The 144,179-nt window shown below is 45.8% G+C and overlaps 1 protein-coding gene across 2 annotated transcripts; it reads right to left on the bottom strand.

The window, feature by feature from the left end:
• Positions 1-39,543: 39,543 nt before the first annotated feature.
• Positions 39,544-134,416, bottom strand: STOX2 (storkhead box 2). 2 transcript variants are annotated; one of them, XR_015714016.1, is made up of 5 exons: positions 133,563-134,416; positions 60,993-61,145; positions 51,361-53,626; positions 45,728-46,014; positions 39,544-42,649 (listed from the first exon to the last, which is right to left on the bottom strand). XR_015714016.1 is itself a non-coding variant. In XM_087814078.1 (4 exons), the coding sequence occupies exons 1-4, from the start codon at positions 133,726-133,728 to the stop codon at positions 45,819-45,821; spliced, it is 2,781 nt and encodes a 926-aa protein (XP_087670204.1). In that variant the 5' UTR covers positions 133,729-134,416; the 3' UTR covers positions 39,544-45,818. The 2 variants fall into 2 exon arrangements, 1 of the variants encoding a protein (XP_087670204.1); XM_087814078.1 differs by having other exon boundaries at positions 39,544-46,014.
• Positions 134,417-144,179: the final 9,763 nt, after the last annotated feature.

Below are 144,179 nucleotides of genomic sequence, written 5' to 3'. Positions count from 1 at the left end.
GCAGGAAGCTCACCCACTGTCCTGATGGCGCAGGGTCCACCGCCACCTTTGGGATCTTGCTCTGGGCCATTGGATGTCCGCCCTCCACTCTCTGCTCTTTGCCTGGCTAATTATCTTGCAGCAAAAGCAAAGATGGTCACATCACTCACCTAATTAAAACCACCCTTGTCTCTCATTCCTATAGAATTAAATTCCTACTTCTGCCTCCAACCCATGTTGGTGGTTTGACTTTCCCCTATATGTCCCAATGTGCCATAGCAAATTTCCCAGCCGAGGCCCCTAAATGTGCATCCTCTACTCTCTTCCACTGTCCCTGCGCCCAGGATGCCCCACCCCACTCTCTGTCTGGCAGACTTTCACTTATGCTTCGTGGCCTAGATTCCTGTGAAGCCCTTCATAGTCTTTCATTGTTTCCTTTATTACAACTAAGTCACAGCGTATTGTGTTTTTCAAATTTTTTTTCCTTTCTATTGAATTGATTGGGGTGACACTGGTTAACAAAATTATACAGGTTTCAGGAAGGTACAGAATTCTACAACACATCATCTGTACACTGTGCTGTATGTTCACCACCCCAAGTCAAGTCTCCAACACTATTTACCCCCCACACTGCCTCCACCGCCCCCTCCCCCCTCCCCCTGGCATTGCATTGTAATAATTTGTCTTCGAGTGTCACCATCTAGGCCATAAGCAAAGCGGAATGCTGGAATTGCGTCGTCTCATTGTTGGAGTCTCCAAACAAAGGCCGGAGCACCAACGACTCTTCCGCAAAATAACTGATAATTGCCTGGTGAATAAATGAATGAATTATTGAATGAATAAATGAATGAAGTGAAAAGATCAGGACACTCTGGTCAGAAGATCACCTGAGTTTGGACAGAGCTCCCCGTACTAGCGAAGGGTTTGGAAAAGCCTGAGGGAGGGAGCGTTTTCGTAGGAAGTAGCAGCATTTGACAAATGACTAGCCATGTGACACGGGATCCCGCGGGCAAGTGTTTCTTTTCCAGAGTTTCAGCGGCCCCCTCTTTAGCCATGAACAAGAGGAAGTGAAACAGATGGGAAGACGGGAAGGAAAGATAAATGAGCTCTGTCTTCACCATGTTTAACTTGACTTTCAACAGGGCTCCAACACAAGCGTGTGCGTCGTTTCCCTGCAGCTGGGAGGAGCTCAGAATCACAGCCTCTGGGCCCCATCTGCCTTGGACTCGGGGGTTGGTGGCAGGGGAAGGTGGAGAGGAGCTTTCTGAGGGAGGAGAGCGGTGTCTGAGAAACCCCTTCCTGGGAAAGCCTTGTTTACGCCTCTCCTCTCTCCTCTGCCTTCCTGCCGCTTCAGAAAGTCTGGTCTTGGGGCTGTCAGGGGGACACCAGGGAGCTGAACCTCCACCAACGCCAGAACCAGGTGGGGCTCAGAAGGGCCCCTCCACTCCCACAGTGGGTAGCGGGGGTCAGGGGGACAGGGCTGGGGGCAGGGGCAAGAAACAAGAGACGAGGGGGCCCTCTGCCTGCTTGTAGACGAAAAGAGCAGAAGGACCTCTGGAAGCTCATCATAGAACAGACCACAGTTCAGTTCAGGGCAGTGAGAGGGACTCGGGGCCAATGAGTCGTAACTTTATTTCCCTGGGCTGTGACAGCCCAGGATCCAGGCCGCTCTCTCTGCCTGAAGCCCTGAAATTAGCATCTGCCTGGTGCCGGATATAAGGAAATGCATTAGACACTAAGTGTCCTTGTTTGTCGCAGGCAACTGAGGAGCCGGGGAGCCGAGAGACTGAATGACTTGCCCAAGGCCACACAGCCAGGGAAGAGATTCTAGTTAGTGTGACTCTGGGTGTGAAGAGAAGCATCTCAGCCCCGGCTTAACGTGCCCAAACCCACCAACCTCCATCAGCACCCCTCAAGCCCCAGCACCCTCAAAGACATGCAAGCAAAGTCAGAGCAGGGTCTTGCTTTGTAAACGGCTTTGGACATTCTCTTAGCGCCCACCACCCCAACCTGTCACCCACACTATTCCTGGAGCTACCAGCGATGACCCCAAAGCCCCATCATATGACCTCTATCAGCTCCTAAAGAAGGAAATACGTTTACGTCTGTGTGGACTGCGCAGCAATCTCAACAAATTCAGTTCCGATTTGGGGCACCGGGTTTCAAACTTGGCCACCTGGAGCTGCGTGAGGAAATTATTTAAAAGTACTGATCCCAGGCCCCACCCTGGAGATGTTGACTCAGATGGTCTGGAGGAGGCCCAGGTGTTGGTTTTTGTTTTTTTTGTTTTTAAATCTTCCTAGGTGATTCTAATGTTCAACCAGGAATGAAAACACCCGGAAAGGAGAAGAAAATTAGTAAAAGAAGAAAAATATTAGTGGAGATTGGGCCCTTTTAAGAATGTTAAGGGAGCATGCACGGCCTGCATAATGTTATTTATTCATTTAAATGTTCAGATGTCAAGCTTCGATCTTCATTTTTTAATTAATGAATTAGTTTATTTTCCGTCACCATTCCTCCCCTCCCACCTCCACCCCCAACCCGCCACTGCAGTCACCACCCATGCCCATGAGCCCTCGCTCTCTTTTCTTCTGTTTTGCTCAGTCCCTCCCCTCCCCTCCCCTCCCCTCCCCTCCCCTCCCCTCCCCTCCCCTCCCCTCCCCTCCCCTCCCCTCCCCTCCCCCCCCTCTCCCCCCCCAACTCCCCCCCCGCCCCCCCCAGAGCTGCGGCCTGCTCTCCGCCTACGAGTCTGTCTCTGTTTTGCTCGGCAGTTCACTTCGTCCATAATTTCAGTGCTAGAACGCGTCCAGATTAGGAAACTCACCGTATTCTGCCTTGAGGGGGGGACTGCATCGGCCAGTACGCTGGATGCTCTCTGTCCTCTATGAGAGACGGCAAAGCAACCGAAACCGGCTAGAAAACGGCTTCTGTTCTGGAACAGGCCACACTGGAGACAACACTGACTCCGCGGGATCACAGGAACTTCGAGCGGGTCCGAGGACTGTTCCCGAGTCCTGTGGGAAACACCTACACACCACCCGAGAAACAACCCGTCTACATGGCCCAGAGAAGCTGCTTGCGAGACACAGTTGGGAAAGCAACAGGCCTTGCTCCGGGCCACGGAGAGGAAATCTCGAGAAGAATGAAATTTAATGGGTCTTTGTGGGAAATGGTCTCACCTGGTTTAAACGTCGGTTTGAACTAAGAAAATCAATCCAGCAATGAAATGAACGCGGATGGCATACATCCAGCAGGGCCAGACAACATCACACTGGGAGAGCTACTGAGAGTCAATAAAATGTTCTGTGCAAATACTCAGCAAAGGGCTTTTGTATCTCGAAAAATGAGACCCCCCTACTTTCTAGGGAAAGGCCATCCTGGGAGCAGCTCTCCCATGCAGGTTCAGTGCTGATCAGATCATGCAGAGGGGTCTGCCCTTGGGGGACCCCCAGGACATGGGAAGGGCCAGTGGAGCACAGAGGACAGATTTGTCAGTGTTGAGGGGACTCTTCCCCAATTCATTCATTTTTAGAGCTCACATCACCTGCCTGCCTGCCACGATACACGTAAGTGTCACTGTTTCTGTCCCTGTGAACATGGACTGCTTGTCCCAGCAGAAGGCTGCTACCCAAGCAAGTGCTGTAACGAAACTGAGTCATTAAGCCCTCGAACTCTGATGTGGGTGGTGCGAGGGGAGAGATGAACTTTTAAAGCTTAAGAACCAGGGCGGCTACTATAAAGGAAGCGTGCAACATTTAAACTTCTGTGGCAAAAACTAAGCAAATTCAAGCTGATTCCCAACCAACAAAAGAACACACTGAAAAGAATTACAATAAATATGATAAATGGTGAATACCCTCAATCTTTAAAAATCCCGTATGAATCAATAAGAAAATCATTTAGACCCCAATAAGTAATGGATAAAAGGCATAGATTACTGTATACTGGACAAATATCTAATAAACAGATGAAATAATCTTGTAACTTCACAACAGAAAGAGGGCTCTAAATAAATTAGAAAGACTACCTGAGCTACATCTTCTTCTAAAGTGTAGAAAAACTAATTTTAAAGAAAATGTGAAAAGTATTGAAGTCAAATCCTACATTAAGATACTATTTTAGAGTGAAAATAAGGAGCAGAAAAACAGTTGGACAGACAATGAAAACATGCCAGAAAAACATGGTCACGAAACTAATCAAAGCCATAACTACTATTTCAAGATGAGCCAAACTACATTGAAAAGCATACCAGATATGAAAATACAACGTAAATCAAATTATAAAAACTCAGAAAGTGTTAAATTCAAGAACAAATAAGAGATAAACAATTCCAGAAATGAGAGCTTCACTAGATGGAATGAAGAATTAATAATCACAACAGATAATACTTTAAGGGAAATAAAAAGTAAAGAAGGAAAGAAATTTTTAAAATAAAAAATAAATTAAGAGATAAAAAGATTCACAAGAAAGTCACAAATAGTGAAGAGAGGCAAAGACCATCTAACATAAAGTAACAGGAATCCAAGAAAAAGAAAACCAAAGCACAGGAATAGGACAAATATTACAACTATAAGGCAAAGAGACTTTCCTGAAATTGAAAGGAAAAACACTGACAGGATAGACTGAAAGAACCCTGCACATACCTGAGAACATAAACCAGAACCGCTAATATCAAAACCAAAATGCACTGGATTTTATAACAAAGAAAACATCCTTCTGGCATAAGCAAAGAGAAGTGATTTATAATGAAAAAAACTTTTCAAACCCAGGACTTTATGGCAGAAGAAAATGTACTAACATATTTGGTATACTCATGGAAAGAAAACGTGAGCCAAGGATTTAATATCCAGCAAAACTGATTTTCAAGTACAAAACGTTCGAACTGTTATCAACATGAAAGAATGTAGGAAATAGTCGTCTTTTCTGATGAATCTATTAGAGAGCAAGCTTCAGACAACCAAAGGGACCCGAGAAACGTGGGCATAAAGCCTAGCGATGAACGTTAAATGAACAGCTACAACACAGCAAGGAGAGAGCGCAGGATGCAGGGCCTGTACCCACTCACAGCGGAGACGTGGCGTAACTGCTTTTAAATGGGGGGGAGGCAGATGGGGAAAGAATAGGCAAAAAAATGAACTGTTGTGAGCAATCTTACTGGTGCTGGGAATATTTGTCCTGCTAGTCTAAAACCATTACAAAGCCAGCCAGCGGGCTGAGCGGTTGAGCAATGACCTATGATCCGGGGGATCCCAGGTGGATCCCAGGTCAGGGCGTGCCGGCTCCACCCCCAGCAGGGGGCGTGCAGGAGGCAGCCGATCAATGGCTCTGGTCACTGATAACCTTTCTATCTCTCTACCGCTCCCTTCCCCTCTCTGAAATCAATAGATATATTTTTTAAAAATAAAACCATCACATAAGTAATGTAGAAGAAAGCATATAAGCCAATGTGACATATTTTAATTCTGGAATTCCTGTATTATTGAGAATCAGGATTTTCAGTGTGGAAGAAAGGCCGTAAACCAGAAGGGGTTCAATTAAACCTCTATGTCCTCAATTAGAATTACAAGCATCAGTAAAAACTCCTAGAGATTTTATCTTTAAATATATATGTTTTAGCTCTGTCCACTCAAAAGACTTGGAAACAATCACACTTCCAGTGGCATTTCTAGTGTCTGGGTTGTGGTTTTTTAAACACTGTGCCAGTTCCCACCGAATGAAACCAGTGCTTCTTAAAGAAAAAGTTGATTTCATGTCATCTCGAGTATGTACCAAAATCCCCCCAAAAAAACTAAAGAAAATAAAACACCAAAATATTAGTGGTTGTGTCTGGGAAATGTAGGTGATTTTAATTTTCTTCATGATTTCAGTGTTTTATAAATTTTCTCTAATAAACTTATAAGTGAAAAAATGGAGCTTTAAGATAAAAAGACAGGGAACAAAATTATGTTATGAAAACACTTGTACAAAAATTAATATATTAAAGTATATGTTTTGAAAGAGAATCATCAGCCAACCAGAAGATAGGAATTCAACATGGTTTTTAAAGGAGCCCTTCTCTGAGGTCGTTACGCACACATTTGTCTCTCTTGACAGAAAGATTCAAGTCTATAGGCAGGAGGGGCCTTGGGAGCACGTTGCAGAATGTGTGAGTCTCAGAGCTCTCCCAGAGCACCGCACTCCTGAATTAATAATGTCCTATTAGCTCTACTGGGGAGCAAGAGAGTATAGACGAGGCAGGACATCTGCTTTCATTTCAAACGCTTCTCAGTTGGCTCCTGGGAATCGGGATCCCTAGAGAACTTTCCAGAAGACATGGCATTCCAAATAAATATGAAATGGAAGAACATACCTCCCACCCGAAGTCTCCCAACATAGGTACAAATATCCCAACCTCTTCAACGGAGCAGAGGCGGGGCGTGGGCACACACAGCATCTTGGGGAAAATGTTCTTCCAGAAGGATTTCCAGGGGGGTTCCAACCGCCGCAGCCGATTTCAGTGGTCAGAGGAGGGAGGGAGGCGCAAGGATGGTGGCCAAGTGGAGGCACAAGGACAGCGGCCAGAGGAGAAGGGATTTGGCCGTTGACTTGAGACCCTGCTGTCTTCACAAACCAATTACCAAACACCTCAATTTCCGCCCCGCGCCACGAGGGCAATCTCACATGTTGTGCGTTTCGCGGGGATGCGGGGAGATGAATGAGAGGCTATCTACAAACACCCGCAGGCCCCTGGGGACAGTGGTTGTACAACCACAAGGTGCCGCACACGCAGGGCGACCTCAGCATATACGAAAAGAGAGGAGCCAGTCTGAAAGGAGAGTTTGAGTCTTAAAAATACACGGCAGAGCCACGTCTCAGGACATAGGTCTCCGGGTGCAGGAGCGAGGCAGCTGGAAAACACAGGACAGAGACCGAGCAGCTGCATTCTGAGCAGGCCCCACCTGCCCTGGCTGCTCGTGGATTCAGGTCTAAAGGCATGAAGTCTGTGTCGCATGAAGCGGAACAAAGGCCCCAGTGAGGAAAAGCCACAGTTCCTGGAGGAAGCCTCGTGAGCTGTTTGAGGGTCGGTGGTGTGTTCTCAAGCTTCAGGGTGGATTGGAGTAGGCTCCTTCTGGATAACACCGGGGTGCCCAGAGCCCCTTCTTCATGTCCGTCTTAGCAGGAGTGACCAGATTGCAATGGCCCCTCAAGAGAGAAAAGAGGAGACAGGCCTGGCCCAGCTCATTTGTTAGTCCAAAAAGCCTGCCAGACACAAACACCCCCACAATGCAGAGAAAGAGTCAAAGGATATAAATAGATTAATAATTTAAAAGGCAATAAAAACCCCAACAATATCCAAAGCTAGTGACCACTCGTGTGCTACAGAGTAACTCTGTCTCCTGGTGGCCTGCTTCCTGTTCTCATGGGGAAGGGGAGACTGGGGAGGGGACCGGTGCCCCAGCTCTAGGGAGGGCAAGAGCAAACATGGGCCACATCACTTTCTCCTGGGGTAGACCTTATACCTGGTACAAGCCCAGCCAGTCCTACCCAAGTGACTTTCAAATATATTTTTGAAGCCATTACATTCTTGCCGAGGTTCTTTTATCAAGGGCCCAGACGCCAATAAAGATACGATTAAAGCACCAGCAAAATTATTTGCAAACGAGAGAACAAGAAGAGATAAATTTGTAAGTTATTTGGGAGCATGACAAATTTTACACCCAGAGAAAAGTGTAAGAAAAAGAGATTCTCGCCTTGTTAACTGAACTAGAACTGAAAAGAAAGATTCCGAGGTGTTCTGACTTTCTGGCTGCTCTGGGTGCTGCGGCACCCTAAAATTCTGGAAAGGTTCCCACACCCTCCGCCTTTCCCGAGAGCTGGTTGGGTGTCTCTGACTTGTGCCTTCTGCCCTGGGGCTTGGCAGACGCCCGCCGTGGCCTGACACGCTCTCCGCCTGCACCCCAAGCTGGTGCGGTTGTTCATCCCTGAGTGCTGAGCCAGTGGCCTTAGCGACTCACTGAGTCACCCAAATTGTAGCTTCTATATTTAGAGGCAAGAGCTGCAATTCATGAGGGGAGACACAACAAAACACAAAATTTCAAAATGCAGAGTTCACAGCATCTTGTCAGGCCTTGGATCCAGGTGGGATCCCATTTGTCCAGCAGAAGGAGCTGAACCAGACTAGAAATTATATGAAATCACAGAGAGGGACACTGTGCTCTTCCTGCCTCAGAGCAGCCACCTGGGGGACAGAGCCCAGGGGGCCGGCGGCATCTCAGCCCGCTTGCCCGAGCCGTCCTGAGCTGAAGGTGGCCGTCTGGTTCAAGCAGCAGCGGACAGGGGAGTCACAGACGCGCTCCCCGGCCGTGTCCTCCACGCGGCGCTGGGCTATTCTGTAGCCCTACAGGTCAGAGGCCAAAGGCTCTCCCAATTCCACCATTTTTGTTTGACTTATTGTGGATTTTCTGACAGGAAATGGGAATTTGGTTGATAATTACCAGGCGTACAGATACGGTTTCCTCATTAAAGTCTCATAAAACCATGAAAATAAATCATTGCAAGTGGAAAGAGAAAGAAAATCTTCTGTTTAGACTTTTCCATGACCATTTAGGCCAATTATTTCTGCTCTTCCAGCCCGGTGACTTGATTTTCGGTGAGCACAGGGCCTGATAATCAGAGGAAAGAATTTCAAGACCTCACAGAACTTTCCTGACTCTAAGTTAATGGCTTGGTATGTCAAGGACAGGCCAAGCCTGGCAGAATAAATTATGAAAGTGCAGCTGAGGAAACACAGTAGAGGAAACCCACGTAATATATGTCTGCAGATATGATAGAAACATAAATAAATACTACAATTTCAAGAAAATCGAAGGGTTCATTTGGCCTGTCTGGGAGATGAAAGCTGTCAGGAGTCACAGCAGCAGGGACAGTCCCAAATGAGACTCCACCAAGAAATGAGAACAGATATCCCCTCCCACCCTCTCTCCAAGGGTGTTCGTTCTTTCTCTGAGCTTCAACACTAGGCATGAGGGACCCCAATGTAGTTAAATTCCTCTTCAGGGATTTTCCAACTCAGCCACAAACCCAAGAGCTTTCTAATTTTCCTGCCATAATTTCTCTTGTCTCAAGTCCCAGCTTTTCCAGCATTTTGCTTTCTCCAGAGTTAGTCTGGCCAGCCAATCAGAATGATGGTGACACTGCATCAATATATGTCAGCATGGCCTTCAAGGTTTCACCCAGGGCTCCTGAAAAAATCTGACCCTTACCTGGGTGGAGCTGGTATCTGTTGCCCTCTTTCTCATTAGAATGCCCTGTAAGAGGGGGTAAAGAAACGCACTCTAAAGTCAGTTAATAATTTTGGACTGAAATTAATCTAGATTATTTATAAACTAAGTTATTAAAATGAAGACATTCAGGGCAGATTTCTGGGTGGCAGGGTGACCGACCATCCAGGTTTACCAGGGACTGAGGTGGACTTCCAGGGCTAAAACCAGACAAAGCTGGATGCATTGGTCACCCTACTGGGTGGACCAGCAACAGTAACTAAAACCAACACAGTGCTCGTTTCGCTCTTTCCTAAGAGGCTGAAACATTTGTTTGGCAGTGACTACAAAGTGCCCAAATATAGGTTTGATTTAAGTCTATAAGCCTATTTCCTCGCCTTCAGTGACAGGTACAACACAGTCATGAAGCTCCAGCTGGAAGGCTCCATCTGCCTCCAAATGTCTCAGTGTCTAAGAGTTATAGTCTCAGTCTGCTCAGCTGCCATAAGAAATTACTAGGCTGGGTGACTTAAACAAGACATTTATTTTCTCACAGTTCTGGAGACCAAAAGTCTAAGACCCAGGTTCCAGCTAGTTCTGTTTCTGGTGAGATCTCTCTTCCTGGCTTGCAGACAGCCACTTTCTCACTGTGTTCTCACATGGCCTTTCCTTGATGTGCAGGGACCAAAATAGAGAAAAGGGAGCTCTCTTGTGTCTCTCAGTATAAGGACACTAATCCTATTGGATCAGGGCCCCACCCTTATGACCTTGTTTGACGTTAATTACTTCCTTAGAGGTCACATCTCCAAATACAGCCACACTGGGGTTAGGGCTTCAACGTAGGAATTTTGTGGAGACATAAACATTCAGTCCATACAGTTATGTCACTCAATCAGAACTGACCAATTTCAAGTCCCCATTTGTAAAGATCCATTGAGATAGTGGATATGACAGCCCTTGGTGGACCAGAATGCCCTGTATACGTTGATCATATTGCTATGACCAGGGTGGTATGGTCAGCCATCTGGACGGTGTTTTCTGTCTTCTACTGAAAACACCCATTTCTTCCTGTCCCCCTTTCTAAGTGTATTAACTATTCAATGGCTTTTATCTGTTGCTTGTCAACTGTCATTGGGGCCTTCCTATGAGCCCTACAGCGGCCTCCCCCAGACCCAAACTACCCGGCCCACTGCCACAGACACCCTCTCCCCCCACACATGCTGCTCTCCCTGCCCCCTCTGGTGCTATAACCAGAAGCGTGGGTCAGTGGAGAGAGAAAAGGCACCATTTGGAGTCCAAAGTCATGACCACGCTTCCCTTCTGCTACCCGGCAACACTTCCAGATGCTCTGTCCTGCGCATCCCAAGCTCCCAGCCCAGGAAGTTATTTTCCATATAATTGTATAAAGTCTCCAGCTAACTTGATCCAATTCTCTTCCAGTCTTATTTGATAAGGAGGTGAGCCTATGTTCCTCTCTTTTCAGAAATTTGTACTAATGACAGGTACTAGATTCAAGGAGTTATCACTGAAGACTCTGAAAGAATTACCGAGTATGGTGAAGGGGGCCTGGGCGCCATCTCTCTATCACCTGAATCTATCTTGTTACCCTTTATCTAAAATCAAAAACCTTCAGGCAAAACTTTATTCCTAAATCTAAGTGTCACAAGCCCAGAGTTAATCCCTCCTTTGCCTGAATTTTCATGGAGGTCGCAGTGAGACTATTTTCATAGGTTTTGCAGCTATACCTCTGGGCTACCATGACCTGACATGGATTCCATAAAATCCCTCGCTTTGTTGAGGGTTGTGAGCGACACGGCAGAGGAGCCGTCCCTGTTTGTCACAGGGACCCTTGTGGAACCTCGGGCCCAGTGTAGGGAATGTTTGTTGAACGACTACATGAAGATTGGATGCCGCTCCCTGTTCCTGCGTTCATGCTCGGGCTCACAGTGGCTGTGATTTCACAGCCGATACATCCGGCAAGTTTTAGATAAGAATCCAAGCAGAGGAGAGCTGGGGACTGTTCCCGGGAGCACGTCTGGAGTGCCAGCAGGACTTAGCTTCTCCTGCGGGGGGTGGGGGTGAGGGGGCCTGCCCCGAGCACACGGCTGCAGCTGTGGCCTTTCTGAGTACACACAGCCCCGAGCTCGGCAGCCTCTGCTGGGACTGCCGCACCTCGGGGCAGACAGCAAGGCCATTGAGACCTTCAAGGCTGGCTGTGCCTACACAAAGCCGCCATGGTTACGTAAGCAGTGCGGTTTAGTCATGGGAAAAAGAGTTTTTTGAAATTTAAAAAAAGCCAGGAAGGAGGAACAAAAGAGTAACCCGACAGTGGAGAAACCTGACAAACGCTGCTTAAGCGAGGTGACCAAGGTCAAGATCAGCAGTCGTAAATTATGTTGAAAGGTGTCCTTGATACGATGTGATGAAAATGGCACTTTACATCTGCGACCTTCCTTTCAAACACCCAGAACCTCGGTCTGATCCCGAGAAAAACATCAAACAGATTGCAACGGGGTATCCTACCAAAACCCGACCAGTACTCCTCAAAACGTCAAGGTCATTCAAAACAAGGATAGTCTGAAAAATGGTCACAGCCAAAGGGAGCCCAAAGAGACAAGACATCTAAATGTAATGTGGGACCCTGGCTGGGTTCCTGGGACAGAAAAGGGACTTGAGGGAAAACTGAGGAAATCTGCATAAACTACAGACTTTAGTTAATAATAATGTACCAATGTGGGTTCATGAATTGTGACCAAGGGACCTTACTGATCTAAGAGGCTAATAAGAGGGCCCGGGGGAAGTCTCTTCCTGTCTTCCCTCTGTCCTAACTCTCTGTACCACCTGCTTAATTTTCCTACAAATCTGAAACTCTTCTACAAATAAAGTCTATTAACAACAACGATATTAAAGCACACACAAGGCAATGGTACTAGCTTGCCAAGGTGGAGGGATGTGTCAAGAATAAATAAAATGCTTGTTTTTAAATTTATTAAACCACATTGGACCTTGAGGGCATGATGCTAAGAGAAATAAATCAGGTAGAGCAAGACAAATAGTATATGATCTCAGTTATATGTGGAATCTAAAACAAACAAACAAAACCCTACAAACTCAGATTCAGAGAAGAGTTTGGTGGTTGTCAGAGGCAGGGGGTAGGGGTGGGACAAATGGGCGACAGGGGGGGTCAAAAGGTACAAATTTCCAGTTACAAGATGCTGAACAAGTTCTGTTGTTTTGTTTTGAAAGAAGAAGAAATAAAATATCACCACACCCTTGAAAACACAAGTTGGCTGAGGAGAGGGCACTGAATAATCTAAGTTTGAAGTTTTCTACTTTATGTACTTCTTAATGTACAAAAGATGCTTTAAAATAATTCATGGAGAAGTCAGACACGAAGCTCACATGTTGCATGACTGAGTCATATGAAATATCCCAAATAGGTGAATCTAGAGAGACAGAAAGCAGATTAGCGGCTGCCAGGGCTGGAGGGCCCGGAGGAATGGTGAGTGACTGCCGGTGGGCACGGGTTTCCTTTGGGCGATGACTAAAAGGTTTTAGAACTAGACAGGGGTGGTGGTTGCCCAACAGTGCGAATGTACTAAATGCCACAGAAGTGTTCCCTGTAAAATGGTTCATTTATGCTAAGCAAAGTTTACCTCAATCAAAAATAATTAACGATCATAAAATAAATTAAAAATAAATAATTTTAAAATAAAATAATGTAATAATGATGATAAAATAGTAAGTAATGAAAGTAAGTAATAATATAAACATTGTGCTTTTTGTCTGTCTGCTGTTTTCTCTTTGTCAGACTCTGAATGTTACTTTAGCATTATTGTAAAACTGTAAATGACCCAATAAAATTAAATGACTCATTTTCATTTGGGGGAAAAAAAAGTCAGGAAGCAGTTATACATCAAAAGGGGATCTGACCACAGGACGCCATTTATGTGGGTGGACGGTGCGAGCAGAGCGGCGGGCGCTGCGCTGTGGGGAGCCAACCGGGCTGGAGTTTCCTGGTGTGGGGCCTTCGATGAACCCCACGGTTCTCACTGTCTTTGTTCGTAAATGGAGAGAGGGGGCCAGCGTGCACATGAAAAGATCCTGCCAGGGAGAAATATCCAAGGGTTTTCAAACAAAATGTTAGAGATCGGCCTGTGTGAGCCGTGGTGAGAGGTGGGAACGGGCCTCGCGCCAACAGCCGGATAATTGACGGCCTCGCTGATGGCCTTGACCAAACTGACCGGCCCGTTGTTTTGGCCTCGTGTAAACCCAGCGGGGGAGCTGTGCCGGGCAATGTGTGAGTTATTACCTACCACAGGGCCCTGTCCCATCAACTTCTAGGGGCACTCGGACCATGACAACGGGGCCCGGCAGACACTGAGTGTGCGGCCCGGGGCCGGGGCAGAGGCTAAGGGTGTGCCCGGGGCCGGGGCAGAGGCTGAGGGTGTGCCCGGGGCCGGGGCAGAGGCTGAGGGTGTGCCCGGGGCTGGGGCTGCTCAGGCCTGGTCTGCACCTCCCGCCTCCCGCACACTGAAGACCAGCGTGTGAGAGGCTTGGGGGCCAGGCCCCGGGTGCTCCAGAGGTGGCCGCTTCACCTCCCTCTGCAGCCTCACGCCCTTTTCTGAGAGGTGACTCTGAGTGATGGCGGATGCACCTCCCCTGGGAAGGGAACTAACCCTGAGGGTCTGACGGAGCCGCGGGAAGGAGCTGGGGGCTGGCAGGTCTTTGACCACACAGCTCGGTGCCTCCTCCACACACAGGACTGTTCATGGGCTGAGCTGAGTGCTGACACCTGCTCCCTCCAGGCTTCCTGTTCGTCTCTCATTAGGGTTTAGGGAGGGTTCGGGAGTGGGGAGGATGGGGGCCAATGGGGGAGAAAAAGGGGACATCAGATAAGTTAAAAAATAATAATAATAAAGCAAGGCAGAGCTTCTTCACCAATGGCTGCTGTTCCCTAACTCAGAGGTCCCTCTTCTGTCATCCCGCCTCAGTCCCAGATTTGGAACTGGGAAGAGAAAGCCAGCACTTTCAGGTTCAGGTCAAGAAGTTGGAACTAAAAATCTTTACTGCCTTCAACAACAACTAAACATAACAGAAACCATGCACGGATTTACAAAACTGAGCAAGAGGTAGTTGTAATTCACCTTCTGAAATGTGCCATCAGAAGGCTCCAAAAATAGGCCTAAATGAAAAACTGCTGGATGCTATTAAAATGGGAATAAGTTATATAGTCAGATATAATGGAAATAAGAAAATGTCATCCTTTTAAAGTCACCATAATAAAAAAAAATCTCAAACACTTAGCATACCTTTCTTCTAACACAAGAGAGTATTATAAGGGTGGCATCTTTTAGATGTGACTATTCAGACTCTCGTTTATTCAGTCATTCAACAAACACGTTCAAAGGTTTTGGATGTGCAGATTAGGGGGGCAGTGGGTCTTGTCACTGCCCAGGCTGATGGAGGCTCTGCCATATTATAGCTACGCCCGCATGAACTAGGGAGAAAAGACTGGAGAGCCACATACATCAAGGCTGTTATGACCAAACCTTATTTCTACCCACATCTCCTTAGTCAGAACTCAGCCACCTAGACCCAGTCTAACGGCAAGGGAGGCCGGGAAACACAGGAGAGCACATGGATTTTCAGTAAACACGGAATGTTTCCGCCATACCTGAACTGTGATGGGAAAGGTAAGTTGATGAGGTAAATAGGGGCAAGATAGCAAAGCATTTTGATGTCCAGGGGAAGGCGTCAGTACATGGCCCTAGGGGCATCAGACAGGCATAGCCCAGGGACGGATAATAGTGTGGGAAAGTCCAGGGGAGGCAGTGGGAGCAGGGTGGAGGGGGGCAACGGGGGAGGAAAAAGGAGACATCTGTAATACTTTCAACAATAAAGATAAAATTTTTAAAAAGTGTTGCTTTAGAAAATTTAAACTAATCGCAGTGTGAGGGCTGGATCAGGAGGCGGCGGCCCTGGAGCCAGGGAGACGAGCTAAGAAGAGGTCATAGTCTTGGCATTCGGTAAGAAGAGCTGCATGAGTATGACCAAAGACAGTGGAAAGTAGAGACGGACGCTACGTTTTCTGTACAAGATTGATTACAAGCAATGTCAGGGCTGGAAATCCGGATCTGGGGGTCAAGGGGAGATATTTGAAACCGGGAGAGCCTGCGGAGGGAGAGAGGAGGGAGGCCCACCAGCGCTCTGCTGCCCCTAAGCCAGTGAGGGCAAGTGGAGAAGACGAGATTGAGATTTGGGCATTCTGTATTTTTGGAAATTTCTTATGCCATTTTAGGATGAAAATTAAAGGAACTGAGAATGAACGTTAAAGATTTTTCTATCCGTATCAGTTGGGGACTTTCTGTTTTTCCCAGTTTATGTGAAAGGCAGATATGTTACCTGTCTAATAAGGTGAGAGTGTTCTTAGTTTTAAAAAGAAGTGAAATGTCAAATTAAAGGTAGGTTCCCTTCCCTACCAACTCTAACACCGATAATTCTTCCCTAAGAATCACAGGAATTTAAGTCCTGCGACTCCCATCCTGACACATTCCTGGGAAGCCGACACCCATGGGAGTGGGTGTGATGTTTCTATACGGGTGACACAGCACATACACCGGCATAAACACACACAGCACTGCTAGGGGAACAGTGGCTCTGACAGTCTGTTTTTAAAACTAGATTTACTGAGGCAACATTGGCCAATGACGTTATATAAATTTCAGGGGTGCAGCATTATCATTTGACGCCTGCATAGTTTTTTGCGCGCTCACCGCCAAAGGTCTAGCTCCCTTCTGCCACCGTCCTTGTCGGTGTTTATAAAATCATTCTGTGACTCATAAGTGGGTGAATAGAAAATATCACAGTCATGGCCTCTATGAGAAATGCCCCCTTTCTAGTCTTTCCAAACTCTCCCTTCAGGCCGCCCACCTCCCATCTTATTTAATAAAGCTACTCTTTAAATGCCGAGCGCTGCGAAATGTGGGCTGCGGGCACCAGACCGGTGGCGCCCGCTCAGAACAGATGAAGAGGCAAAGCCCTCCCACCGCCGCTCGACGGGCAGAGCTGAGACCTGTCCTCACATACGAAGGGTGGCACCCTCGTGGACACAGTGTCCCGCCCTTATGCTGGACAGTCTCACGCTCCGGGTGATGTCGGCGGTCTCCTACATCAACGCCCGGGTGAACACGAGTGGGAAAAAGGCCAGAGTAGCCCAGCACCGTGATCTGAAACACTGGCTTTGGATTTCATCAGACTGGGACGCAGAACTTGGCTCTGTCTCTGGGCCGGTCGCCGAGCTCTCTGTACCTCTGCTTCCTCGCCTGTGACATGCCAACAGTGACCTCCGCCACACAGGGCGGCCGCAACGCCGGGAAGACGCGCGCATGGGAGGACCCGTGCCCCGCACAAGGAGCCTCCACAGGCGAGGAGCCCCCTCGGAAAGGCCCTTATAGACGGGACAGTGAAGCCGGGCTCTGAATCCTTCGCTCGCCTGCCAACCTCACAGCCTATTACAGGCCTCAGGCGGAGTTCCAGCTGGGAAAGGGATGGGGTCATGACCATTATCCCGGGAAAGGGGTAGCTATTGGGGAAGCGCTGGAGAATGTGAACTGCGGAAAGGCCTCGGGCTCAGTACGCAGAAACCTCTCCCCCCACCCTGCTTCTGTCCATTCTCCGCGCAGGACGGCTCCCGGTTCCACGACCAGCTCCGAGCCGTGGGAGGCAATCTGTAGACGACCAGCAGCGAACAAAATCTGACTCCACGCCCCAAAGCCTTCCCCTTTGCGCATCGGATCCCCCATAACACCATCTCTCGTAATCCAATTTAAAGGCCCCGCTGCCATTCACGTCTCGAGAACTGTGTGAGATAAACATTTCGGCAGACACGACCGTGCACTTGCTCTGGCCTCCTGGCTTCTGGATGCAGTTGCTCCACTGCCTTCCGCCCTGCGGCTTCCTAGCCCGGGAATCCTTCGCGGGACCACGCGGGACAGATGAGAGTCCGTGGGTGGAGGGGCGACACTGAGGAAGTCACCGCTCCACCCTGCACGAGCGAGCGGGACCCACTGCCCTGCTGGTGGCAGGGACAGCCACTGCAGGGCCCTGCGCGGCGAGGATGTCAAACCGTCTTCTTTAATCGGACACCCGCGCTGGACATGCTCGGAATCCATGACACTTGCAATGAAATGCCCAAGGTTACTAAACGCGAGTTCAGACAGGGCTAATTCAGAAATTACTGTCAAGATTCCCCGAGGAACGGTCATCATTTGGGAGGAAAAAAGTTCCAAATAGCAAAAAGTCCCACAACGGGGCTGTATACACGGTTTTCCTGTTTAGAAACTAAACTGAGGGTCAAAGGCATTCACTTCATTTAGGCTAAAAGTTGAAAAGGTTAAAAGATGTGTGATTAAGAAGAATCTGCAGTCGCGCTTTCCAGAGAAGAGGTGCGATCTCTAGCAAGAAAAAGGGGGAAAATCCAAATACCAAACCTCCCTTCCTGCCTGCGTTTTCCGAAAACACAGAGTTCGCCTCTGACTCACATTTTGTGTTAAAGTCGACTTTTTGCTTGACGCTCATGTTGACATTTCTCCCCACACAGAATAAAATTGAGACAGGAGGTGGTGAACGGTAACAGCGTTAGCGAGGAAGCCAAGATCTATCCCACGACACACTCAGCCTCTCCAGGGGCCGCACGTGTATCTCAAGCCGTCCTTTAAAAAATAAGAAAAAAGAGAAAAAAAACCCACGGAGGACCACTTTTTGTCTCTTACAAATTATGGAAAACATTTTCCCTCAATACCTGACCTGGCCACGTGCAAAATCTGTGGCCCCGTTCACAGAGATCGCCTGAGTCTGTTGCAAATATTAGTGTTCAGGGTACAAATAGGTAAAGCATTTTTGAGGGGGCGTAACTAGGGGGTGAGAAGGGAGGTTAACACGAGAACATTTTGTGCCGCGTAGTGGAAAACTAAAACCCAGCTGAGACCAGACACATAGTCTTAGAAAAAGAGTGAAACAAACCCCGCGCATTAAACCGCAAAGCTGAGTTTTCGGTTCGGCAGCCTGTGTTTGGACGGTGGCAAGTTCAGGCCCCACGCGAAGGTGGACGTGGCACAGAAGGAGACGCCCGCGGAGGGGATTAAAACGTGAAACCACCTGCATCTGCCAGCTAACGACGGCTCCATAAAGACCTTGGGGAGCCAACAAACGGGGAGGGAGGCCGACGTGACAGGTGCGAGAGGTCAGGCTCGTTTCCCAGAGTTTCACACACAAAATCCCACCAGGAAAGAAAGGACTGGACCCACCTGTTCTCCAGAGAGGGCTTTCCCTGCACAGGAGAGGAGCCCTGACTCCAGACACAGGGACACACGGAGCGCGGGGTCCTGGGAGCCAGGCTGCCTACTTCCTCCCGAAAAACCATTAAAACGGAGCTGCTACTTGTGTTAGACATTCCTGTGACCACTTTAAAGACACTATCTCTCCGTTTCAATCCTCAGATTACCAGCTCAAGTATCATCAATGCAGGGTGTGCCTGGGGCAGAATTGTAAAGCAGGCAGCCGGGTTCTTGGGTGGCCCCGGCTGCCTCCATCTGAGCTGTTTTCATGATGTGTCTTTCCTGTCTGCTTCCAATGTGTTGGGGTCTGCATGTGACCCCCCACAGTGGTGGTGGGTAATCTGCTGGTGGCTGTGTGTCATACTCGCCTCCACGATGCTGCTGCTCTGGTCACGTGGTATTGATGTTACGCCTTGTGCTGGCCCAGGGCCCCTCCCTGCATGTAAGGGTGAAGGGCCTGGCCATCAGGGGAGGGAGCCCATCTCTCAGATTTGAGCCTGAAATATGTAAGGAGAGCCTCAGACAGGACAGAGAGGGACTCTGGTTCTCTAGGCCTCCTGTTGACAGATTAGCATGCTCCCTGGAGACAAGTCAAGAGCTGGGACGCAAGAACCCAGACAGGGGACTCAGCGGGGCCCATGTCTTTGGGGCTGGAAAGTGGAGAGCTCAGCCTTAGAGGCAGGGCTGTGGTGCTCACCTGGGCTCTGCTCTCTTTTCCATCTGCTTCACCTTTGGGAGCAGTGTCTGAAGGGCCCAGCTGCATTAAAGGGAACACAGAGAAGGCAAGCGTGACAAGGCATGGGCAAGAACTTCCAAGTATGTACCACCCCCTCGGGGACCAGGGACAGCAGCAGAGCTCCAGGAGGTAAGAGCACCAGCAGAAGGTGGAGCCCCTGCAGAGGGAGCCTCGGTGTCCCCATCTGCGTGGAGGTTCTCCTCCTAGGCCTAAGTGTGGATTCTGGACTTTGGATTCTGATTCTTGGTTCTGGATTTTATTTTATCTGGATGTTACATTCCAGGCTCTTAGCTCCCAAGGGGGGGAAAAAAAAAATCAGACCTATTTAATCAGCAAACATATTCAAAGCTTATTGTGCACCAAGCTCCAGGAATGTTCTGGAGGCTGCAACACAACCCGGGGCTGCACCACGACCCGCAGGAGGCCGAGCCTCCCACTCGTGAATGCTATCCTCCCCCAGCCCCCCCCCCAGCTAATTCCATTCTGAGCCGTGTCTCTGGCTGTGAATGGAAAGACCTTATCTTCCGTGACAGGAATATCCGATGTCACCCGAAGGTCAAGGCCAGTTTTCTGGCCCCTGAGATCTTTGTGAGGCCACTTTTGGGCATGGGTCCCAGCTGACTGCGTTCTCTTTCATTATTCATGGTAGTTAGCACATCACCGAGTGACTCGATCTCCTTGCCTGTGTGTAATTAACAGGCAGAAACTTGTGGTGTCCCAGCTGCCAGACTTGTAACTGCGCTAAGTCTTAACAGTATCTTGCCCACTAAGGAATGTGAATCGACAAAGAGTACCCCGACAAAGGAAAGCTATACTAAATGACGGTGACTTCTCTAGCCTTTGAGAAGATAAATATGCTAATGAAGGATTCTTCTGAAAGGTGTGAAGGTAAAAAGGAATTGTTCCCAGCACTCCACGGGAAAGGAAACACCCCGACAGGAAGAGAGTAAAGAGGCAGGACTTGAAAATAAAGAAACACAAAGGTATCATCAGTGCAGATACACATCAAAGAACAGGATGTCCCATCCTCCCAGGAGGAAAGTGTCAACTTCCAAGCCTTCTGTAAAAGGTGTCGCTCCCTTTCTCACACCTCCACTTCGGCCTCAGGCTCAGTGCCCGGGCGCTATGCATTTCTCAGTGCTTACAGGACACTGAAAAATTAACTGCCTTAAAAATGCAAAACTAATACTACATGATTGAATTCACTCAGGTCCAATCATATATCTATCATACTAGTTGCTAACACAGGTGTGGGGCTTAAACAATAGAAATGCATGTTCTCACAGTTCTGGAGGCTGGAAGTCCAAGATCAAGGTGTCAGCAGGGCTGGTTTCTTCTGAGACCTCTCTTCTTGGCTTGTTGATGGCCGTCTTCTCCCTGTGTCTTTCCTGTATGTGTGTCTGTGTCCTAATCTCTTCTTAGAAGGACAGCAGGGAGACTGAATTAATTAAGGCCCATCCATACACCCTCATTTTATCTTCATTACCTCTTTAAAGGTTCTATCTCCAAATAGTCACATTCTAAGGTACTGGAAGTTAGAACTTCAACATGTGAATTTGGGGGAGACACAAGTTAGCTCACACAATGTCCCTATGATTCTTAAATTTAGAACTCACAAATAATTACTTCAAACAGTTTGTAGTTGAAAAGTTCTCACTTTGTAAGAATTCCTGGCTGTTCCCAATGGTTATTTCAAAATTAAACCCAATCGTGAATTCAATGAATTACTTGTAGACAGGCATTCACAGAAGCAATTCCTATTTCTGGCCCGCACATCTCTGCCCTGGTAGGATCTAACTCCCCGTGTGACACTGGGCGCCTCTGTGACATCTCAGCCCCCGCAGGAAGGACCCCCCACCTGCTTCACCTGCAGTTCCCGCATCGTCCTGGCGGCGGCACCATCAGAGCTCAGGTCAAAAACCACGAGTCCAGTTCTGGATGCTGAGTTTTCTCTCAGCCTGAATCGGACAGGTAAAGAAATCCTGCTAGCTCCAACTTCAAAGGACACTCATATCTGCACACTTCTCACCACCTCCCCTGCTAGGGGGCAAGTCACCCTTATCTCTCCTGATTGCGGCTTTGGTCCCCTAACAGTCTCTCTGCTCCCACTCTTGTCCCTCCACAGTCTACTCTCAACACGGCAGCCAGAGTGGATCTTGTAACTGTAACTCAGGCCATGTCCAACCCTGTAATTTTCCATTTCACTCAGAGTGGAAGCCAAAGCCCCAAACTGACCTACAAAATCTATACCGTGTGCTCCCTGCTGCCTCTTAGAGCTCCCGCCCGCCCCTCTCCCTGCCCAGCTGCACGGGCCTCCTGCTCTTGCTTAGTAACTCCCACCGCGGGGAACAGCCTTCCTCCGGGTGGAGCAGGTCTAACTCCCCAGCCTGCTTCATCTTAGCTCAAATCTAACCTTCCCTAAGAGGCGTGTCCAACCTCGACACGGGAGACGGTCCCCACCCCTCTGTGGGTATCCAAATCGGCCTTCCCCTGCTCTGCCAGTCCTTCCCTCGCGGCCCCTCCCGCCGTCTAACAGGCCGTCGGGTGCTGTTGAGAGTTCTCGCCCCCCCCCGCCACTCCCTGCCCCAGGTGAGCCCCAGGTGAGCCCAGGTGAGCCCAGGTGAGCCCCAGGTGAGCCCCAGGTGTTCTTCGTGAATGTGGCCTTCCCCGATCTGAAGCCGCCACGCAGCGGCACCCGGCAGACGCTGTTAAAGGAATGGGTAGGTGAGTAAATGAAAGGACACAATTCTTTTCAGTACTTTCAACACTACATCGAAAAGTGGCAGTTAGCCTGGCCGGGTGGCTCAGTTGGTCGGAGCGTCATCCCATACAAGTGTCATCCCAGAGAAAAGGTTTCGGGTTCGATCCCAGGTCAGGGCTCCTATGGGACACAACCGAGCGATGTTTTTCTCTCTCTCCCTCCCTCCAAGCCTAGGAGAGATTCCTTCAAAAGAGAAGAAAAATTAAACTGAACTTAGATTTTTTTGGTTACGTTATATACCAGAAGAAATAAAATTATAATTATAGACATTTTGGGTAATATGATTGTGGCATGATATTTTCATTCTCAGTCCAAAAGTTCTTTTTCTTTTGCGAAGGCATCAGAAAAACTACCCTGTACATTCAAGGACTCAGAAAATCTACCATCTATGTGCCCTTCTTAAAATTTTTTCCAAAGGTACACTACAATACACTGAAAGATACTTGTAATTCCAGTCCCAGGGCCAGTAACTTGCTGGATAAAAGGACTGGCCACTTGTCATTAAAATCAATGAACAACGTTACATCTCAAATAATCATTGTAAATAAGTAAGTGCAAATGAAATTTAGATTTCTCATAGTTACAGGTGATACATAATGTAAAACAATGTAAGAAACAACAAGCTGGATTTTGTTTTCATTAGGAAAAAAAGTGTTTATTAAACACCTTGCTGGCTGGCTATTTCAAGCCAGAACTCACCCATGTGGCTGGCTACTTTTCTGTACTTGAATATTAAATTTAAGCATCTGAAAAAACTTAAATGTACTTTATTTTGTCATATCTTACTTATCTTTATATTACCATATGTCAAAATTAAATATATTGCCTCTAATATTTTTAAAATATTTTATTAATTTTTTATATACATATATTTTTAAAACAGTCTAGAGTGTTCTTTTAAAACTCTACATCGCTTTCAGGTCTTAAAATTACATAAATGAATGTAAGTTCAGACACGAGTTAACTTGTGACTACTCAGCAATGTTCAGACACAGAAACATGAGTATACTTGTGACCCAACAGCAAGAGCTATACACTGAACACTCCTATAAGTCTCTGTGGACACACAAAGCCCATTGTCATAGCACAAGGTGAGGACAATGGCAGAATAAAAGATGCTGGGATGGATGGAGCCTGGGAGGCTGGAAATGAGGTAATGATTACAATAATTAAAAACCATCACCCTAAGTTTACTCCTTAAAGCCACACTCAGGAGGAGGCCCTGGCCCTCAGGGAGGCAGGACACAGTGGGGAACAGCCTGACAGGAGGCAATGGGAGCAGGATGGTGGGGAGCTGGGAAGGGCCAGATGAGCACACACCTCGAGGCCCTGGAGAGACCTGAATCCCAGTGCGATACTCCAGACACTTGGGTGCCTAGGAGGCCACACCAGATCCAGGGAGGATTTTTATTAACAAAATCTGGAAAGCTGGTGATGAAGGAAATGGTAGAATGGGAAATTTCTCATTTTATATTGGGGAAACCAGAGGATAATGCTTAATCTGGACTTCGATAATTTGCGAAAAGTTGAAAAATAGAGAAAAACTTAAGGGTAAGTGAAATGAAAAGAGAACATACCTGGTGATATGGACAGTCGCTGGTCTTGAAGGAGACTTAGAGCGACAAAAAACTCTCCTGCTGACCAGGGTCCAGAGCAGCAGGGACCGTTGCTAGAAAAGAGCTCCTGACTTGAGAAACTCAGCAGCACTTGAAGGACCCGGGCACATCCCAAAGCTGTTTGGAGCCTATAGAAGCTTCAGGGGAGCATCAAAAGTGAAGGATCTTAAGATTTATGAGAGAAGCGAGGCCTCCAACAAATATTCTTCTCCTTTTGAGGGTAACAGCTCCTGGCTTGCCACTGGGTCCTGGGGGACAACTGAGCACGGGCCACCAGGTGACCAGACCCTTGACACCCACCATTCACAAACTGGGTGTTAACTGATCTACTTGGCCATAAAATTGGAAATCCCAAGAGGTGCTCAACCACTACGAAAAGACGATCTTTACAGGTCAATGCGTGACAGTTTCTGAAGGCACAAATAAGGCCCACAAGCATGTAGCGCACACGCCCAGCATGCTCACCATGGCCACACTGGGAGCCTCGCCCATACCCGTGGCCTCATGGCAAATTCCCAACAACCCACTGACTACAGAGGAAAACAATTCCGGCCGGGTTTAGATGGCTCTGTGCTGTATGTCAGCACCAGCCCAAAGTGGATTGTTGCAGTCATTACAGACCCACTTAGGGGTAGCCCTGAACACTGGGGAAAGAAATCCTCCCAGTGGACAGCACTTAGCCTGAAAGAGGAGATGGCCTGGGGTGAGGTCCTACAATGATCCATGGGGTGGCTAACAGCTGGCCATATGGTCAAAGACAATGTCATGGTTAAAAACCCCACAACTGTGTATGTATATTAGTCTGACTCTATTTTTAAAATATATATTTTTGTACACACATATATAGTTCTATATAGTTCTATACCTATATAGATATGTAATTATATATATAATTGTAAAATTAAAATTATGTATGCCATAATGGTAATATTATAAGTGGTTTTTATTTTCTTTCTTATATTTTCCTAGATTTTTTTCCACCGTGTATTGCTTTCACAAACAGGAAAAGAGTTAAATATTGTTCTAGAAAGGAAACTCCTTATGGCTCTGCACCATAGACAGGCATTGGGCATGCTCTGTGGAGTTTATTTTGCTCTGAAGTCTGTCTTCTGTAAGCAACACCGTGGTCAGTCTGTGGACACGTCCCATCGTGACCTTTTGTGAGTGTGGTTTGGCAGAGCCCATACCACAGACAGTGGAATCATGATCTTTATAACCTATTCAGTCATATAAATAGATGCAAAATAAGAGGCTTTCTGTCCGTCTAAAAGTATCCGAGGCAGCATGGCCTCACTGAGCGGCTGAGGCTTTGGGGTGAGATTGGCAGGCACTTGATTCCTGACTCTGCTGTTCACCAGACTTTGGACAACACTACTGACCTCCAAGTCCAGGCTTCCTCTTCTTGAAAAGTGGAGGATGCCAACCCCTTATCCTAGCCTTATGGTGTGATCCAAATAACTCAAAGTGCTGGGTTAGGGAAGATACCTATCGACTGGTGCCTAGCACATGGCAGGACCTCTGCATCCATTCGACACATACACACAGTAAGGCAGAGTGGATGGTGGAGATGGAACAAGGGGCCAGCTCAACCTTTCCAAGCCCTGAAATACTGCTGACTTTTACCAGCAGAAATGGAGTCAAAAGTCTCAGTTTAGCCCAGCTGGTGTTGCTCAGTGGTTGAGCATCAACCCAGGCACCAAGAGGTCGCCAGTTCAACTCCTGGTCAGGGCACGTGCCTGGGTTGTGGGCTTGATCCCTACTAGGGGGCGTGCAGGAGGCACCAATAGGTGTTTCTCTTTCACCAATGTTTCTCTCTCTCTCTCTCTCCCTCTAAAATCAATAAAAAATATATATATTTAGAAAGTCTCAATTTACCTTCTGCCCAACAGACTATGATTGACAGGGTCATGAGCATGGGTCGGCTGAAAGAGAGGGGCAGGAGAGCCTTGGTGAGCTCCCCCTCCCTCGGAGCCCTGATTCCTCAGTAGGTTGCCCCAGTCGTGGGTGTGACTGAACCTCCAGTCACCATTCACACTCCCACGGCCAGACGGGAGCCACAGGATGGACAGGAGCGTCTCCAGCTTCGTGAGGCCCAGCAGCAAGTCTACGCTGGCGACAGCCTCCGGGAGAAGCGCTCCCCGCGGCCCCTGCCTTCCAGTCTGTGCTCCATGTCAGTCTGGGAAATGCCTTCACTTGACAAAAATAAACTAGCACATTCCATTCAGGTGGGTGAAGCTGGAGAGCAAGAAAAGAAACAGCCTTGGAGTTTGAAAAGCATTTTCTGACCCCGTAGCCACAAGCAAGCCCTGCGGCCCATCTCCGTCCGGGTCCGTGTCCCTCCCCGACATCGCGAGGAGGCTGCGGGCCGGGTCACAGGGACACAGGCAGAGTGCGCCGAGCCCACAGCTCCAGCCCCCAGGGCGACGGTGCACCTCTCTGCCCAGCTCTTCCCAAGTCGGCCGCCTGGGAGAGGCCCTTCCTGTGGACAGGCTGGGGCTGGCAGCCGGCTCCCGGTCTACCAGCTTTGTACCCCAAGACCACGTGCTCGTGGCCCTCAGCCCTTCGTCTCGGGAATGAGGGTGATGAGGCCATCTTGAGGTCACGGCCGCCAGCCTGCTTCAGGTGCCTAGGAGCAGTGAAGGGGGAAAGGAGGCTCGGCTTCAGCGAGCGCAGTCCCACGGCAGCCGAAGTTTCTGGAGTTGCCAGGGAGGCCCTGGCAGCCTCGGGTGGCGCTCCGGCAGCAAGGCCAGAGCCCGCGGGGAGGAACCGGCCGCAGCTCCCATCCGCAAAGCGGAGCTGCGGGGCTCAGCGAGGAAGACCGGGAGCGGCCCCCTCCGCCTTCCCGTGTGACGTCCACGGTGGTCACATCTGAAATAGCTCCACCAAGCAACGGCTCTTAGCCTCGGCGCCCGCGGCCATGGCTGAGGCGCGGGCAAGTTATTCCATAACCTGAGGCTATCAGTCAGCCTTCAAAGCTTGTGAGTGAGGAAAAGAAAGACAAAGGGGTGTGTGTGAATGTGTGTGTGTGAATGTATGTGTGTATATGTATGTATGAATGTGCATGTGTTTGTGTGTTGTGTGTATGTGTGTACGTGTGATTGTGTGTGTGATTGTGTATGTGTGTATGAATGTGTTTGTGTGTTATGTACATGTATGTATGTGTGTGTGATTGTGTGTGTGTGATTGTGTGAATGTGTGTGACTGTGTGTGAATGTGTTTGTGTATGTGTGTATGAATGTGTGTTGTGTGTTGTGTACGCGTGTGTGATTGTGTGAATATGTGTGACTGTGTGTGAATGTGTTTGTGTATGTGTGTATGTGTATATGAATGTGTGTTGTGTGTTGTGTACGTGTGTGTGAGTGTGTGTGTGAGAGTGTGTGAAAGAGAGAGACAAGGAGAACGAGGAAAGAAGGGAGGGAGAGGAGGAGGGAGGGAAACGCACAGCTCCCGGCTGCGGGCTTTCCTGCGTCATCCAGGATGCGCGGGGCTGACAGTCTCGCAGAAACCCTGGGCCCGTCGCCTGCCCTCTGCTGCACCAGAGGAGGGGCGATTTCTGGATGTTAAGCTGACCCGGGCGCTCCGCAAGCCCAGCGAAGGGGCAGCAGGCCTTCCTCATTTATCGTGCCAGGTGAGAGCATTTAGAGGCCCGAGGGAAAGCTTTCGTTGCCCTGTCAAGGTGGGAGTCTGCGGGCGCCCCCCATTATAAGCCGCAGCCCGGGCTGTTCCAGGGGAGACTCGGGCTGAGAAACCAGCTCCCACTCCCTGATCCGCGCACCAGGCTCTGAGCCGCTGGGCAGCTCGAGGGGGCGCGAAGGCTCCTTACAACCGGGCTTCCTTCTGTAGACATTTAGGGTTCCCTTCCATCTCCACCGGTCGGGGACATCCTGAAATTATTTCCGCGACGCCTTGAGTTCCTTCTATACAGGAGGAAGCCTCGGGTTCAGGGCGCCTCCAGGACTATGGTCAATATAACGGATAAACAGGCGATTAATAACCAGAGGAGACGTCAGCATAATTCCCAGGGAGAATAGTATTTGTTCCCTGTGTGCGTAGAAAAGATGGTCTCAAGTCCAAAGGCGGCTGAAAGAGGCAGTCTTTTCTTTTTGATGACCTAAAAAAAAAAAAAAGAAGAAATATTTATAAGGTTTTTTAAAAGCAATCATTTGCTTATAGCCAAGAAATTTATTTGACTGTTATTTTAAATTGGGACAAAAAGGTCTCCAGCTTTTATGTGTTAAAAATTGTAACTGTTTATTGGGGGCACGGGACCAAAAACTCTCGTTTTATTGAAGCTTATGACACATGCTCGGCTATTAACCTTTCCCAGTGAAACGAGAACATTCCTTCTACGTTGTAGCATTCAGCGAGAATCTAAACATTTTCCCCAATATTCTTTTATTACAGACAATTTCTGGTTCAGTGAAAGTGTACTGCGTTACAAGACATTCAGAACGCTAGGGGGGAGGAGTTTTAAACTATTTATCACCCGATGGGGTTTGATCTTCTGCTGGCCGTTATAACTTGAGAACAGAGGGCCTCCTCTGGGCGGGGGGCGCTATTTGTGAATAGTCTGTGATTCGGACCAGCTGCTCTTTCCCGAAGATCGTTCTTTTTTTTATCAGCACATTTGCACGGAAAGTTACCACTAATAAGCGGATGCGGGCTAAACAAACTACGGCAGGGCTGTTACCTTGAAAGAGAGATGTCGGATAAACCTCCTCCAGCCTTAAGCATCCTTGAGTTTCTTCATAATAAATCGGAAAGCCTGTTGCATCTTGGGCGTCTCATGTCACCGACAGAGAGGGACACTGTTGAGTAGTTTCTATGCGGCTTTCATCATGGGCTAAAATGAAAAACATCTTAGACGAGCAAGGCTGCATCCTCAAGCGAATTAGAAATGCTTTTTATTCAACCCAGACAAACAGGATGGAAATAACTGGGTTGTTTTGTAAATGTTTCCCTGCCGAGCTGAAGCCAGATTGTCCTTGCGTTGTGCTTGGGGACTTGAGAACAAGAAAGTGGAAATAATATATTTTTTTATTGAATTTATTGGGATACAGGTTTTGAGTGCACAACTCAATAAAACATCATCTGCACAGAGTCTGAAGATGCTGCTCCTGGCCAGGCAGATGGAAAAGATGGAAAAGCAAAATAATTACTTTCTCTCAAAATATTTATGGTTAGAAATGACTAATTCAGTTTCCTATGGTATACTTCTAGAGGTGTGAGGGTCAAGGAATCTTTTACCATAAATCTGTTTTACTAAAACTTAAGAAATGTGTGGAATCTCACCTGCCGAAGAGTTTCACGGGTTATACACCAGAATCCAACCCTGGGGTGCAAAGAAGAGAGGACTGGACACAGTCGCAGAAGTACCAAAATGAAAGTGACCTTTAAATGTGCTAGGAAATAAATTTTATAATAACTGCTGACGGGAGTGTAAGTGGACACAACACGTTGTGAAGGGTAATTTGACCATATATTTTAAAAGCCTTGAACATGCAAATAGCTTTGACCTAGGAATTCTAATTCCAGGAACCCTTCAGAGTCTTTAAGGATGTTCGTTGCGACCTAAACTTCAACATCGGGAAAACATCTAAAGAAATGCCTGGCAATGAGGACCAGAAGGCAAACAATTTCAGGAAAGACACACTGTGCAGCCCCTTAGAGGAATGTGGCAGAAGAATATTTAAAGACGCGACAAATGTTCACGAGAAAAAGGCAGTTGCTAAAGAGTTGGGACTGTATGGTCCCAGTTTGTTGAAAAACACACAAAACACTGAAAGGAACTACAGTATGTCAAAATAACAACTGTCCTGTTAGCACATGTGAGCCCATACGTGTGTGCTGGACTCTTCTTGGGCCGTGACCAAGAGGTGGTACAGGGCTCAGCGATTCAAAGACGAGGCAGGGGATCATTCGGGGCAGATTTGTGGTATAAGCTTATTCTAACTTTACGCAAGTTATTTTCCAAATATACACATATGTTCTATCTCAAATACTTTTCAAATATCACTTGTTTGGTTTAAAAAATATTGATAATGATGCCTCCCTAGGAATGCTGATAAAAATACCCCATGATTATAGCAGTTCTGCAGTCTCAGATTTCACTTGGAAGCTTCTTGGAAGAGTGGACCTCTATCTCACAGGCTCTTCCTTTAGCTATTTAAACTTTATCACAAAACAGAGTCAGAGGAGTGACAGGTGACTGTGACTGACCTGTGACTTTGTCGAAGGTCACCCTCCCCCAGTGCCTACATTACTCTCATGTACACGTTTCTTCTTGCATTTGTTCATTCACTAAACACTGATGTCTGTGTCAGAGCAGAAAACACCAAGGTGACACAGCCCCTCCCTATAGCAAGCCTGTGACAGACCCCTGGGAAAGAGAGACGCCTGAACAGAGAGACCCTACAAAATTACCTGGAAGGTCACGTTCCCTGGCATCTCCCTATCATAGGTTCTTCTGCAATATAAACATCTTTAGAAAAGAAGACTTTTCTGGAAAGTGACTGGCTTTCCTCCTGCACACGATATAGGCTATAGGGGGAAAATGAAGGACAGAAAAGAGAAAGGTGGCTCTAAGACAAATTCACCTGCTTCCCAAGTTGACCAGGGGCAGGCAGCCTTGGGCAGGGCTTTCTCTTCCATAGAAGCATATTTAGAGGGTGCGGGTGACACCGAGTCCAGAAGCAAAGGCTCCAGAGGTCCGTGTTGGAGGAGAGAATATGCCAGGGCCAGAATGCTGCTCACATTAGCAGAACCTTCACATCTCCACGTAGTCATGACAAACCCAAGGCCAAGGATTTCAGTTTAATTAGGATTCTATAACTGTGGGAAGGGATTTTTTTTAAGGATGTCTTGTTCTCAGAAAATGTGAGTGGCCGTTTGGAGAAATCACCACCAAACTTCAAACTACTTCTTTGGTAGTGAAGGAAACAGACTCAGTCTTAGGGGCTTTTTTCCAAGTAGCTGAGCCTGGGCACCACCAGACTCACTGAATCAGAATCCTCAGTGAGTAGGGTCTTGTTGGGCCAAGCACATGTCCTTGAAGAAGTTTCTCCAGGAACTAATTCATGCCCCCCCCGCCCCCATGCACTGATGAGAACCACTGCTCTAGACATTCGAGATGGGGCGCTACACAGTCTGCAGGAAATCAGCGGTCCATCGGAGAGAAAAGCTTTCACTCAAAGACCAGGAGTAAAACACGGAGTCAAACGGAAAATCAAGACCTCGTGATGTGCAGCTCATGAACTTATTCAGCAGATGTTTACAGGGGTCCTACTATGGGCCAGGCGCTGTGCTAGTCTCTGCAGGTGCGATGAAGATGAGGGAGTCTCGGTCTTGGTCGTCACAGAGCTCACCATTCGGGGAGACTGGTCCCTCCTCATCACTAGCCTTTGAGATGATCTGGAGGCTGCGGGGAGCCTGAGCAGCGGTTCTGGTCTGCGCACCAACAGACCAATGATGGGCGATTAGGGCAGAGAGAGAAAGGTGGGGACCAGGCCAGGAGGGACCTCATAAGCCCTAGTAAAGAGGTGGGTCTGATTTACATAGTTTCGACCCTTGAAAGGAGTTAGGCAGGGGAGTAACATATGTAGAGTTGTATTTTGAGGTCAGAATCAAGTTTGGTATTTAACCATTTCAAGTCAAAGGTAAAACAGAGCAAGGTCATGGCATCTTCACTTTAAAGACTAAAGACTCAGCACAAAACCACGGGGGTCTCGGAAGTCCTAAAAACACACTGGCTGTTTGTCTACCCAAGTACGAGTGTATTGTGTTGTGACTGATGCTCCAAAACCCATGAATGGAGCCCCCGGTGGATCTGACTATCCTAATTTGGGGCCATGTTAACACCAGGCAGGGAGAAGAGCACCAGCCTGGAGCCGCTGCTCTGCCAGGCTCTGGGGGGTGACACGGGGAAGCTTTTCCAACTCCAAGGGCCCAGAACCCAACTGGGGCACACAGTATATATGTGGGAATAGGAAGCACAGCAAAGAACACCAGTGTTAAAACGACCAGAGGGGATGGACTACGACAGAGGACTGCCTGTCGAAAGCCAGGCTGACGACACTAAAGAGGAGGGGGCGGGGTGACGGCTCCATGAGCAGACACAGGCACGAAGCAGTGGCATGCGACAGTATTCCAGTGCGACACTTTCCAATGACCATTTTTAATATTCTGTAGCAAAATTGGGTTAGCACATGGAATACTATGCAGCTATGAAAAAGAAGGATCTCTTACCCTTTGAGACAGCACAGAGGGACCTGGAGAGTACTATGCTAAGGGAAGAAGCCAGTCAGAGAAAAGACAAATATCACATGATCTCACTTGTATGTGGAACCTAATGAACAAAATAAGCTGATGAACAAAACAGATCCAGAGACATGCAAGCATGGAACAGGCTAACAAATCTCAGAGTGGGGGCGGGGGGCAGGGAGAGAACAACTGAAGAACTTATATGCATATATGTATAACTCATAGACACAGACAATAGTGCTGTGAAGGCCTGGGGGGTGGGGAGCAGGGTGGAGCGGGTCAGTGTGCGGGGAAAAAGGAGACATCTGTAATACTTTCAACAATAAAGATAAATTTTAAAAAATTGTGTTGGAAAATTTATATGTGATGTTAGCTCCCCTTCTCCCCCACATGCACTTACAGAATTTGTGATGATAAACGTTGAGTCTAACAGATGAATTATGTACACTCTCTGTCTTCCAAATGCATCTTTGCTCCTGCTTTTAAACCTTTGTTATCAATGCCTGGAATACTCCTCAGGCCCCTCGGTCCTTACCTTCCTTAAGGGTCCACCTTAAACCCCAACTGACAGTAATGCCTCTGCCACCATGATAGAGCTCTGTCCCCTGACCCTTGCAATGGCACAAGGCTGGTTTGACCCCTTACCTAATGCGTGTCGTCTCCGTGGATCTCATGCAATCCTCACAGACGTCCTTGTGAAGGGGGGAGGGCAGAATCCATCCCATTCTTGTCACAGACCAGCACGCCGAGCCTCAGAGGTTAGACGAGCGAGGCTGGCTGCCAAATCCCACAGTTGGTGAGCAGGTGGGACGGCTCTGGAACCTGGAGCTGCCCCAGGCAGGTGCACTCTCCCAAGTGATGGTCAGCACTCTGCACCCTGGTTGCGTCACGCTTTTCCAGGCACGGGGGTGACGTTCTCTCCTGAAGGCCCTAGAAGACAATGATCCTGACTTTTACTCTGTGTCCCTGGAAGCTGCCAGGATGCCCAGCAGCCAGAAGAAAAGCACTGACCATTTGCTGCATAAAATACCCATTTATCGGATGAATAATCGAATGATATAACAATACATGCAGATGTATTTGTGCACCACCTTTCTACTCACTTTGGTTCCTTACTCAAATGGTAAAGTATTTATTTCTGAATTTAGAAAAGCAGCATTCAGGGTACCAGCAAATCTAAACTTCCTTTATTTATCCAGCTTTGCAAAACCCTGATCTTCAACAACAAGGCCCTGGATTTTAAAAACGCATCCCCTTTCATGGCCTGCCTTTTGGGGTGGTGTCTCAAGTCTATGATTTAGAGGCATGGATACCAACTGATGATGAGGGTCGTTCAGCCGCAACGTGAACCGACAGGCGTGGGTTTCAGGGCCCAGTAGGAAGTATCTGGAGATTCACCGTTAGGTTCTGAGGGAAAGGGTTAGCTGTGACGAATGGCGTGGGGAGAATGTGTAAGCGCTAAAGTAACAGCTGATGCTGGCTGTAAGTGACTCGCTGGCTTCCCTGCACGGTGGCTTTTGCTCTGTGTCTAAAGGAAGACACTGTCCTTACCTTTAATCCCATCTTTCCCCCTCTGAGCCCTACCTCATAGGACGAAATTCAGGAGCGCACGTCACCGACACCAGGAGGCCGTCTCTGCTCTGGAAAGCAGGGAGCACAGCATGTTGATCTGCAACTTTATAAAATTAATAAGGGTTTTTATACTTGAGAGAAATCGGCGCGCTTCGGGGTCCAGCCCCTATCAGAGGCGAAGCGGCCAGAAGGTGCTGTAGAGAAAGGAAGGACTGAGCTGACCAGAAAGGATTAAAGCAGAGGACACGCAGAGTCCCAGCTGGTGACTTTTCTTCTGGGTATGGCATTCATAAACATTTCTCATCAACTGTGTTCTGAGTTTAAGATAACATACGCTTGCTTATTGTAAAAAAGAACTGGCGCGTACAGAAAGCCAAACTTAAGAGGTGTCTTTTTGGCCGGGCTAGTGTGGCTCGCTGGTTAGAGCACCCGTCGGCCTCTGCACAGACGGGTCTCAGGTTTCCCGGCCAACAGCACGTACGTACCTCAGTTGCAGGTTCGATCCCCGGCCCCGGTTGGAGCCCATGCGGGAGGAAACCAATCAATGAGTCTCTCACATTGATGTTTCTCTCTCACCCCTCCCTCCCTTCCACTCGCTCTAAAAATCAATGGAAAAAAATATCCTCAGGAGAGGATTCACAAGAACAATAAAAAGAGGTGTTTTTTCACAGAGGCAACGCTCTCAATAAGTGTGAATTCAGAAGCCTCCGTTCAGCTAACCCACAAGGCCACGCAACCTTTGGGAACTGGGCCCTGTGGTCACTCAGTGCACCCTGACCCACAATCACACCGCGGGGCAGGACCCCAGTCACGGCCTGTGAACCCCGGTGCCTCAGAGAATAACTTCATTCTAGCGCTACTGCTGAACACCCCAATCCCAACACCGCAGGTAACCGGAGCTGGGGGGTGGGGGGGACTTGCCGTAAGGTATCAACCCAGAGCAAGGCTTTAACATTTTTTATTTTATTTTATGTTCTTATTTTTAGCTAACCTGAATAGTTTGTTGGAACTCCCCAGTTAAACTTTTAAAACAGTCACACTGCAGCTACAGAATGAGTTAGCCACCGCTGGGGACTGTTGCAGGAAGATGTAACAGAGATTATCAAGAAATCAAAACCAAGAACTTGTTTTAAAAGCTTGTGACGGGCAGAGGGAGAGAAATGGGAACATTAAAATGAAAAATTAGCTGTAGCCAAAATCTCACAGATGCAAAAAGGAGAAGGAGCGGGAGGTTGGGGGAAGAAATGACAAGAAACAGAAAGAAAAACATGTGGCTAAGGTGGGGGCGGGGGGAACCTGAAATCAAGAGGGAGAGAAGGAAAATTTCTTGTTATACTTTCATGGAAAGTTTGCATAAATAATAGTCCGCTGTCTTTAGATTTCAGATATGGTTAAAAGGAAACAGATTGTGATCACGGTCTTAAATACGCCCCCCCGCTTTGGGGAGAGCCCCCGCGAATGAACCCTGCGCCCCGCCCCTCATGCCCACAGCTGGTCCTGACCGAATTCATGGCTCTGACCACCCCTTTCACTCCTCTCCCACCTCCTGCTGCACACACACGCTGAGGATGCTGAGTAGAAACAGTTCCTCCGAGCCCCCAGCCCAAGGGCCAAACCAAGAAGAGGCTAAGGCTTCCCACCCAGCTTGCAATCTTTTTTTCTTTTTTGGTTAATCCTCACGGAAGGTATTTTTCCCATCGATTTTAGAGAGAGTGTGTGTGGGGGGGGACATCTATGCAAGAAAGAGACATCAACTGGTTGCCCCCTGCATGCACCCCGACCGGGGCCAGGGATCAAACCTGCAACCCAGGTATGTGCCCTCGGTTGGGAATCAATCAAACCCGAGACCCTTTGGTGCGCAGGCCGATGCTCTAACCACTGAGTTCACTGGCCAGGGCTCAGCTTTCAATCTTTGAACAACTTTTTGGCATTTCCAAAGCCATACCCTGGTTGCTGGTTTTCTCTTGTAATCGGGAAGACACACTTCCAGCAGCACAGCGAGCCCACTTCTAGGCTGCTTAGGTCAGAAGCAGGCTGGGCAAAGTGCTCCACCCTTTGCAACCCTGCTTGAGGCCAGCACACCGGGCCCCTTTCTTGCACAACGGAAGATTCCAGAGCTCACAAGGGCCGTCGAGAAACAGTGACGAGAGGAAGTGCCTCCCAGGAAACCCAGAAAATGGTGTAAAAGTGGCATAAATTGTTCAGCTGAGGTCATGGTCTTGGGCAGGAGTCTGAACTCCTGACCTCAAGACAAAAATGGGAGAACAGGGTCGGAAATGACAAATGTGAGGGAGGGAAAGAGACCCTCCTTAGGCAGGCAGGAAAGTGGAAAGTGGGGTTCAGACAAGCCCTGGGGAGAGGAAGGCATGTGATCGAGGCCCTGAAATATGGTTAACATTTAGATATGCCGAGGCCGGGAGTGGGAGAAGGAAACGGGCTTACCAGACAGATGGTGTTACTATGAAGTCAACACATCACTTTCCAAGTACTGACAGTGCGACATGGGGTAAGATACACATTAAATAATATTAACAGTGACCCCTTTCACTCTGAACCTTAAAATTCTTTAGAGCTATCCTAGTGGGACCCAATAACTCCATGAATAAGCGTATGGTCACCGTTCTGTCGAGCTAAGCAGCCACCTACTTGGGAGAAGTTGAGGAAATGTCCTATTTTTTCCCATTGGTCAAAAATATCATCCATATTTATCTACCCGGTTTTATAAAGTGCAGTGGATGGAGTACCATCCACATACACTGCAAGGGAACAGCTAAGTGAGCGAGCGGCAGGTGCTGGGAGCCAGGTCCTCACGGCTGGGGTAGGAGGCCGCAGGTAAGCGGGGGGAGCGGAATGGTCTGTACAGTGATGGATTAGCGCTGGGCGCATGAGCTCGCGGGGGCCTGCTAGGACACAGAGGCTACACATGGAGGTATTTATAGACACGTCTAGATACACAGGTTAGACCTCCTTGCTCTATTTCCTGAAGGGCCTAGAAATATTGGCTCTCCAGAGCAATGGGCTTACCTAGCACCTCGTCTTCGTTTCTAACACCATCCCCCAATAAAAGAAGCCTGGGCTCCTTGGAAAAGTGGCTGATTCTAAGGCTGGGGCAGAAAATACTCAAGTGATCCTAGAGTATTTTTAAGTACCAGAGCCCTGGCCAGTGTGGCTCAGTTGATTGGAGCATTGTCCTGTACACCAAAAGGTGGCAGGTTCGATTCCCTGTCAGGGCAGATGCCCAGGTTGGGGGTTTGATTCCCGGTCAGGGCACATGCAGGAGGCAGCCGATCGATGTTGCTCTCACATTGACGTTTCTCTCTCTCTGTGTCTCTCCCTTTCTCTCTCTAAAATAAATAAATAAATAAAAATAAAGTACCAGAAAGTTCAGAAGTGTAAAAACACAACAAACACATACCCTTATCATCGTGGTTGGTCGGAAGCCACACTGTATCTTCTTGCGTGACAAATCTCTTTGTTTCATTGCCACTTACAGACTATACCAACACACAGATCTTTGGTCTAATGCAATATCTATCTATCATCTATCATCTATCTATCATCTATCTATCATCTATCTATCATCTATCTATCTATCTATCTATCTATCTATCTATCTATCTATCTATCTATCTATCATCATCTATCTAACATCTATTTATCTATCACCTATCTATCATCCAACTATCTCTGAAAGTTGCCAGTGATTTCTCAGGCCTTTGATGAAACAGCTGGTCATACATTTCTATATAAATGTTGGAGAACAGCCCGGCCAGCGTGGCTCAGTGGTTGAGCATCGATCTAGGATCCAGGAGATGGAGGTTTGATTCCCGATCAGTGCACATGCCTGGGTTTCAGGCTCGATCCCCAGTTGGGGGTGTGCAGGAGGCAGCCGATCAATGACTCTCTTTCATCATTGGTGTTTCTATCTCTCTCCCTCTCCCTTCCTCTCTCTAAAATCAGTAAAGACTTATTTTTAAAAAAATAAATAAAAATTAAAAATAAAATAAATGTTGGAGAACAAAATGCCCATAGTGCAAAGGTGAGAGGAAATTAAACTGGAGGAAGATCGTGGCCTGTGGATACAAAGAGGGCAAGGCAATATAAATGTGAAATTTAAAACGCTAGTAATCAACGGCAGTTGTGTACATAACAATTATGTATATGAAGTATACATTATATATATTCCTATATTATTATGTTAATTTAGTAATAAATATTATATATCATTACGTATGTATAACAAAGACCAGGAATGAGTCTAAATAAAATATTAATAGACAAGATAGCGTAACAACAAACAAAAATGACTGGTTTTATGTAGAGAAAAATCGGTTTATTACCTAAAATAAACCCTAGGTAATAGAAAAGTAATGCATGAAACTGTACAACAAAGAGAAAAACGGGGGACACGAAGGAAGGTCACCTGGGAGGAATGTGTTGGATGGAATCTGGGGTCACCCACCGAAGTGGTCACCTGGACAAGCCCGGCTGCCCCAAGGTGCAGGATGTTCCCTGCCCCCGATCCGCAGGCCTTGGCCCGAAGCCCTCTCTCTGCCGAGAGGGGAGACCGTTCTCTCCTCTGGGCACCAGGCCCTCTTCGCCCTGCGCTTCCCAAACTAACTCCGCCGGCCCTTCTCGCCTCATCTGCGGCCTCGCCCCTTAGCATCGCCCCTTAGCATCGCTCCCGGCGCAGCGCCCCCACCCGCCCGCCTGGCCTGGCCTCTTCTGGAAACTCCTGCGGGGCGCTCAACGCGCGCTGTGCATTTTCATCACGCGTGGTGCCCTGTGCGTGGCATGATCGACGACTTACTTTACAGGAAAAGCCTGGGGCCACCGAGCCCGGGGAGGTGGAGTATCCCCGAGCCCCGTGTTCCCACAGCAGGCCTGAGCTGTCGCAGCTAATGAGTCACTCAAGGCCGGCGGGTGGCTTCTTTTCAGTCTCCGGTGGCTCCTGATTTCTCAGCTGGAACAGGGCTGGGGTGAATGGCGAGCTCTCTGCTTGGATTGTCTTTATGGAAGAAAAAAACCCCACTGCTCTGAACGCTTAGAAATGGGTTAAAACCAGACCGTCTCCTCTGGCTAGAAAAGATTTTTATGAACTGTGACTATGCTCTCACAGGCGTCGGGGGCCTGCCTCCACCTTCGCAGTTCCTCCCCGCACGTCCTCCACGCGTCCAGGCGACTGGGCCGCTCTGAAAGGCACACAGGCGACCCTTCCTTCCCTCAGCCCCGCGGCCTTGGTCTAGCGTAAAACGCACCACGTGCTCCCAGGAGTCCTGCTCCCTAACTTCATTCTTGAAAAATGAAGTGTCTGCACCAGGACGGTCTGAAATATAGACACAAACTCTTTCAGCTAAAGTAAGACTCGTCCTCCACGGCTGTCGCCTGGGTCGCCCACACGTATCCGAATGGCACGGCCGGGGTTCGGCGGTGAGCCTGCTGGGGGTTTTGCCTCTGCTGGGCAGCCAGGCTCGACTTCAGAGCGGCATATTGGTTTTGATTAAGAACGTTGTCTCCTAGCTTAATCGTTCGAACAGATCGCTTCTGGTTCCAGAAAAGGGAGTCCATTCTCCCACGACAAAGATTTGCCACCACGGAGGAGACTCAAAAGAATGTGTAATAGATTCTGAAGGCAGTTAAACGTGGAGGGTTCAAATCTGTGCAAGGGCCTCATCGGAAGATGGGGGTATCTCCAAGTGTTTACTGGAGAGGGGATCACATTTATTTGGGGATAGAAGTTGTGTGAAGTGCTAACAAAACAACAACCACATGCCTTTATAATTTCATACAAAAACTTAATTATATGCACCTCTAAAGCTCAGTCTTTTACATTTGAATAGCTACCTAAAAATGTGATTTCTTTCCAACATTCCTGGAAAAAGATTTTGATCGGAAATTTCCGTTTTTTAGTTGTTTTAATTCCAAAGCTCTAATCATGATTGTGCAATAAAATTCTGTTATAAAATCATATTAATGCAGGAGAGGAATAAATTGGCCTCACCTAAAGTATTTTCTGTTTACCAAAAAAAAATCCACTTAGACATATAACCAAATGTTATTTAATATCTTAAAAAGTAACACAATCCAAAATGGATATTTCACACAACACTACATAAACAACATGAACACAATATTACCATATGGAGGGACTTTCAAATATAGACTTACAAAAATCCCTGTGCTTTTTTTTCCTTTTAAGTTATTATACTAAGCATGACAAGTAACCATCCTGTACAATATGGCACACTGACACGATAGAAACCATGTTACAAATGTGCTGTTATAAATCAGTAACATTAGGGAAGACATTTCATGAACTGTAATTATTTCATATGAAATACTATACAATATAAACAGAACATCCATCTTGGATGACCTTTACAGCAACCAGAGACCAAGTAATTTAAAATTTTTTTTTTTTTCAGTGCAAACACATTTTATTCAAGGCAGTCTTGGCTGCAAAACTCCTTTCTAACATACAGTAAATCCCACTTGCACTTCTTAATTCATTTACCCTAATGCAATAGTCACATTCAGTCACTCAGAGAAAGATACCTGCAGAATTATGATCCCTTTTAAACTGAACGTTGAAATTTAATTCTCTGCTAGAAAGTTGTATCTATGTCAACTACTCTAAGGACCTTAATTTGTAGCTGTCGGTACTTACAGGAAGGCGACCCGAGGTTAGCTCTGGAGCTGCCCCGTCACGTGTGCGCAGTACCACACACTATCTCGCCCTTCCGACGTGGAAACCGCGGCGGTGCACGGGTGTCTGGGGGGGGGGGGAGGCAGGGAGGACCTGCGGCGAGGACAGGACTGGAAGGCGAGGAGCTGCTGAGCGTGTAGTTCACGACAAGTTTCCTGTAACTGCAGAGGACTGATATTGGAGATCTCAGATCTCAGATTTGGTACCTCTTTTTGGTGGGAGCAAGGGAAGGGGGTGCCAAGGTCAACCTTTGGCCAGGGAGGTAGGCAGCTGTGCGTGGACCAGCCAAGCTTCTAGCCTCACGTGGGCTTCCAGTCATCACTGCCTCGCTTGGGAACAGCCCCTTCCCTCGTTGGCAGGGGGTGTGCGTGTGGGTTTGCATTTGAAGCCAACAGGAGCGATTTAAAGCCCGGTAACTGATAGTATACAATCATAAGAAGGAGGCTGAGTCCCCCTTGAGCCTCGTAGAATTCTGAACCTTGCAAATCTGCAACTGTAAGTCAGAGAAAACACAACTGTGAAAACACAGGCTTACGTGTTAGGGGAGCCATCACCGGGGAGTCTCTGGGAGGCTGCTGCAAGAGATGCCGAGATTAACTCAGTCGGGGAGATGCCAATGTCTGTTTCAAACGCACCAGGAAATTTAATAATGAATTATATATATATATATAATTTATGAAATGTGTGCTAAATAAAAATCCACGGGAAAATAATGGATGTATCCTTAATACTGTAAACCCTTCTCGGAGAGTGACGGAGTGACAGCTGATTCTTTTATCTTACTTGGCAAAGATTGGACCGATGGTAATCCCTTTCCTGCCCATATTTTACTAACCCAAAGCAAAACAGTATTTTCCATGGCTTTTGCATTCATTTTTTTCTTGTGTTTTAGCTTCCCCAAGCCCTACACATGTGCAGAAGATTCACTTGGGAACAGAAGAGTATTGGCTGTCTTGACAATGGGTGGGACAGTCCTGGGGAGAGGAGAGGAAACAGTCACTTCTGCTGAGGTCCAATGTCGCCTGCCAGCACACAGCCGGCGGGTTCTGTGACTGACCTGTAGCAACAGAGAAGGTACCCGTCAAGGATCAACCTTCTCCTAATTTGAGAAAACACTTGGAACTAGATCGGCTCCCTTGGAAATCCAGATTATTCGGAGTAGAGCTCGATAATTGTACTGAATTTCTGTTGTGCTAAGCAGCACTGTGAAGAGTACATGATACAGTTTTTAACTGAAATTTCTGTGTCAGCACCTTCCACTGCCAGGAGCGGTCATGCTCCTGAAAGATGGCGTTTTAGCACAGGGATCAGAGAAGCCCGATATGAAACTGTAAACAAGGGTGTATGTCTAGATATACTTCTGACCACAATGGCATTTGAACGGACTGGTTGACTTCCCCACATCATAAATCAATACCAGTAAGGTGTACACTGAGGTGTACAATTCCAAACGCCCTGAACTTTTTGAATGAAAGTGGACAAAGGTGTCAAGTTGTATTTGTTTTCTTTGACTTTATTAGCACACATCAGAAAAAATAGCATTGTACTGAGTGATTTCTCAGGATGGTCTATCAAACAGATAGAAAAGAGATAATCAATAGCTGCCACTGTGTTCTGGGTAATCTTGTCACTCCTTCCGTCTGTTCATTTCAAGTATGGGGATTACACACAGGACCTGCTGGGTTAACTGTTTATGAATCGAATGCTTTGGAAGCACTTTGAGATGCCAAAATGAACTTGCAAAGTCATTATAGGTTGTTGTTGGTTTGTAATCAAGTCCCAAATACTGCCCATGTTATAAATGATGAGACTTTCCAAAATATGATCGCTATTGTTATTGTGAGCAAATGTCTATCATTTAAATTAAAAACTTTACTTTCAAGTACACTTTGTGGTGATAAGTGGTTCATCCTGGGTAGAATTTTGCAAAGCTAGCTGTGCCAACCAAAAAACAAGAGAAAGATGCTTTCGTTTTCATGGAAGGGGGTTTCTTTTTCCCCAAGGTGACTGCAACAGAATTGAAATTTACATTTTAGAAATGCTGGTTGGGCTGTGGAAAAGGGAGGCTTGGGAACAGCTGGTGTTTGGATCACTGTTACTCCAGATTAACTTTCAATTTCTGCTTCCTGAACTTGAGCTTCATGAAGTCAGGAAAGCAGTCATTTTCATGTTATCTTTATCCAGCTAGTCCCCTTTCAGCTCTCCCATTTATTTTCTCTATCCGATGGCAACCCCCCCCATTTTCATATGCTCATTTAGGTCCCCTGAGATGTACAAAATATATAAAATGGAACACAAACTATGTAACAGAAGCTGAATACACAGCACTGCTCTTTTCATCGCAGCGACGTTTGGGCTCGATAGGGTAGCATGGGAGTGAAGGCAGAGAGGACCAAAGTGCTTCGAAGTCCAAATTTCTCATGTGTCTCCTGTTCCTGAAAACCTAGAATTCAAATCAGATTTTTACAGGAGTAAATCGCTTGCTACGTTTTGTTTACCAACTGGCTCTTCACCAGGGGGATCTTTTTGAGGGAGCTTTTTGCAGGGACTGGGGGATTGAGGAGGAGATAAGAAATTTAAACTTCCTATATAATCCGTAACAAAATCAAGTGCGCCTCTGTGGGGAAGAGGGGAGAAACGGGCTTACATCTGAACGTGAAATGATGCCGTAAAAGAAAACCATGGCCATGAAGAAGTCATGAGTCCACGTGGGCAAATCGCCGCCACACACACACAGAACGCCACAGCCCAGTGACGCACAAGTTCTGAACTTGGCTTTTCCAAGCAACACACCTGAACGCGCTGCTGCTGCTTCATCGAATTTATGGAGGTAGTTATATGCAAAAATAAAAATTACCATAAAGTAATATGCTGCATCATAATAATACATAAGTGTGCAAAATGCCGGCAGATGGGTTGACCCTTGAAAGTTGAACGCTACACAGAGATTCAACCAGATTCAATTTTGTAAACCTTTCCGCTGATAAACTCTAAGTGGAGACTCTATAAGCAGCCACGGAACACAGAGCAGTCGTTTCACTGGAGGAGAGGGTGTCGGTGAAGCCTGGTCACTGAGAACCTCGCCATAGACCACCCGGGGTCACACCTGTATGTGCTTCCTGCCCCCCTCTTGCCCCCCTCAGAAATCCCGAAGAGATCAGACGGGGCTGTTACTAAATATCTTGTATCATCTCTAAAGTCCATCGTTCCTACGCTAACGGCTGCAGGTCTAAGGGAGTTTTTTGTTTTAATCATGTACCCCACAGCATCAGGCAAAAAGTGTACATGTTTTACTTGAATAATACCTTCTGTAAACCTATTTCTGGTGAAATAGTGATAAATTCATATTTTAAAGCTTCTAACGGTAATGTTTTCTTTTCCTGGTCACACAGCATTTGATTATTATAATGGCTACGTCCAGAGGATCAACCAGAGGCTGATGGACTGTTTCAATGGTTATATTATTTATGAACTGAGAGTATGATAAACACTGGAGAGCAGGATTTTGGAGGGGGGAAAAACAAATCTAGACAGAAGAATTTAGTAACCGTATGGTATACAGCTCCCCAAGGAAGCAGACTGTATAGAGTCTCTTAAATATATTATCATTCCTTCTGGACATATTTAAGCAGTGAGACAAATAGTGCATTTCTGAGGAATCGAGGCATGCCTTGCAGGAAATAAGGCATGACACCGAGAGCCAACTGACGTGAGCATTTTAGCGGTGTGGGCATTGACCAAGAAATGTAGTTAGGTTTCACTCTAAGCACAGAAAAGGAATCTAGACTGAACTTGATGCATCCGGTTCCCGATGCAACTTCCAAATATCTGAAAGAGCGTGAGGGAGCACCCTAATGTTTCCAGAATCAGACCGACCACGTGTGCGACTGCATTCTTTCAACAGGCTGCTGGCGATTAAACCTAACACCGGAGCAGCAGTGCTTCGCCAATGCCATGCCGTTGACTGCAATCCGAGGAGAAAATCTTTTAGACTGATTTTGGGGTATATATTTTATGGTCTATGACTCCAAACATCACATGCCACTAAACTAAATAAACCCTTTGTTGGACCCTTTACTTGTGTCCTATGTAACCCTTTTGCAAATAATTTTTTTATTATCTACAGATTGATTTCCTTGTTCCCATAAAATAAAACACGGGGACTTGAAAAATCTCCTTCCTAAAAGGCTGAAGCTTATTTGTCACCCCTCTGCTGCTCGCCGGCTACTTTGTATTCAACGTGACACTGTAAACCAAAGCCAAATGTTAACAAGCCGTTTTGAAACACGCTGGTCTGATAACCATACGTCCACCTAGAAATGCCTCCTGAAACCGGTTACTAAGTCTCTGTAAACATCACTCTGGCATAGTTCCTATATGCATAATTGCTATCCTGGTCGATTTTAGGGGAGCACAAGTTAGAATCATACCACAATCGCAGAATGAGCACATTCTGTTGTTAATTACATGGGCACATGTATATTTTCTGATCAAAAATTACTTTAAAGTTTTCTGTATAGATATCTTCCCAGGAATAAAAGGCCTGAAGTTCAACTTTCCCTAAATCTTTCTCTTTTCTATAACCACTAAAAATGATCTCCCACAGCCTAATTTAGGCATTCTATTTAAAACTACATAAAATAGATTTATGTCCTTCCATTAGAAAGAATAGCACCCCCAGGCCATACTCTTCATTTGTATCACAAAGAACATTTTGCTTTTAAACAAACTAATTATCGTATCCACTATAGCAAGATGGGATCGTCATAAGTATCCCAAAGAGGAAACGACCTTCCTCACGTATTGGGCTCACACCTTCTAAAAGTCCACGTTACCTCTTCCATCACCCAGCGCTGTGTCCCAGCCGGACCGGGGACCCCTTCCTTTTTACCCCTTCAGATTCAAAGGCCTATATTCCTGCTTGTGATTGTGGGAGGTTAAAACTCAGACAAGCATCCGTGACACTTAGAAACAAAAATCCTGACAACACACACTCCCAGTATCTCCATCCCGACCCCCTCGGACACACTTCCTCGGGCTCCTGCAAAATCGCGCCACGGAAACTCACAGTGAAAATGACAGGTGCGTAAGCGACTCACACACAAAGGGCTGGGGTCTCTTCTCGGCTGTTTGGCACTGATTTCCCTCACGGTGGGCCCTTGCATTTGACATTCTGTGTTGGCCTCATTTGTTTTTGTTTGTTTGTTTGTCTGGAAGTGGCAAGAATCAGTTCTGTGGCACCATCTGCCCACAGACTGGGAGCAACACGCACCTGTGGCATTTAGAAATGGAACTGGCAACCGCATGACATTGAAATGCATATTACACTTACAGTGTCTAGACTCTCCTATGTGTGCTCAGTTACAATTAGTGAAGCAAAAGTGTACAGATCACCCCTACTGCTATTCTGTTGCTACAGAGCCGCAAATGTGAAAAGCAATACTCGGAAAGAAAGACGTTCGTGTTTTGCTCTAGCCTACTTAGCAGCACAGTTTAAGTAAACACGAAAACTGTGGCATACATGCTTGTCTTCCCGAAGATGTAAACATCAGTCCCAGGGTCGTAAACTTGGCCGTATCGAACGAGACAGGAGATCTGAGGCAGAACAACGGTCACACGCTAGTCACAGAAGCTTGCAAGCAGTTGGAAGGTTTCTGTAATTTCTCGGCTTCGCTGGCTGGGGGGTCCGCGCTCGCTCGGAAGCTGAAGGCCGGGCCAGCGCCGCCGTGGGCCGGGCTCAAGGTGGGGTTCTGGCGGCGGTTACTCTCAACAATGCTTGACGTGTTGGAAGCCAGGCTCTCCCGAGTGCTAAAAGAGTAAAAAGGGTTGGTTTTGTTTTGTTTTCAACATAAATAATTATAGAGCGAGCTCCGGAGGAAGAGCCAATGATGCAGTTAATGGATTTCCTCTGTTGGTTCCTAATGTCACGGACAGAGCAGCTCACGCTGATTATTTACACATGCTCCCCGTGGCTCCGGAGCTGCGCGGACGGGGCACCGCAGCACACGGCACAGAGGATTTTCTGCAGCCCCGTGCACCCTCCCTGTCCTCCCCTCCTGGCCCACTCAAGGAAACTACTTCAAAATCTGATGTGGTCTACAGCTGGTTTCTAAAAACACTCATAAACATACACCTGTACTGATTTCACTTCAGGCTGAACGTTCACTGATACAACTGCTCCTTACCAAACCCAATCATCGTACCCTAATGATTCTGTTTCCAGTCTCCATGAGCAGAGTTTGACTTGGGTGGACTCCAAGCATCCTATTGGCTAATTTGCAGCACTGATAGAAATAAAATTTTTTAAACACCTTCCAACCTGTGTTCAAATGTCAACAGGTCAGTGAAAATGCATTTTATTTTCAGATGAGGAATCTAAGATGTTAGCCATTCATTTGTGAAGTTTACATTTATATCCCCCCACACACCTCGCCACCCCGGACACACACACGTTGGTAGGAATATCTTATATTTTAAAGGATTCTTACAGAGGAGAGGTGACTTAAAGACATTAGTATTTTGATTTCTCTTACTTTTTCTAAGTTAGAAATATTGGAATCTAGTTTACTGCTCCAAGAGATTTAGATATTAAAGATTTCAAATGTGTAGGGCGATAGCAGAAATAGGATTACTTGGTCTGATTGGTGGTAACTGAACGGGTTTCGTGTTCAAGGCCCTCCAAATGGTAAAAAGGAACTCACCAGCTTAAAAGAGGCGGAAGAAACCATAACAATGCTCAAAACACCCAACCTATTGGATAGATTCAAGGTTTATGAAATATTTGATGACAGCTGGTCCCCGGAGCTGATTTAAGCCTGCTGAAGCGAGTCTACGGGTTAGAGTCCTAGGGTGGACATCCTCACTGCCTCTCAGTCTCATCCGAAACTGATGGCAATTTTGTCTGAACCCTAGACCCCGGCAGCCCTTATGAACAGGTTATTTCATCCAAACCCCTTGTGGCCTTGAGTTTGCTTCCATCAAGGAGCCAAGAGTTCACTGTTCAAAAGAAAATGTGTTCGTTGGCTACCAAAAAGACACCTGGGCATTTCGTGACCGCAGGGGGCACCTCCCAAGGTTAATACATTCATAGAAATAAGTCAAGCTGTTCCACTGGGCCTATGGTAAATCTGGGCATACCTAAAGAATACATGAGTTAAAAAAAAAAAAAAAGAATACATGAGTAAAGGGCTGGGAAATGCTGGACTTACCTGCTTACCTGACCCCTTCCCTAAGAAAACTCATCGGTGGCTTGCCAGCCCTACAGCTGAGGTATAGTCAGGTGAAGGAAGGAAGAAAGGAAGGCAATAAACATGTAGACCCCAAGACTGCATGACACAGTCTTTCAGTTTCATTCTTAATCATGATAATATCCCCCCCACCCACTCCCCTGTCCACCGGTATTTAACTTTCTCATTTCTAAAATCAGGAGAGTTACATTATTTAGCTACTCACAGAGGAACCATGAAGAAGAAACATGCGTCGATGAAGCATTGGTACACTGCAAAGCTAGACAAACGTAAATCATTTCTGTTCTGTATCTGGCATGTAATACATAAAGTAGTTACGATGGGTTGGCTTGGGAATCTACTCATTACTAATAGCATCATTTTCTACAGGGAAATACACTTGAAGGTCCAAGGAACCCACTTTTAAACCAGCTTTTGAGGCATGGGCTTAACATGTACCTGCTATGTGCCAGGCGCTGTGCCAGGCACAGCAAACACAGCTCATCGCGAGGGATCACCTACGCTGGCAGCCGTCTATGCTCTCGGATGCCTCCTCCCCATGGCCAACATACTAATCATCATAAATATATATGGTGCTCCAGTTTCTCCAAAGGATACATTTCATTACTGCTGTGACAGTGAGTAGAGTGTGTAAAATTCCTATCGAGGGCTCTGGATCTGATGATGAAAAAGTTAAGGGAGATGGAGTGTCAGCCGTAAAAACATCCCTCCCACTCAGACATTCTTACTTTTGAAGTATGAGAACTAATGGAGCGCCGCTTTAAAAGTAAGATCTGGGGATTTTACAGGCAGAAGCCTTGACCCCAGCTGCTGTGTCATCCGTCCACCGGGGGCCCGTGTGTTGTGCGGCCCCCGGGCACCGGCAACACACGGCCCGTGGCCCGTGAGGCAGACACATCCCGGCAGCGCTGGTCCCTCCGATTCTCATGCTATGTTTATCCACCCGTTTTTGGCCTCAGATTTGGAACAGCAGGCTTTTCATGTCAAAAAAAATCTCATTTTCAATATCAGATCTATGGCATAGCTTAAGTTTCTAACTTTTCCCCTTTGCAATCCCCTTCCAGTTCCCAAGAAAAGGGACTGAGTAAGCCTGGGAACGTGGCTGACCGTGATCAAGCTGGCGCTGAAAGTTGAGAGTGGCGGTCACCGTTTTTGTTGTTGCTTTTTCAGCTGAATCTTAGTTGCTCAGTGAATTATTTACTGAAAGACCCAAATAAACGGCCCACTTAAGGCTGCCGTATCTCACAGCAGCGGGGAGATAATGCTACTTGGCTAAAATACTCCTCACGCTCGCCAGTAAAACGCCCTATAACTCAAATATTCTCCTCCGTAGACTATCCTCATGCATTAATTAGAAAGGCAGCTCAGTGAATTTACTGAGGTGCACAGAAAATACAGCTTAAACATGGGTATAGGAAATGAGTTTGTCATCTAGCTTCTAACCATGGGTATTAAATATGAAAGGGACACAAGAAAGAATTGCTATGTAGATTCTCAAACTGCGTGAAATTTATGGGTGCGCTACGCATTCCCATAAAGAAAATTCTGCCTAATTAACAGTGGACAGACACATAGCTAATTTGTGAAAGTTGTCTCCTAAGAGCAACCTTTACCTTCTACCATGACAAAGCACTTAGAGAAATGCAAATAAACGTATTTCAAGAAATAATCCCATTCACAAATTCTGTATTCTGCAACCCAAATTTAGAAATAAAATATATTCTGTGGAGAGACTGGTTCAATTCTTTAATGAATATTTCTGTTTCTTCGCCCCCAAACAAAAAACTTTCAGTATTATGCGGTGGTAGGTTCTTGAGTTAGAACCATTAAGCTACTCCCAATGTCTCCTTAGCAACTATCTCTAGAGTACTAAAGCTTTCTCTCAGAGGAGGTCCCGGGGCCAAGAGGCAACATGAAGGGCTGGAAACTGCTGCGTGAAAAGCATCAGGTGAGTAGAGTCTTAGTAATAAATAGTAGAACATAAGGTAAGGCAAATAAACCACACCTTCCATAAGCGATGGTTTCCAACCTCTACCACTGATTATAGACCTTCAGTGATGCCTGCATGGTATCCATTGTTAGAAATTCAAGAGGAGAAAAAAAGAGTAGATGAAAGGAAAGGATATACAGAGTAACTGGTAAATAAATTAAGATTTGATTTGGAAAATATTGAGAAGCTATTTCTTACAAAGTCAATTGACAGGCCAGCGGTTTTCAGACTGAGTGCCATGCTCCTCAAGGTCCCTTAGGGCTCCTCAATGATTGGGCAGCAGAGGCTGGGGACCCCTGGTCTCTCACCCACTTTAACCAGAGTGCCGGCTCTGTGGTCTGTTTAGATATTGGATTTCCACACAGGTTAACTTGGAAAGAAGGTTACATGGCGATGATGATGATGATGATGAGATGATGATGATAAATAAAGAACTAGTCCTTTAAGAAATAACAAAGGCCTAATATGTGACAAACAGATTAATGATTCCCAATTCTAATTTGGGGATGCTCTGCCCCTAAATTATCTAGAGATACAAGTGAAATGACCACAATAGAACTCATTATAATTCTTAATAATTAAAACAAATATATGAAATACATAATCACATCTGGATACTTGTTAAAATTATAAATATTGTAAAATCTTGGGAATCCCAGCTAATGAGAAATGTCCATCTCTCAATGGTATTTCTGCATCTCAGAGTCACCAATCTGGAGTAGAATTTAGAAGGGGAATGAGGTCCCGAGTTGCCCTTTGAGAAGGAAGAGTTAAGGAGGGAAGAGGGAAGTTGCATAGACGCTCTTTTGCTTCCTGAACCCCTGAACCACTTCAGTGCCCTGGACATGACCATCAGCGTTCCATACTCCCAGCTGTCCACCCTTCACTGAGTTACCCACTGAAAACAAGGGACCACGACCAGAGGACTCTGGTTGGTTGTATCAGTTCTGTAGGAGGAGAAGGCACAGTGCTGGGACATGCTTTGATCTAACAGAGTGGAGGCCCCCACTCTTTCTGTGGCAGGAACAAGGTCCATTCCTCTGTAGACACGTGAGTGGTGAGAGGAAGCTGTGTGAGCAAGGTGGGGCGGCCCCACGGAAAGTCAGCGTTAAAGTGGCAAGTAGCTTCCAGATCCACTGGGAAGGTTTTGAGATCTGCTTTTACAGTTGACCCTTGAACAACACCGGGGTGAGGGGTGCTGACTCCCCTGCACAGCCGAAATACACATATAACTTTTGACTCCCCCAAAACGTAACTACTAATAGCCTACTGTTAACAGGAAGCATTACCAATAACAGTCAATTAACACTTACTTGTATGTTATACACTGTATTCTTACGATAAAGTCAGCTAGAGAAAAGAAAATGTTATTAAGAAAATCATACGGAAGAGAAAATACAGTCACAGTATTTATTGAAAAAAAAAATCTGCCCTTAATTGACCCCCACAGTTCAAACCCTTGTTGTTCAAGAGTCAACGGTACATCCTCACTAGAGGGACCCCTCTTCTCCTGCGTCAGTCAATTTATTCCCAGCTCCTTCCCCAACCCCACTACCTACTCATTCCACTCCACTTTTGAAGGACTTAAAAACAAACACCTTTCTTTATCAGCACGGTGGCAATGGAAACATAGAAGCAAAAATACTGGGAAATGCTGGTCTTAGATTGGACTGAGGCCAGGCTGAGGGGAGGAGCCAACCCACCAGTCCAGATTGGTGATCTCTACAGCTGCAGAAACATTTGTTTCAGTTCCTGCAAAAGAAGTCAGAAACAGGTTGTTAACAAAGCAACGCGCGCAACTCTCAACCCTCAATCACAGAGCCGAGGCTGTGAAACCAGAAGCTCCACCAGTCACCCGCATAAAGCCCCAGGCCCCGGGGGGGGGGGGGGGGGGTGCAGAGCGCTCCCTCTTCCTACCGTGGGGAGTTGAATCCACTGTCCACGGTGATGCTGCTGCTGTCCATGCTGTCCAGGCGTGCCGAGTGGGTGGTCCTCGGGTGGCTGCTGCTGTCAGTTTCTTTGGGGGCAAGGAGGGTGAGGTTCTTCTCGAATTTCCTCTGCAAGTCTCTTTCCTTCTCCCTCTCAAGGAGCCACTGCATGGTGCCCACATCATCTCTGTTTTTCTCCTCCTCGGCGTTTTTGTTTGCCCCTTCCTCGGAGTCGTCGTCATCGGAGACGTTGTAATAGTCAAAAGAGGCTTCCTGGTTGCCCCCGGACTCCTGCTGGCGCTGGAGGGCTGGCATGACCTGTGCCGCCGGGGTCCCCAGGGACGGCTCCAGCTTCTCGCATCGGCCTGGCAGTGTGTCGGCAGGTGTCTTCGGGTGAGATTTGAGGAGGGACAGGCTGGATTTGTGATAGCTGTTTACAGACAAGGTGCTGTGCAGAGGTTTGAACAGTGTGTCTTTGCTGAATATCTCTTTCCTCTTGTCCAGGCTGCTGGGCTCGGCGCCGTGGTGCTGGATGAGCCGCCCGTTGGCCATGCCTTCCGCTGCTGCGCCCGAGGCAGCCGGGCCCCCGCCTGGCCCTTTGGGCGACTCCTCCTTGTGGCCTCCAGGCTCCCTGGAGGAAAGCGGGGTCTGCCTATCCGACAGAGGCAGCTTTTTCACCCCTTCCGCCAGGGTCAGAGTGTCATGGTCCTCTTTATTCTTCCCCAGGGGCGACGGCGCCGTGAGCACCGTCTCGCTGGAGGTGTTGCACTGGAAATAGTCGTCCGTCGCTGTTTTTGTCGGACAGGAGTTGAGTTCACCGTAGGACGGCAAACTCTCCGGTGGTTTGCCTGGCTCCATGAGGCTGCAAGCACTGGGAGGTTCCTTGCCGCTGCTGACTATTTCTGGAATACACAGCTCTTTATAGCTTGTGGACAAAAGGTGAGCCCTTTGATGACCGGCAGTCTGCGCAGGCCTTAGAGTGCTGTCGTCAATGTAGGACTGGATGGGGGTTTGGTCATCCTGGCTGCAGCCTTCCGCAAGGTCATCAGGCGTCCCCAGGGAGGACGCGCCCAGAGGGCCCTTGGAGTTGTCCATGGACCTGGACCTCTCCTTGGCTTTGTTGGACCTCTCATTCCTGGACCGTCGGTCCTGGGTATGGCTGTGGCTTCGGTGCACTTTTGAGTGGGAGCTGCCCCTGGAAGGTTCGGGAAAAGGCATCTCAGTCCTCCTTTTGGCCAGTTCCCCGGACACGTCCCACTCCGGCGTCATGGGGAAGTGAGGCTCGAGCACGTTGGGGTTGCTGTGCATGATGAAGTTCTCGCCTTTGTGTTCGATGATGAAGCAGCCCTCCCGGGGGGCCCTGGTGAGGGGATCGCAGAAGTCATACTCCCTGTCCCCCGGGATGTCCAGGTGAGAGCCGTCGGACGGGTCTCCCTTGGACGCTCGCGTCTTGCTGTGTGACCGAGACTTGCCGTGCGACTTGCGATGCGTCCTGCTCTTCTTGCTCCTCCCGCTGTGATGCGCGGAGGAGCCGGCTTTGCTGCGATGCGCCTTCTCCTCCTCGAGCTTCTTCATCAGCGCCGTGTGCCGCATGACGTTCTCCACGGTCAGGTCAGGGTTGATGCGCCTGATGATCTCCACCTCCACCTCCCGAGGGATCGTCGTGGGGGTGTCCTCGTCCCGCAGGGGCCACTCCTCGGGGGGGAACTGCGCGGAGAAGTTGGCGAGCTGTTTGGTCTTGTCTTTCTTAAAACTCAGCCGGAACAACTTGAGCCCAAACTTCTTGGACTGCTTCTCACCGTCCTTCGGTTTTGAGAGGGTCTCCGTCTTGTAGGAGAAGTTGACAGTGCTTTTGCTCTTCTCAGTGGGTGGCACCTGGCAGAGGGACGGCGGGCAGTACGGGTCCTTGCAGTCCTTGGCGGGCTTCCTCTGCAGAGTGGACGCGTGCATGCTGTGCATGTCCTCTCGGCAGCAGTGGCAAGAGTCGCAGTGGTTTCGGGGCAGTGTCCTTTCCCTGACGCAGCCTGAGGCAGAGGGCGTTATGGTTCCGGGCTGTGGAGAGGTGCACTGGGACCTGTCGGGGATCCGCTCGTCCAGGTGGTACCATTTGCTGTTAGTCCTTATGAGGGAGGGCGTGATGAAGTACGTCTGCGGGGTCACGATGAAGTAGCCGTCGGGGGTCGGGTAGATCTTCCTCTCCCGCACCAGCGTGTTCAGGGTGTGCCGGAGGATTTCTTGGCTCGGGGTGGGGACACCTGAAAGCGAGAGAACACACTTGTGAGAACGAAGAGGAAGCGCCGGCTCCCGACGGTTCAGCATCTGCTGTGGGCGGAACGTCCGTGTCCCGCCAAGATTCACAGAGGCAAGCCCCGGGCCCCGACGTGACGGCCTCAGGAGGTGGGGCCTTAGGTTTAGAGGAGGTCACGAGGGTGCAGCCCTCAGGATGTGACACTGTGAGGAGAGAGCAGAGCCCTCTCGCCCTGAAATGAGAGGATGCCGCTGTCTACAAGCCGGGAACACGCTCCTCACTAGACACCAGAGGTGCGGGCGCCTTGAACTTGGACTTACTTCCCGGCCCGCAGAACTGTGAGAAATGAATGTCTGTGGTCGAAGCCACCCAGTCCGTAGTATCTTGTTACAGCAGCCCAAACGGACTACGACAAAATCCTATTACTTTGGCCAAGCTTCAAGGTAGTATCATATAGCAAGTAAACAGCATTCAGAGGTGTTCATTAAGTTTAGTGGGAATCCCGGTTTTCTCTGATGACTCTTATGGGCATTACCACCTATGAAATGGGAAAATGTAAGAGCTGGGAAGAGGCAGAGGGAAGCTGGGTGAGGTAAGGTTGCTACTGTTGTTACAAACCTTTACTGAGCTGAATCATTAAAAAGAGAATATTTTTAAATGAGGGGAGAAATGAAAAATGTTTTACACGATATGATATAAATGAACAAAAAAGACTTTTCCAATAGAAGCAACTAGGGAAACAGGGTTGGAACAGCCCTCGTGGTATTGGAAAACAAATCTAAAATACATAGAGGCTACCATACATACCTGGAGGTACTCCACATATTTTTTAAGATTAAGTTTACCCAATGAACTGAATTTTATAAATTATATAAAAGGGCACCTGGACTTTGACCATGGTTTATGATGTAGTGCGCTCCAATTTTCAAATCATCACCTTCGATTTTGAATGTGGATTATAGCCTCGTGGAATTCAGATCAGAGCTTCCTTCCTCTTGGCATAAGTCAGAAGGATGGACGTGATTTTCCTAATTCGGAACCAGAGAGCCCTAAGAAACACACTCGAGAGAGCTTAAGACCTTCTCCGTCTGTCTGATCACTGTTCAAAAAACAGCCATATTTGCTAGAATAGAAATTTCAGAAGAAAACCATAGGTACTCCTTTGTGCAGTAGCTGATACTGTTTCCGAAGGGTTTTATGTGCGTGCTTACGCCCTGTCTACCTTAAGAGACAGAATTACGAGGAGACATACTTAAGACAATGTCAATTCTCCAGGCTGCAGTGCATTTACTTTATTTCTCAGGTGTTCTCCCCTCCTCATTGCCAGGCACACTGAGGGTGACGATATATTACAAGACTGACCTGAATGACACAGTCACGCGTCACTCAACTACAATGATGTATCCTGAGAAATGCATTGCTAGGCCATTCTGCCATCGCCCGAACATCCCCGAGGGCACTTACACAAACCTAGACGGGACAGCCCATGCACACCGAGGCTGCATGGTGTCTGCAGCCTCTTGGTCCCGGGCTACAGGCTGCACAGCATGTTACTGTGCTGACCACTGCAGACGGCTTAACACAACGATAGTATCTGTCTATCTAAACATAGAGAAGGTCCCGTAAATTACGGTATGAAAGATAAAAAATGGGGGGGTCAGGGGACTGGGTGAAAGATGGGAGGGCGTTGGGGGAGGGGTGAAAAAGCTAAAAGCACAAATTGGTAGTTACAGAACAGTCACAGGGATGAAAAGTACAGCACAGGGAATGTAGTCAGTAATATTGTAATAGAACTACGCATGCTCTCAGATGGGTACAAGATTTATTGGGGCGATCACTTAGTAAGTTACGTAATGTCCAATCCCTGGGTTATACACCTGACACTAATATAATATTATATGTCAACTGTCATGGAAAAATAAAAAGTTATTGTTTTAAACGGGGCACCTGTACAGGACACTTACCATGAATGGAGCCCGCAGGACTCGACGTTGCTCTGGGTGGGTCAGTGAGTGAGTGGTGAGTGAATGTGAAGGCGAGGACATCACTGTAGACTTTAGAGACACTGTCCCACAAGCCCTCTCCCTGTTTCCTTCCCCACAGGGTCAGAAATAGAACATCGAACTGTCGATGCCACTCCATGAACAGGGGTGTGGGCTGGACTGATTGGAAACACCGAGAAGAAGCTGCTGGGTAGGGTGCAGATCACCAACATAGTGACAGTCAGGAGGGACTGGAAGGTGGCCTGAGGATCAGTGGGAATGAAAATCAGGATGGAGAGAGAAGGAACATAGGGGTTGCGATGGAGATGTGGTTTGGCTACTGCACGGTGCTGCGGTGCTCAGACTAAGGAACTTGTGGTCACAAAAGGAGGGTGTTAAACATGGAGAAGGTGCAGAACTGAAGGCTCAATATTTTGACTTTGGAAATTTGGTTCCATTGACCTATTGGGCACAAAGGGCTCTCTATGGCCTTGAATTGATGGAAGAAAGAAAACTAATCTATGCTTTATGTCATTACAACCTGCAAATATTTCCCAAGTCCAGGGACAGGATGGCTCCACACTGCCATACAGAGCTTCGATAAAGGGACAGTGGCACTGAATACCTGTTAGGGTAGCTCCCGTGGACCTGTGTCCCTGTATAGGACCTCAGGTTCTCGACAAAGAATTTACAGCAATGTTTTCTGAAGACCATCTGCCCAGGTCTGGGAGGCTTCTGAATATGCAGCAGTGGGGGACGGGCTCTTCTGCGCCGAGGCAGGTCAGTGGCTGACAGACTGGGATGTAATCTGTGCACTCAGAATTGAGGTGCTGTGAGCGAGAGGGAATCTACTGCCAAGTCCCACAGAGATCGCTCCCATCAGAGAAAAAAATTCTTCCTGAACCACATGTTCTTCCGTTTCTTACAGGAAATTCAACTCCATTATAATGTTATGGGGACCACCATCCTATATATGGTCTGTTGTTCGCCAAAACATCATATGAGGTGCGTGATGGTAGTTCGGAAACAGGTCAGGTTGAATCATACGGCCAATACTCAACGGTGTCTGACCCCCCCCCCAAAAATACAACTTCAGTGAAGACTGAAAGCTTGGGCTCCAGGGCCAGACTGCTGGATAGAAATACACTGCTGTTCATTGATTGACAGGCTGAATTAGCCCCCACCCCCGGCCATTCATATGCTGAAGTCCTAACCCCCAGGACCTCAGAATGTGATCCTTATTTGAAGATAGAGTCTCTAGAGCTAATCAAGTTAAAATGAGGTCATTTGGTGGGTCCTAATCCAATATGAGGACTCAGAAGGGAAATCTGGACACAGAGACATGCATAGAGGGAAGACAAGAAGAGAACTGGGAGAAGACAGCTATCCACTAGCCAAGGAGACAGTCCTGGAACAGATTTTTCCCTCACAGCCTTCAGAGGGAACCAACCAACTCTACTGACACCTTGATCTTGGACCCTCAGCCTCCAGAACTGTAAGACAATATATTCCTGTCCTTTAAGCCACCTATACTATGGTATGGCTGCTCTACGAAACTGATACAGCTGGTATCATCTTAGGCAACTTACTTAACCTCTCTGAGTCTCTATTTACTGTCATCAAGTGTAGATCATAATAGTACCTATCCTCACAGGGCTGCTGTGAGTTTAAATGAGTTTAATGTATGTAAACAGGGCCTGACATACAATGAGTTTTTTGTGGTGTTTTTTTAAATATATCTTTATTGATTTCAGAGAGAGGAAGGGGGGGGAGAGAGAGAAACATCAATGATGAGAGAGTCACTGATCGGCTGCAGCCCGCAACCCAGGCATGTGCCCTGACCAGGAATCAAACCCTGATCTCCTGGATCCTAGGTCGATGCTCAACCGCTGAGCCACGCCCGGCTGGGCCAGTTCTTAATACATATTAGCTATTAGTAGTCTCAACTTTGGGTCAGGACCCATGGAAACCTAGATTGCCTTCAAAGTACACTGTATAGCAACTTAGAGCAGCAGCGTAAGCTGAGAAATTTGGGTTCCCCCAATCTTTCCAAAACTATGGAGGTGGGATAGGAACACATTAGAAATGGCCTGGAGTCCCCAAGGGAAGAGAGGCCAGGAATATGATATAACACACCGCCGTGTGCGTCACCACCTTCGGAAGGCATCCTTAGTGACCCAGGTAGAAAAGGTAACATCACCCATGAAGAATGTGTTATTTCATAGAATTGTTTGTCGACCTGCATGCTTTCCTTTCCATCTAAGCTCTACTCCTGAGAAGCATACATGGTTTTCATGCAAATGATTTCAAGACTGGGATAATCACAATTTTTCCTTAAATTTCATGAGAGTATCTGCACAAAATAAAAACAAAGTCCCACTGAATTACTGGTATAACCTAAACCGTATTTACTCAATTCTTGAGAGCCAGCCTAAAACAAAAAGTGCCTTCACATGAGAGAAGCAACCTAAAAGAGCTGCTAAGCTCTACTGACAATCAGGACCTTTTGCTGAACAACTTCAGGGGGCGCCATTCACACAGAATTCAGTCCCTGGGATGAGAGCACAGTCTCATTCTCATGAATGGCACCCCCTGGAGCTGTGTGGCACAGCCATCCAGATAACAAACCCACGTGTAAAACTGAGTGTAGCTTATGTGGTAGTACACATGCAATCAATATTAAAATAGGAAGAAGTTTTTCAAAAAATGGTAAGGCTCATTTATAAAACTTCACAATTGAGTTTACTATGCGCTACACTAAAGGAAAGGGCTCAATTCATAACAATAGCTATTACTACAAAACAAAACTTTCACTGTAGTCTAGAATTTGGTGATTGTAGGCCTTCCAAGTGATGGTCTCAGAATCCTTACAAAACTATGCAGAGTCATGACTACAAGGTAATCATTCCTTCCCATTAAGAATAAGCTCTCTGATTGTCCCCAAAAGATGGAATGAGAAGGAGTTTCCACAGAGACTTTGTATCTAAAATGTTTATGTCTTGGATTTGCAAGTATATCAATCCGATTATGTTTAATTTGGAAAAACAAACTAGAAACATTCCCTGTTCAATCCATTTTCTATACTTCTACCTGGGCGTTTTTGAAAGCTTTTCCTGAAAGTCACTGATATTGATGACGATCATTTTATCATTTTATTAGTACTGACTGCTATTTTGAATTATCTATGAAATCTAGGGTTCCACTAGGTATCCGGTAGGGGTCACCCATCACCTGAAAGAGATATGGTTGTGATGGATATCTGTAACATTTGCATGTCCCATCACTTCCAGATTCTACCCCCGAAGTTCATCATGAATTCAGATGTTGAGAGTTTAAAGAACAAAGACAAGCTTTTCATCCACGCTGGCCCCTCTCTTACCTTCCTACTGAAAGGGAAGGGGTTTGCCCGAAGCTAACAAGGACAGACAAACAGTCAAACAGGGAAGAACATTCAGAGGTCATAAACTGCTATAAAACTTAAGATAATTTATAGGTTGTGAGGGTGGGTTCCTGGAGTTTTTAAACAGTACACATAATTTCACACATATTAATTGGAAACCTGAAAGGGAAAATCACCAGGCAAAGTGGGGAGACTGAATATGGTCAATCACTACTTAGTTTAGAAGCAGTCTTTCTGCCCTCTCCCCACATGGGGTCATTTCTCCACACCTTGACCTGGAGTTTGGCAATGAAACGCTAGTGGGTGTGGCATGACCAAAGGGCTGAAGAGCCCTTGTGCAACTGGGGGGGCTCTCTTGTGCCTCTGCCGCCTCAGTGCACAAAATAGGACTGTGCTTGTCACCTCTTTCAGAGAAGATGGGGTACAGGTAGAGCAGAGCCACCTGGCTGGGACCCGTCTGAACTGGCTGACTCCGGAGAACCTACAAACACATTAGCTAAATAAATGTTTATTGCTGTATGCCGTTGATGTTTTGGGATTGTTTGTTACCCAACTTTTTTGCAGCAAACCCTAACTGATACAACCAACAGTTTATATAGGATGTGCCAAAAAACGTATACACGCTTTAACAGCTGATAACTCACTGAATCGTCCCTCCTTTTCAGGTTTAACTGATTTGAAATAACAGGTGAGGCCAGACTAAGCTTTGAACAAAGAAAATTTATCCTAAAGTGCCACTAAACTTTTTTATGGGGACATATAAAAGATAAAAGTTTATGGTACAAAACCAACACAGTCGATGAACTGAGGGCGCACAAACACCAAACGAAATGATTCTTGATGTTTGCGATTCCACTGCTTCGCGTTATCAGCAGCGCCTGGACCAGAACAGTCATCAGCTTGAAAACAGGCACTGATAAAAAAAAATATTCATTTCTGTAGGTTCTTTTACATTTTGAAAATGAACTGTATGTTAATAAACACTGACTTTATAATCATTCAAGGTATATATACATTTTTGGGGGGCACCCTGTATTTACTAAGGTCTCTTCTCAGTTGAACGAAAAAACACGTGGAGCATTTGTGTTTAATGTAAGCTCTATTTCAACCGAGGTGTAGGCTGCATCCAAACCAAGCTGGCAAGCTGGCGGCCCAATAACATGTATTATTTGACTTGCACGTCATCGGCATACACGTGGTAAAATGTGCACGCACACGACTGCCAATATTTAGGGTAAAGTACAGATGGCACATAAAGCTGAATTTCCAGATTCCCTTGAAAATGGGATTTGGCAAGTCTGGCAGGGCCCTACATTTTTGGGGGGACAGGGAATAACATACTGCGGCTGAGCAGCGGGCCGCCTCTCCCGAGATGGGCTGCAGTCCTTAGCTTACCCCCGCGCCTAACACCTTCTAGCACCAGAGGCGTCCCCGGCCCCCACACAGCAGCTGGGCTATTGCCTTCTTATCATGACCGTTAACAGAAAGCATTTTATTTTTTTCTCTCGCCATGAGACCTTAACTAATTTACCAAATATCATCTTCTTAAAGCTCATCCGGCCATGACGTAAGCATGCCAGACAAGTTTATTTTTGACATCGCTCTCTCCTCGGTTGCATCTCTCAGGACTAGAACTTTCCGTCACTTCTGATTCGCTCCCACGAATCCTGACGTTCGTGTATTTAAAGGAGGCTGTCCTGCAGAGGTCACACGGAATCTCGGGAATTTCTGCCAGAATTCCTCACGGATTCCAATCTAATTTCTTTTTCTCGGTGCCAATTAAAGAAGTATTACGGCTGAAGAAGGGAAATTATTTTTGAAGTGACACGGGTGCTTTAATTTTTAATCACAAGACTAAAGAACGTTTCTGGTCAGTTTCGGCAAAGATTTATTTTTCTGTTGGGTTTAAACACGAGGGGAGGTGTCCGTTCGCAGTCCCTGCGCAGCCAGAGCTCGTCCCTTTGGGAAGTGCTGCATGCGTCTCCCATTACCTGGGAAGCACGTGGTCAGGTGCTCCATCAGCGCTTCTTGGGTGACAGGTTTTCGTGCCGAGTTCATTGCTGAGATGGCCAAGCAAAGGATTTCCCCAAGTGGAATAAACTGAGATTGACTGATGGGAGACATACTGATTGGTGATACATCACCTGCAGAAAGACAATTTTCAAGTGAGCGGCTCATTGAAAGATCCGGCCATCTGTCACTCACACACCTCGCACACCCACGCCCCTCCCATGACTCCTGCCTAGTCCCTGTATCATGAGTACGGTCACCTCCAAACACTGACGCCCTTCACACAAGCACAGCCCGTCCACTCAGGTGGAAAGACCTGCCCAGAACAGCGGAGGCTCCAGTGGCCTCGACAAACAAAACCTGCCTTTAAAACCTGAGCGCTCGTTTAAACGGACATATTACCAAAAGGCTCAAAACCGTGAGACTTTGAGAAATGATCTTGGCTTTTATTAACTTGGGGCCGATTTCTTTATTAACTGCCATCCACATCTGGACAGATGCATCTGTGGTAACTTGAGGATTCATTCATTCATTCAAATGGTGAGTGCCCTTTAGGGTCAGGTGTCTGCTGGGGGCTTGGGAACTTTAATAAGGCTCCTTCCCCAAAACACCTCAAGGAGTTTCTATTCGAGTAGAGGAGACAGACAAGTAGAGTTCAAGTGCACCAGAGGAGGCTGAACACCAAGGCTCAGGAGTGTGTGTGTGGGGGGGGGGGCTCAGAAGCAGGAAATGAGAAGTTTTGCTGAGGGTCTGCAGGTTGAATCCAGGGCTGAGGTAGGAGTGTGTGGGCGGCGGGGAGGGGAGGGGAGGTGATGGAGGGGGTGGTAGGCCCACAGGTACGTAGCAACCGTCAGAGGAAAGAGCTGGGTGCTCAAGGCCTTGATGCTATGAAGGATGGTGAGCCACAGAGGGAATTGAAGGAATGACACAGCCAGATGCGAATTCAGAAAGATGACTGTTGGCTGCATAAAGAACGGAGCAAGGGAGCAGGGAAGCGCAGATTCCATCCAGGAGGGGCTGTGGCCTCCTGCACAGGTTTGCATCTAAAAGATGCAAAGGGAGACTGGGGCTCTGGAAGACGCAACAACAGGCAATGCACATATGTCTTCGTTCCTGCCATCTCCACGTCACAGTGTGGTGATTTTCAAGTTCCACTCTAAGACTTCCCAGCCCCCAAGAGAGGGGGAGGCTGGGAGAGCAGGAAAGTCTGCTCCTGACACCCGGGTGTCCCGTTTCGTACTTTGGGGTTCTGTAAGGTTTCACTTGAATAAAGGCCCGACAGAAAGAGGGTGAAACCTATGAGCAGAGGAGAGTATCTGTGAGCTTCTAAGTTTATTTCCCACATGTGCTGACATCATCTCTGCTCTCCTGTTTCCTAAGCATGATTCCTCTCTTATAATCAGCTACCACGGCTAGCCAGCACCGAGACTCGGGTCAGCCTGCAGCATTAAGCAACACCATCCCCCGAAGGGGGTGGACCAGCCTCCTCACTGTCAGGCACTTAGAGCTGTATCCAGCCCTACCCTAGTTTGATGGGAGTCTAGAGTCCCTTTGGGAAAGAATGTAAACCCTGCTTCGATGGGCTGAATGGGAAATGGTTTGATGGACGAAACCAGGCAACAGGGCCTGGGAATGAAAACCACCAGATGAGGGCGTAAGTCTAACAGGTGCACCAGACCAATCATCAGGATCCCAGAGTCAGAGGCCTCAACGCCCCCTGCCCCTAGCTCAGTTCAATGCTCCCCTCTGTCCTGCATCCCTTGGTGCTCCAATCAGCTCTGTGGAGGTGCCTTTCTCTGCCAAATGCATATGAGGAGAGTAAGATACTTTCCCCAAAACCAGAGAGAGCGAGGAGAACTGAAATTCAAAACAGGATAAGGCCAGCAGAGATAAAAATCAGCAGAAGCCAGGAACCAACCTAACTTAGAACCCACAAACTTCGGGGCCTTTGGGATGTAAGAATCATAAAGAGAAGGCCTCCGACTAGGGAGGGGGTGGGAGTGGGGGGGACAATGGGGGAAAAAGGGGGACATTTGTAATAGTTTCAACAATAAAGATAAATTTCAAAAAGAGAGAGAGAGAGAGAAAGAGAAGGACCTGAGAGATTCATGCAAGTATCTGATGGGATAGCAGTAGGTGAAGCTAGAACACGGAACCGCAGGCCTGCCCTGTGGATATGAGTTTTGCTCACTGGCTGGCGACGCTCAGTTCATTTGGTGACTCAGAAATGGCAGAATCATGTGACTGGACCACTTCAGTAGGCCAGTGTGCTACTCTCTGGAAGAGTAGATTTAAATATTTAAAAAACGGTTGTACCCTTAAATTTAAACAAAATCTTGTTCTAAAGCCTAATGTGTAGGAGATGGACTAGTGGGGCCGTGAATGAGGAGAGGGAGGAGTTTGGAGCTGCACCTGTTCAACTCCCCACTCCCCTTGGGGGGCCTGCAGCTCAGCCACGGCCACTCCAGAGATCTCTCCTGCGACTCCTTCCCTCCCTCCGCCTTCTTTCTGCAGGAGAGGACAGGCTTCCCGATGAGTTGCTAGGTTGGCCATGCGGACAACCTGCACAATTAAGGACTTCTCAGAAGATCCACAATACAAAATTACTAAATCTGAGTTTTTTAAATGTAGGTCTATTTTCTGATTTTGTATATGTTGCAGGGAACTTGATCTCTCTGTAAAAAAGAAATAACTATTAGCAAAATTAACTAGTTTAGGTCGTGTTTGCCCTTGTGCTTTTAGCTGAAATTATTTGTTTAGTTTAACTGCCGTCTTCTAAGCGAATGTCTTTTCGTTCATTGCAGCCACATTTAAGAGACAGCATGCTTTAAGTGTCTGGATTGCATTTGCTTTGAAAAGCAAATAATAATAAAGAATATATGCAATAACTTTTAACTCGGAATATAGGACAAAATGGAATTTGGAGGCTTTTAGTGACTATCTCCATGTCATCTCGTGTGTATACTGCACTCAGATAAATTAATTTCCACTCCCTTCCCACCCAGCCCCATCGGCAGTCCTGTTTACTCTGAGTCCAAATGCTTCCTGGATCTCTTCCCTTTGCTCCATCCCTGCTCCAAACCACCACCACCTCTGCCCTAGCCCATCAGATCAGCTGGGTGCGCAGCGTTCCCTCCTGCCGACACTCCCTTCTTCACAGAGCAGCCAGGCCTTCTTACAAAAGCATAAACACGCCACTCCCCACCTAACACCCTACAGTGACTGCCAACTGCACCTAGAAGATCGGACTGTCAGCTGTCCGCTGGGACCTTCCCCACAGCTCCCCACCTGGTGTCTGAAAATCGCTCGGAGGTGTGGAAAAACCACACACACTGGAACTGGTACCAGACTCTCACCAAGCTGCTGTCTTCACTCCCTGAGAGTGGGTGGGTGCGTGTGTGCGTGTGTGCGCGTGTGTGTGTCCTGGTGTACTGTCTGTCTCACCCACAAGAATATAAGCTCCTGGACAGCAGGAAACATGAGCCACGTTCCCACCACTTTCCCAGTGCGTAGAGTAATGCAGAGCTTACATCAGACACCCCATAAAAGTTTGTTGAATGAATGAATATCCATTTATAACATTATAACCCAAGAAATTTCTCAGGGTATTTAAAGGACTATGACTGTATTCATATATTTGCTCAATACCTAAAAAACAAACAAAAATTAATAAAAGACCAACTATACCTAATTTATATGCAATTTCTAAGACTCCCCTTATTACTAATAATAATTCCCCCAAATATAGCAGTTAAAATAGAAAACTAATATATGCTAAGGAATGGTTTAGGACATGCATTTAAGATCTGTACTAAAGAAATCATAGATATCTTTCAAACAACACAACACATAATTCAAGTTTACCACAATTTTCTGTGGATCTTATATCAGACCTGCTTAATGAGTCAACTAGTCATTGTTAAAATATAGTACCAGAAAATTCTTCCAACTGGGCCACATTCACACTCAAAGAAAACAAGGGGCTCTAATACTGCTAAAACGCTCTTGGTCATCAGAAACTACCACATTTTGCATAAACTATGAATTGCTGCTTGTCTATAATTTATAAAGTTTCCTACTGTCAGAATTAGTTCTGACACATTCGTAAAGACAACTCATCTAAAAGCTTATAGCTACTTTGTAGGCTAACAAATTCTTTCTCAACTGCAGTAATTCTGTCCGACTGCTCTAACAAGAAGGGGTAAATAGGTTGTATTTCAGCTTTATTTTCTTACAAACATCCATTTAGGTACAGTCCTCGGGGAACATTCGTCAAATCCAGGATGATTCAGATAAAACCAAGCACGGTGCCTTGGACAGAGTAAGCGTTCCATAAATTTCCAGTAAGTGAATTTAAAATGTGAGAAGACATGAAGATGTTACCACGGTAAGTACACATCTCTGCTTATAAGGGCATTTAACCTCAAATGCAAAATACCTCAGTGAATACTTGGATATTGCTTTCCTCTAGGGTGCCACTTAGCTGAGAGGCATGAGGACCGAGAGGAGTTTGCCCAGTGATAAGGATGGAGACCATGGGAGGTGAGAGAGAACACGTGCGGAGCACAGAGCAGCATGCCGAGCCCGGGGGAAGGGGGGGGGTGCTGGGCAAACTGGCACCACTGGGGCAGGCCGGTGGTGAGATGGAGAGAAAAGCAGAGGCCAGATCCTGGTTGACCAGAAGGCTTCAGTCTTATCCTAGAAGCCAGACCCTGGTTGACCAGAAGGCTTCAGTCTTATCCTAGAAGCTAGACCCTGGTTGACCAGAAGGCTTTGACCTTATTTTTGATGCTGATGAGGAACCATTACATGTATTTATACAGAGGAATCGCATGACATAGTTGTGCTAGAAAATCACTCTGTGCAACTGTGGGGAGCAAACCAGTGACCATGACAATCACCCAGGCAACTGACAAGAAGGGTCTGGACGACCGGCGGGAATCAGGCGTACGTTCACTTCTCTGTCTTTCACTGTCTACAGCTCGTTACCAACTCATAGCTTCCTCACTCACATACATGTTTACTATTTAAACCCCTCCCTCTTCTCCTGTCCAACTTTTGGCCAGATACTTTAGCTGGAATTATTTCAGAAAATTATCTCTCATATAATTCATCCTTTCAAGAAATACATCTGAGTGCCTATTACATACCCAATACCTTTAGGTACTCAAGCTCCAGAACTGTCCCTATCTTGGTTCTATTTGGGGGTAGGGAAACTCTACAAACCATACAGTAATAAAGCCCTGTCCTTTATGAATGCCATTTTCTTTTTCGGTCATTGAGTTCTCGGTACTCAATCTTTACATACAAGGGAGGACAACAAGACTCCTAGGATGTGACTTTCAGGACAACCTCCATGCATCCCCTCCCAAAAGATACCCATAGCTCTCCAAAAGACACCTACTCAAAAAGCAAACTTAAATCTATCTTCTTCCATCTAAAGTGCCCATCTTCGTACTAATGTATAAGGAACCACAACATAATAAATCACAACCTTGAAGTACCCCAAAGTCCATCTTCCACTTTAGCCTTCTTAATATTTTTATTTTTTGTTAATCTTCACCCAAGGATATTTTCTCCATTGATTTTAGAGAGAGTGGAAGGGAAGGGGGAGGGAGGAGAGAGAGAGAAACATCGATGTGAGAGAGACACATCAACTGGTTGCCTCCTGCACGTGCCTGGACCGGGGCTGGAACATGCAGCCCAGGTATGTGCCCTTGACCAATAATTGAACCCTTGACCCTTCAGTGTGTGGGCCGATGCTCTAACCACTAAGCCACACTGGCCAGGGCTAGCCTTCTTTAAATAATCATTTTTTTCAAGCACCAGCATTCCTGTTTCTTTCTCAGTACTATTTTTCATCACAAATGTCAATTTATCCTGTCCTCTGGATTGAACAGTTACCTTTGACTCTAAGGAAGTTCATGAACCAAAGCAACCTAACTATACTTGCAAGTACATATCTGAAACTGCACTGATTTGTAATTGGGAGGTTTCCCCATATGAATAGGCACTCGGGAGATGCTGTGAAAGTGCCCGTCTCTCACAACCACGTACAATGACCACTCTGCGTCTGGCTCCTCATCTGAGACGACAGCTTGGGTGAAACGACTTCAAACATTCCTTCAGGCTCTCAAATGCTCAGATTCCACATCGAGGCAGCAGAATTCAGGCACAGAAACAACACAGGACTCCCGTCTAGCTGCATTTCCATCTTGCTGGAGACACGATTTTAATGCTTATCCAATCTGAGGAAGTAGGCTTGAATTTTAAAAAGAATAACAAAATATGGGGCTATTAATTTTTCCCTTTTAATAAGGCTTCATAATTTGCACTTTCTAACTCAAAGTCTTGTTCAGCTTTGTTCCTCGCGACCAAAGTGAGCCTGTTTTTGTTCCCTGAACTGCCAGAATTAACACTAAAGTTAAAATTATAGATGCCAATAAAATTACCACATGCAGTAGATGCTGTGACTCATAAAAATGGTCCAACTTGCTTATAAAATGTGCAGGCGCACAGCAACAATACAACCCTATTCCTTTCAACAAGCCAGTCACAGAACTACTAATGGGCCAAGTTTTACCTTAAATACCCCTGGGCCTGGGGAAATCCTAAGCTCTCCGAGGTTAAGTAAACAAGTTCTCTGATGCCAAGCATCAGACAAATCTTGTGTTTTACAATTTAGTTCAATTTATTAACCCCAATTTTATGTATAAATGTCGTTCGGTTCTTTTAACAGACGGCCTACTACGATAATTTTTTTAAAAGTTGTTCTAAAGAAAACACGTTCCCTTCCTCTGCGCCCTCGCAGGCGGCAACACCCTTTCAGGGCAGAGCGCGCAGCGCCCATGAGCCCACAGGCCGCTACGTTCTAAGCAGCTCTCCTGTGAAACCAAATGACTGTACTTGGCTTTCCAATGTTTGTATTTGAAATTTAAAAGAAAACTGCCACTGAAAGAAGGCACTTTTACCCATTTATGGTGTGTTTGGTTTAAATGCCACTGATCTCAGAAATTTAAGGCGGGGCCCTCATTGCAAAAGTCAGTGGAGGGACAGCGGACATAAAAAGGAATTTCAGGACATTCAGAAATTTTCTAAGAGCTTCTCTAAAGTTTGTGAACGTTTTATTTCAACCCTTGATGGGTCTCTTAAAGAAGATCCAATTCCTAAGCTATTATTTGAATAAATTATTTTAATTCGAAGGACAATGTAAGTAAGCAGCTTTGGTTAGTAATACTGAAGTCAATGATGTCCGGTGTCAGCTCTTACTAAGAAACTTCTAATGAGAGTAGGTCTGAGCAAGAGCCAGAGAGATGGCATAGCTTGTGCGCACCCCCCCACACACCCCCCCACACCTCCCCCCCTCCCCCCCACAGGTTATGTCTACCACATCGCCTGAATCTTTCTGTCTAACACAGAGAGGTGTCTAAGGCAGCCAGCTGAGACGACGAATCAGTCGGCTCCTTGGTTTGCAAAAGAAACCCATCATCTTCCCCAGTCTATGAGTTTCCACTCGTCACGTTAACCACTGCTCTTGCTACTGTGACTTGACCCCTGATAAACAGCTGTCATAAGATGAGCAGAGACAGACAAGCGAGAAAAAGTGGAGGCTCAGGTAGAGAAGGGCAGGCAATGGGCACTGATGGGTGAGGCCCCCTTAGCCAGGAAGCCGATGCCGCCACCACTAGGATGGTGACTGATCCCTTCTCTAATCATGACCAGCTGACACCTTTGGACCATTCTGCTACTGCAATAGATTTGTAGTTTAAAAGTTACATGCTTCAGCCCTGGCCGGTGGCTCAGTTGGGTGGAGTGTCATCCCGTGCACCAAAAGGTTACAGGTTCGATTCCCAGTCAGGGCACATACCTAGGTTTGGGCTTGACCCCAGGTCGGGTGCACACAGGAAGCAACTGATCGATGTTTCACTCTCACATCAGTGTTCCTCTCTCACACTGATGTTTCTCTCTCTCTCTTCTCCTTCCTCTCTCTCTGTTGAATAATCAGGTACTATGCACAGAGACGAGGCAAGGAAGACCTTGCCAACTGCCAAGATGTTTCCCATCACCAGCTGGCACCTTGCTCTCCAGTCCCTCATCCAGGACTGAGTTAAAGCCATTTACCACCAAGGATAAAATCATGATGAAACACCAGTCCCCGCTGACAACAATTAATAAGATCTCTCTGGTATCACGTCATTCTGTAAGGCGCTGGCTAACGAGTCCCTGTGAAACGCAGTGTCTTCCTTTACTTTATTAAAAGGACGCCGTGCAGAATGGAATCTAAGCTCCGATTTTACCTCTCTTCCATCCCCCCCGGGTATCAGAACCCAGCCTAACGCGAGAGACATTAGATGCTCCGATTCCCATGGATGGTATCTCTCAACTACAGTTTAACGAATCAGTCTAGGATCTCCAGGGTCATTTCTGTCCCCTCTTTCTAAGTTACAGTCACCATAGCTGGTTTTCAAAATTGTGTCCTTTGCTTCATCAGTTTAGGAATCATAGCTTGACTGGGACTGATTTATGTAAAACGCAACTGTGATAGAAGAAGGCCTAGCTGAATACAGTTGGGACATGTGTATGTCGGTGGGTCCCAAATGAACACAAAATCATGCTGAATGGTGCTGCTGACTCCCCAACAACTGAACGCCCCCCACCCCTTCCGACTGCCATGGACGTGGTTACAAAAGAGCCACACGCTGTGTACAGGGATGAAACGGCACAGAGGGCAGAGCAGACACACAGAGAAAACTCCCGACTAACTGTACCTACAAGTAACCTTTCTCTCCAAAGTTCGGCACCAGAGACTACAGCAGAGGCCATGAACTTTGCCATCACAACCTTAGGTTCAGAGCCCACTCCCGCTCCTCAGGCGTTGTGTGAATTGTGGCAAATTATTTAATTTTTTTTGAGTCTTAATTTCTTCTTTGATTAAGTGTCCATAGTAATGTTTACGTCACAGAGTCACTGAGGGGATTAAATGGCATAATGGATGGGAGTGCTGGCACTGTCCCTGAGACCTAATAAATATTTAATAAATGGTAGTTAGTATTGAAAACTGTCTTCCCCAAGCCTATCTGAATTTATTCAATATACTCTTTTATGGTGCTTGAATTTCTACCAATAGGAAAGTCATCTGGTCCTAAAAAGAAACCTGTTTTTTAAAAAAACAGAGACATCTGTGGGAGGGCCAAGAGGCCAAAGGTCTTCCTTACGTTACAATTAATTAGTTCAGTCAGACTGCTCACCTCCTGATTCTTCTCTGTGAGCACGTGCACAGAATGAATGGAATATTTTGACCGGGAGGCAGAAAAGTTAATATTTATAACACATATAAACATACAGCATTTGGGATGTATTACTGGGCCGGTAGAAAGGGGTCTTAAAGCAAATGAGAAACATGCATCACGTGAGGACTTTGGAGAGAGAAGGGCACTAGGAGATGGGGAAACACGAGTAAAGAGTCACAAGAGTATCAAAAAAATCAAAGAACGTCGGTCTCTTTGGAAATTTTGGCTGGACCAATCTCCCCCCTAAAAAGGAAAAGGGCAACTCAGCACTTAGGTAAGTGCCGTCAGTACTGAGGACCAGCGCACCTGGAGCTGAGCAGCTCGGACAGCACCTGGGTGTCGCAGTCATGTGGGTCCTCGCGTCCAAGGAAAACGTCCGGCAGGATTAAATACGGCATCTCCCACACGGTTTGGGAATTACCACACTCCGTACTCGGGCATGGCCTGCCCAGTACGATCCCTCCTCCTAACTCGGGAAGCCATGACGAAGGCCCACGGCTGAGGGCTGACCGCAGCGTGTCCCTGACAGCGCTGACAACCCTCTACCAGCGGCAGGGCGCCGCCCGCAAGCCCGTCTCGGGGGCAAACACGCGCCTGCCCACGGGGACGTGCGCAGCTGCCCCACGGAGGCTTTTAAAATGAACAACACAGGTCACTCTCACCCTTACAAAGAAACACTTTTCAAACCGCCTCTCCTCCTGATCAACTAGTTACTGAGGGCTTCCCGTGCGCAGGGAACTCGGGAACTCGAGGAGATGTGAAATGTAGGGAAAGGCATAAATCGTGACCCCTGCCTTCAGTGAGCTTAAACTCGGGTGGGGAAACAGGATATAAATGGGTGAGAAGAGAAGCAATTGTACTGTGTTCGAATCACTGTTTTAAATGCCCTCAGAAGACACATAACAAGAAAATACATGAGTGACCAGCAAGTTAATTCCATCATAAAAATTTATTAATATGTAATTATACATATAGGTATATGTATATGTATATATACACACATATATATATATGTGGTCCCCAAAATATGCATACACACTTTGAATGATTATTAATTCCAATGGGTTAAATCTGAAAAGAAACACCAATTGAGCTGTTAAAGTATGTATACTTTTGGGGGGACATCCTGTATATATATACAAATAAAGAGAAATTAACGCTATCAGAGGGCTAAAAAAGGACCTCCAGTTGGGAGTAACCAGGGAAGGACTACTTTGTGTGGGAAGGAGACTTTGAATAGGGTCCTTGAGGATGAGTAGAATTGGTCGGGGTGGGGCCATGATATAATTATATTCTCAACATATTATGCTTGTATTTTTCCTGACCACACATCCTTGGAAATGGAGCCCACATCCTCAGCTTTGCTGTGAAGACGCCAAGTGCGGTGCCCGAGGAAGAGCCATCGCCGCCGCCGAGGAAGGACGCTGCTTCCCCTCCTCCCGCGGGAGGGTGGTTATGGGACGAGATGGGAGCGAAGAGGAAGAGATGCTCTGGGAGCCCAGCGATACACACTCTGCATCATGTTCCAGTGTTCTCATTATTATTGCAAAGTACATAAGGGCTTTAACGCTCTCAGAAATGTCTTTAATAAAAAAGTGCCAAAGCTATAAATTTGATGGGGTGGTAACACCATGCTTCTAGATGGGCCAAGTTTCACTTCGGAAACGGAGCCTGCGATCTACTTGTGAGGGCCGCACTTTGGCATCTCACTATTCAAAAAAATTGAAATAAAATTCATTAAAAAGCTTTTGTGTGAAAAGCCCATGGATGTTGTAAGAAAACAGCGCTGCTGCGATCTGAACCCTCCGGCAGACATGGATGAAATACCCCCGCTTTCTTAGGGGTTAAACAGCAGCCTCGATGCGATGGCAGTAACGTCGGAAACAGTCCTGAGCAGATAAATCAGGCATTCCTGGACTTTAGTACATTGTGAGCAGGTTCACAGGCCAAATCACACAGCGCATTTCAGAGGCTAGATTAATGGAGAAGAAAACATTTCCAATAATATTTACGAAATGCCTCCCATCAGAGGAGGGAAGAGATACTACAGCTGATGGGAATCTGAAGCAGTTTGATGATTTCCTCTGTGAACATCCCACAGCTGCCTGACTTCCCAGTTCTGAGGTGTCCCTCTGGGAAGCACCACGCTGGCTGGAGAGGCTGCATCTGGAGGGCGGCCTACAGGGGGCATTTGGACTGCTCCAGACTGAGGTTGCGGGAGATTATAACAGCGAGACCACTTCTCAGAGGACAGTGCACCCTCCTCAAAGGGGCTGTAGGCATTTTACCGTATTTCTTCGCACACAACAACTCTTGAAAGAAAAGCAGGGGCAACCTACCTGACCCTTTCTGGACTGGCTCCATCCCCCAGGTAGCTTTGGCGCTAAAGCCTGGCGCATGCTAGGGGTTTGCATCCAGGCGCAAGAAGGAGCCAGTGACAGAAATGGACGTCCTAGAATCTGGAATAAGAAGAAACAGTAAACTTGCAAGTAATAACATCCGAAATGAGCATTTCAGATTGGCTGCTGGGGGCACGTGGAGCACGACAGGAAGCTGGTACTTTACCTGCGTAGGTCTACTTTTAAAAAATGAGTTCCAGGACTCTCAGCTCTTCTTACAATTCAGGGCTGGAGATAGGGTACCGGTTCAGTTCAAAAGCACCTTCAACAGGCTGTGTGCATGGACTTGGCTGGTGACAGTTTTAGGGAATAAAATCCTCTGTACCATCCTTTTATCCTATTTGCATGGCACGGCGGGAGTCTGTCCCATGCCGAGCCCACAGATCACAGCCCCTGCGCCGAGCCAGCATCCCACTGCAGAGCCTGGGGAATCTGCAGTGTCACTCCTCTTCTGCCTGGCTCTCTGCAAAGTGAAGTCATCCGGATGGATCAGCCAACCTGACTTCTCACTACCCTGCCCAGAATCCTTTGTGAACTGGAATGAGTCATCGCTCCAAGAAAAGCTCCGGCCTCTGGTGTGTGCAGGCTCCTTTGTCTGTGCGCTGCGGGGACACGGGGCTGGGAATGCACCCCAGGCCCAGGGCTGCACGGGGCATGTCCTCCGCGCCAAGGGGCCCAGGTCCCCTCGCATGCATTATTCGCACCGACTCTTATTTTTCTAATCATTAAAACAGGGAAAAGGGCACATACCTCTGGAAGCTTGAAGGGAAAAAACACACATTAAAATTGCTCTAGCGTCATATACTCACCAGTCTGTAATGATAAACCTAACACATTCTCTCCCTCTCTCTCTCTTTCTCTCTCTCTCAGGCCTGGCTTTTCATTGTAACGAAGGACGACTCTCCCCCCCGTGTGTGCCAGGCGGCTCTACTGTGCACTGGCTCAAAGTTTAGCTGCAGTGAGCCATTTGTCATGAATTCCAGTTGCGTGCAAGTCCTTGCAAGCCTGGGCCTATGGCAGCCGCACAGCCGGCAGGCTCGGGCAGCCGCAGCCCCGCCACTTCGGCCCCGCGCCGAGCGGGAGCGCGGGAATGAGGTCACTATGTCAGGAGCTGCTCGCGGACGCTCCCTGAGCTCACGGCACCCTGAAGCCCATGGGGGCACGAGTCACAGGGCTTTTTTATATCGCTGCTTCATCTGCCTTTAAAAAAATTCTATGTTTAAGATCAGTAAGGCAAAAAATAAAAATAAATCCATCATACATCTGTGTAGAAACGCCCCTTCGCTGCGCTGTTTGTACCTCAGCGCTCTCGTTATTTGCTCCACACTGAACAACTCCTGCATATACACGTGTGCATACTGTATTTACACACACACACAGAGGCACTTCTCGAGGCAGGACACAGAGAGAACGATGTGCCTCTATGCGGAGCACAAGAAATAACCCAAACACCTCAGGAGGAAAAGGGGGGTGGGAGTTGGGAGAGAGGAGGTAACGACAGAAATATCAGCAGTCACATTAAAACCAGAGAAAAATGGAGTCCGAGAGGAAAAGATTAACCCAGAAAGAAATGAATTCTGGTGTGTTAGTAATAACACTGCCCAAACTCCCCCAAACGAAATAACACCAAAGGAGGCGCCTCTCACTGTCTCCATTCGGGAACCAAAGAGAGAGCGGTAAATTAACCGGTACTCAGAAGCTAAACAGATTTGGGTAGCAGCTGATATTTGTACAGCCAGTTCTCCCACAGCCTCACGAACACAGTAGCTAAGTTACGATGAATGCAAAGTGCAGGGCACAGCCAGAGCTGGGAAGAGCAAAAACGTAGCAGCCGTCTCAGTAAGACTGTCCCAAGCCTCCCCCAAGCTAGAAGCCCACCAGATCGTACCCTCCCCTAACTGCTGGCACCGGGCCTGTCTTCAGGCCCCTCCTCCCACAGAGCTCTGGTGTCATCCAAGCCAGTGCACACCCTCCTGTGTAACCCTACACAGTGAGTCCCACTCCACTCTCGGAAAGCTGAGAAAATGCACAACCCCCTTCTGCCTGCGATACCTACAAATAATAGCCCAGTCCCTACGGTCCAAGTCATCTCCTCTAGTTGCACACAGATGGGACACTTAGAAGGAAGCACGCACTCTCTACGTCCATTCATTGATCAACTGACGGCACATTTGGTCTCAACGTTATTAGATAAAGCTTCGTCAGCTCCTACAACTCTGACACTTTCAGATCCTTTGCCCTGTTGGCTCCCTCTCTGGTATATCGATTTCTCTCTTCAAATGTGGTATGAAGAACCGGCTATCTTCCAGCTGAGCTCCACCCACGGCCCTGCCCCCTCCCTGGTTCTGGACTCTCTTTCACACCATCTAAGACCACAGTGGGTTATTGGCTATTGCATCACACTGTCAACCCCCAGACTTCTTCATGTGAACTGCTGTGAACTCAGGTCTCACCTGTGCACTTAAAAAGAAACACCTCACCAATAAAACCTTGTATGTTTTTTCAGAAATGGTTTGTTCTTGACTCTCCCTTCCGTATGATTGTCTCTCTTCTGCTGTGCCGTCTAGGTTCCCATCCATCCTGTAGACTGAGCCCACGGCCCAGCACTAGGCCCCTACCCCGGCAGCTCAGCTTCACTCGACTCTATTGGAGCTTGGTTGTGTCGTTAGTTATAAATCCACCTAAAGCCACCTCACTCAGTCCATTCCTGCCGGGCACTGCCTGATGGCCGCCAGGTCAGAGAGTATGCCCACCAAACACCTGCACCCTAGGAATGCGGCGACGTCGCTATGTAACAAACGGATCAGAGATGAGCATCTGAACAGAGGTATCTTTGGCTCTGGCAAAGTAAGAACCTCTGGGGAAGCTCTAAGTCATTGGACCACTTCTTGATAGCTAAAAACTCAAGTTTCCTCTATGATACAGGAAAGGTTAAATAAGTGGATAAAGGAAAACAGCAAACACTCATACAAAAGGGATGGAAAAAATACAAAGAAAATGTATTCGAACTTTCTAATAAACGAACACGGCGCTTCTGTCTATTTATAGACCTACCACACACATATACCGAAACTCATCTAAATTTTACAAGGACCCAATAAGGTAAGTACCATTCATTATTACCCCCATTTAAAAAAGAGGTCACTGCCTTCCTCAAGCTCCCACAACTGTTAAGTGTCTGAGGCAGGAGGCCCCAGAGTCTGTACTTTCTTTCTATTTTTTAAATCTTCACCCGAGGATATGTTTATTGACTTGCGAGAGAAAGGGGGGGGGGAGGGGAGGAGAGACATATATCGGCTGTCTCCTGCCACAACCCAGGTATGTGCCTTGACCAGGAATTGAACCCACAACCTTTTGGTGGATGGGAAGATGCTTCAACCAACTGAGCCACCTGGCCAGGGCCAGAGTCTGTGCTTTTAACTACCATCCATACTGCTTCTTGACTATTATAGTAAATAACCACTAGAAACAATTTTTTAAAACCTGTAGCTCAATTTTGACATTTAAATTGAAACCCATTCACTCTGTCAGCACGTGAGGCCAGTGAGGTTAGGTTCCCAGGCTCTGTCCCTTTAGTGGCAGTTTGCCCAGTTCTCCTGCCCTCCAGCCTCAAGCCACAGACGACGACTAAGTGACCATGTAAATGAGTATAATTGACCAGTCAAAACCATAACCATAAGCTCGTGTTGTGGTCTTACCAACAGCAAGATGAGTTTTCTGATGGATACCTATTAGCGCAACACAGAAATGAAGGTGAGAAAGACACTGCTGTTTCAGGGAGCAGTCTGCGATGGACAGAGGAGCTCAAGAATCAACGACAGCCGTAATCAGCAGTCCTCCTCCTCTCCCTGGTGCCTCCTGCTCCTCTGAATAACAGCTTCAGTGTTACAAACATGATAGATTTACAAACATTATAGAGAATATTTCAGAGGTGGTGTGCTCATTTGGTGAGCTGTGGGCAGAGGTTGTGCTTGGCACTTGGCTGGTCCCCGGGCACAAGGTTAAGTAGCAGCAACACACAGTGACACAGTCATTCAGGGTCTTAAAAAAATGTTTTCAGTACTAATGCTGTAGCACAGTCTTAGAGCTACTATGCTTGATACAGCAGAGAGCAATAAATACCCTTAAATCAATTAAAAATATTCACTGGGAGCCCAATTGCAAATGCGTAAGACAGTTGAGATAATGCAGAACATGTACATTGTTACACGCAAACTTTAACATGAACCAATGACACGGTCTCTACTCTCATGAAACTTATAATGCAATTGAGGAGCTAAGGTACTCACACAGAAATAGTGCAAAGAATACAAGACAGTGCTTGTGAACAGGGAGGAAAAGGTAACAGGCACCCCTAAGAATTCAGGAGAAAGAACCTGAGCTGAAACAGGGAGGAGTGGCTTCAAGGGAAAGGCAAAGTTAACCTAGAATCTGGAGAGGTGAGAGAAAAGAGAAAGGGCATACCACAGGGTAGACCATGAGCTCCATGGAGAGAGGGATTTTTGTGCTTTGTGTTTACGGATGTATTCCTGAAAAGCGCCCAGCCAGTGGTAGGCACTAAATGAATATGTGTCAAGTGAATGAATGAGTGAGTGAATGACTTGGACAAAGAAAGAATGAACCAAGGTATGGGGGTATTGATGGGAAAGGGGTTGAGGAAACATGAGCTGGGCCTGCCTGGGGCAGACGGTTCATACTGGGGAGTTGAGGGAGAGGAGGCAAGAAGGGCAGCCTGACAGCAGATTAAGAACAGTCTTTAAGGGATAAGAAAGTGACCCACCTTATATTTGCAAATGAACTTCACTTGGCATTAGTTAATCTCCTCCCTAAAAAGCATTATACTCCTACATGAACCCCGTGTTCTCCAAAAACAAGTATTTATAAGCTTATGGCAGCTCGTGTGGACTGTGTGGTCAGATGTTGCTTCCCCCAGGGGCTTCTCTGCCCCCATCACCTCGCGAAGTCTGTGATGCCAAGACTCTCTCCCCTTTGCAAAAATGTAGCAATAGGAGAGGAAAAATAATCTTAATCTGTCCCAATACCAAACCTACCCTAATTCAAAGTAGTTCAAGTCAACAAACATATACTAGATACAACGTGTAAGACACGCTGCTTGCCGCTGAGGTCAGAATAAAGATGAGGCAGTCACAGCATCTGTCCTCAGTTCTGCATCAGTATCTGAGTCACTCTGTGAGTCATTCGAGGGAAAGAGTACCAAGAGAACAAAAAAAGAGGGTTATACGAGAGAGGGTGAGGAAACGTGGGGGACACTGGCCAGCACTTCAGGAAGGATGCGCAGTTGAGGCGGGCCCCAAAGGTGGGCAAGGGGGAGGGAGAGAAAAGTTGGGGTGTCTTTCGGCAGCGAAGCAGCGTGCAGAGACAGTGTGGGTGAGAGCCCAGGCGCTCTGGGGGCGGGCCGGTGGTCACCGAGCTTGGCCAGCATGGAGGAGACGGTAGAGGGTAAGCCGAAGACTCGGTCAGGCTGACAGAAGATTTTGGAGAACGTGAAATTGTAGGAGAAAGGCATTCAGGGTGTTTACAAGGGGAGTGATGCTAAGGAGGCTGAAAGTTTAGGTTACTCTGGCAACAGGGTCCAGGATGCATCGAAAGAGAGAAGGTAATTAATTATGGGGACAAGGAAGGAGCCTATTGTGAGACCCTAAACAAGATGCAGAGAGGAGCTCGGGGATAGGAAATGCGTTTCTGTTTCACGGAGGGGCTGTCCAAAATTTCCAGCATGAAATAAGAGGGTGCAATCCGAAATTCACTTAGAGAAGTATCACGTACACCTATGCTGCTTGCCCATAATCTACCCAAAAGACTGTCTGTGCCGTGGGGAGGGTAACATTCAGAGTAGTGCCCGGGGTAGACGAGTAGTTCAAGGTGAGACACAAAGTGAGGAGGAGAAGTCCTTTGAACAGAACCCCTGGGCACCAACAACAGATCAGACTTTCCCGGTTGCAGGAAAGCTGATAAAAAGGCACAAATTAAAAATTCAACAGAAGTGGTTTTTAAAAGAAACAAAAACAGAAAGTTCCAAAGTTTTCAAGGCCTTAACAGCCCAGGATTTACGAAGTTAAGTGCATTTCTGTTATAAGAAATAATTTCGATTACAGTTGAATTAGATGCAACAGGTGTAGACTAGGAAACTAAATACGTAAAGACAAACTACACCTGGTATCCCTACAAGTATCAGGGAACATCAATATGAACATGGAGTGAAGAGCAGGGCTGTTCCGTGTTACTAAAATTCTCAAAAGTGTTTGGATCGGATCAGTTCTCACAGGGCTGGGAAAACAGAATCGTGACATTTTAGAGCTGCAGGAGACACTGGAAGTCATCTAGTATGATATTATTTGAAGATAATCCCAGGGTCTAAATGGGGAAACTGACTTGCCCAAGGTCGCAAAGAGCTCTTCGCAAAGCCAGACCCGGCACCCAGATCTCCCGGATCTCGGTGCAGACGTCTTTCTGTTGCTCCACAGGCCTTATGAAACTTACTAGAAGAAAATTAAACTCGAACACTTCTCCAGATGCACTTCGGATAAGATATTACACATTAAGCAGGCAGATGCCCAATTTTCCACACTGTGCTTGCTATGATATAAATTATTCTTCTACCCGGGTTCCTCTAATCAATGTCCAAGGAAGTCAAGGAAGGAAAAGATTAAAGTGAGAAAAACTGGAGAACCTGTGAGTTTTCAGTTAAAAAGACAGACTTTAAATTTGAAGTTTTTATAGTAAACAATAAGGAAACTGGGAAAGCATAGGAAACTGAGATGTCACTCGTCTCCATTATAACTGCATTACAATGGCATTTGGATTTCTGGATGCTTCCTTCCTGACCTCCTGGGTGAAAACACCACTGAGTGTGTCTCAGGCATTTCTACTTAGTATTTCCCACTGTGGAGGGCAGAGATGGTTATGTCTGCGGAAGCCCAGAAAAAAAAGATTCTGTTTCCAAGTGTCTCTGGACACTATACATATTAGACTCTGTAACACGCTGCTTTTTGTCTTAATAGCAAAATTTTTAAAAACTGTTTCTATTGACTATCATTCAACACTGCTTTCCAAACTTTACACGTGAGCTGACCCTGCAGGCAGACCGTCCACGTTGATCGCGAGGTTGTATAAACCCGCAGCGTGAGGCCCAGTCCCTGGAGGCAAATATGCCCCCGATCTGAGAAGCAACAACAAACATCTGAAAACACACTTGAAAGCGGTGTTTCCCGATTAGTTTTCAAAGTTATGGTCAGTATTCCTGTAGCGTTAGAGGTAGACCATTACTGAGTCCTAGGAGCTCTTTTGGCTGGAATTAGTTAGAAGGTCAAGGAGCAGAGAAACTGAATTACTTTATCACCGGCTTACGTAATTATGGCCAAGTTATCCTCTCTGTGGGTTGCATTCCAACTCTGCAAGATGAAATCAGGAAAAAACTGTATGCTGCCAAGGCTGCCATATTTTTACAAAGGAGACATATCTATAGAACTAACCTCTGACCTCAAGATGCTTCCAATTAACTAAGGAATGAAAGTAAACACACGTTGAGAAGAAGGTATCACAATATTTTCCCAAAAAACTATGAATACAAGGGAAAACTTACTGCAAACTAAGTCCAGACGGGAAAGAAAAGAAATACTGGCCAAACATTTGCAGCCCAGCGCTGGCCTCGGAGCGCCTGGGCTGCCCTGGCATCTCCCACAGGCCCCAGCAGAGGGACAAGCCTCCAGCCCAACACGCGCCAGGGCAGCGGAGGGACCTGCCGAGCGCTGCTTCCCCGACACTTCAACAGGCCCTGGCCTGACCCCTCATGTCTACTCTGCTTCTATTTCCACCGACGAGAAAGCAACCAGGATTCAGACTGTATTTCCAGTACCCAAAACAGTGGTGAAAACAGTGGTTTTGCCCTTCAAACGGTCAAATAATTGTCAACTCCAAAACCCCACATGCTTCGGGCTTTCATTTCCTCCACATGTTCGTTCTCACCAGCTTGTCATCTGCTAACCTCTCGCTGGCGCTGGGCCGGCCCTCAGCGTCACCTCCATACATCATCCCACGGAAGTGGGCTCACACATCTGTATCAACGGAGTGTTTATAAAACCAGGGGGCAGGAAGCTGTAACGTCCCGATGTCAAAAAATACAAACCAGTCCTATTCTCCTTTGTCTCTCTCTAATGAATGCATAGAAAATGAACTTCTTTGCCGTCTAGGATCACAGTGATTATACAAGCCCCTATATTTGCTCTGTCCAATACAGTAGCCATTAGGCATGCATGGCTATTTAACTTGAAGTCAATTTATATTAAGTCAAATTAAATTTTTAGTTCCTCTCTTCCAAGTGCTCAATAGCTACATGGTCTTTACCGTATTGGGCACAGCGTATACAGGGTGGGGGAAAAGTAGGTTTATAGTTGGTCATATGGAAAATAATACAATAATTAATAAATAATAATACAAGAATAAACTCTGTATTTCGAGTACTCACAGCTGTAAACTTACTTTTGCCCTACCCTGGATAGAACATTTCCATTACCTCAGAAAGTTCCATTGGACAGCACCAATCTAGTTAATCAATAAGCAATCACAAGAACATCAGGCACCGTTCGCTTTGACCATGAAAATCTATAATTTTTTAAACATAATTTTAGAAATTAACGCATACAAAATCAAGGCCTTTCTTGAGGCAGGTTCTGTGAGCTTTAACACATACGTAGATTTGTGTAACCACCACCCCAATCAGGATGGCGTCACACAGAACAGTTCTACCATCCCCAAAACTCCATGATGCTCCTTACAAACCCCTAGTCCCTGCAAACAACTGAGATGCTCCTTGACCCTACTGTTCTGTCTTCTCCAGAATGTCGCCTAAATAGAATCATACAGTACGTAACCTTTTTATTTTATTTCATTTTCCCCATCACCATTTATCCCCTCTATGGTCTCTTCCACCTTTACCCAACCCCCTTCCCCCACTGCCATTACCACACTGTGGTCCATATCCATGAATTCTCTTTTTTCCCCTTTTTCTTAATCCCACCTCCCCCAACCTCCCCCTTCCCGTGCACACACGCGCGCGCACACACACACACCACCAGAGCTGTCTGCCTGCTCTCTATCTATGAGTCTGTCTCTATTTTGCTTGGTAGTTCAGTCTGTTCATTAAATTCCACATGAGTGAAATGACATGGTTACAGAATGTACCCTTTCGAGACTGGCTTCTTTCACCGAGCACAGCGCTACTGAAATTCTTCATGGTTCACATACTTGGAGCGGGACTGCTGGGTCATACGGTCAGGGTGGTTTTATCTTTATAAGATAAGAGACCACCAAACCATTTTTCCAGATGGGTTGTACAGTTTTTGCAATCCAATCAGCAATGTAGTTCTAGGAGCTCTTTTGTTTATTTCTTGGGATTCTCTATGTAATCAATCATGTTGTCTGCAAATAGGGACCGTTTATTATAGTTTGTAAGCCTTTTGGTTCTTTTTTTAAGGAATTTCAGTATGATGTTGAATAGGAATGTAAGAGTAGACATCCTCGCCTTGTTCCTAATCAAGGGGAGAGCATTCAGTCTTTATTAAGTATGATGTTAGCTGCGGAGTTTTGCAGATGTCCTTTATCCTATGTTAAGGGAGTAGGCTTCTATTCCTAGATTAAGAGCTTTTTATCATAAGTGTATGTCGAATTTCATCAATTGCTTTTTCTGAATCAATTGATATTATCATGTGATTTTTCTTCTTTAGTCTGTTAATATGGTGGATTACATTAATTGATTTTCAGATGCTGAATTAGCTTCGCATTCCAGGGCTAAGCCCCACTTGGTCATGGTTTATTATTTTTTATGTATTGCTGGATTCAATTTGCTGAAATTTGGGGGTAGATTTAGCATCTATGTTTATGAGGAACTTTGGTCTGTAGTGTTTTTATTGTATTGTCTGTCTGGTTTGGGCATAAGGATAATGCTGGTTTCATAAAGCCAGTTGGGAAGTGCTGCTCCTCTTCTATTTTCTAGAAATGATCATGTCAAATTGGTGGTATTTCTTCCATAAATGTTTGGTAGAATTCTTCAGCGAAACTATCTGGACCTGGTGTTTTTGGGTTTGGGTTTCTTGGGGTAAAATTTTACCTATAAATTAAATGTATTTAAAGGATATAGGATTATTCAGGTAATCTATTTCTTCTTGAGTGAGTTCTGATACAATGTTCTTTCTAGGATTTGGTCCATTTCATCTAACTTGTTAAATTTATGTGCATAGAGCTGTTTGTGGCACTCACTTAATACTTATCATTTATATCTTACTTCCTTGTCAATTTGGTTAGATGTTTATGAATTTTCTTTCTATTTTTAAAAAACCAGCTTTTGACTTCAATGGTTTTCTCCATTCATTTTGTTTTCAAATTCACTGATATCCACTCTTTATTACTTCTTTCCTTCTGCGTGCTTTGGGTTTATTTTGCTCTTCTGTTTCTAGTTTCTTTCAGTGAAGGCACAGGCTGTTCACTACAGATCTTTTTTATTTTCTAACATAAGCATTTAATCTATATATTTCTCTCTAAGCCCTGCTTTGTCTGCTTCATATGAATTGTGGTATGTTGTATTTTCATTTTTGTTCACCTCAAAATACCTTTTACTTTCTCTGAGACTTCCTCTTTGATCCATGGATTACTCAGGAGCACGTTGTTTAATTTCCTAGTATTGGGGGATTTATCCAGTATCTTTCTGTTGTTGACTGCTAGGTAAATTCCATTGTGGTAAAATAACATACTTTGGATTCTTTCAATTCTTTTAACTGTTTTTAGGTTTGTTTTATGTCTCAGAATCTCATCTATCTTTGTGGATGTTCTCTGAGGATTTGAAAGGAATGTTTTTGGATATGTTTAGATGACTTACATTCAATGCAGTTTTTAAGTGTTGGGCTTTATATCTACCATTTTATTATTTGTTTTATATTTTTACCATGATTTTGTTCCCCTGTTTTCCTTTCCTACTTCCACTTGGATTAACTGGATATTTTTTAGTATTCTATTTTAAATGATCTAAGCTTTTAACATATCTCTTTGTATAGCGGTTTTAGTTGTTGTTTTAAGCATTTTGGTATACATAAATTTTCACAGTCTGCTTAGAATTAATATTTAACTGCCTCAAGTGATAAACTTTACACTATATTGGCCCTTTTACCCTCCTCTCTCTATAGTTGTCATATGTATTATATCTATATACACTGAAAACTCCATTACATTATATCTGTTTTCCATCATTATACAAAGATAAAAATGGTTCATTATATTTATCCAAATATTTACCATTCTTGCTTTTCTTTCATTCCTGATGCTCCAAATTTTCCTCTGGTTATCATTTTCTGTCCATCAGCATTTCTTTTAGAGCAGATCTCTGGCAGTCAATTATTTTTGTTTTATCTGAAATGTCATTATTTCACCTTCTTATCTGAAAGATAAGTATTGGATACTTTAAAAATATTGTTCCACTTCAGGCTGGCTTTCGTGGTCTCTAATTAAAAATCTGCAGTCACTCAACTTGTTCTATTGTATGTTATATACCATTTTTCTCTAGCTGCTTTCAAGATTTTTCTCCTTTTTGTTTTCAGTCATTTGTGATATGTCTGAGTATAGATTTCTTTGTTATCCTCTTTAGGCTTATTTGGGCTTCTTGGATCTGAAAGTTTATGTCTTTTACCAAATTTAGGAAGTTTTAGCCATTATTATTTTATACTTTTTCAAATCACACCACAGCTTTGATGACACAAATGTTAGACATTTTTGGTACTGCCCCATATACCCCAAGGCTCTGTTTACTTTTTTCAATATTTTATTCTCTGTTGTTGAGATTTGATAACTTCTACTGATCTATCTTCAGATCCACAGACTCTTCCATTCTCTCCATTCTATTATTGGGCACACCCATATATTTTAATGTTGGTTGTTATATATTTCAGTTCTAAAATACCCACTTGGTTCTACATTATAGCTTCTATTCCTTTCCACTTTCCCTTCTTTTCACTAGTGTTTAAGCACACTTCTTGGACCATAATTAGAATAGCTGACTTAAAGTCTTTGTCTAATAATTTCAACATGTGAAACTTCAGCATTGTCAACCGTTGATTGTCCTTTCCTATATAATTTGAGACTGTCCTGGTTCTTTGTACGCTGAGTGATTTTGCATAATGTTGATTAATATGTTATGAAAATCTGAGTTTTTAGATCGTAAGGAAAATGTTGATTTCTTTTTTTCTTTGCAGGAGGCAATCAATTTGGTTAAGTTCAGGCTGCAATTCCCAAATCACCTTCTGTCAGGTGTGATTTGAATGTCACTGTGCTCAAAGCCTTTGCAATGCTATCTCAATCTGTCTCATGTGTATACCATTCAGTGGTCAAGCTGAGGCCTCTGTGGTGGTCTAGTTCGTATTTCAGATCTCGCTGTTTGAAATGCTGCTTAGGATCAGATGTACACATGCACAGCTCAGAAGTGTGATATCTCTCTTGAGTTCCCTCCCCTCTGTGATCTCAACACTTTACAGTTCCCTGGGGCCCCCTTTCATGGTCCTTCTGCCAGAAGACTGAGGCTTTAGTTTCCTTGCTCAGCCACGTACTTCCAGCAACTATGTCTCAATCTGGTGCCAAGTGGTGGGAGCAGAGAGAGAGAGAAAAAAGTAATGGGAATTCACCCGATACTCTTGGGATCACAGTTACTCTCATCAAAGAGGATTTTCCCTACCTTCACAGGTTTATATGACTGCCCAGACCCCACTGCTACTGTGTGTCTGTAGGACTGAGTACAGGTTGGATGGGGAAGAATGAAAAGAAGGACAAGAGCAGTGACTTCCCTGCACACTGTGAATGCTGGAGTCCTCTTTCCTGCGCCTCAGGCCAGAAAGTGAAGAATCCTCTTAAAGATCTTTCTGTCCACACCAATGTGTCCTACGGGGGTCTGGGTCTATTCCAGGTGATACCAGAGTGAAGATAAACAGGAAACTCACAACCAGAGTGATGGTACTTTGATTTCTGGTCTCCTTCCCCAAGGTGCCTGCTACCACCTACCTTTTACAGTCCTTGGATACCTGCTCCATGCCTTTGGTCCAGGGTTCCAGCTATGTTCAGGGGGAGAGACAGGGCAGAGTGTGCTGACTCTACCTTGCTCAGAAATGGAATCTTCTCTTTAGTGTAATTACTTTTTATTGTTTAAATAACCATAATAATAATTAATAATTAAGTACTTTTGATAATAGAGGTAGACATGTTAACTTTGTTTTCCTTTTATAAAGGCTTACTTTTATTTTAGGGAATATTTAATTGAGATTTAAACTTTTTTATTTTAGTCTCAAAAAGATATCATTTCAGTTCATCCATTTCCCACATACCAAACCCCTCCCCCTTTCCCACCTCTGTGATGATGGTAGACAGACACGGTTAACTAGAATTTACTTCCTTTTTTGTGGTCCCAGCCTCTTTGGCCTCAATATATTCTTTAGAATTACTAAGGAGAAGCTAAAGTAATTGACATGAGTGCTGCTATTTCATCCCCCAGCCTACCCTCTGGCACAAGGACTAATGAGTTTTCTTAACAGTATTATATGAACCAGGAGAAAGGAGGCACCTGCAGTACCCACAAACCAGATCACTGCCATCAAGTGTAATTTATGTTCATCGCTTCCCTTTCTGACCCTCTCTTTTATCAGCACAACACATGGAAGAGTAACAGGTACGTCCAAGACCCCTCCTCAGGCTTGGCTGAGGCCATTATATCTGAGACGGGAAATGAGCATGGCCCGAGACTCAAGGATATTCACTCCTCCTACTTTCCCTTCAAACTGTTGCCATTTGTGGTTCCCAGAGGTGTGTCATTCCTATTTGTTCAGAATATGAGCATGACTAGCTTCTGAACTCTATCAACTCAAAAAATTCCACCAAAAGAAAAACTCTCAAACATTACATCTCAATAATTATTCTTGCATCCATAAATAACTTGACCCAGAAATTCTCATGGCCTTCTCACTGGGGGGTGGGAGGGTTATTAGTCACTGAACACATCAAGAGGAGTTCTATGAAGACAATGTTTATGTCACATACATCATTCACTATGACACAGCTAGGGCAGGTTAGTCATAGAACAGCAGGTGCCTGTGAAGCAGAAATCTTCAGTGGACGGCACGGTGGGTGGGCAAGGAGTATTTATAATGCTGCCTTATTACGAAGTAAAATCTGAAAGTCACATCTGCGGCGCGAGCAGATCTGTTAGAAAAGGCTTACGTGCACTGGATACGCTTTCCCATTCGGTCCAAATGAGGAGTTAGAGTCTGGCTACTGGCAGCAGCGCTCTGAGGGGCAGGGTGAGAGGAAGGCCGCTTGGTGCAAACTGCTTCACGCGGATGACCCCTGCTGTCAGTGGGGGGTCACCCAAACATTTTCCTTGAGCATAGGTAGTGGCCACCTTCCTTCTGCATGATACCCCCATGAAACCTGAAGGGTACACTTAGGCAAGGATCTGGTGGGGCACAGTGATGTGACCTGGATCAGGGAATGGGGCCCCAAGGGCCCCCCTCACAGAGTGACAGGCTGTGCTTGGTCTGCTCTGCACAGTGGGCCGCCCAGAGGAGCGCCCACCCAGCTGAGAAGACACAGCTTTCACCGTTCACCCCGGGGCTGGGGGACCATTTAACTTGAATCAGGTGTGGACATCTCTGATGGGCAGTCAGAGGGCAAAGGCCACAGGAGATGTCTGAGATGTTACACACAACCCCACCGTTCACTGAAACAATGAGGAATTATAAAGTGAGGAAAATCTGATTTCTAACGCAAATTCAGGACAGAAAGCTCAAATCCAATCACACACACACAGAGTTATACAGGGGGAACAAGAGAGCCAACGGGGTGGTATAAGGTGCTCTCTCATGTCTGGGCAGAGGACAGCCTGGCAGTCTACACTGAGGGGTGGGTGACTGATCAGCTCCTTTATACTTTGTTTTGTTTGGATCTGTACTCCTAGATCAACAGCTTCCACAATACCAGACACATAAACTTACTTCCCTGCCCTGGCCCGTGTGGCTCAGGTGGTTGGCGCCTCCTCCCAAACATGGAAAGGTCACAGGTTCAAGCCCCGGTTGGGGTGAATGAGGAAGGCAACCGATCGAGGTTTCACTCTCGCATCAAAGTTTCTCTCTCTGTGTCTCTCTCTTCCTTCCTCTCTCTCTAAAATCAGTAAAAGCATGTCCTCAGGTGCGGAATGAGAGAGAGAGAGAGAGAGAGAGGGCAAACCCTGCAAACTACAAAACCGGAGTAAATACACCAGGAATAAGTACAACTCAAGCTGATCTTAAAGTAAGTAAAAAGTAAAGGTTTCTGAACATTAAGTTGTTAATATAAAGCATTCTAAGTTTATCAAATGTATCCACCAGTTATTCGTAAGCTCCTTTATAATGAAGGAGTCGTCGTGTATTTTCCCCCCACATTTTAACTTTTACCCTTTTCCTTGTGGACAAATCACGGCCCAGCTTTTAAACTTTACCATCTTTTTTTTTTCCTAATGTCTTTTTTTAAGTAACACACACTTTGATAAAGGAGACTGTACTCTTAATGATCTGTTCAGATTAGTGAATTTTTCTAACTTAAAAAAAAAAAAAAATTAGTATGTCTCCCATGTTCATGCTTTAAATAATGGAGTCATTCTCAGAAGAATAGCAAAACTGTCCCCTTTAAAGTCCCACACCCCATAAAATGCTTATTTCAAGATCAAACGACTGATGAAGAAAGACGTGCCCGTTGTGATACTATATACTATTACTTTACGCTAGAATCTAACATTCTTGCGCAAATAGCTTAAAGTCCCATATACTTAATCTCTGTCAGTATTTAAATTGTCACCACCTTGTGTTGTTACTGTTCACCTTTTATCCCTCTACCCTCCCCCCTCCCCAACCCAACCCAACCCGGTCTCAAGAAAGAAAAAAAATCCCCCGGTAACAAAGATCCCTTTGATGCATTGGCTTTGGGGCACACAGTGGTCCAGAAAAACTGTTAGTCTTTCCAGCTCTGAGTTTTAGCAGAAGTGGCAGGATTTCTGTCTCCTGAGCTGTCCTGGGCTGGTCACCTGGGAGCCAGGAAGGTGACAGCTGGGCCAGTACTTCCCAAATTCTGGTCTTCCATCTGTGCTTGTGTGGACAGTTATCTCAACCGGTTCATGCTAGACCTGCTGATTCTAGCATAAAGGGCAACACAGTAAATTTTTCATAAAGAGAACTTTACTTGATTAAAAAACTGTCTTTTACTTATGTTCGTCTTCCCTTTTGCGTGTGTGCGTGTGTGAAATGCCCCTGGCTTTTAATGTTAAAAGACCCCTCTTTTATGGTAACAGATAATATACATATATTTTAAATCCTCACGCAAGTATATTTTTTCCACTGCTTTTCAGAGAGAGTGGAAGGGGGAGAGAGGAACATCAATGTGAGAGAGACACATCTACAGGTTGCCTCCCACGTGCACCCCGACAGGAGCGGGGATCAAGCCCCCAACTGAGGTACGTGCCCTTGGCAGGAATCTAACCTGGGACCCTTCAGTCCACGGGCTGATGCCATAGCCACTGAGCCAAACCAGCTAAGGCGCAGATAATATTTTTTTTGAGTCCTCACTTGCCAGGACTAAAAGCTGGTGATCTTACGTTGGTCCACCACACGTTATTGAAATGTTTTGGTCTGTGCAGTGCCAACATCTTGAGAAGCCTTGGGCTGGATCTCAGTTGGGCAAGAGGGGAAGGGCAGAGGTCTTTACAGTCCCAACACACATTCCACAAGCATCCCCCAGCCCTTTGGTGACGTCCAGGGTTTTGAAAGCTGAGCGTTACTGACCCTGGTATCTTCTTGATTAATGAAAGGCACTGTGTTCAGCTATTGCATTAGTGGGTACTAATCAATTTCTTTTTAACAGGATCACCTCATTATTTTTCCTTAAGCTGTGTCTTCTTCATTTTATCTTCTCTTGCCTTAAAAAAAAAAAAAAAAAAAAAAAGGGACTTTCGTATTTCAATTGCCAAGACTGACATTACTGAGTCACTGTTTTATAAGTTTTAATGTTCCATACTTTTTTTTAGCAATGGATCCTATATAATCCAAGGCTGATAGTCTTTTAAATCCTAAACAGGGCTCTACCTACTTTCCTTCTGCACATCACTGTTTCACCACATCCCACAATCCAATGTTGTCTGGTTTCAGTAAACGAACAGCACACAAACAAAACAATCAGAGCACAGGGAAACAAAGGATCTAAAGCTGGGTACACCTTGGGCCCCAAATATCCAACTGTCAGGGATGGACATGCCCCTCCGGTGGCCAGTGTGTGTTCCAGCGTCTTCCCCACCCTTCGTTCATTGCGAAGGACACCAAACGCCATCACATTCCCTTTTCTTCCCCCTGTGCCATTTCCTTTTCGGATAACGCCACCATAAGCACCTCCCCTGTGCACACCCCTGCCCCCCATTGCCTTAACCACTTTCCTCTCCCTTCCAACGCCTACCCAGGACCTCGGAATATTTCTCCCCTCCCTCCTGCTATTGATAACAATGTCTACACTTTCGGGCAAGGCTCTTTAAACATGCCATTTCACTTACTTGTCATGAGAATACTATTATCTCTATTGTATGGATGAAACCCAGGAGAATTAGGTAACTTGCCCAAGGTCACAGTTAATAAACAGCTTTAATGATAGAGATGCATAAATAACTACGCTATCGATAGAGTTATACCGAAGGGGAAAAGTTTTGAAACAAAATTAAACAAAGTAAAGAACAATTTGCTTGATTTAACAGCTCTCAAAAGTAGTTAGGAGACTAAGCCACAATTGCCACATGAGCCCTAGGTCACTCCCTCTAATTATACACGCATCACTCTGAAGATGGACAAAAGCTTTTCAGTCTATGCTCCTGTTTCAGAGCTTAGCACCTTCTGCTTTCCACAGCCATCTGCAGAACCTTCACGGAAGGCAGAGGGATTGTGGTTTGGCCTGAGTGCACAGCCCCCGAGCACAGCTCCTGCAGAGAGTGCGCGTTTGTCACTGGGAGGGTGTGGGCGGCGAAACAGCAAAGGTCTCCCACTGACTCCGAGACCTACCGGCCTGTCAGTCAAGTGCAGACGGGCGGCATTAGATGGCTGTGCTTCCTTCCAGCTTTGGCTTTTCAGTTCCAAACAGTAAACTTATCAATTTCTTTGGGGAAACCAGTCATGTGTATATCGTTAAAAGGAAATCTAGATTCTAAATTCATGTGGAAGGTCTGAGTTTCCTCTGTCAGTTTCCAGAAAGGAGAGCTGGCCAGGGCTCTGACCTCAGCTCTCCTCCAGCTCCAGCCCCAGCCCCGGCGCAGGCACTCCCACCCACTACCCTAATTGTACCCCACAGCTATGTGCAGTTGATGAGAGCCAAACCTCCCTCTCTGGCCCTAAAACTCTCCCCTGACTTCCAGACCTGCCTCTCTCTCTTTGCAAACAACTTCATCTAGATGTCCCCAAGGGCCTCAAACTCAGCAGGTCCAAAACTGAGTGTGTTAGCTTTCTCATAAATCCTGCTACCTCCTGTATCTCCAGCTTAGGTTACACACCACAATCTAATGCAGCCATGTGACCAGATTCCTGTCTTTTCTTCTCTGTCCATCCACACAGACACCTCCCCCCCCATAATCCAAAGAGTCAACAAAGCTAGTCTACCCAACGTCTGAATGTTGCCGTTGGCCAGCTCTCTGCCTCTTTGGTTTGCACCTGGACCACCAGCAAACCTCCTGCTGGCTTCTTCCACCCATCGCCCTAAGCACAGCTGCCAGCCTGTGCCTCCTGCCTGACGCTCCTGTGCTGATGTGATAGCCTCAGTTTCATCCCCTTGAAAGCAGGGATGTGCTCAATATCAAATGCTCTAAATATGTTGATATCTGTTACATCCCTATTTTCAAGTAGATAAAACCAAGAATATTACATAAAAGTGATAAAAATTACTTATCATATCAGAAAAATCCCTCTCTAGAATAACTTATCAAAGGTGAAGAAAACAAATCATTTTCTCCTGTCCCAGCAGGAAAGATATCCCATTAAAGCTAAAAGAATGTGGTCATTGTAGCAAGTAAATGCCAACAGGAGGTAAAGGATACTAACACTTACTGAGCACCCACTACCCGGCAGGTACTATATGCCGGGCACTCTATGCAGGTTGTCTTAATTAATACATCCCCGTGATATAGGGATAATCCTCACTTAAACAGCCAGGACTCTACTGTTCTCTGTCTCCCAGTGAGTAAGTGGCACACTCAGGGTTCAAACATGATTCTGGTCAGTATCCCAGACCCTCTCCCATCCCCTCTCTCACAAAGGCAATGCTGACGCTTTTGGTTTAATTTAAATTCCACTGCATTTCTTTTTTTAAATTTCAGATTTTTCAGAATATAAGACTTTTATGTTAAATAAAAGGGGAACTGCGTAAAGACGAGAAACTCTACTTGGTAAGAGGAAAATTCAACTGGCAACCTATCTAAGATTTCATAGGACCCTTCCACTTCCTATGTCTGAGTTTGAGGGTAACTTTTCCATATAAAAACCCACCAAATTTCTTAACAACTAGATAAGATACATGTATCAGTACTTGTTTTATGCTGAGCGCTGGGCAAGGTATTATGAAGACAAAGCCACGATACCTAACCCTACAAGTAAACCACCAACTCAGGGAACCAGCATGAAGATGTAAAATTGATAAAGGCAGCCCCTTTGCTGCCCCGACATTATACGTTACATACAACCTCACCCTATATTCAACCTGAGCAGCAACAGCTCCAAGAACAAAAGGACTGGGCCTATTAACACCAAACAAATGTGCAAATGACACCATAATAAAGGAGCGTGAGGAGATTCTAGATCATAACGATCTGAAAAAAAGTCCTTTCTAAACATATTACCTGACCACTCATCAGCTGCCCATGAGCACCTGCAGAGCCTCGGAGAGCGCGCTCCCTAAAGCAGACAGTGTCCCCGCAGACGCGCCCCTGCGGCCACCTCGCCAGGAGACCCCTTCGGGAAGGAGACGGGGACATTTCCTACCGGCCCCCGTTTCAGCGGCTGACTCTGAATTAGCAGGCTGTGGCTTTGGAAGGTCTTATTTTCACCGTATTAGAAATAACATTTTTAAGTGGATGACATCCACATGCAGCACTGAGTTTCTGATTCCAAAAAGTTGTGCCACTTGCGAAAATCGTTTCAGTGGCACCTTATTAACGAAGTGAAGTGGGACACGAACGTGACTCTGATGCCATAAGGAAGCCCCTGAGAACGGAGACCATGTTTTTCTCAGTTGGGGCAACAATCACTCCCCGCTCCTCGTTTCCAGGTGAAGGCGCTTCCCGTGAATGAAGACCCAGGTGTGTACATGGGCCCCCTCACTCCCACCCCCGGGAGGCAGGCACTTTCGTGACTGGTGAGTATACCAGAAGGGTCAACTTAGGGAGGGGAAGTGACCAAAACTTCTGCTGAAGGAAGTGGAACTAATTAATTAGGGTTTTGTCATGTAAGTGTGGTGGGCTTGTGATTTGTTTGTCAAGGGTGAATCTTTAAAGAAAGCATATTTTTAATTTCTTGAATCCCTCAATCTAAAAGCAATTTTTCTTCCCTCTAGATTTCTCCAAAGGGTCGAATTTTTGAAAACTTTACCAACCACCTGTATCATCAATTGCACATTAGTACTGAGCAAAGCCCTCTGCCGAGCTACGGGCTTCACCTGATAACATCGGCGATGAAAGCGGGCAAAGCAACCGCGTCTGCCATTAATCTCCGGGTGCATCACTCAGAAGTCATTTACCGTGAGCCTGTCGAGGGATATAATGACTCATGCCAGTTGGAACTTGCAATCTCTCCTCTTCAAGAGGGCTTTTGAACTAGTAAAAAGCTCGTGAAACACTAAATTCAACAGGAAGTTTTGGTACTTTTCACTTTACTTAATCTCTAACATGTTCATTTGGCACATGTTAAATGCTCTGAGATGATTTAATAATGAAGATCTGGGGAGATCATAATCTGACCCACAGGGACATATTAAATCACCTTAATAAAAGACTAGAATTTTGCTACTTGATTAAAGAAAACAAGTTAGCTTATAGTTACACAAAATACAGACGCCTTCTTCCTACAAAGATGAATAAATATGATTTCTAAATTTTAAAGCAAGGATCTTTCACAGCCTGCCAGATAACAAAGGGAACCGATCTTGCCAGTAACAAGTGGACTGTTCTACAAAGCATCCAATCTTATGAAAGCTGAATCATTAATGAACCTGAAAACTGTTTAAACGAGCAAAGCATGCCTAAGATTGGAGACCACACCATTAATTTCTCCCCAGAGACATGAAGGGAGCAGAACATCAAATTTTTCATAGAGGAAAAAGTGCCTGTGTTATCAACAGGTGGATTTTTCCTGCGTTCTTCACGGGGTGACTGCACCCTGCTTTGTTTTAGACAAAGGACTCCGGCCTCCTCTCAGAGCCTCCCCATTCACGGAGAAGTGCAGGCGGTTGGCTCTGGCGGTTATGCCATGAGACAGAATGGACGTGGCAGTGAAGTCACACCCACAACCCTATTTGTGCCACAGGTATTTGGAACTGATGACAGTACTTAAAACCCAGATATACTATCACATATATTCATCCTTGGTAAGTCTTCCTTTGCAAAGATATATAAACAGAAACCATGCAGACGGTCAAATTAAAGCAAGCTTTAAATTCTTTAAAAGAGTAAAGAAAATGTGCTTTGCAGCAAGACCAGGTAGTGACTCCTGCTGCGTGGTCTTGCATTTTGTAAACTGTGATGGTTTCAACCGCATGCCCGTGGCCTGACCTCCTGCAAAGCAAGGGAGCTGGCGGAGTTGGCCGGACTATGCAGCAGCAGCCGTAGAAGCCATTCGTTATTGTTCGAGGTGTTTTTATTCTTTGTTTATCCATTTAAAGGCTTATAAATTTTTATGAGCTCTTTGCGAGGTAAATACAACAGGGTAGGAGGATGACAGCTCCACGAGCTCTGTCCAAAAGCTAAGTCACATGCTCTCCATTTGTGGCACGATGACCCGGGTCATCCACTCGGCTTCCCCCACAGTGATCCTTACAGCATTGGGAGATGCTCTCCCAACCTTTCCAGGGCACCGGGTCACTGTTTATGAATGTGATGAAACATTCTCTAACCGCCCGAAAATGCCCCGGAGAGAATCCACGTCACTGCCTCGCAGACGACCAGAGCGAGGGCTCAGGGTTGAGCTCCAGCGTCTCTGTCACATCAGCACTTGGATTCATTTGTTTCACACACAGCCCATTAACATTTCTGATCTCTGCATCTGTAAAAACAGTGTCCCCTTTAGAGCTTTAAGTTTCAACTGTCAAACCCATGATCTAGTAGATAATTTTGGAGCAGTCGAATATTATGTTCAATTAATGAGAAACTATATATGATCAATATTAGGCTATAAACCGGCCAACTTCAAGGAATCTAAAATGAACTAAACCTCCTGACCAAGCAAATCCGACACTCTTTACAACCGCCTTCCTATCTATCAGAAGACATCATAAATAAAAGACTTCAGAAAGTAATCAATGCCCAAATATCCTGTACAAATGAACAAGTTTGCTTACCCAACATAAAAGCACTTTAATATATCATGTATCCATCAACAGCTATTGTCACTGACGCCAGCAGTCAAAAGAAATGTTGACTCTAAGCAGAATGACTAATATGGAGGGTTATCTCTTTTTTTAGAAGGCGCTTGAGATTCTATATGCAACATGCACACGTGTTAACTTATCTATCACATACACACGCACGTATAGCAGAAAGAAGAAAAAGCAGCTGTAAAACTTCTTAACATGTTACAGTCAGCAATTAACGCCAGTAGGAATGAAAACACTCTAGACTGCAGTCTTTTGGAGGCAGGAGCTCATAATCCCCAAAGATTCAGAAGCATTACCTCATTGCAGCCTTGAGACAAGCTGAGCATTCACTCTAGGTCTTACCCAGCATCCTCCGGTTCACACAAAGACAACAGAGGCGTGACCAATCACATTGTGGCTCGCAGGCACTGTTTCAAAGCCCTCTCCCAGCATCACCCATTGACATGCTCGCTGGCAGCCTGCTGAACTGGTCGTCATGGCAACACATCCAGCTGCTCACCCAGGCTTGTTATATTACTTTTCCTTTTCAGCACTCACTTAGCTAATTAAAAATTTAGGACCATGTTTTGCATGTTGGACGCACACTGAAACAAGAGTAACAATGCAGGGTCCTTTCTATCTTTCTTTTTTTTTTTTCAATGGAGCTTTAAAAAATGCTGGGAAAAGAGATTTGAAGGACACTCCCATGAAGTCCCAATATAACCAATCAATAGAGAGACTGCATGGAGCTCCAGCCAGATGGAATTTGTCGCCTAACCTAATCTGCAGCAAAGCAAAACCAAACCGTGAGCGTCGCTAAAGATGTTCGTCCTGTTTTGAAATCGCCAAGCCAATCAGCAGAGATGATTTATGCTGAAAGATTCGCATCATTCCCGGTCAAAATGGTTCTTTAGATATTTTTATTTTGCATGATTCTGATTTAAAGCAGCTTTACCCACAATGCCACCATGCACGCAGAGCAAATAAATAAATAAAGCACCGGGGAAAGGATCCCGTAAAACCGGCCAATATGGCAAGTGCGGAAGGAGGCGCCGGCGGAGAGCGAGCCTGTGGACCCGCCGTATGTCTGAGATCTGACCACCAGGACGCACCACTGCTGGGCAGCTCCGCAGCGGAAAAGCCACGGAGGGAAGGTGCCAGCTTTTGTTTACCAAAGCTCAGAGCAATCAATGAAACCTGCCCACTGCTTCAGAGGCGGTGGCTGCTTCACATACATCATCTTTTTTTTTTAATCTTCAGCAGAGGATATTTTTCCCATTGATGTTTTATTTTTTAGAGAGAGTGGAAGAGAGGGAGATGGCGGGGGTGGGGGAGAGAGAGAAACATCGATGTGAGAGAGACACATCAATTGGTCGCCTCCCATACGCAGCCTGCCCGGGGCTGGGATTAAACCTGCAGCCCAGGTATATGCCCGACTGGGAATCAAACTCACGACCCTTCGGTGCCGGGACCGACATTCTAACCCCTGAGCACCACCGACCAGGGCTCAGCTCACATATATCCCCACCCTAAAAATCCCTCTTGTACCCCTAGTTATCCCTGAAACCGGAGTGGATACCAAAGGCATTCTTAGGATTCTAAGGTGAAATTTTACTTTTTCTTTCCTTTTTTTTTTTTTATTCAGCCTTCTACTCAACCTATTTCCTAGAGTAGAAAGAAAATTAAAATTGAAAACGATGTTCACTGTGAATAAGCAGAGATAACAGACATCAAAGTGGTTTTGAAAATCCAAGTGTGACAGTTTATGGGAAAAGTCTGTTCTAATTTCAATTAAGTGAGAAAACCAAGATATCGAAACCAGATTGGAGAGGCAGTGTGGCCTGTGCTTCCTCCGGGCAGGTCTGCTAATTCTAACCCATGTCACCCAGGACGCCCCAGCCGGGAGCATTCAGTCCTCAAGCGCGGTGCAAACATGTCATCAGACCGCGGGCCACGTTCCCTCCAGTACTGCCCACGTCTCTGAGCTTTCAGGTGTCACCAAGTACCAGTGAAAAGGAGCCCCACCCCTGGGTGGCGAGAAAGAAGTGTCAAAGGGCGCACAGGATTCTAATTTGCCTGCGAGGCCCAAGGAGAGGCCTGCGGCCGGGGAGGTGAAGGGGGGATGAGGGACAGAGCTCCTCGGGGTGCTGAAGGCAACAGTGCCCACTCTCTCCCTGTCTTCTCACTTCCAGTCGCCCACAGAGGGACCCCCCCTGGTGAGGCTGCCGGGGGAACAGGGAGATTGTACACAGGGCTCCCGACGCCCACTGCAACGGCAGCGAGAGCCAGAGGAGAGAAAAGATGAAAGCAGGCGAACCATCGATAATTCTGGAAGCTGGAAGAACAGCAGACGGATGGGCGGGAGCTGAGTGAGGAGAGTGAAGAAAGTTTAAATATACAGCCAGGAGGAGAGGGAGCCACGGAGGCGGTGTGGGGGCGATTCCCAGACACTTGTGTGCGCACAGGGAGGGTGAGGAAACTAGAAAATACCCTGGGGGAGGAATACGGGCGAGGCCCTGGGGAGGGACAGAGCCCAGGGACACGTAGAGGCAGGGCACCCACACAGCACTCGTGGTCTTGGGCTCAATCTGTGCCCCGCCAGAAGCAAGGCGCTCCTTAGAGAAGTGACTGATCCCCGTCGGCCGCGGGCAAGCCCAGGAAGCAGCAGCGCTGTTCCGTGCCAGGGAGCAAGGAAAGGCTCCACACCCGCTGGGACACCCCGGAGGGCTCAGGGCCCAGACTGACGGGCCTCCGCGGCCGAATCGGGAAGAAGCCGGCCGTCAGCGAGCAGCAGGCAGAATACTCTCCCACACCGACCCAAAAGGAATCCGTGAGCCCACTGGGATGGGAAAACCACCAAAACCACAGGGTGTGCGGGAGAGGATGGTGCTCTTTCCCCATAAACAAAAGCCAACTTCTAACTTCAGAAGAAATTACAGGATTAGAATGTGCATTTGTAACCGCCACTGCGACAAAAGTGATTCGTGCAAGAATTATCGAAGCAAGATAAAACACAGGGTAAAAGATTGTTGGGGGACAAGCTACTCCTGCAGTCTCAAAATACCAACAAGTAGATTACTTTTTATTCAAAAGGGGAAGGACAGTGGTACACCACCCTAACCCAGCGTCCCAACTTAGCCGCACCCGTGACCCAAGACCAACCCTGGGCCTCCGCGAGTCAAGCACCGAAAACAAGACAACATAACCTGTGGAGTATCCCCCCTCCCAAATGCTTAAACTAAATCTAATCATGAAGAAATAAATAGACCAACTTCAGATGGAGAAATATTCTACAAAACAACTAGCCTGTAATGTTTAAGAAGGTTAGCATCATAAAAGACAAGAGGGAGCTGGGGAACCGTTCTGGCTTAAAGGAGGCTGAAGACACACAACATGTGACGTTTGATTAGAGCTAAGAGTCAAAAACAGACAGGACATTATTGGGGTAATTATATGGGGCATTATTGGGATAATAAAAAAAAATTAAATATGAACTGTACACACACTGTTCATTATATCAACGTTCAACTTTCTGAATCTGGTGATTCTAGTTTCATTACATAAAAGAATATCCTGTTCTTGGGAAATGTACCCTTAAAGATGAAATGTCATGATTTGCAACTACTCTCAAATGATGCAAAAGATGGATACATGATGGATGGAAGGATGGATGGAAGAAATGTTATATATCTAGGGGAAGGGTACACTGGTGTTCACTTCACTTCATTTACTTTAAAACTTCTTTGTTACAAGAAAGAAATTAAGAGCTGAAGAGGGAAAAGAAATCCAGAAAGTCTCTGGAATGCAGTTGTTGAAGGTGAGGGATGGGACAGACTGAGAGAGGACTATTGCTTGAAAAACTTTTTAAGGCCCAGCCGGGCGTGGCTCAGCGGTTGAGCATTGACCTAGGATCCAGGCGATCGGGGTTCGATTCCTGGTCAGGGCACATGCCCGGGTTGCGGGCTACAGCCAATCAATGACTCTCTCATCACTGGTATTTCTATCTCTCTCTCTCCCTCTCCTTTCCTCTCTCTGAAATCAGTAAAGATATATTTTTTAGAAAAAAAGAAAAAGAAAAACTTTATAAGAACGTAGGGACTCAGTCCCACTCCTCCACCTAATTTAGCTAACTCTCAACCTAGGCAGGCAACAGAAATTTCACTTTCTGCAGAGGTTAAGCCAGACAGCTTTTTAACTTGGGGACCCCAAGCATAGCTGGGGGAGGTAATCAGATTCTGAATAAAATGGGGTTATGTGAAAAGTGCCACACCTCACTCAGCTCTAAAATACTTGTGGCCGGTCTGGATTCTGCCACACTCTTCTGGGGACACTGACTGGTAGGAGAGAAAGACCCTCTTCAAAGGAGCCCCTCCAGGTCTCCCTGCAGGGAGGCCCAACAAAGGACAAGCTCTATCCCACACAGAACTTCCAAACTGCACCTAGAGATCCAAACAAAAACTAGAAAATAAATTTTAAAGAAACAAAGACAAGGCACAGAGACCTTAGAATTAATATTCCCAGGGAGCTCCTGGAGATGCAGCCTAGCAAAATAAGTAAACCAGGAACATGAGACATGGAGCCTAGAGAACAGCGGGTCCAACAGAGGAGTGGTAAGAAGACTCCCAGATAACAGCTATCTGCCAGCCCAGAAAGCAATTAGTCCAGATCAGTGGAGGACAGGATGTTCCCAAAGGAAATTCTCCAAGAAAACAGGGAAATGAATCAACTATTTGAAATACTAGACCACTCTGAAAAAATGAGTACTGGTGAGCATATGGCTCATCTGATGGAGCACTTAGAGAAAAAAATTAAAGACAGATATATAAAAATCTATGAAATTAAAAAAAAAAAAAAAGACAATCATTAACTCCAGGTAAAACAAATGGCTGTATAAGAAAGCAAATGTTCTCATAGTACAATATTTGGTCCTTTAAAAAATAGAAGTTATATAGGCATCATAATATGAACACTGATTACTGAATTACCTTTAAATTCTTATATAACTACATTGACAGAATAAGGGGAGTATAAAAGGAAAGCTAAATATTCATTTATCTTACCAAAAAGACAAAAGATGAAATCCAAAATTAATAAAGATAAAGCATCCCAAGCACATTATTTAGAAACTACACAAATACCAAAAAAACAACTAAACGAGTCTTAAAGGATTGCCCCTGGGAAGTGGGACTCGGAAATGGAGGGAGATGGAGAGTGACAGGTGATTAGTATTTTTCATTGTACTAGATAGAGAGTAGGGGTGTGTGTGTGTGTGTGTGTAGGTGTACTGACTATAACAGTTGTATTATTTAACTTCTTAAAATATATACATAATTGCCTTTGCAAAAGTCAAAATTAACTTATAAAAACAAAACTATGAAGACTAGCATAGGCTTGGGTAGGGTAGAAATCAATCCATTAGTCATACCTTCGTTAAGCACCGCCTACGGGCCCAGTACTTCCTAGCTTGTGACTTTGGGCAAGTTTTTAACCTCCTAGTGTCTCAGTTTCCTCCTCTGTAAAAGGGGTATGATAGTAGCACATACCTCATCAATAGCATGTGGCACAGAAAAAATGCTCAATCAAGCAAACTATTATTCTAACCATTACGGGTAGGGCCCTGGGCTTGCCACTGTAGAACAACATGAGCAAGGGACAGCTCCTGCCCTCCAGGACCCCCTGGGAAGGTGGCAATAAATAAGCAATCACAACACAAGGCCATACAGGGGTAAAGGTGTATGGGGCTGGGAGACAAATTCACATACCCAACTTCTGCTCAGCACCCCACATGAAAGATCAGCATTTCCAAAGTAAACTTTAGAAAACACTAGTCCCAGTAAACATTTCTTAGAAAAAAGTTTTGTGGTCAAATCAGCCTGGGAAACTATTAGTTATACATCCTTTGGGAGAGCAAGCACTCGTATTAGCGTATTTATAGCTTTAAGCTTCCGACTGTAAAGAAAAAATGGTTTAACTTGGATTAATCCAATCTTTCCCAAACAAAGTTCACCATGGAACCCTTTTTCTAGTCCAGAGACCCAAATGCCACAAAGCTAGTCCTCCACTGACACATCCTGGAACTTCGGCCATAGATCGTAAAACTGTCTATTTCACAGCCTTTTAAATTCCCTTGTCACATACCCCAATTTTTCTGCCCATCTGAAAAGTTTACAGATTTTTAAAGCAGTGAAAATATTATTTAAGGGAAACTCCCCTAACTACATTACTTTGGTGCAAAGGAACTTAATGTGTTGATGAGATCTATATATACTTCTGAAAATAATAGTATAGCTGATTTCAAATCATTCAGAACCAAGGACAAGCTCCAATGAGATGTCTAGAACAAACATAGAATCAGTGATCAAGTCTTCACTCTCATGTTTAGAAGAAAGCATGAACCATCAGTCATTTGTGGAATGGGATATGCTATGGCTTTTAGTGTATATGCAATGATTCTGTATCATAAGACTTCCCCTAAAACACATTTTAAAAAAAAGTAGCATGTGGCTTCTGGAGCAATTTTTCTGTTTGAAATATGTACGACTTGGATTGTTTCACATTTACTTGCCTTTTGAGAAAACTCAGGGCTGAAGTTTCCTGAGACAGAGCGGCCAGAGATCCTGACCTATTTACCTCCCAGAAAACAATACTGTTCCAATTGCGTGAAAAGAAAAGGAGTTCTGGGAGGAGCATCAGACAGTGAAAACAGCCAGTCACCGACTTTTTAAACACTGGATGAGAGACGGTCTTCAAGACATCACTAACCTGTGGGTCCAGGAGGGACCTCTGCTCACCAGCAGAAACCCCGGCACCTAGACCGCCACCGGGCCACAGTCAGTCACCATAAAGGGGTGCTGAGTACATGAGTGAATTTTTTAAAGTGTCTTAATCTACCTGGACAAATTAAAACAAGAAGAAATTCAGTTAGCCATCCTTTCTATGAAACAGCAAGGTAATTAGTAAAGCAGGCTGCTGTACAAAGGGGAGGAGAGCACGCCCGAAGTGAAGATGCCACGACTGCATCCGAGCTACGAGCCAGCCAACTAGCCAACCAGCCAACCAGCCAACCAGCCAACCAGCCAACCAGCCAACTAGCCAACCAGCCAACCAGCCAACTAGCCAACTAGTGCTGGGAGACCTCAGACCCCTCAGACAGACACTATGTGAGAAAAGGGGGAGCAGGGCCATGGCGCGAGGAGGAACATAAGTGCTCGATAAAATGAAACACAAAGTGTAAAGTATAATTTGGCTAAACTTCTAAATTTCTAAGACCTTCAGCCTGAAACAATAAGAACTCAAAAAAGAAACATGACTTAAAATATGAAATTATCGGGTGTCCCCCCCAAATGTATACACACACTTTGAATAATTATAAAGGCAGTGTTTATTAAAATACATTTCACTTTCAAAATTGAGCTATCAGCTCTTAAAGTGTGTATACATTTTGGGGGGACCTGCGTTTGGTGAAAATTTGAAATACACTGGTACAAAAATTAAGGAAAGTACAGCAAGTCACACATTGAAATTATCAGGACTCTGGCTGCAGGTTCCTGAAATTAAAGATAAAGGAGAGGGGAAGTGAGACGGCAGCTTAGAGAGTGAAGGCACCCTTGCTGTGATGTGCGCACTTGTTGAGTCACTTGGCTCCTGAGCTTTTAGGACTCGAGACCATTCCCGAGCCGCCCTCACGTGTCCCTTCTTCCCTGGTGCCTGACCTGGAGGCCTGCCTGGCGGCGGTGCGCGCGGCTTCAGCCCAGCCAGGACCCCGCTACCTTCAGCTTCCCCATCGGGACATTCAAGAAACGATCAAAACGCTAACCCCGCTCCTGCGCGGAACTTCAGCGGGCAGATGTCACGTACATTCTCTGTCTCGGGACCTCGGAGAGTTAGGACTTTATTTCTGCAACGGAAAAGCTGGGGCGATGGGAAGACAGACCCGAGGTTTACTGAGCCCACTGAAGTCCCAGGGCCGGTGCTGCATGTGCTCTCCCATTCATCGTAACAGCCTCCCGGGACCTCGGGTCTCGTTATCTCAATAGTCAGAATGCAGCACTGCCGGGCTCACGGCTTGTCCAGAGGGTACCCGGTCCCTAGAGGACCAGCCCGGAGCGCCTGGGTCCCCGCCTGACCGCCACTCCCCAAGCCGTGCGCCGAACCCGCTACCCAATGCGCAGCCACCCTGGAGAGCACGGAGCCCGGCCATTCTGAAATGCTACCTGCCGGTTTAAGGCCAAACCATAAATGTGCAACCTAAAAACAGTCTATTTATTGGCCTCCGCTTCTGAAAGGAAACAGGCCCCACGCGCCTGTTAAATCTCACTGTCTGCTCACCCTGGAGCACGGGCTTGTTGCGACGGCCTCGCTGGAGCCACGCGGGGCGGCACGGAACCGAGTCCGAAGCCAACCGATGACAATCCAGCCCGCCGCACCACGGTACTGAGACACACGGGGACACGCGCCACTCTGCCTGGAAGAACCCTAAAGAAAAATCACAGAGCAGGCGCCCGCGGAGGGGTGTTCGGGAAGGAGGAACGGGAAAGGCGTGTCGAGCAAAGAGCAGGTGACACCAAAACCGAGCGAAGGACCTGCTCCCTGATTTCCTCACCAGCCAGCGAGGCGGTCCGATCAGTACTCACTCTTCACGGACCGGGAAAGAGAAGCACAAAGAAATTAAGTGCATGCAGCTAGTGGAAGGTGGCGTCTGTGTGTCACTGAAGAGCGGAGACAACAGGGCATATCTGGGGACATGCACTGGACGGGGCGCAAGAGACAGGCCGCCCGCTAACCACGCCGCACGCCCCAGTGAGAGCGGAGGCGACGGGAGGTCTGCCTGACTCCGTCCTCGCCCGCGCTTGGCACTTCTCACAACTCCCCCTGTAGGCCTCACAGCCGCAGCAATCTCCGCGCTAGCTGTTCTTAGAACAGCTATTTTACAAAGGAAATTACGGTGTGAGACTTGCCCGAGGCCACACAGCAAGTAAATGCAGGATCCGGGGCTTGGAATCAAGTCAGTCTGACTAGAGAGCCCACGACTTGAATCACTAGGCTACCCTGCAATTTCATTAAACGCTGAGAGGTCATTGCATACAATTAAAAAGTGTTCGTTACCTCGAATTCAGCCAATGCCTTGTATTTGTTCTAGAACAAGACCGGTTAGACCTAGGAAACACGACTGCTCTTGTACCAAAATCATTTACCCTGAGTGCCCATTTACACAGAAAATATTTTAAATTGTTCCATTTAAAAAAAAAAACACTGCAGTCCTGAGGGAGCTATGCAGCTACATTCAAAATGTATTATTCAGATTTAGAACATTAAGCATTTCATGACTGAAGTTTTTAAAGAGCCTAAAGCAATACATTCTACAAGAGGACAGGATGACTGTGGTTCGTGGCAAGGAGAGTGGGAGCGATGTGTCCGAGCAACGCCAACCAGAGATAAAAGAATATACGCCGGTGAGGGCAGGAGACCATTTCCAAGTCTTGGAACCTACAGTACAGTGTCCATCCGTCCCCACTAGAGTGGTATGCTTTGGCCTCAGGGATGCAAAACCTCACTGTTCCACGTTACACAGTTTCCTCAATGCTCTGCAACACTCACAACCCCCCAAGAAAACTGAAGCTTCTTTATTTCCACAAAGCGTTTTCTCCCAAGAAACGCAACGGGTTCCAAGTTGAATGCAGGCCTATCGGCTCCAGTAGCAACCTGTGCCCATTAGAACTAAGGTGAGCACAACTAACTTTTGTTCAAAATACAGATGCAACCTGGAAATGATCTGTAAAATCTAAAGATAAAGTTACTTATTGTTCTAAATAAACTGTTCTAGTCAGTAAATAATCAACATCATGTATCTTTTGCTTTCTCACCAATGAACGGCTGTACTATCATGGCTCTCTCCTCAGTTAAAACGAATTCTGTCTCTGTCTCCCCCACCTCTACCCTCCAAATTCTGCAAATAGGATTCTCCTGCATTTTCCCCTTTTGGAAATACAAAACTGTTGCATATTTTTAAAACTAAAGAAAATTTTAAATACAAGAGAAATTTTTTAAAATAACAAATACCTGGATAGCCACCACCCAAAATTGGCAATTGTTGGAAATTTTGTCATAACCTTTTCTATGGAAAGCATGAAAACTTTCAGGTAATGGTGATGCATTTACTGTCTCCATACCCAGAGGAAATCATGCTCACGAACTTGATGTCAATCTTTGTGGTGCAGTTAAAATACTTTTACATATGTGAATGAATGCACCCATGATGTTTGTGGGTTTTCAGGTGCAAAATCAGAAAGTTAACTAAATTGTATCATATTCTTATTGTTCTGCAACTGTGTCTGTCTTCTCTGTTGACGTGCCCAGTATCTGGTAAAAAGTCTGGACATGGTAGATACTAGATTAATATTTGTTGAATGAATGAAAGACAGGTTTACAATAGGGCAGATCCATTATTTGCTGAGTACACAGATTCTTCCAAACATTTTTGACTCGCAGACATCTTGGTGCTCAAATGCAAATAGAGAATTTATGCTTAAATGACTTTTTCACCCATTTTAAATGCATGCTCAAATGCTCAACATCACTAATCATCAGGGAAATACAGATCAAAACGACAATGAGATATCAGCTCACACCTGTCAGAATGTGGAGACAAGAGACAGCAAGTGTTGGCAAGGATGTGATGAAAGGAGAACCCTGTGCACTGCTGGTGGGAATGTAAACTGGTGTAGCCACTGTGGAAAACAGTATGGAGGCTTCTCAAAAAATTAAAAATAGAAGCACCTTTTGGTCCAGCAATTCCACTTCTGAAAATTTATCAGAAGAAAACAAAAACACTAATTTTAAAAAGATATCTGTACCCCATGTTTATTGCAGCATTATTTACAATAGCCAAGACATGAAAACAACCTAAGTGGTCCATCAATGAATGAGTAAAGAAAATGTAATATATATGTATTATTCAGCCATCAATAATAATTTATTAAATACTGCCATTCATGACAACATAGATAGACCTACAGGACATTATGCTAAGGAAAATAAGTCACAGAGAAAGGCAAATATGATATGATCTCACTTACATGTGAAATCTGAAAGACAAAACTAAACAAAACCAAGCTCAAAGATACAGAGAGCGAAGGCAGGCAATTAGGGATGGACACGATGGTTGAAGGGGGTCAAACTTCCAGTTATAAAATAAAAAGTCATTGGGGATGTAATGTACAGCATGGTGACTACAGATAACAACACTGTATTGCATATTTGAAAGTTGCTAAGAGAGTAAATCTTAAAAGTTCTCATTATAAGAAAAAAAATTGTAACTACATGTGGTGATGGATGTTAACTAGACTTATTGTAGCAATTGTTCTGCAATATACGCACATATGGAATCATGTTGTGTACCTGAAACCAATATAATGTTAATGTCAAGTATACTTTAATATAAATAAATAAAATTTAAAATTTAGAAAAAGAAATGCATGTTCAATAACTACCTGATGAGGAACATGATAATGTTAATTGAGTTTGGAGGACTCACAAATCAGGACCCCAGGCACTAGTCCAGTTGCGCACGGGGCTCGTGGCCTGTTTGGGGAGGGGAGGGAGAGCCTGTCTTCATGACACAAGCCTGGCCAAGGCCGGGCAATAGGGATGGACTAACGAGCAGCTACTGCTTTTCTCTGGTTTGGTATTGTCAGCTATTCTTTGATTTCTTCCCCACCTTCCTAGGAAAGTGTAGTTCTCCCCTCTCTCCCTCTGTATATGCTCTGTTAGAGCATTTATGACACTCTAATGTAACTGTTCGGGGTACATATCTGTCTTCTGTCCACCAAACCATGGGTTTCTTTAATCCAGGGCACTGAGCTCAATGCTCAGTAGCAGCAACAGTGGCATGAATCTCTTGGCTGATTGTAACATCATACAACTCGAGAATGATTCTGCGCTTCCATTTCTCCTCATATGTTTTAAATTCTCGATTGCTTTATTTCTCTATATTTTTATTTTTAAAATATTTTTAACATGAAGAATTCCAAATATTCAGAAGTTGAAAGAATAGGACACTGAACACCCCTGTGCCTACTGGCCGGCTTTGATAACTAATACATTTCACCCGTCTCTGCAGACGCTGGAACTGGAAATCAGAGGTGATGTCTTACAGGTATGATTCATTCAAGAAAAACTACACAAACTCATGCGCAAAGAAGGGCCCCTGACCCTACATTAAGAAGAGACTCTCATTTAAAAGAAAATATTTTAAATCTTTAAAAAAATGACTCCATGCTTTGCCTAAGTTTATCGACTGAACAACTAGCTACCAGTCCTATTCATGAAGAGAGTGTTCCTGGATTATCAACCTTGCAAACACATGGCCATTGTCCCATAATATCTTCTACCTACAATTAATGCAAGAGAGGTGATTAGATATATTTAATAATGAAGGGTCACTATTGTCTTCCAGCCTAAACTTTCATCTGGAATAATGAGCCTCGTCGTGTATGGAATCTCACGGTTCCTTCTGTGTGCCACTCTGAAAGCTGACTGCATCACAGATAAGCTTCCAGAAGTGTTTTCTAAACGTTCTAACTCACTCCTGCCAGAAGGGATTCAAAGCCCCAGAGATCATATGAACTGATAAGTAATGCTTATCAAAATACAAGGAAAGAGGCCTGTTTCTTTATGAAATGAAAAGATGTGACTAGGACAGTAATAATAACTAATTTCAGGTCCATAAGAACTGCTTTCAACACTTAACTATTTAAAAAGTGTTTTGTAAAAGCCACAAGACAGAGAAAATCCTTGAAAATGTCATGTTTCTCCATTCCAACCTGACCCAGCCCTGCACTTCTGCAAGGCCTGGCTGATATTTTTCTTAAGTTGAAACAGTCGTTGGCCCGTATTTTACAAACAAGAGCTCCCCCCCCCCCTTTTTTTAGAGTGCCTAAAAAGTCAATTTATAGAAGTAAATTATACAATATGGATTTTTTTAAGAAGGGAGAAATATAACGGAAGGGGAGCCAGAGGACCAGAGGGGTGTGTGTCTAGATTACAGAGATGTTAAGTATCTCTCAGACATGTGCTCGGGGGAACCAGGGCCTCTTCGTGACCCTTCACGAAGACCTAACAGCCTGAATCGGGTTCGATGGAGTGAGTTATGAATGGTCTACAATGATCTACCTTTATTGTTATTTTATTAAGCATGAAACTTTGCACATATGTATATCACAAATAGGTGAGAGATGTGTTTTACAGGTGTCTAAACTGAAAGGAAATTAGCTGGCTGATCAATCAATAGTAAATCGGATTGTGCCTTTGTTGACATGTCTACTCCCAGTGTCAAAGTTTATTTGACTGTTGGCTGATGATCTGTTAACATCAAAATTACATCAATTGAGCCAAACTCAGGGTCCTCTGCTGTTTACACATTAGGCATGAAGGCTAATTACTTACTAATCCCTGAGGGGTTTTACCACTTTTGATGTATTAAATATCCCTGAGGACTACACATATTTTTTAATGGGTTTAGGACAGATCCTTCAACACATGTGTAATCTGAAGACTGAAGAGCAATGGTAGGTTGCCAGGCACGACAATCAGACGACTGTCAGCAAGGCAATCATTGTCTCGTCACAGAGGAGTCCCTGTTTCTCTCTCTAGCCAAAGTTTACAATAAAATGTTCATGAGCTATTGATTTATATTTCATCTCTGTGTTCCTTCTGGTGGAGCTTTTAAAAAATATATGTTTATTGATTTTCAGAGAGAGGGGAAGGGAGTGCGAGAAACATCAATGTGAAAGAGAAACATCAATCAAACCCACAGCCTTTCAATGCATGGGACAGTGCTCATCCAACGGAGCCACACCAGCAGGGCTGGTAGAGCTTTTTAATGCATAAAACACAAACTTAATAATAATATTAATCCCATTTGCTGATGACTTACTATGCGCCAGGCACTGTGCTAAGCACTTGAAGCACATCAAGTGGTATCCATCCCTCTTGCTTATTACCATGTGCTCAGTACACTCAGTAGGCACAGGGCCCACGTACACAAACACTGGGTGCGCAGGAAATATTTTCTGGATCAATGAAGGAACTGAAGAGAACCAGACGACTGGGTGAGAATGAATATTATGAACAAACACATATTACTAAAGACGCTATCAGTACATTGAATCCACAGTTCAGTACAGTCACATCATAATTAACTTGGCTCATGGAAAGATCAACTAAGCGACCTAGTGCTTTTTTACTAACGCAGCACCCCTCTCTCTGGCCTGGTGAAGGAAGCCGTATCAGAGCCTGTTTCCTAAAAACTGGCTGGTCAGCCGCACCAGATGTCTCTGAATGTCACTGTTGGCCTGAATGAAAAGTTGTTTCTACAAGGTACCCATCAACGAGCACTTACGGAGCAAGTATCGTCTGCAGGAATTATGAAACCAAACTTTAAAACATTAAAATCAACGGGGCTGGGAATTTTTAAAAAGCAGTAAGTTTAGAATAAAATATATAAATCACTTAGGATACTGAGGACTAGGAATTTCTTAAAGAAAAGAAAGTCAGACTTGTACACTGCTAACTAGGGAGTAAATTTAGTCTAACCAAATTAGATAACAATACTTGACCTCTGTCCGACGTGATGCCAACACCCGGCCTGGGTTATCTCAGAGCTGGTTTCAGATTAGACTGCGCTCCACTCCCAGCGGCGGCAGCACCCGAGGAGCCGGCAGCGCTGCGTACAGATCGACGCTGAACACAGGCCGGGTGGCGGGGCCCAGTCCCCTTCCCAGGTTCGAGGAGCTGTGCAGGGCCCAGCCTGTGCACACATCTCCTTAGGAACTGGAGTTACTACAAAATATTTTCAAATTCTACTAAGGTTTTAGGACATCATTTAAATACTCATTTCGTTATTTGGATCTAACTAGTAAACAGAACATGAGGTTTGTGGGGGGTTGTTGGTTATTATTATTATTATTACTATTATTTGTCTTAGAAGTGCCAGGAAAGACTTACGCATAAAAGGGACCCTGAACCCACAAAGTCAGGAACCAGTAGTTGATTGATTTCAAGGGCCCCCTTGATTTCAGAAATGATAAAATAAAATGGTCCATCTTTGAATACGGGAATGCCACAATTATGATCTCCCCTGATGCCTCTACCACACTGTTGGGGGATTTTCAGGAGTATGACATCTCTTCACCATGTCATTTTACACATGAAGAAGCTGAGAGGCAAAGCAGTTAAGAGGCATATGGCAGGAGGACACTAACCCGAAGTCCAACCCAGGACTTACTCCAGTCAGCAGTCTTCACCCTACCACAGCTCACACTTCTCCAGCAACCACTATCCCACATTAAATACAACACTCAAGAGATGCTCAGGAATTAATAAAAAACTGTTACCATCTGTGGTGGATTGAGTGGTGACCCCTAAAAGGATATGTCTAAATCCTAACCCACAGAACCAGTGAATGTGACTTTATTTAGAAAAGGATCTTTTTAAATTAAGGATCTTGAGATGTAAAGATCATCTTTAAATCTAGTGGCAAGTGTCCTGAAGGACAGAGAAGAAGAGGCCATGGAAAAACAGGCAGAGGTTGAAGTGATGCAGCCGCAAGCCGAGGAATGCCTGGGCCACCAGAAGCTGGAAGAGGCAGGAAGGATTCACCTGAAAACCTTAGGAGGGGGCACGACCCTGCCAGCACCCTGATTTCAGACTTCTGGCCTCCATAACTATAAAAGAAGAAACTTCTGTTGTAAGCCACCCAGTTTATGGTACTTCGCTAGAGCAGCCCTAGGAAACTAATCACCATCCTTAGGTCCAAGTTACCAAACAATTAAGTTTCTTATAAACCACTTAAAAGTCCATATTATCCGGTTAACTACTGATAGCTTTTACAAGTCCACAATCTGAAAACAGACTTCTTCTACCCAGGATACACCAAGGAGCTGACTCGTTTCATTAATTTTACCACCTGGCTCTCACTTTCAAAATAATTCATTTAAAGAAAAATACTTGTAACTAGTAGCCTACTAAAAGACCAGCATTTTTCATCAGAGCTAATATAATGTAATACTGTAAGTTGAAGGCTAGAAAATCTAAAATGCAGTTCAAAACAAACATCCTAAAATTAGGCAGATTGTTGTCTCCAAGGTGACCGTGAGTTATAGAAACCAAAGTCACCATACAGAAGCCGCAGAATCTGAAAGAACAAACTCCAGGAATAAAATAGATTCTCACTGTAAACAAACTGATGGAAAAATAACTTGAAAAAAAACCCGATCATTTAAAAAGAACAGAAAAAATGGTAGGGACTCTCTATGTCACAGGAAAATCACAAGGCACAGGCAGTCACTAAAAACTCCTAGAAAAAAGAATGTTTGTAAGATGAGGTATAGTCAGTAATATTGTAATAACTACGTATGGTGTCAGCTGGGAGCTACACTTATTGGGGGGATCATTTTATAAGTTATATAAATGTCTAACCACTATGCTATACACTTGAAACTAATATAATATTGAATGTCAACTATAAATTGAAAAAAAATTTTTCAAGTGCCTATAAACTGAATAGACCCTTATTTCCTCAACTGCAGATAGATTGGTTGTACTAGTGCTTCTCAAACTACCTGTGGCAAAGGATACTTTTGTAAAATATAATAAAAATGAATTACTGGGGGGAAATGAAAGACAAAAAAAGCAAGCCTATACTTTTTCATTTTTCCAAATTTTTATTATTATATGCAGAGATAAAATTACATTTCAATAAACAGGATCAGAACAAATAAAACATAGGAAAAAAACAAAAGACAAAGATTACACACTATTCATTGAAAGTGTGTCCATAGATGATTCATTTAGAGAAATGCTATTATACTCATAATTCTCTGTCATTTTGTAATGGTAATGAAACAAAATTTATGAGAAATAGGAATCCCTATATTAAATGTCTACACTCACACCCTGAACACACTAAGTATATCAATGAAGTTTTTAATGTGACAAATGAGTCTGCTTCGTGCTTGTTAATTTCCTAATCTAACTTGGTTGGATGGCAATGCCATTTGCAGGGATAATGTTATCTAAAATGCTTCAGTGTTTTGTTTTAATAACAGTCATATTTGAGAAGCCAGTCTCACAAAATGTATGTTAATGGGAATGGAAGACGATTTTAAAGCAATCTCAGCCAGCTTGCAATATTTTTTCTAACTTTTACTCAAAAGAGAGCCAGGGATGCTGGATTTTCAAAATTCATCTTTAATCTTTCATCAGTAGTCAATGCCAACAATTCATTCAGTGAAGTCAGAAGTGAGTTTAAATCATCTACTGATGAAATAAATGGTTTGCAAACTTCGTAGCCTTTTGGGTTCCAGAAACTAATGTTAAAATGGGGCGTGTCATAATGGCATCCTACTATCTCAGCTCACACATAGCACACCTGACACGGCAAGATAGTCCACTAGCAACGTGCTTAGGTGTTGCTGAGACGTCAAACTGCCATCAGCTTTTAGATGCCTACTTTCAATTTTGTAAATATTTTAAATGACTTTATTGAGGTATGACTGACATACAAAAAGCTGAACATATTTAATATATATAACGTGATGGCTTGGGAGATAAGTACATACCACAGAACAGCATTAACATCTATAGTTTACAACACTGTGTTGTATACTTAAAAATTTGCCAAGAGGATAGATCCTATGCTGTGTTAACATCACACACACACACACACAAATAACAACAAATAAAGAGGCAGGAAGTGATGGATATTTTAAAATTTTTATAGCTTTGATTTCAAGTCTGTAGGCATGTAACTCACAAACTAAGGAGTAAAGACTTATGAATATGACAAGAGACAAGACTATGTTTCAGATGACCTCGATGAACACAATCTCCAGCTCTGCCTTCAAAGGAAGACAATCTCTTTTTCTTCTATTTCAGCTTCACCGTAGTGGAACCGACACACACACTCTCCGTTTTTGAAAGAGAGTCCTCGCGGACCTGTCCCCAACCCCATTCCGAGCAGCTCTCAACACAGTGCTGACATCCCCAGGCAAGGACCACGGCCTCAGCTATCAGAGGAAGGGCCATGGCTTCCTGTGCCAACGTTGGGAGTAAGACAAGACGACGCTTCTCTCCACTGGAAACTCTCTCCTGGTCAGAGGAAGGACTTATTCCGGCCTTTCAAGAAAGCTGTGTACGGGGAGCTGGAATTAACCAGGAGGGCTCTGATTAAGAATGTTCTCAATGACAGGCTTTTATCTCAGCTGAAGCATCACACAAGTTGAATACAGGGTGTCCCAAAAACACGTATATGCACTTTGTATGATTATAAAGTCAGCTTATTAACACACAGTTCATTTTCAAAATTTAAAAGAGTCTACAAAAATGAGTAATTTTTTTGTCAACGCCTGTTTTCAAACTGATGACCGTTCTGGTCCAGGCGCTGCTGATAACTTGAAGCAGTGGAATCGCAAACATCAAGAATCATTTCATTCAGTATCTGTGCGCCCTCAATTCGTCCACTGTTGACAGTTTTGTACCATAAACTTTATCTTTTGTGTATCCCCATAAAAAAAGTCTAGTGGCACTTTAGGGTGAATTTTCTTTGTTCAAAGCTTAGCCTGGCTTCACCCATTATTTCAAATCAGTTAAACCTGAAAAGGAGTGGAAATTAAGTGAGTTATCTGCTGTTAAAGTGTGTGTACATTTTGGGGGGACACCCTATACCTTCAATGTGTTTGGGACTTTCCTTGCATGTACTAACTTTTCTCTTAGGCAGGGCATGATTTGGAGAGGGAAAAGGCCAATGACTGTCAATCAAATGGGTGTCGGTCCCCACAGTCCCCACCAAGGACGCTTTCACTGTGTATCAGACCGCCACGCACTGCTGAGCACATAAAAATATGAACGCGACATTCCCGACACCCCCGTGATCATGTCCCTCCTCACTTACCACGCCTGTGTCTGTCTGCTGAGACTAATAAGATAACGCCTTTGTAAAGAAACCCGTGATACATAAAACATCAACCCTCTGGCCACATTACAGCTCCAAATGTTTTAAGAAATGCTCATTCTGACAACACTGTTTCAATCATTAGTTATAACAGAAACAGTGGACGCCGCATTTACAGGACTGATCAGTGGTTACAAGAGATAACACTGCGTGAGGTTAAAGATCAGGACAAACTGCGCGCAGCCCACAGCGAGTCCTGCCGTCGCTCCAGGAACACAGGCAGGCCGGTAACTCTAAATAGGAAAGGCTCCCACACTCCTAAATTTCTTCTTTAAATAAACTTATTTCTGATTAAGTGTCCTCAAGAAAGTTCTTAGCTTCTTATAGCCCAGTTTTTCCACTCATGGTCTCCAGGCACAGTTCTGCCAACAGAACGTCATGTATAATCACTATTTCAATGCTTCAGTCCAGATTTTCCAATTCTGAGGAACTTTTTTATACATATATACATATATATATATATATATATAAACTTTAATATATATATATATATATATACACACACACACACACACATATATGGTCTTAAAATAAAGTAAAATAATTTATTACAATAAAGCAAAATCGTGTATTCCATAAATTTATGATCCACTGTGAAAGAAAAAACCATGCCAAACCCCTACAGGAGAAAGATAAAGTGATGTCCATCAGTCAGAGCCCTACGGACAAAGCAGAGCCATGCGGAGGGCGATCAGAATGAGCGAATCGGGTGGGCAGTTCATCCCGGGGGCTTCAGCAGGACAGAGGAAGGGACCCAGATGGACAGCAGCCTCCGCCAAGGCCAGGAGGAAGGCTGCGGGGGGCCTGCTTAAGCTTAAAGTCTATCTGAGGTTGGTAACCCTTAGGGAGGTGGATTGGAGTGGCAAGGATTTCAGGTTTAATTTTATTTACAAGTGCAGTGTTTGAAATTTCTACAGCAGAGTATTTCTTTTGTAATTAAAAACAAAATAACCTTTTTTTTTTTTCCTAAGGAATGTTCTGAAGTGTAAAATCCAAATCTGAAATGCAGAGGGCGCGTTTCAACGAAAATTCAGGATGCTGCAGGGCACATAATGCACCGCTTATCAGGTTTTCTACCTCAGAAATTAAGAACCTAGAAAAATTTCACCTAATTGTCAGTCTTACATCCCCTCCTGGAAATGCAAACACCATCACTATAAACCTCCGCAGGAGAGGGGGCAGAGGAAGCCAGCAGCTCTGAAGGGCAGCCTGGGTTCCAGGCACAGCAATTACTCCACCACGTTGCCACCCCCTTAATCCCCACAACAACCACATGAGGCATAAGCCACTGTGTTGCAGATGAAGAAAGAGACTCGGAATTTAAAAGGATTTTCCACCACACACCTGTCAGAATGGCACCATCAACAAATCAACAAATGATACCTGCTGGGGAGGGTGTGGAGAAAGGGGGACCCTGGTACACTGCTGGCGGGAATGCAGACTGGGGCAGCCACTGTGGAAAGCAGTATGGAGGTTCCTCAAAAAATTAAAAATGGAGCTGCCTTTTGACTTAGTGATCCCACTTCTAGGAATATATCCTACAAATCCTGAAACACTAATTAGAATGAATATATACACTCCTATGTTCATAGCAGCGCAATTTACAGTAGCTAAGGTCTGGAAACAGCCCAAGTGCCCATCAGGAGCTGAGTGGATAAAAAGCTGTGGGACATTTACCCCATGGAATACTACGCAGCTGTAAAGAAAAAGGATCTCTTACCCTTTGGGACAGTATGGATGGACCTGGAGAGTATTATGCTAAGCGAAATATGCCAGGCAGAGAAAGACATCACATGATCTCGCTTATATATGGAGTCTAAAGAACAAAATAAACTGATGAACAAAATAGATCCGGTCACTTAGAAGCATGGAACAGACTGACAAATCTCAGAGGGAAGGGGGGGCAAATTAACCAAAGAATTTATATGCATAAATGCATAACCCATGGGCACAGACAATAGTGTGGTGAAGACCTGGGGTGGGGGTTGGGGGTGGGGTAGAGGGGGTCAATGAGGGAAAAAAGGGGGACATCTGTAATTCTTTCAACAATAATTTTTTTTTAAAAAAAATAAAAAGTAAAGGATTTTCCCAGATCACACAGCTCCCAGTGCCAGGACTGGGATTCAGTTTGGTTTGATTTCCCTGAGCTACCAAACCACTCTGCCCTTGTGCCCAGCCTCGGACCACCCACCCCACTTGTGTCCCTCTCACCTCAGTTTTTCTTCTATTTTTGCTGGAACAGAGGGATAGACTCATTGACCCTTCTCATTCTCTAGGGAGCTGACCCCCAAATGCTACATCCCAGGCTAAGGGAAAGAAAACCCTGAAGATGAACCTGAAATTGCTTCTTTTCATGTTCCTCCCCTCTCAGCAGGATGACACCAATTAGAGAAGTTTTGAACATCTGCAAGGCAACTGTGTTCATCGCAGCACGGGAGAAGGTGTCATCGTACTCACAGGTTAAGGTTCCACAGTGCATAGGGAGGATCCCAGAATGCGTATTCCTGCTTCCCGGTGTCCTACTAAACATCCACTTTGTAAATATTTATTTGTAACTATTTTCACTTAGGACAGAATTCCATTTTACACATGAACACAAAGCTTTAATAAATACTGCATTTTCAAGGATTACAACAAGAGAGGGAACATCCTTGGCTTTGTTGAAATGTTGCCTGCAGAAAATTGTGTCACCAGTGGCGATGGAGATTCCTGTTGGGGCCACCCATGCAGCTTGGCTGGATCGGCTGCGTCTGAACTTTGTGGTGAGGCCCCGACATGTGCCGGCCTCTGACGACTCCTATCTTCTCACGAAGCCCTAGCTGAGCATTCGCATATTAAAATACACATTCCTTTGTTATGAACTACATTCTCATTTCCCACTTCTTTTACAATTAGGTAACACATTGATTTTTTTTTGAAATTAGGTGTGTTGGTAAAATGATATTTCTGGGTAGAAAAGGAAGTATTAACACGGAAGTATTCCAAAAACAAAAAAAAAGCAGGTCAGTTGAGGTCAAGAGGATTGAAAAGTCTAAATCAAGGGGTTGTTGAATAAAAGAATTTGGAGACAGTATTTGTTTTAATTAACTGTCACTACTTGCTGTATAACCATATAAATCAGTAAAGGAGACAGAACTAAAGGACAGGTTATATAAAATTTAAAAATAACTATACACTTACATGAAGGTGCTTGAGTAAGTCTTCTCCTGATTTAAGAGAATGGGGGAGGGCAGGGCATTCAGGAGAGAGGGGCAGAGATTATTTAATTAAATATCATATTTATATCTTTACCTTTAAATAGGCTACAATCTGCTTTGAGTTTCTTGTTGCTTCCAGCACTAGATCCCCTTTTTGTGAATTCTTAACCACTCCTGTACTTTCAGTTTACTTTCCTTTTATTCTCCCTTTGTCCATTTTTTTTTGCCATTTATTTCATTTTTAAAATCATGTTATATTTAAATATTTTCCTAAGACATCTCAAATCCTTTGGGGGAGGAGGAAGAGGGGGAGGTGTAGTATAAATAAGTAACAAATGCTTTTCCAAACAGATGATACTACAATTTTTACTACAGTACTCAAAACAGAAATCGTTATAATACCCAAGTTGGGCACCATGTATTATGACCTAAAACTCCCTTGTTCTTTGGTACAGATTTTTATGTAATCACTTTAATTTCAATATGATTAAATACTTAAGGAAAGCCATTCCCAATAATGTCTTTTGCAAAACCTACAGTATCAAATTTACAATTAACCACTACCATTTAAAACACATGGGGGAAAGCTATGATATTCAAATAAATGTTGGATGCAATCCAGATAATCTGCTTCTGAAATTATCCAGAAGCTTAAGGAGAAACCCAAACTGATGCACCTTAAAAATGTAAATACCAAAATAATATAAACATGAACCAGTAAAGCACTCAGAATGCACTGACATAGTCATTTATTTATTTAGTCATTTAGAATGAGAACCTGCCTCTTGCCAACTTCATATGGATGCTCTAAGGATATATGGGAAAACACAGGCAAGCTCTTTAGAATAAGAACTTTATAAAGACTAGGTCAATTTCTGCAAGAGGCTATAAATGTTCAAATGAGGAGCTCTTGTGTAAGACATTTCTTGAGTTCTGAAGCTGCAAAAACACCCACATCTTCTACGTTCTGACAGGCGGGTGGGAAACGGCTGCTGCAGGAAGCTGGGTCCCCCGTTTCACAGCCAACACATGCACTGAAGAAGTACCATGTCTATTCCGCCAAACCAGTGTATCCTAAACACACTACTTAAAACTGCTCCATACAGGTCAGGGGGATTATAAGTACTGGCACTTAAGCCTTTCCTGCCTCTAAAAAACCAAAAACCAAACCAAAACAAAAGGATATAGCACTAAGAAATAAATGACCCCTTTTTGGAGACCCAAAGCTGCTTATTACCATACTCAGACCATAAGCTAATTATTAATAATAATAACTAATAACTGTCACTGAGCACAAACTATGTGCCAGGCACTATTCTCAAGGTTTTGCATTTATTATGGCATTTAATCCTCAGAACAACCCCACGAAGAGGTGCTATTCTTGTCACATGTTACACACGGGACACAGAGAGGCCAGGCACACAGCCACTCTCCCAAACCTGGGCCCAGTCACCAGTTGGCGCTGGCTTCTCTTTCATCTGAAAACCAACTTTGAAAAGTCTGTGTGCAAAGAATTGATAACTGGCTAGAAAAAGATCAGGGTCAATGACTAGCATTCATCAAGACGTGTTGTTGCCCGGCCGGTGTGGCTCAGAGGTTGAGCATTGACCCAGGATCCAGGAGATCGCGGTTCGATTCCCGGTCGGGGCATAGGCCCTGGTTACGGGCGCGATCCCCAGTCGGGGGCGTGCAGGAGGCAGCTGATCAATGACTCTCTCATCACTGATGTTTCTCTCTCTCTCTCTCTCTCCTTTAAAAAAAAGAAAAAAGAAAAAAAAGCTGTGTTGTTTTGATCCTCAGGATATGCTACCTTTTTTGTACTAACCCCCTTTTTCTTTCAGTTAACAGTTTGTTTATGTTTCCATCGCTGCCCAGTTTCCATCTCCTAATTCTCTTACAGATCTGGTTAAAAATCCCATTTGCTTTACTATAATTCTACACTGGAGGATGAAGTACTTAAGGTTTTTACTAAGAAAACTCGGATCCAAATTTGAATCTTAACTCTGTATACAAAGTTCAAGCTCAGATTCCTCATCAGTAAACTGATATAATCATAGCACCAACTTCATAGGATTGGCTGTTGTGTTAAATGAGAGAATATAACTGACGTCTAATAAGCCCGCAATAAATGGAGGGCGTTATTATCACAAATTCTAACATAGTCTTTGGGGGAAACATTATGTTTATTATTTATTTCTTCTGGGGCATTTACTTATCATTTTGAATGTTTATCTTGAATGTTACACTTTTTTAATTTTTATCATTTGTTTTTACCTCAAACATCGTCTTTTTCTATTTTACTTTTTAAATGTATCTTGAATAATTTATCTTTAATAGCTATTTATGTATTATGTATTTATGTGTTATGATTCCTTAATGTATTATTTGTGAATTTTAAAAATACATCTGCTCTCGTATAGATGATAGCAATATACATTTCTTTTTGAAAAGTAAGCAGAGGACCCCAGATGTCTTTAAGGAAGCAGAATGACCTCATCCTCCAGTATAACAAAATTTCATTTCAATTTGAAATCTGCCAATTTGGAGTTTGGGGATTACGGGATAAGACTAGGCTGAAGGTCATCTTTAGTTAGTACGAATAAGTGGCACAAATAAGGTTTCAAGGGACCGCATTAATAATTGAAGAAAGAAAAAATAACCTATTTTCAAATACTAAAGGCGCAAACTCTTATATGGCAACAATTGATATGCTGATGATAAATAATTTATCCATTCCTTAGATTGCCTAAGGACATGAAAGCAATGACTCCATTTCATTAAACCTTCTATAAAATTTAAATCTTTCACTTATTTAAAGAAGTCTTCCTCTTAATTATCCCAGTTCTAGTCCTGGTTATATTTATTACATTAACTAGTGCAAGGGGGGAATATCTGGCCCCTGGGCTGTATATGGCCTGAGGAAATCATTTGGTCTGGCTCTGCCAAGGCAACCACAGGTGGGACTAGAAATTCAATAAATCTAGGAGTCTTTTTCATAGTTAATTTTTAAGTTGATAATTTTGTATGGCCCGTGAATGATGTTATAAATATCCAAATGGCCCTTGGCAGAAAAAAGGTTCCCCACTTCTGGTAGTGAAAAGTTATATACATAGCAAGTCCCCCATGACAAAGGCCTCACAAGATTATCAATTGTTCTTCGCCAGAGCCAGAGAAGAACACTGGTGGTACTTAAGGAAAAAGTCCTAGTGACACTATACTCACTGAATTATTCTTGAGACAGCTTTACATGTGAGTTTTGGGTGACTCAGTTTGAGAAAAAGACTCCTATTTTTGCTATTGTATTTCTTTCGCATTTAGATTAGCCGCCGTTTCGGTAATCGGAATACTGTCACCAGAAAACCAGCCAGGAGATTAAGCAGAGTCCACGGGTGACCTCATACACCGCCCCGGGCCCCCATCAAGCCCGCAGCCCCGGGTGAGGTGTCCAGCTCTGGCTCCCCTCCCAGGTCCCAGCGCCGGGAGACGGGCCTCGGCCTCCCTACGCCTGAGCCCGCTTGGCGAACTGCCAGTCCTAGAAAAATTCGTACGTCTAGTTTTCCTACCTCTGTATTCAGATTAAAGAGCACGAGCTATGAAATTCACTCCATCCAATTAAATTAAATTACAAATGAAATGCCACCACGAATTCACTGCGTCCGGCCTCTCCTCCAACTGGCAGAAGCACTACACCGAGCTCACGCTTTCCTGTGAGTCACACTCACCACGTTGTCATGGGTGACTGAGCTCACACCCTGGACCACTGGAAATCGAGCAGAAACTGTTCAGAATTTCCTCAAACACTGACCCTCCTACGGGGAACTGCAAGGACACTTTTTTCTTTCTCCCCCAAACTGAAGATTTTACAATACCCCTCTTATTTACTCTGAACCATTAACTGGTTCTTATCAAAGATACAGTCTATTTACCCAGGTTTAACCATCTATGTTTTTTATTATATTCACCAAAGTTCCTAGCTTATTAATGTCTTGATTACCTTGGACTTAATCCTATTTCCCATCATTCAGACCCATGTAACTCCTCCCTCTTTGCCCCCGATACCATTATTTTAAATTACTGCGCTGGGTACTGCTACATTCGACTATTTGGATCCTGGCCTATTGTTATACTCGGAATAATTTCAGTAAAACAACAGAATGCCATCTTAGAACAACAGATGGCAAAGACAGACTGCACTACCTCCTATGTTTCCTTAGGAAATGTTCCTAAGTTGAGAAGAATACAAGAGAAAATGAGTCAGCAGCAGAAAACGGTTTACGAGTGAATGAAATGATGTTCGGAGGGCGGGGGGACTTCTTTTCATTTGAAGTTTCAAATTCTGTTGTCAGCTACCTTTGTGCCAAACAAGTTAAGCCCCAGGAACCGGGCAACGCCAACGACTTCCACTCCACCAGGAAGCAGGGCTGCCCCCTGCACGACCGACGGTCTCTGGTAACACTAGGCCAATTGAGAGCGGGGGGCTCACGGAGAAGAACCCCACTCCGAAGAGAAGGGAAGAAACAGCGGCAGGAAAATATCCCAGCAATGCCCACTCCCCCACCCCCAATCCTCTGCCAGCTTTAGGAGACTCTACTGCTCTTTGGGCGAGGCACGGTGATTCCCAGACCTTCAGCTGGCAGAGTAGAGATTATTTTCAAGTAATATACACAAATATTGGAGGTTAGACTCATTAGAATATTCAGGAATTCTTACATCTTTCCTCTCCGTACAACAGAGGCCTCTCAAGCAGGGTCCCTAGAGAAAGTGTGAGATGAACCCCTGGGGTAGTGAAAAAAAATATTTCATAATTGCTTAAAAATCAGAAGTTAATTTTACTAACAGTTGACATATAAACGTTGAATATATACATGATTTCAAGTATGTGTGTGTGTGTGAATAAAATCTCAGTTTTGTCATCTGTGCTGCTTAAAATATTAATTAGAGATTGCCACTGGGATTGTTCTGAGACTAAATAAGGTCATTCTTCTGCACTGGCTGGTACCAAGTACATGCTCAATAAACAGTGGTTCCCTTCCTTGGAGGGGAAGGGAATTGGGGGTTAAAAGGCTCCCTCTCAGTATCTGCATTTCAGGAGCCCTCGGGAACTCTATTATCGTGTTAGGAAACCTGTGCCTCTGTCCCAGGCCCGTCCACCCCTCCCCATCACCAGGCTGTGCAGAAGCCTTGCAGGGCCCGAGTACACAACAAAAGCTGAGTAACCCTTCACACCTCCTGGGAGCCCACAGCCTCAACCCCAGCCTAATGACACGCTACAGGGCTGCCCTGGAGAGACCGTGCTTTCTCACCTTCATCTCATTTGATGATGGAAACTTCTACTTCGGGCCCTTCGGGATGATATACGGCCACTTATTACACCTTCTGCATCCCGAACAAATGTTCTCTGACATTCTCCACATGTGTAAGTCACCCACCCCAAGCAGGGCACAGCACACAGAAAAACAAGGTCTGTAGTCTCCAAAAGCTAGGCTTTAACCAATAAAAGCCAGTGCGTTTGCTGTATTTTGGAATCTTAATTAGAGGAGGCTTTCGAAGCTCAATTAGTGACAACCATGCAAATAAAACAAGCTACTCAACACCCTCTGGTTCTTCTTTAGGTACTTTCCCCTTGACTTTGTGGAAGGGGAACTTGGGGCAGGAGGGGTGGGGAGGGCAGAGTACTGGTAATGAACAAGGGAAATGTAGACACAGGAGTAGTGGGAAGCTGGGAAGCTCCAAGTTCCCAGATCCTGGCTGGTGGCGGTTTCCAGGCAGATTCCTGGTCTGCATGGAAAGTGAGGGGAGGTGGAGGTGGTGGCAGCTCTGAAAACTCCTCCCCCAGCTCAGGCTGTCCCCCTAGAGTCCCAGGTCCTGCTACTGAACCAGCTGCTCTTAGGAAAGCTGCTGATGTAGTCACATGTGATAAAAGGGCCCCTCTATCCCCAAGCCAACACAGAGGACGTCCTGACCTGATGCCACAGGACCATCACTATGAAGGAGGAAAATGCACTTGGTTTGAGAAGAGGCCACTGGGCTTTACCTTCCAGACGGGCCTTGAAAGAGGGACCTGCTCTCACAGCTCTTCTCTCCCACCCTGCGTTTCGGTGACATTTTTAGTGCATACGCCAGCACCCACAAAATACAGCTCGACCCTCAGCTCCAAGAGGCGAGTCTCCATAGAAGACTCTCAGATTAAACGGCTTCCGATCATGCAGAGCACCAGCTCCCTGGTTTCAGGGGAAGCCAAGTTCTCTGCGATTTCTCTCTCAAAGGAATGTTGACTACATGAGATTCTCTACCACTTTTCCTAAGATGGAAATTCAAGGACATGCAAGCCCACTTAAGCAAATGAATCATTCTGGAGATTTCTTAGAGGATCTCATACTCAAATCGACAAGGAATGGAGTATTTGGTTTCTGATGAAATGAGTACCAAGTCTAAGAAGCAGATTGGACTCCAGTTGTTGTAAGCTCTACCTGACCTTAGATAAGGCGCCTGTTATCCCCCCTTCCTCTATATCCTCAGGTGTAAAACATCAGAAAGGAGCCGATCCCGTAGAGTTCTGTCCCAACAGAAATAATAATACAGTAGCAAAAATGGACTAAGTTCTTACTGTGTCAGGCACTATGTTGATTACTTTGAATGTATTTGCTCATTTAATCCACATAACAGTTATAAATCAGATAAAATTTTACTCTCATTTTACAGACAAGAAACAGGGTAAGCTGATCATATGAAATGCCGAGAAGACACAGCAAAGTGGGAACCAGGGCACCAAATCACCCAACTGTGATCCAACGCTCTGCTACAAGAACCTACAACTGAAGCCAGTGTTGCAAATGCAGGAAAACCCATCGGACACCATGACCGCACCCACTGTCCGCCTCCTCTGGGCTTGTTCACTCCCTGGCCAAAAAGACCTTTTAGAAGCATTTTTTGAAGTTTATCAACAGCTATCCACCATCTTCATTATAAACAACCAGGTAGGAACTGTGGAGAAAAAAATGTCTAAATAGTCTTTTCAATTATTTAAAACCACTCAAAATGAAATTTTGAATGAGTTCACTGGGTTAAAAGGAAGCCCCATTATAATTATAAACTTCAGCACCTAATCTAAAGTGATGTTATATCTTAGAAGTTTAGCGGACTCAAAAAAAGCTATACTATTTTATAATTTCACCAAAGACTCAAGCTGGAACTGTTAAATCTCAAGACAGAAGTCCATATACGTACAACCGGGGGATCGGTAGATCGCTAAACTGCCCCAGTTCACTCCTCTGGCCCCGTGGGAATGGATCAAGATTACTGATCCGGCCACAATCGCCCTGGAGGCCTCTTATCATCAACCCTCCGGGCACCAACTAGGGCTGTGGTCAAAGAAAGGAGGGAGACACAGAGGTCCAGATGTCACTGTCCCTACCGGGAATGTCAGCATGACAATGGGTCCCCAGATTCAGCTGAAACTCCTACTGCATACCGGCTACACACCCGGCACTTGCTACAACAAAACCAAGCGAGACACGAGCCATGTTTTCAAAGGGCTTCCAGTCTGGAGGGAGGATCAGACAAGAAAAAGAGGACCAACTTGCAAATGATCTCAGGTGTGCAAAGGAGCAGCTCAGTCGCTCCACCAGGCCGCAGTGGCGTCCTACAGAGCTGCGAGCTGGGCTGCAGACTGGAGGAGGTCGCTGGATGCACAGGAGGGGGAAACTGGGCGTCCTTGGAGAGGCCCTGCGACAAAGGGCCCTGGAAACTTGTTACAAAATGAAGGCAGCCTGGTTAAGTATAACTCAACCGTACTTCTTCTGTAGGTTATATGCAATTCCCCCTTTATGTCAGACTTTGAAGGGACAGCTACTGGGATCCTGTTGAGATTCTCTGTGTCCTCTGGGATTCTCAGTTATGTGAGAGAAACCAATGCTGGTTCTTTTAATAATACGTATGACAAATAATCCAGATAGAATGTTTCCTTTGTGCCAAGCTTTACGTATATTAACTCACCAAAACCTAATAGGTATGTATCATTATTATTCCCATTTCCCAGATAAGGAAAATGAGGCCCTGAGGAAATAGGCAACCTGTCCAAGTTCACCCAGTCAGTGATGGGAAGTTTTGGATCATGACACCATCCAGCTTGTGTCTCTGCTCTAAATCGTGGCCTTTCATTTACTGAAATGTCCTGGGTAACTCAGGACTGCAGGGAGGCCTGGACCTCCGCGGCCACCACTGCTTCAGTGAGGACTCTTGAGCAGTCACCGGCAGGCACAGACACTGCAACTGGCACCACAGAGGACACTGTCCCCACTGCCTCCGAGTGCCATCCTCCTGCAACATCGCTGCCACCCTGGGGAACTGGGCTCCCAGCCCCACAGCGCCAGATTCAAAGTCTGGAAGGGAGTGTGTCATTGGTGAGACCAAGGTCACACCCATGCACTCGCGGTCAGACAGTCCAAGAAAGCAAATCCCAGGGCCAGTTCAGCATCTGCACAGAGAGATGAGGTCCTGCCTCCCACCAAGGGTCATACGGTGGGTGCATCAGTTCCCTGATCTGCTGAAACAAAATACCACCTCCGGGTGGCTGAAGACAAGGGGAAAGTACCCTCTCACAGCCTGGGGGCTAAGGTCACTAAGTCTCTGCCTCCATCTTCACATAGCCACCCCCTGCATCTGTGCCTCTTTTCTTCCTATGAGGACACCAGTCCTATTGGATTTAGGGGCCATCTTACTCTGGTGTGATCGTATCTGAATTTCACCTGCAAAGACCCTATTTCCAAATAAGGTCACAGTCACAGGTACCAGAAGCTGGGACTTGAACAGGTCCTTTGGGAGGACAGATTCCACCCATCACAGTGAGAAATTACACAGACATAGGAAGGGGGTTCAGATGACGGGCAGCCAAAAAAAAAATGACAAATATTCAATGTACCTCAATCGCTTTGGGGGCCTTCATTTCATCCACCAATGAAATGATTTCAAAGCAAAAGCTGGATATGCCAAAAGCAATAAAAAGTCTAAGAGCTGTCTTAGGGGAATCAGCTACATAGGAATTTGAGTTGGGGTACAGTGGGGGGTAACTGTGGAGCTAGATGGCGCCTCCCTCCGAAACCACACCCATCAGGAGGACAGGCGTCCGCCCCTCCAAGCCCGACAGGCATCTGCCAAACACTCTCTTTCATCTTCAGAAAGAGGAGACTTGGCCTGGAGGGGCCATCATGGATTTAAGCAGAAAGATAAATGGAGATTTTAACTGTGAGTATGAGTTGCCTAAGCCATAATTTTTCAAGTGAATAGGTATATGACAGATGTTTAAAATATACATTATTTACAGAGTTGGTCTGGTCTTTTGTGCTGCTACTCGAATTGCTGTAACCCTTTTCAAACCTGACTATAAATATCAAACGCGTATCCCGTTTATCAACAATACAACAGCTTCTGAATGAATGCAAACCCTAGTAAAACAAATCCAAGAATTAAAAAGCACTTTGCTTTTAGAAACAGGAGAGCAGTGGGTTTCCAAGAAATTCTAACCCCCACCATCCAGGTTCTCAGAAACCCAAGTAGGACTCAAGGTTACGGGCATCCAACCGACCCTCCATCTGCCAGAAATAAAAACAAGTCAGTCATCTGCCCCCCTCTAAGATGCGGAACATGAAGTACAAAAAGCTAAGCTATTCTCGTGTTCCCAACTAGCGTGGCGGATGGGTGACCTCCAGCTACCTCTCTAACCTTTACTGTTCACTTGTGTGCCTACAGGACCCCTCTGCTTGGACGATCAACCTGTGATGTCCCAACGTGGGGGTCGGTCCCCCATTGTCTGCTAACTGCTTGGCCCCATCGCCCCCTCAACTGCCTCCCAGGCTCCGGGCCCTGAGACGCTCCTCCCTGCCTCCTGCCCTCTTCTCTTCCAGCTACATCCTGCACACCATGGCCAGGCACCTCTTCCAAAAATGCTCCTCCCATCAGTTTTCTCTCAAACTCACAAACCTCTATATGACCAAACTCATATAGATGTTTTCTCCCCCAGCTTCGTGTCCGGGTTCCCACTGTTTCCACAACCTTGCCCCAATATTTCGCCTTCTCTGTCTCTTTGAGTCCTCCCAGTCCTTCACGACACAGCAAGTCCTCCCTCCAGGCCGTCTTTTCTAATTGACATCCTTCTGCTCTCTGAGCTGCTACTCCATTTACACCAATCACATCAACCACCCCGCTTGACTCTTGATTATATGCTATTATTTACTGCTTCCCAATGGCCGACTCGGTGGGAGCTGGTCCTGTCCACCACTATGACGAGGTCCTTGAAGAGCAGAATCTTATGCCTTTATATATATTTAAGCACATGAATATTTATGTGTTTTCCATAGTTATGAAGACTCACACTAGCAGTTTAAGATTTCCTTCGTCCAACTTTTTAAGAGCAGCCAAGTTTCATTCATTCACCTAATTAACATTTACTGAGCGCCTGATGAGTGCCAAGCTCTGTGGTTCTGGCAAAACGGAGATGTGAACAGAACACATACGGCCACTGAGGAGCTTGGGGGCTGGTACAGGAGACACGCGTGAACTCCTGATGCCACACAATGGGGCCATGTCGCCATAGCACAAGGACCTAACGAACACCATGCAAGTGATTCCCTCCAGAGAGGGTCTGGGGGGAGACTGGGAGAGAAGGGGCGAGTGCCCGGTTCTGAAAGGGAAAGTTCCCAGAGCCTGGAGCATAGGGCAGTGGGGCAGAGAAGCAGTAGGAACGGTGGATGGTCACGCCATGAAGAGCCTTGGTCCAGAACGTCATCCCAGGCAGCAGAGACAGTAAAAAGAGATGTAACGTGACCAACTTTGCTTTGGGAGAAATTTTAAAAAATAAAAACCACTTCTGGGGACACGTGGAGGAGGAACTGGACTGGAAGCAAGGTCAGTCTGGAAGGTATTATAGCAGAACAGAAGATGTAAACAACAGAGATGAAGAGGGAGGGGCACACTTTAGAAACATCTAGGGGGTAGGAATCATTAGGATTTTCTGACCAATTCGTTGTGCATTCCACTGTCAAATAAAAAGAGTCCAGGGATTAACTGATTAGGAACTGACTTATTACCTACTTACAAAATTACCCATGTCATCTCCTTCTTGTGTCACTGTGGCCAAGGTTAATTAAGAGTTGACTATAGTCTATATCCTTACAAGCTACAAGAACCTCTACTTTCTACCGTACAGAACAGGCTCACACAGTTCCTATGACTGATCTACGAAAGCCTGTCCTAAATTCAAAAGGCAACATTTGTCCCAGCGGCGAGGATCTATCCAGATTTTGCTCCTTGGTTGTATCTGCACTAAGCATAAGTGATCTTGTACCAAAGAACATACCATTGTCTGACTGTCCCCACTCTCTAGAGTAGAGGGAATTTAAGCCAGAATTGCTCCAGAGGTGCAAAAATGCTAAGGGTTTTAGACAATATACTTATATTCCTTTTTTCAAATAAAAACATTCACAAGAGTGTAAAAGACATTGAAATACCAAGAGAAGTGACCTTTTGTGAGCACACTCATGTTCTCCTGGGAAATAAAGAATAAAGTCATTCACCACCAGGCGTAATATTCTTCACGTCCACTCGCCCGGTGAAAGGCATCAGCACAGGTAGTTTCAAATTAAAACACAGGAGGCAGCTGGGCTGCAAACGGACCTCTGCAAAGAGGGAGAAGGCAACGGGGCGCTGTTTATTGAAACCTGTACACGATTACAACTTACCAGGTCTTTATCCACCATCTCCCCACCCCCATTACTCGGGTCACCAGAACAAGCCCTAAGGTGCAGACATTTAACGTAGCATTTGGGGATGACCAGAAGTAAGATCCCCTTGCAGAATGAGCGCTTTTCCCACAGACCCTACAGACAGGGGCACATGACTCCAACAAGCAGAAAGGGCAAAGGTCATTTCTGACTAGCATCTTCTGTGTAAGCGCTCGGACATCCTGCCCTGGCTCCTTACAGAGCCACTGCCCAGCCGATTCTGTAGTGGATCGGGGACCAGGAGGACCCGTTACACATGGGAAGGGGGTCATGTTACTCGCCAGGAACACAGCTGGTTCAGGGCAGACCCACATCAGAATCTCAAGTGTCCATTCTCACTCCCAGAAAACTCTCACGTCTCCTAAAATAACAGAACATGGGGAACTGGGACACAATCCACTGTGCCTCAGAATTAGTTTCTATAAAATGAAAACTAATAATCTAATCAAGGTGGCGTGCTGCCCAGTCCCCTCACTGTTTATGTTAGACTGGCAGAAAAAACTGATTTACATTGTCTTAAGATGTCAGTTTGGGGGCTTTTGTTTTCTCTTTCCTTTCAAATCCTTTAAAACTATATTATGAAGGTATTTCCTTTATTGTTCTGTTTAGCAGCAAATATCGAACTAAAAGTACCATGACTGGGGGGGGGGGTCTCCTTCATAAGTAGCACATTTTACGAACACGCTCTGTCGAACCTTCATAGTGGAAAAATTACTTTCCAGTCTTGACTAGTAGGATGCCCACGCTTGGTGGCATTCCATGTGGGAGATAAAGCAGCACCCACCCCCAGGGCTGGGGGAGAGGACAGCGAATACAATGAAAAGTTAGTAGCATCACTCATGCAAAGAGAGGTAAGGTCCTAGTTCACACACTTCTAACAGAGGAGGCTCCCACAGCTCCATCAGCAAGAGGTCTGGGGCCTGGAAAACCCTCTCATGGAGGTACATGAGCATGATTTATCTATAAAGCACTAGGGATCACAGGTGTTTCCCTTGTGGAGGGGAGGTTAACTTTAACTCTAGTTTTGGGAAATGAAGAATGATCCCACATCCACTTGGTCTAACCCCGCCTCTTCTTCAGGTGGTGAGTGCCCGTTTTATTACTCATCCCAAGTTGAACAAAAGGCAAGACTTCCCACCCCCTTCTGCCCAGGAACTCTCATTGGGAAATTAATATTCAGGATGAACAGTGAGCTCATCTCTTGGCCTGTGAACTTGCTGGTTGCCAGGCCTGTGGATTCTTAGGATTATTTTAGATTTGGTACCATCAATTAGGGGCTTACACAGTCCTATAAGGCATGGTCGTCAAGATCTGAAGTTTCAGAATTTTCTATATAAGCGTCCTTTTGCAGGGTATTTTTAAGTTTTAAATGTGCCTACTCCAACCTCTTGAGCTTAAGTGTAGTTTATCCTGAAGGTGTACCAAAAAAACAGGCTAAATGTCAAGGGTACAGCTGTAAATCACATTTCAAGCTGGTAATTACTTATTAGTGGAGAAAAGACTGTTTGAAAGGGTGCCGTCTCATTAGAAAGCTATCACAGAATGCCTGCAATTTTGCCTTAATAAACAGAGTAAAACTTGAAGTACCTACTGTGTGATAGGGACGCCAGACCAGGAGAACAACTATTAATAAAATTCTTAAGGATCTCTCCTTACCTAAAGTTGTTTTTTTTTAAGTTTTTCCCCATAGTTTTTTAGGAATATTTGTTGGGAGATTTCTAAAAATAGTCTCAATGAAGTTATTTCATTTAGTACATCTCTCAAGAGGCTTATCTTGTCCTTTGAACCCAACAACAAAAAGTCCTTTCTACTTAAAATGAAGTATGATAATACCAGTAGCTATTAGGCTAAATGACTGGACAAGCAGAAAGAAGAAATATGAAAAGCCTCATGTGTTTCTAAGCTGCTTCATTTTCTATTTCATTTTATGTGACAAAGGTTCTGTTTGTGTCCGGAGTGACCAACTTGATACAAGTGAATTTCCTCTACATTCTTAAAAGGAAGAGACCTACTGGTACATGATCTCGGAGTGTTTCAATGTACCATCTATTCCCATCAACACTCCTATTTGGAAAGGAGTCATATTTGAAAAGCAAATTGAGAAGATACCCCCCCCATAAAAAAGATGCATATGAGAAAGCTTCCACCTACTCTCCCAGGGTTCATTGTAGGTGTCTGAACATTTACTATTTCCTTCCATTAACACTAACACCTTTTCTTACATGAATTAGCTAACATTTAAAATGAAGAATAAATAACAGCCCTTCTTCCCTGGACAAAGCCAGATTATGTCTGACCCTGTAGCCCCAGGAGAATCTAGCAAGGAACCCTGCTCTCAGGGGGCGCTTCCAGAAAATGCTGAATGAATGGCATAGCTCTCCCCCCCCCCCCTTTTTTGGTTTTCTTTGCTCAGAAGTAACCTAACATTGAATCTGCCACCAGCCAGCCTGAAACAGCATATCCTGCCATAATATCACCATGAGACCTGGTTACCATTGGCAGGTCAAGAAAGGAAATGAGAAGAGAGAGTCCAATAAAAAATGCCTGGCAGAACTGGCAGTGGCAGAGCAGTTCTTTAGAAAAGATTGAGAATGTGACCATGTCTATGCCAACACAGACAAAGTAGGCTCCCCGCGAGATCGTGCCCGAAATCATTGAAGAGTCTTACAGGTCTATGGAAGAAATGACGGCCACCTGCCCTCCTGTAGCTTTGCACTTGGTATGAGCACCCATCAGGGGCACCAAGAGAGGGGCACTGAACTATTCAGTGTGGAATGAAGACTTTCAAACCCCTAAGCGTACAAAACCTGGATTATCTGAACACTCAGTGCAGACATGGGTTTATGTACAAATGTGTTTTGCGGTTAGACTTAGGTGTATTTCAAAATTTACTGTACAAGTAGGAAGACGAGAGCAACCACAGCTGTGATGGACTTAAATTACTGAAGTATAAACTGTAGCTGTCACTTCCTTCACAAATTTGGCTTTTCATGAAAGAGAAAAATCAAGGGAGCCTTGCTGCCAACATCCTTGCTCGCCAGCTTCGGCAATAAAAAAGATGGGTCTTTTATTTAGGTTTTAAATTCATGGAAATGTGGTCGCAAGACATTTTTAAAGCATGAGATACAGCCCTGGTGTTTAAAAACTTGCTGTTTTAAGAGGAAGACCGTAGTCCTAGGCTCTAAGTACCAACCACAAGCTTCAGGCAGTCTCCCCAGTTAAGAGAGGACTTGCAATGACTGGGCAGAGATGTGCTTCACGACGCTGCGTTTAGAAGAAAATTAATTCTGCCAGGATGAAAACCAAACAAAAACGGGTGTCCCACACGCGATTCCATACAAACGGTCAACAGTCAGCAGGGAGAAAACCAGGGAAGAGCGCCAGCGTTTGCTTCCTGCAGCGTCCCCTCCAGGGTCTCACCCCGGGGTGCCCAAGTCGCACGCAGGCCACTCGGCGGCGCCTCCGCGGGGGGCCGGCTGTTTGGGAACCGCTGCGGACAGCACTGCGCTTTAAGATGAAACCTGTTTCGCAGCCCTCACTGCCAGGCACCGTTTCTGCTTGTCCTTCCCGCCTGACAGGCAAGATCCACGATACAGCCTCCATTCTTGCCATACAACCGAACTCAAAGCAACACATGACAAATCCACGCCGAGGGCGCGAGCACTCGGGCGCACGCACACCGTGGCCCCCCGGGGCGCACTCGGTGAGCTCCAAGAGTTGGCTGCGTGCACGCGGGACGAGCCAGAGAGGGATGCGGGGCTCTTCCCTGACTCGCACCATTCGGGGCTGTGCATGGAACCTGTTCCCTTTTCCAAACGGGGGGCAGGGGGCTGTTTAAAATGCGCACTGGGATAACTGGCCACCATGCAGGCGCCAGCACGCCGGGTACCGCGGGCAGCGCGGGACGCAGGCTCCCCGCAGAGCTCCGGGAGGCTGCTGCTCGGGCTGCAGTCCTGTCTCCCCGCAGCCCTAACGCCGGCGCGCCCCCTCCCTCATTTCACCTACCCAAGAGCTCTCCAACCCCATATTGGGAGGGCCTGCTGTGGATCTTGCGGAGGTACAAAATGGTGGATGTGCGCTCATTTTTCCTGCTCTCCCCCGTAACTTATCGCATCCATCGGCGCCCGGCTCCCCTGCCAAGCACCCCAGGAACGGCGCGCGGGGGGAGGGGGGGCGCCCCGCGGCCCAGGCCCGGGGACAGCGGCGCGGTCACCCACCTGATGTCATGTAGCCCCGCGAAGCCTGGGGCGCGAAGGCCGCGGGGAAGCGCTTGTGCAGGCGGTAGTCCTTCTCGCTGCGGGACCTCATGCGGTCCGAGGCCCGGTCCGAGAAATCCGAGCTGGGCCAGGCTCGCCGCAAGGTCGTGCTCCGCGTCTTCTTCATGGTGGGGAGGGCGACCTGCCGCCCCGATCCTGGGGCCTCAGTGCCGGGGCGCAGCGTGCGGCTTCATCCGTCTACGGCGGGCACGACCCGGGCGCACTCGGCGCGCATTTTCCCAGCCCCTCCTCGTCGGCGTCTACACAGCCAGCGCGGGTCTGGCCCTCCCCACGCCCCCACACCCCCCCACGGCGAAGGCTCCGATTTTACACACGTCCCACAATGCATTACACTTCATTTGCAATCCGCCCGGCTTATAGCTTCCAGATTCCTGGGGGGGAAAGGCACGTTAGGAGGCTCCCCGGCCAGGAGGAGGCGGGCAGGGGGCGGAGGGGTGGGGGCGCCGAGACTTGCAGCGTGAAAGCAATGGGAGCGCAGACAATGGCCCGATTCAGCGCAGGAGTGCTTAGCCAACTGTGAGCCCCGGCACAAAAGACCCAAACAAACGAGGAAGCCGAGGCCTCCGGGGCTGCCCCGGGATCGGGCGCCCGGGAAGCCCGAGGGGCGTCTCAGCGCGAGGCGTGGGGATGACAGTGTCCGAGTCGTGTCCCCCTGGGCCTACCAGCCGCGCGGCCCGCAGTCCCGGGCGCGGGCGGGCTCGGCCTCCCCTGCAGTCCTTGGGAGGCGGTCTTCATTACCGAGGCTGGAACGGGGGGCGCGCGCGCATACGGGTCCGGGTCCCGGCAAGCTCTGCAGGCGGCGGCGGCGGCGGCGGCGGGTGGGCTGCGACGGGCCCGGGAAGAGCGGGAGTCGTCCTCGCGGCTGCAGCGGCTCGTCGTCAGTCTCGCTCCTTCCCAGGCTCGGGGCGGCGTGCGTGCCTGCGCGCGTGTGTGTGCGCGCGCGCGCGCGCGTGTGCCCCGACACGCATGTGCCCCCTACACAGGCATGCTCCTACTTACTGGCCGAGGCGGCGACGGGAGCCATGGCCGCCGAGGATGCGGAGCCTGACGATCGACACCCGCACGGTGGCACCGCCGCCCGCTTCCCAGCGCGGAAGGGCTATCCGAGGGCAGGAAGCCGGGCAGCCGCCCAGTCTCACGCTAATCACCCAGCTGCCTTAAGCGAGAGCACGGATCCCGGATCCAGGCAGGCTTCTTATTTTCATGAGAAACACCCTGCGGCGGCAGCACATTGGGACCTTGGCTGGCGCCCCAGCCTGGAGTTGGCGCTTGGATAGTCACATATTTTCAGGATGGTCCCTCCCCCTGGCAGAAAGGAAGAGAAAGCCCGGTGGGAACAGAGCGCGGCGGTGCCCTGCTCTGCCCACCTGCTCCAACCCTGAAGTCAGATACAGCGGGGGAGGGGGCGCCACCGCGAGCTCCTCCGACGGCTGCAAACGCCGGGGCACCCGGTCTGTGCGCCCGGACCCCGCAGTGGAGCTGGCCTGGCTCTTCCTCGCTCCTGGAGCCCCGGGTGGCAGTCGCCGCCGGCCCGCTACCCCGCGTTCAGGTCCACAGCCGCGACTCGCGGCGCGGCTCCGCACAGCTGTTGCTGGTCCAACAACCAATCGCCGAAGGACAACAATGCGCCGCGCGGGAGGGGGGTGCGCCGCGCTGGGGGGGGGGGGGGGCGCCGCGCGGGGCGGGGGGGGGTTGCCGCGCGGGCGGGGCGCCGCGCTGGGGGGAGCGCCGCGCGAGGGGGGGGGCGCCGCGCGGGGCGGGGGGGGTTGCCGCGCGGGCGGGGGCGTGCGCTGCGCCGCCAGGCCCAGGCTCGGCCGGGGCTGTGCCAGGGACCCGGAGGTCGCCGGAGCTGAAGGCGAGCGGCCACATGGCCGGGAACACCCCCCTCCCCGCTGCTGCGCGGCTTCCAGTTCTTCACCAACACGCATCTCCCCGCTTGGGTTTCCCAAAATGCTTTGGTGTTATAAACAACAAAAATAAGCCTGGCTTGTCTTTCTCGACATCGTCTTTTATTTTACATGTTTGAGCGGTTTTCGCATTTGTGACGATGCAACGTTCAAAATCATTTCCTTCACGCTGTTGTTTCATAATCACAGGTGCCAAGGTGCAGAGGCAGGGATGGATATGAAATGTATGTGGCTATGATGTTAGGCGGATACCACAAAAAAAAAAAAAAAAAATTAATTTTAAAAAGCCAGTGGGTTCTAAGTTAAGATTCAGTTCCAGCACCATTCGGTGCTGTTCCAAGGTGTGAGTTCTTTGGGGGACAGGAAGGTTTTTGGAGAGCCTGGAGCGCGGGCGGGGTGTAAGCCCCAAGCCTCATGGGATCCAGAACTAGGGCTCCCCCATTCAATACTTCCAGCTGCCCTCTGTAACCTGGGGCTAGTGTAACTAATCTCTCTCTTGGGATACCCGGGGTATAAAAACAAACAAATAGAAATCACTACGTATCATATGGAACTTATATTGACACTAATCAAAATGTATGACTAACTGTAAACCAATTAACGTGTTCAGTGACATTTTTTTTAAAGTTAGGAAAAGAAGGATAGTCCCTCCCCCAAAAGACACATTTTGCTAAAATGTCTTAATGTAAGAGGACTACTAAGAACAGAAAGACCACAGCTGTAGGAGTTGTAGAAGACTAAATGTGTAAAGAAACAAAGGAAATAAAAGAAATAAGTGTATTGCCTGGCCGGCATGGCTCAGCGGTTGAGCATAACCAATGATCCAGGAGATGGCAGTTCTGTTCCCCATCAGGACATACGGTCGGGTTGGGGGCTGTATCCCCCACTGGGGGAGTGCAGGAGGCAGCTGATCAATGACTCTCATCATTGATGTTTCTCTCTATCCCTCTCCCTTCCTCTCTCTGAAATCAATAAAAGCATATTACAAATAATAAGTGTATTAATGAATAAGGAAGATATTGACATTTAGGTATCTCAATTCAATTCAAAAAATAATTAGTACCTCCCATGAGCCAAAAGTGGTTATATGAACGGTTACAGTAGTAATGACTGAAGGCTAATGGTGATTGCTGTGGCAACTGTGATATTTATTCATTCAGCACATAATTATTGACTGGTTAGTATATGCCAGCACTGGAATGGGTGCTGGGCAAGCAGAACACCACATAGCCCCACACAGATTATGATCTAAGTAGTAAGCAAATAAATACACAAATTGAGTGCATTCTACAAAGAAGAATAGCCTCTCTGGGAAAGTGACAGTTAATCTGAGACCTACAAGATGCAGTGTCATCCCAGCAAAGAGCAGGGAAAATGATGTTTCAGAAAGTGGGCACACTATATACAAAGGCCCTGACGTAGGAAAGAGTCTTGGCTTCTGCTGGAAGAAGTGAAAGAAGGCCAGTGTGACTGGAATTGGAAGACAAGAGAAAGGAGTGTGATGAGGTCATGGAGAAAGGCGAGAGCCAGATCATGCAAGGACTTGCAGGCCATGTTAAGGGTTTGGGATTCTATTCCAAGTGCAGTGTGAGCCACTGAAGGATTTTAAGCAGAAGAAAAAAAAAAAGGCAATGTTTTAGGATTTCTGTATACAAGGGGCTTGAGGACAGAATCTGTTTGATCGAAGAGATCAGCCCAGGATTTTCTGGAAAGTAAGTTTGAATTGTACTTGACTTAAAATAGAAAATATTCATTGTTCATATTAAAGAATGGGAAAGGGTGGCGTGATAGATATTTTGGAAGGATAGCTATACCTCCTCCACTCAAGCACCTCTGACTGCAGGCCTTGAAGGGAAGTGATATCCAGTGTCCATATTTTCAACAGATGCCCTTGGAGCCAAAGCCAAAAAGCCAGACACAGAAGATTCAGGCAATAAACAGGTTGGGGTGGCTGAATCAGATCAGGGAGTAAAGTCGGAGAGGAAAGGGCACTTAAGCAATTTAGCCATCCAAATCATGTGACAACATCAAAAGAGATTGCGAAGGTAAGGCTTGAATCCAGCAAACAGCATGTTGTGAGACCAATCCTTTCTGAAGAAAGTGGATGTGGAATTCCAATTATAGCCACTGTTAAAATCTGACTCCGTGTCCATCTGTCCTGCGGAAAGATTCGCTGGTCATATGCAAGCCTTATGTCCATAGTCCTAGTTTCAAATCTGAGGACCTACTAGAGACCATCTGAACTGTCCATCAGGTAAGATCAGGTGCATAATCCCAATATCCAATAATAGAGAAGTTTAAAATTATATAGAGAAATGACAAAGCAAATCCATTTTGTAGTATTAGTAATTTTTAAAAATCAGACAAGAATAATTTGTACATTTGGTAATTCCATAACAGCTAGATTAGAAACACTAATTAGACACATTTGCTTTGTGATTCTAATTCAAATGTATAATTGATTTTAGACTTGCAGTTTTGAGTTGAAAAAAGTATGAGAATTTTGACTTTGAAATTCTCCTCATTTAAAACTTCAGGTTATCAGATTTGCAAGAATTGAATGAATTGAGGAGCTACAAGAATGCAAACCCCATGAGGGCAGGGGATGTTTTCTGTTTTCCGCATTGTCATTCATTGTTCTCTTGTTCACAGTTGTATCTCCAGTGGCCAGCAATGTCGGCATGCATTTGATGAGTAATGACGCCTGACTAAGTACTCTGGGAGATCTGATTCAACACCTTCCCAATCACACATACTAAGTGCTTTTTAAAAATTAAATATACTAAATTTATAAATGCAATGTAAGTTTCTAAGTGAGGCTGTTGACTCAAGAGACTCTAGTCTTCAGCTTGAGTTGATCAAATGGTTTTCAAAGCTTCCCTGAGAGCTACAGTTTTTATTTTATTATTTAAAAATTACTAAATTTAGCCCTACTGGCGTGGCTCAATGGTTGAGAGTCAACCTATGAACCGGGAGATCGTGGTTCTATTCCCAGTCAGGGCACATGCCCGGGTTTCAGGCTCTATCCCCAGAAGGAGACAAGCAGGAGGCAGCCGATCAATGACACTCATCATTGATGTTTCTATCTCTCTCTCTGTCCCTCTCCTTTCCTCTCTCTGAAATCATTAAAAACATATTTTAAAAAAAATTTTTTTTAATAAAAAATTTACAAATAGAACAAATTGAATTCAAGACTTCAGGAAAAAGTGATTTTCAATTTTTATCTCTAGTAAAGGAAATTCTGATTTTTTGAATTTGCACCCTAGTATACTGAACCTTAATTAATGACCTGAATATCTGTAAGTGATATTTGCTGTGCACAGAAAGCCCACCTCGGGCACTGAGAAGCCCACACTGACTCTGTAGACTGAAGGATGTAATAGATGAGAGAAACAGAACTACTGAAGTGAGAAGACAGAAGATTGATGTGAGTGAAAATATAAATGTAAGAGGTAATAGGCCTGAGCCTTGACCTTGTAGCCTTGAGAAGATTAATTTCAATCCAGGACCTCCTAGGCACACAATACTCTGGGGTACACAGACACCCACTGATATGACACTAGCAACCCCAGTAGTATATCAGACTCATCAAATTCAGGCATTCCATTTAAACTGTGACCAAAGTTGCCCCCAGCCTCCTTTTTCTGCCAAAGTACAACTTTGGTACAGTAAAAGACCTAAATACGCAGAAAAGAAATAGGTGTCCATGGATGGTTGGATGGATATACGCACCACACTTCGTGATTAAAATATTTGTTACATAAAAATCGGAATTCTAAGTCTGACAGTAATTTATCTTCCTGCTTCTTCCTGAAACAGGATTTGCAAAATATATTAATAGTGTAATTTGACAAATGTGTTGCTAAGTTAGAAAAAATACACATCTACACACCTTGAAGTTGGGAGTTGTGTGGCCCAGGTTACGGAGCTGGAAGACAGCAAGTCTTCAGAGGGTGAGGGCTTTCAGAGGCTTGTGAGGTGGAAAATTGGGGGAGGGTCTTATGTGACACGTGCCTACACCCTTATATTCAGATATGTATATACACGAGCACATCAAGTGGCCTGAGGTATTTTGGCCTCCTACAGCAGCTAACTGGGGCAGGTAGCTGACCAAAGCTTTGTCCCCTGGGCACTTTGGAAGACAGGTTTTGTCTTCCTTACCTTAGACTCCAAACTGTCAGATACAATTTTGTCAGAAAGTTCTAGCACTTGGGGTCTGTCTTAGAAGATGCTCTGTCCTTGTGCAGACCCTGCTCTGTGTTTGCCTCGGCAGTGGTCACATGGTAGTATTTGGATCTGCAGCTCCCTATAAGGCTATCTTAACAAAGGTGACTTGAAAAGAGGGTTCCATTGTGAAGTTTAGGAAACGTGTTAACATTAAAACAGGCCTGCTGGACCTCTTAGGGCCATTAGTGTGCTAATGCACCTGGTAAATGTGCCAAAAAGTGCTAAGGAAGCTCTAATCATAGGACACTAACTACAGCACATTTTGGGAAACAGATCTGGACAGATAGCATTTGAAACACCCTGGGAAGTGATCGATCCAAAGGGTAAGTCACGTTTAAGAGAATCCCTAAAAATGCTGAGAATGCATATATAGGGTTCTTTCCATCCGTACAAAATCTGAGTTGAATTTCTCTTATGTAGGTTGTCACCTATAACCCACTCCTGACAGGGCCAGAATGAGTGATGGTCGTCAACAAATTCTACTCCCAAAGAAAGCAATGTTTGGGGATGGAAGGACTCACCATGGCGAGGGGCCTGGGTCTTTTGGAGGGCTGTCGATGGAGTAAGTTGTCACAAACCCAGGCTATTTCCAGGCCAGACTAATCGCAGTCAGAGCAGCAGAAGGCAGAGAAGTGTAATGATGCCAAGGAGGCTGCCACTTCATATCTTTGTTGGGAGCCTGGGAAAAGTTAGTCTTTGAGTTCCTTTTTGTCAATTGTGATGGTAATAATTCCTCTCTTAAAGAGTTGCAGTGAAGATCTAATATAAATATATCAGTGTCCCAGCTCACAGCTGGCAGTAGAAGGCATCAATAAAAAAAATAGCCAATCTTATTGTTACTATTGATCACTACGGAGGGAAACTATTTCAAACACTTGAATCCTTTCTAGATCCTTTTGTTCTATAAACTCTGCTTTGTATCAAAAAACAAAACAAGCTGAATTCCGCTGGGGGCCAAGGATGCTGCCAGCTGGTAACACTGACATGTAGGTGGTGTTGAATCAGATAGTTGAGTACACAGCATCCTTAAACTGGTTTAGAAAACAGAAAGACAGCAACACCCAGCCCAGCTAGAGCGTACTCAGGACCTGTGACACTCGGTGGTGCCCAGCACACCTTGATCCAAGTAGTTACTGTGAGCAAGAACAGAACCCAGAGAAGGTGGAAACAACCCAAGTGTCCATCAACAAATGGATACACAAAATGTGGTATATACATACTGTGAGATAGTAATCGGCCTTAAAAAGGAAGGAAATTCTGACACATGCTATGACTTGGTTGAGCCTTGAAGACATTAAGCCAAGTGATCTAAGCCAGACACACAAAAAGACAGAAACTGAGTAATTCCACTTAAATGAGGTACCAAGAGTAGTCAAGTTCAGAGACAGAAGTAGAATCAAGGTTGTCGGGGCCTAGGGGGAGGGGGAAGAGGAGCTGGTGTTTAATGCAATGTACAGAGTTTCGGTTTGGGAAGATGAAGTTCTGGAGATGGATGGTGGTGATGGTGGCACAGCAATGTGAATGTACTTAATGCCACTGAACCGTACACTCAAAAACAATTAAAATGGAAAATGTTTTATATATATATATATGGTCAAAATTTAGAAAATATAAAGAACAGGGTGCAAGAAACAAAGCCACAGTTGAGAGGCGGCCTTGTGAGTCCAGCGTGTGGAGGACCAGCTCTTACGGACTGGTCTTTCTCCCTGCTCACACTGGGTGCACACACCCTCCCCTTTATTATCTCTGAAAACAAACAATCCGTTAGGCCCTGGCTGGGTAGCTCAGTTGGTTAGAGTATCATCCTGATAAGCCAAGGTTGTGGGTTCGATCCCTGATCAGGACACATACAAGAAGCAACCAATGACACAGAAATAAGTGGAACTACAAATCAATGTTTCTCTCTCCCTCTCTCCCTTCCTCTAATATATATAGTTAAAGCCGGTCGTTTACAAAGCCAGGAGTGACCAGGCACGCTCTCACAGAGAGTAATAAGCTTCCTCTAAAAGGATCTGATATTTTTCTGAAACCCAAATAGATGAATGATAGGTTTTCTCATATGAAATCCATTACGGTTCAGATGAAACAATAGGTGACTTGAGTCACTGTACTTCACAAGTTGAGGGAGAACAGGTAGGAACGTAGTGGCCTGATTTACATGAGTGACAGTGTTAACAATTCACTGAGTAATTTTTCCAGTTTTCTGTGTCCATCTCGGGCTTAGCCTGGGGACACAACAGTGAGTGACCTCTGCCTGTAGCGCCGAGCTCGGCTCGGTAGAGGAGTTCCCTACTGGACCACCCAAGACCTCAGCCCCAGCTTCACACAGCGTGTCTGTGGACTTCTTTGTTCGGCTCAGAACTGACCAACCACAGAAGCCTCACTGCAATCCCAGGGCTGGTGGCCCCGCGGGTCGCAGGGAGGGCACCAACCTTGTTGTATTCAGAAGAGGTAAGCAAAACTGTAACTTCCATCACTTTATAAAGAGAAATGCACTCCTGATCTTTATGTTGAACGACTCCTTCAAGCATTTTCCTACCAGATACCCAGTGGACTTCGTAACCCTCATCACATGACAAAACTGTGACGATCGCGTGAGCTGGAAACCCACTTGCTGAGCTCAGGTAAAGTGCAACAGGCAGTCAGTCATACCCTAAGTAACACATGGCACGGGCCACCCAGAAATGGGCTCCACCTGCAGACTCACAGACATCCCGGGTGACTCGGGCCCTGACTCACCCACACAGTGATCCATCTGTGAGCTCCCACATTTTCTCCTGACGGCCCCATGAGTCACCTTGGGCTCTCACTGCAATGGGCGCAGCATGCTGAACTGTGCCCCCCTCTCAGCAATGTCACTTGCCACCTCCAGGTCCGGCTGGAAGCTGCCCAGTTTGCCCAGGATGCCTGTCATCTCCCCGGCCTCCTGGAAAGCCCTCATTCACCCTTCAAGATTCAAATGGCAGCCGGATCTCTGAGGAACTTCCCCCCTTCTCCCCCGCTCTTCGTGCCGCAGCCTCCTGGGGGTCAGAAGCCCTGCTCGGCCTGTGCAGGGACCGGTGCCCCCGACCACAGCGCTCGCCGCTGCTTCCCCGGCCCTGTGCTCCTTCAAACCAAATGTTCGCTGAGCACTTGCTACGTGCCAACAATGGCTACGAGTTCTGGGTTACGAACGTTTAAACACAAAACAAAATAACAGCAATAAGAACAAAACCTTCTGTCATTAAGGCGTCTACATGCCAATGAATACAAAGAGATAAAAACAAGTAAATTAGGAAATTATACAGAAGAGGAAATAGCCATAAGTATAATGGAAGAAAAGAACACAGGGGAGGGAGGCTGAGACTGGAGGTTCTTGACTTAAAATGGGGTGGCCAGGTAATACTCCATCGTATATATGTTCCAGATTTCTTTATCCAGTCATCTGTTGATGGCACTTAGGTTGCTTCCATATCTTGGCTATTGTAAATAATGCCGCAGTGAAGGAAGGAATGCATAGATCTTCTCCAATTACTGTTTCGGATTTCTTAGGACCCAGACATGAAATTGCTGGGTCCCAAGATAGTTCTATTTTTAACTTTTTTAGGAATTTCCTTACTGTTTTCCGTAGTGGCTGCACCAGTTTGCCAAGTGGGTACCAGACTTATCAGGGGGATCACTTATTAAATTATATAAATGTCTAACCACTACACTGTACACCTGAAACTAATATTCAAAAAATATATTGAATGTCAACTCTAATTGAAAAAATAATAATAATAATTAATTAATGGGGTGGCCAGGAAAGACTTCACTTTATTAATCATTTGAGGCCCTGTGCCTTTCCAGAAGGAGGCCCTCAGCACCTGTGCGTGCATGTGCCAGTGTCAGGCCCCCTTCAGTGCTGCGTTGCTAGCCAAAGCGAAACAAATGACCCCGGATTTATACAGTGGATTTGGGACTGTAAAGGAACTAATATTATACCTACTTCCCTTTCCCTCAGATCCATTTGCAGTTAAGGAATAATAAATAATGCCTTACTTTTGCCTAGGACTTTACAGTTTATTGAGTCTTAGAAGGTCTGAGGTCAGCAAGGCCTCATTAAAGATGAGAAAAGTCAAGGCTCAGGGACTATAAGGGATTTGGGCAAAGCCATGGTCCGGGATGTTTTTCGGCCTCACCCCGCTGCATCTGTAATGACTGGTGTCAGCAATGTAGGAGTGCTTGTTCACTGCTTTTGTGTAGAATGAGTAAAGTTTATCTAAATCTTTATAGTGCTAGAATGGCCCCAAATTTCTCAGTTATCTTATGAAGTATTTTATGAATATAAGTGCACGTAAAATAGAAGACAAGTTTCTCCAGATGACTCGACGACTCCCTCGGTGGGTTTCTACAGATGACGCCTGAGACTTAGAGTTACATCCACACACACCCTTCAGACTAA

This window comes from Miniopterus natalensis, chromosome 2, assembly GCF_054644295.1.
Source record: "Miniopterus natalensis isolate mMinNat1 chromosome 2, mMinNat1.hap1, whole genome shotgun sequence".
In the NCBI taxonomy this organism is placed as follows: Eukaryota; Metazoa; Chordata; class Mammalia; order Chiroptera; family Miniopteridae; genus Miniopterus; species Miniopterus natalensis.
The sequence above is the reverse complement of the archived record's forward strand: the minus strand, read 5'-3'. Positions and strand labels throughout refer to the sequence as shown.

Excerpts from the sequence above, each read along its gene's own strand:
- STOX2 (XM_087814078.1), bottom strand. The coding sequence starts at position 133,728 with ATGAAGAAGACGCGGAGCACGACCTTGCGGCGAGCCTGGCCCAGCTCG. Across the intron at positions 53,627-60,992 it reads CCTGACCACGTGCTTCCCAG|GTGTCCCCACCCCGAGCCAA; the intron begins GTAATGGGAGAC and ends TCTCGCTTTCAG. Across the intron at positions 46,015-51,360 it reads AGTGGATTCAACTCCCCACG|CACTCGGGAGAGCCTGGCTT; the intron begins GTAGGAAGAGGG and ends TTACTCTTTTAG.